This window comes from Ruditapes philippinarum, unplaced genomic scaffold, assembly GCF_026571515.1.
Source record: "Ruditapes philippinarum isolate M1 unplaced genomic scaffold, ASM2657151v2 ctg1990_1_1_1_1, whole genome shotgun sequence".
NCBI classification, from domain to species: domain Eukaryota; kingdom Metazoa; phylum Mollusca; class Bivalvia; order Venerida; family Veneridae; genus Ruditapes; species Ruditapes philippinarum.
In genome coordinates, this window is record NW_026859599.1 from 121,629 (window position 1) to 255,756 (window position 134,128).

A 134,128-nucleotide genomic window follows, 5' to 3' on the forward strand; every position below is an offset into this window, starting at 1 on the left:
AACGTGGTCATGGTTTTATGGGGCGTTGGGTACAATAGATGAAGATGTTGAGATTTTGATGTATGTCATATTACTATTCTATTATGGTCAATAACTACATTATATACAACGGTAATCAACCCTTCTAGGTGTTGACATTTATACAACATTTTATTTAGCCTATAGTCATACATTAGTTACTTTCCTCTAGGCATACATCTACTCCGACGTATCGTTTCCATATGTTGTAATGTAAGGATGAGAGTGGTTGATAAATTACGCACTTACACTTAAAATTAAGTCCATCAGCATCACAAGAGTAGCTTAAGTTATTACTTAAATAATACTAATATTTGTTTCTAAGCATAACATCAATCTATAGCAAGGTGCGTATGTACCTATGATTCATGACATTTTACTTTTGTGTACATTATCTTTAACTTAATATACATGTATCACTAAATATAATCACGAAATTTTATTGATATTAAATGCTTTTGTTAAGCATTTAACATATTTAAGCAATAATAATATTTTACGCAACAAATATCATGATACTAGAAATTTTTTAATTTCAATTATTGCTAATATATACGATGTATAGTTATAGCGATACATTATGAAAATAATTTTGTTATCAATGCCGACTGAGTTATATCTTAGAATCATAATTGATGAAGCATGCTAAATTTTCTATTTTGAGGACATTGTTAGTTGACAAAAAACTGTAATAGTTAATGTTAGTTAAGACTTTCATACAAGTAACTACTTATATACCTTTCTTTGTAATATGATATCTTTGACATAATTATATGAAGATGAAATGATCATGATATAAAGATTAATTCCTTTGCGAAAAAAACAATTAGAGATATGTGTATTTAAACTAAATCAAGCAGTTCTTTCAAATTCTTACACTTGATGCATTATGCCAATCATTGTTCTATTATCATGTCTAGTTTCGAAATAAGAGATGCTTAATTATGCTACAAGTTGATCATTTTAAATATTCAAAAGCCTGTGTGTTCAATAAAACAATTACAATTTACGTACAATCAATTAGTCTATTTCTTGTTTCGTAATAAATTCGAAATTTCCATGCCCCTTCTAACCATAAAACAATACTGTCGCATCTTCGAATTTACATATATAATACATTTGGTTATAAATAACTTATGCAAAAATCCCTTTTTGCATCACCTCTACAGACTACTCCTCAAAAAAGTATAGAATTTCATCCAATCTTTACAGAAATGATCAAATACCAAGTCTAGTTGTGCATATCATCGGTATTTTCTGGTTCAATGATTTTTGCCAGAGTTATAGACTTTTATAATTTTTTTTTTTTAATTTGTCGGACAACTACTCCTGTACCACTAAAACACAGGTTTTTCGCTAGAATGACTTTGGCTGAGTTATAGCCCATGAATATTGAATAAAAAACACATTTTGCCAATAAATGATTTTTGTGTCTCCTGATACACAGTAGCTGCAACATGCAATCGGCTACCATGAGGCGACACATGTGATCAATGATCCCTCTTTATTTTAGCTATTTAATAGTCTTTTGTTATGTGAAATGTACCAATAAAATTAAATATGCATAAACACAAACATAACGGTTATGAGAACGGTAACAACTATTGCGGAAAGTAACTAATCGATTAAGAAAAAAAGTACAACCAATTATAACACAAAATTACGTTAGATTTCTACAACGTCTTTATTTCTTTATAATTCGTTTTAATTTTCGTTTTCCGTTGGTAAAACACTCGAATGTATTGTAGGTAAAACACTCGAATGTATTGTAAGAATTAGCGTTTTAACTTAATGATCTATAAAAAACCTTTTGTTTGCAGTATTTTACTTAAAAAGTCTAAACTTTCAAGATATTGTATAAGTCAAGTGTGACTTATTAAAAAAAAATTAGAAATGTGTCATCATGCCACGGATGCCCCCGCATGCAGCCAAAATTTCAGATGTAATAATATTTAGTTCCAAATTTGTTTTTTTTTATCTTAAGTTCAAAGCCCTTTAAACTATTCAATGTTTACACAAACCATTTTTATACAATAATCAAGGCACTGAAATTATCCAGTCTTAACCTTTTGTAAATTGCATATTGCATATTTGTAACCAAAATAATGGCTACATACATTTCCACAAAAGTATGAGTGCTGAAACTGAAAACTTTTTCCAACATTCAAGAAAGATAAGTTTGTCCAAAATCATTGAACCACGACCAAATTCAAACTTGAACTGCTTATTCCTAAGATGTATTTAAATGTCAAATTTGAGTTGAATGTGTACAACCATTGGGGAGATAATGAACGGAAACTTAAAATTTCTGATATTTTGTTCAAAGTTCAAGAGGGATAACTCTGTCAGCTATCATCAAACCATGATCAAATTCAAAATTGACCAATGCATTCTTATGGCATATCCATATCTTTAATTTGAGTTGAATATGTTGGGGAGATAATGAATGGGAACTGAAAAGTTCCTTTTTTAAAGTTAAAGGGGCATAACTTTGCCAAAAAATCATCGAACCATGATAAAATTCAAACCTTACCTGCGCATTTCTTTGACATATCCATATGTCAAATTTGAGTTGAATGTGTTATACCCTATAGGATATAATGAACGGAAACTGAAAATTTCATATTATTTTCAAAGTAAAAGGGACATAACTCTGCCAAAAATCATTAAACCATGACCAAATTCAAACTTGACCTTCCAATTTCTTTGACGTATACATATGTCAAGTTTGAGTTGAATGTGTTGTACTGTTGGGGAGATAATGTATGGAAGTGAAAGAAACTGAAAATTTCATATTATTTTCAAAGTAAAAGGGGCATAACTCTGTCAAAAATCATCAAACCATGACCAAATTCAAACTTGACCTGTATTTTTTCATGACATATCAATATGTCAAGTTTGAGTAGAATGTGTTGTACTGTTGGGGAGATAATGAACGGAAACTGAAAATTTCATATTATTTTTAAGGTAAAAGGGGCATTACTCTGCCAAATATCATCGAACCATAACCAAATTCAAACTTGACCTGTATTTTCACATGACATATCCATATGTCAAATTTGACTTGAAAGTATGCAACCGTTACTAAGATAATGAACTGAAACTGATGATGACGGAATGACAGAATGACGGAAGGACGTAAGGACAGAAGGACGGAATGACGGAACAGGGTAACACTATATGCCCCGGCCATTATATGGCGGGGGCATAACAATGTCTAGATCTTGAAAAACCATAATGATTATAGTAATTACGATCCACATGCCTGTGTCTGTTTTTATACTAAGTGTCATATTACAAAATGATTTTATATGATGAGTTGTACCTCTGATATATACGTATCAAAGTAACATGATCATATAACGAGATTATGTATTACAATATTTCCTTGCAAAATATTTTGTATCTTTACGGGCTCAATCAATTTAGCAAAAATTTATTCAGGGCATAAAAAACACAGATGAAGGTTAATGAGTCAATGTAAGTTATTTCATTATGATAAAAGATCTTCAAATGTTACGACAAACGTCAGCCTTTTGAAGGACCTTAAACCCAAATGTCCATTATATCTTATTAAACATATTGTATGAAGTGGTAAATGGGCGTATATATTTTTACCTTTTGGCATTTTCTAAGGTAAATGTCTATCATTCGTGCATATAAATTTGGTTCCAAAAAAATTTGCTTGAATATGTGTTTGGTAAGCTTGTCAAATGATGTTTCAAAAATCATCTAAAACCTCTTATTGTTACTGACCATCTTCACAAACCCTTCCCCTACCAATGAAAACAAAAAAGAAAGCCTCAATTATTTAAAACCATCTTAAATAAAATGTAAGATAACAATAGGGGTTTCTACGGAGCCCCTAAGGTGACATTTTCCACACTTTTTTCCCCGGAATTTAATTCGTTTTTACGAAATAATAATTCGTAATTACGAAATAATAATTCGTTTTTACGAAATATTTATTCGTAAATACGAAATATTAATTCGTTTTTACGAAATATTAATTCGTTTTTACGAAATATTAATTCGTATTTACGAAATATTATTTCGTTATTACGAAATATTAATTCGTTTTTACGAAATATTATTTCGTAGTTACGAAATATTATTTCGTAATTACGAAATATTAATTCGTAATTACGAAATATTAATTCGTTTTTACGAAATATTATTTCGTAATTACGAATTATTATTTCGTAATTACGAAATATTAATTCGTAAAAACGAAATGTTATTTCGTAATTACGAAATAATAATTCGTAGATACGAAATAATATTTCGTAAAAACGAATTAAAATTTTTCTAGCGTTTCAAAGAGTTTTGGTAATAGTTATAAATAAGGCCTCAAAACTAAGTTCCTGACTTAATATAAGGCATGTACATGCAATATAAATAGTGATTTTTGTTCTCCCCAAGTTTTTTAACTTTACACTATTGTACATAAATTAAAATAATCGCCAGTCAATAGCGTTGAGCCACAGCCGTGAAAGTACACACGCTAGAAAAATTAACTTAAAATTGGGGTCATGTGCTTCAAATCCAAGCACGGACATTTCTAATAATAAATTGTGAGGAAATATTCATTTTAAATTGATTAGATTAGTGAAAGTCTGGACCCCCCCCCCCCCTCGTCCCATTAGTTTTACTAATGTATATGATAAAAGAACGGAATAATATAGCATGTTTCTTGCTGATAGCAACATGTATTTGACAATGGCGAAAAAAAGACCATTTTGGATAGAGAATGACTTCTCACTCAAAAACCCTGTTCACTTAAATATAATAACTTGAGAACCATTCGGCTTATAATCGAAAAGTTGATCAAGGCATGTAAATTACCCATTTGTGAGATTAATAGGTTCTTTATCAAGCTCAAAATGACCTTAAATAAGATTTCGTAAAAACGAATTAATATTTCGTAATTACGAAATAACATTTCGTTTTTACGAATTAATATTTCGTAATAACGAAATAATATTTCGTAATTACGAAATAACATTTCGTAAAAACGAATTAATATTTCGTAAATACGAATTAATATTTCGTTTTTACGAATTAATATTTCGTAATTACGAAATAATATTTCGTTAAAACGAATTAATATTTCGTAAAAACGAATTGATATTTCGTAATTACGAATTAATATTTCGTAAAAACGAATTAAATGCCGGGGGAAAAGTGTCGAGAATGTCACCTTAGGGGCTCCGTAGGTTTCAGTTCAAAATTGATCTTCATAAGAGGCTACAATCATCTGAAATATGTAAATTTATTTTCTGCGTAATAATATTTAATTTATTATCCGATAAATTAAATTTCATTTGATGCTTTGAAAAGAAATGACGCTGATGGGAAAAAGTTCAGAGGCTTCCAATAAAAATCGCGAATGATATTTGCACTGTGACTCGTTAATATCAAGCGTGCGTCCTCATCCGCAAAAAAATAATCAAATCAAACGATGAGGAACTTTATTTCTTATTTCGTTTAACAGTTTATTCTGCAAAGATTTTCTTTGATAAATGTTTTATTTCTGAAATAAAATTGATGGGTCCTCTGAGAACCTAATCATTCAACATTAGACAAGATTTCCAAATTCCTTTAACAAATTGTTTTTCAGATGCATCTTGTTTAGATAATTGGGTGTCAAGTGGTGCATTTTTTCTTAAATTTCTGGCAAAATACTTGATGATATCAAAGAATGTAAACATTTCATTGGCTACATTCGTTGAATTATTTTAAACATGTGAAAATTATCAAAAACGGTTTCATTTGATTATAAATATTTTGTAATCAATCCATCATTTGATAATTTAAGGATTTTACTGGTTTACTTTTTATCTCTTATATTGTTATAATGTATTGAGGAGTTGTGTTATCATTTCTACATTTTATTTTCAGGCGATAAGTTAATCACATGTTAAAATCCAGGATAACAACACAATTAAAAAAACATGTCTGCAGAAGGAAAACAAATCATTCATTTAATAAAGAATCTTTAAGTAATCGTCTTATGAAATGTTTTTTTAAATGGCACAAACCCTTAATTAAAGCTTTTGGTGGTGAGAATTTATAGAAATATTCCCAGTATAAACATTATTTAGAAAACAAATGCAACTTTTGAACCAGTTCATAACTTTAGTTACATTGAGTTGACGTGCTTTCAGGTCACAGACATGCATTATCCCTTCTTTCTATAATGTGTAAAGTAAATCTCTACTTTTTTTACTTATTTTAACAATATTTTGACATTATATTGACATTATGATGATTAAAATATTGTTAAAACATTTTTATATACGTTTAAATGCAGGTCAATTTGCAAAATTTCAGATCATTCGTCATTTTCCCAGAGTTATAATTTTCACTGTGATACACATGACCCATAATGAAAAGGGTTTAAACGTTTTAAACTTAAATCGGAATAAGAAAACCACGACAAACGATTTTAATTCCGTTCTCAGTATGTGTTCTTTATTAAAACGCGTACAAATAATTGCGTGTAAGCTGAAGTGGTGTAATCGGGAAGTAATTGAGCTTGCCGAATCAGTGAATACTTTGGACGCCATGTTCGGGTATGAGTCAATCTAGCGGATCTGATGTTAAAGTTCTAAATTACAATTGCGACAATAAGTTATTCGTTTGTGATATTACATTCATTGTACATGTATTGTCTTTAATACCAATAAGGAGCTTAGTCAGTCTGCGTAGCTAAGTAAGATTTGCAAGTCTATAGAGCTTGAGGCTTTTTCGAAATGTACATTCTTTGTAACGTTTTGAAAAAATACATTATGTACATGAAATAATGCGTATCTTATAGTATATGTGACAGTTATTTGCGGAGAACATTATGATATTTTTACAGAATTGCGAAATCTCTCTTCCTATAGTCTACATGTTAGAAAACATTTAAATGGTTGGTTCTTCTCCTTCGATTTTGAATTGCCATTATGAATAAACACGCTTGTTTTGACCTTTATACAGAATTATGATATATTTCCTAATATGAACCGTTTAATTTACGACGTATGGGAAAAGGAAAAACACAGTAACGCGTATTAAGAGTGTTTGATCGTCAATACATTATAAAAAATTATCCTATCTCTGACAGTCAGCTACTAACAATGTATTATTTCTTTTGAGATATATTAGTTTTGAGCCAAGAGGTTATTCTTTTATACGAGTATTAGCACTCAATAACACTACGTACTGTTAAGTACTCTTATTCCGCTTGTCATTATAATATATTTTTAAGTTCTTCTTTTTTCTGAAAAGAAAATACGTTCAGTTTCTAAATACACTGTTTTCACTTAGAAAAGAAATGTTTGTTTTTCTACATCATAAGCAGACTTGTTAAAGCTGCATGCCTCAAGATGACCCAGAATATTTCAAAAAAATAAACCTTGAAAAAATTTAATCCAAAAAACCAAGATGTAAAGACAAGTTAAGAATTATGTTTGAAGTTATAGTTTACATGTCATGTGTAATTAATGACCAATGTGGCAGAATTTATCACCATATTTTTACGTCGTCAATAATGCTATGAGGGTATTTTTTCATATTTGACCTCCTCTTGGTAATTTGCATAGATTATAAATATCGTTTGCAATGTGTTAATTACTTTCTTCGTTCAATTCACAATATTTTACTTTTAAATACATTTTCAAAATTGCATGAACATAAGCATGAATCTGGAGGCAAGCTGCTTTAAAAATGCACATTTGAATCGCTAATTTTACGTATAATTTTTATGATAATTTGAAATAAAAATATGCTAAGACAAATTCGTTAGATTAATATCCAAAGCCGTGTTATACAAATCACTCGATTGAAGCTTCTAAGTATAAAGTACCTCAGAACATGAGTGAGCATGTAATTATTATCTTAACTTATCATTTAACAAAGACAAAACAATAGCAGTGTCATGCAGAATTAGTTCTTATAGTAATGGACATTCTTTTAAGATATAATGGCATTTTAAACTTATTGTTTTATCATTAATTCTAATATTTAGTTATTTTAGTAAAATATGTCACTATATGAATTACAAATTTAGGGTTCAGGTAGTGAAAAGAAATGAACATTATGTTCATTTAACCCAATTTTGGCACTTACCCGTTATTCACTGTCCAGAAGTCAATAGCAAGTTTAAATCCCCCTGCCGATGTAGTCTCGTTTTCATTTCCACAGACAAAAAGGTTCATATCAAACCTATATCACACAACACATTCCCTCGATTTCATTACCAAAGTCTAGAATTCCTATCGAATCTATATCGCACCTCATATAGCCTCGTTTTCATTTTATAAGTCCGAAACCGATATCGAGTCCTTATTGTAAATGAACTAATAAAGTTCTGTCAAACTCAAAAAAAATGTGGCGTGAATTATAGAAGTCATGAAGTAAGGTTGAGAACAATACTCATTCTATTGGACTGGTATGCAGCTGCAATACCTACATCATACTTAGTTAGCGCCTCGTCCAATATAAGTTTTAACAGCTGGTACTCATCCAATAGAATTCAGGAAAAAATATATGTTAAAATCTTGACATTGTTTCTAATAGTTTATTTATTTATTTCATTGATACACATCTTGTTTGTAAAACAATAAACTTTTTAAACTTGAAAAGTAGGTCATTGTTATGTTGGCTGATGTTAAAGAATAAATGTTTTAAACAATGTGTGTACGAAAGGCGGTTAAATTGATGTAATCAGGAATTCATCATAGGATTATATTTATAAAACATATTTACAAAACACTTTACATAAAAATGAATAACTTGAAATAATAATATTTATTTTTTTTATCACAAGAAATAAAGTTTTTGGAGAATTAGATATGATTCAACAGAGATATATTTGATCTACTGACGATTATTTATAACAATGAGTTTGCCCTATAGTCATTTTAGTGCCTTTTTGTACAATTATAAAACTATTTAGTTTCAATATTTATTTCATACTACATGTACATACAATACATATTATCTGGTTATCATAAATGTAAGATGGTCTCTAGCTACTTTTTATCAATAATTTAAATCCACCAATACACATGTTCAGCTTATATAAAACTACAATCAAATGTAGAATATTTAAGTGCTTCATATACATGTATCAGTCAATCTAAAATTTATTCATAACGTGCTCTGTTATATATCAATCAATGTACCATACTGTTGCATCATCATTTTAATTTGACTTGAAATATGTTGTAATAAAACTATTTTGCAGTTGGAAAAGTTAATATACTACGGTCGAAATTACTTCTGTCTGCACTAATGAATATAGCACTCGACCAATAACTGACTTGTTGTCAGTAACAACACCAAAAACGTAAAGCCCTTCAATCTTTGTAAAGCACAATAAATTACAAAAAAAATATTCGGTTCTTTAAACCTTAAATATGTCTGAACATATATGCTGAAAGCATTGTTTGTCTTCAAATTGGCGTGGATATTTTGGGCTTGAATTTCAGACATATTGTACAAAAATTCTTATTTTTTCTTGATGATGATAAATTCCCAACAGACAGGTATCAAACAAATTGAAAGTATATAATAAAAGATAACAAAATTAGAGGAAACATGTTGATGACATATTTCTCACTTCCGGAAGTGACGCAGTTCGTGTCCCTTCCATATTTTGAAAAGAACACGTGGTCTTGGGATCCACACCTAGCGTAGTCTAACAAAACTGTAACAATATCTTTCATTAACGTTGCCATCTCATCAGTACAATCGCCGGTTACAACAAAATCTACACAGTTGAAAAATTCTGAGGTCGCACTGTAAATAAAATAATTATAAACCGATCATCTTTATAAAATAGGTTAGATACATTTAAAAAAAATATTTACATAAAATATTATTTATATGTGTTGTGTTAATAGCGCGATATATTGAAATAATATACAGTCCACTCTCGTTATCTCGAAGTCATCGGGACTGTCAACAATATCGAGATAACGAAATGTCGAGATAAACGTATTAGGGTTTGAACCAATCAGAAGGTGATTTTTACAAAAGACATGTGCATACCTTATATTTAAGAAAATAAAGAAAAATGTTTCCATGACTGTCTTGTTTTCTTGTGCCTTATATTGCAAAGTCGAAGTCGATATTTATCAAATATGTTACATAAGCGGATGTTTACCGGAGGATTTATATACGGCACACAATTATTCATAATTGTAGTACATTTGAATTTTAGTCGGTGCTGGGGGCATGAACAGTATCATGCATTAACCACTGCTTTGTTAATCAAACCTAGTCTTCAAACAGTTTCGTTTTGGATATGTTTGACGACCTTCAAATATACCAAAATCTTTATTTTCATTTAAATAGATAATATTAACATACGTGCAAACAGCGCTACTGTATGCTGTGTAATTGAGTTGTGCCTTCATTTTTTGTGCTTCCAGTAAGGACTGTTTATAATCTGTATAACACGTTCCATCACGTAGATCACATGCTCCAACAGCTTTCTTCAGTTCTAAAGGACAAAATGTGAAACTGTTTTTATATGATATTAGTTTTGAAACGGATGAAGATATGATGGAATAGAGATCAAATCAGTAATTCAGAAATAAATCTGAAATAATACATATACTTTAATTTATCTATGAATACAAATTAACTTGGGTGGTTTAATTCAGTTTTAGCAGGAATGGTACATGAAACATATTGCATTGAAAGAGAATGACCACCTTTACATTTCATTTCGAAGGCGGGTTTAATGCACCGTGCGAAAGCAATGTGTTTGTAATATAAATAGAATTAAACTATTCAAGCTGGCGATTATTACGTATATTAGTCGACTAAATGTTATAATTATATATTTAAAATATTCTTTTTCCACAGAGTATCTCATTTATATACAAGAACATACTTTAGTCATTTTCAAGTTAAAAATAAAATTACATTAAACAAATATATATCCCTTTAATTTATTCATTTTATCAAAAAAATAAGGAACAAAATAAGAAAGAATTGTTATAAAATTGTTAATTTTTTCTGCAACCAAATACAAGAATCAGTCTTGTATACCAATAATTTGGCAATTGTATGTCAAACTTTTAAGATTTTTTTTATCAAAAGTGGAACAAACGTTTAAATATAGGAACAAATGGTCACACGCTGTGCTTTTGGGGTTAAGCCATTGAAGGTTATGAGATTTAAAACCTATTTTATTCAACATATATACAATGGTCTTTAGTTTTATATACCTTCTAGATTCTCACAAGCCACTCTGTTAGCCACTCTCATGGACACTACGTCCATTTCTAAATGTTCATCTTTTTCACTGCAGCCTCTCAAAGCATCTTCATAACATTTTATGTTACACTCTTGCCTAAATGTATTATCACGATAAATCAAATCAAGTAAACAAAAGGGAAAATTATTTATTAAGAAATTAAAAACTGTAAGATTTTAATCAAAGGTAATATTTGGCTAGCCGCGAGAAATATGAAATAGTTCTTATTTATTTAAAAAGCCTGCATAGCTCAATCGGTAAGAGCGCGAGTCTTACAATCACGACATTATTGGTTCGATTCCTGGGTTGGCCATCTAAAATTACTTAACAGTCTTTCGGGTGAGACTTTAAATCGAGGTCCCGGGTATGAGTGCGTACACACTTGGCATGCTAAATAACCAGGAAAAGTTTTTGCATTGAGGCATCTTTCCGTATCTTGTTCTATCCTCTAAAATCTAAAATAACTAATACTCTTCTGGATGACTCGCCCATATGGGCAACCGGTGGCGAGTATAAAACTCAAATTCACACACGCAAAAAGTAAAAGCGGTCACCAATTGTGTTTTCACTGTTTTTTCCTCAACTTTCATTTCACATAAATTAATAATTTCCATCATGGAAACAAGCGAAATGCAATTTATCCGTTCTTTTCATAATTCGCTATAATACTATGATTTTATTAGAAAATGGGTGCATTAATATCATTTATATATTTATATACACAGTTCTGCAACTTAACGAAATGCTTTTCTATTTTCATTTACAAGAAACACCATAAAATCGTGTTACAAAGGCGTTAAAAGATTTTTTACAGTGTTATATAACCATGTTCTCTACAACTCGCGTCGCATAGCAATTTAGGTTATATATGCTTTCAACCGTTTATACTGGGTCATATATGCTGTCACAAATGTATATTACGTACATAATGCACTTGTTTACTTACACTTTACAGTAGTTGTCTATTCTTGGTGGCAATCTTTTATCCAAAATTGAACCTAGTGCAAGCATCTCACATTTTGAAATTCTTGACATTAAACTTGACTTAAAACAGTGGCTATCCTGCAAGACAGATATTTATAAGAAATGGAGGAAAAAAAAGGAAAAACAGACAAAATACATTTGAGGTGCATATATAAACGTGTGTGCTTGGTCGGCAATAGATGCGCATCTAAAAAGAGAGGCTATAAAAACATTTAATTTAGCTAATGATTGCATCATGAGCCCTTCGAAAGGATATGCCAAATTCAATAACCTTCACATTTTTCTTATTCCATAGAATAGTATGCAAAGTTGTTTCCTGAAAAATATGTGCATGAACGTTTGTATATGGTCAGAAGGAGCATCTCACATGCAATATTTAATATGATATCAATGGAATAAAAACTCTCTTTTTAGCTTAGAGAAGTATCATGAGCCCCTACGACAGGTACTTAAATTTTTCATTCCATAAAGGTGGATGATTTAAAAAACTAGAAATGTGTCCATAGGACACGGATGCCCCCACACGCCACTGTTCTGTCAATCTTATGACTCTAGGTCAAATATTTTTTGGACTACATGTGCCACAAGTTGAAAACTAAAAATCAACAAAGGGCCATAATTCTGTTAAATTTGGTCGCAGCAAAAATTCCTACCTTTACTACCATCTACACATAAGGTTGTTAATCCCTGGAAGTTTAAGCAAAATCTGCCATCAAGTTTAAGAGGAGTTGCGTTCACAAAATTTCTACATCGAATATAATGAAAAAACAACAAAGGGCCATAATTCTGTTAAATTTGGTTGCAGCGAAAATTCCTTCCTTTACTGCCATCTACACATAAAGGTTGTTCATCCTTGGAAGTTTATGCAAAATCTGCCATCCGGTTTAAGAGGAGTTGCATTCACAAAATTTCTATATAGTATATAGTGAAAAAATCAACAAAGGGCGATAATTCTGTAAAATCTGGTCGCAGCGAAAATTCCTTCCTTTACTACCATCTACACCTTAAGGTTGTTCATCCCTGTAAGTTTAAGCAAAACCTGCCATGCGGTTTAAGAGGAGTTGCGTTCACAAAATTTCTACATAGTATATAGTGAAAAAATCAACAAAGGGCCATAATTCTGTTAAATTTGGTCGCAGCAAAAATTCCTTCCTTTACTGCCATCTACACATTAAGGTTGTTCATCCCTGTAAGTTTAAGCAAAATCTGCCATGCGGTTTAAGAGGAGTTGCGTTCACAAAATTTCTACATAGTATATAGTGAAAAAATCAACAAAGGGCCATAATTCTGTTAAATTTGGTTGCAGCAAAAATTCATTCCTTTACTGCCATCTACACATTAAGGTTGTTCATCCCTGTAAGTTTAAGCAAAATCTGCCATGCGGTTTAAGAGGAGTTGCGTTCAAAAAATTACTACATAGTATATAGTGAAAAAATCAACAAAGGGCCATAATTCTGTTAAATTTGGTCGCAGCGAAAATTCCTTCCTTTACTACCATCTACACATTAAGGTTGTTCATCCCTGTAAGTTTAAGCAAAATCTGCCATCCGGTTTAAGAGGAGTTGCGTTCACAAGATTTCGGGACGTACGGACTGACGGACGGACGGACGGACTGACACTCGGACGGACAAGTGCAACGCTATATGCTCCCACTCTGTGGGGGCATAAAAAGTTGTGCCGTTATAATTCAAATTTACAACATTTCTATGTACTATGTTTCTTTGCATAAAAGTAAATTTATATATTTTTATATACTATCTTATGCAGTGAAAACTACACTGATCTTATTTTCTCACCAGTTTCGGACGAGAGCACGTCACACCTCCACCATATTTCTTGTATAAGTTATCAATATCAGTGTTGGGACAAAATGAAATGGAACTGCCTACTTTGATAATATCCAAGAAAATCTTTGCGCTGTCCTCCGAACAATTTACAGACGGAATAACACGAAGGCAGGCTCTGGCTTGAGTTAAAACACTACAATGGAAAAATGGGAAATAACCTATGAAATCACGAGGTTTAACAGCAATTACCTAGTTAAGGTTTAATAAGGCAATTATTTTGTATGTCTTATAATTGGTATATTGATTTTTTCATGTATATTTTCATTTACCTTTGCTATTAGTACAAATCTGCTCATTTTTATATCATTATATCGAACTCCAATAAACTTTGTGTCCAGGATTGAAACTGATTCAGTAGGATATTCTGCAAACTATAAGATTTGTACTTGCCTTGAATTCCTTTACACGTACATACTAGATATATGTTGGTATCAGTTACGACGGTGTCATGGTTTTGTTATATACACGCCATATATACATGTAAACACAATCTTTTTACATGTATGAATTATATAGATTTGTATTGCTATCCAAACAATTTTATTCATTTACATTTATAAGCTGATCATACAACACTATATCTTTATTTCAATTATAGAATTATAGAATATATTAAAGAATAAATAATGCGATAAAAAAAACACAAAAAAATCAATTATGAACATACTTGCATAACAACTCTTTGTATTCGTCATATTTGCCGTTATCATATAGATTAAATTTTCCTTGCAGTAGTCTTGATGTAAATATATTAGAATTGCATAAACTACTGTCATCTGTGTCACATCGAACAGAGCCTTTGACTTGTCCTTCAAAAACTGTAAAAATATAACCGCATAACATAACGCTGGTGAAACAAACACATTTTTATCTTGTAACATATTGCATAATAAGAATGTTTAAAGTGAAAATGATCTATTACGTCAAATACATGCAATAAATTACAAACATGTAACTCGTGAATTCTTGCCTTTTTCATTGCATAAGATGATGATGATCATTATCATAATTATCATGCAAAATAGTAGCACCACAAACACGTATATTTTTGACAACTGTATGATTTATTGCAGGCTTATTTTATCCAGTTACAAATCCTTTCTTGCGAGTACAAGAACAAGTAGGCGTTTACTCACTATGACTACTCTGAATTCTACAATATCTTTGTATTGTATTCCTTTGTGGAAAGACTGCCAATCAATTGTTTTACTCACGTGCCTTTTCGAAAATTTGTCAGATTACAATTAATAAAGACATTAGTGTACAGTAAGGATGTAAATTTAATTCATTTAAAATCATTATCGTAGCAAACAATTACGCCAACATAAAATTATGATATTGAATATTTATACCTGTACATATATATGTATTAATTGTGTCAATATCTAAACTTGTTAATTACTTACTGTTCGGCACAGTATGACCAATAATGTGTCACCGTTAAACACAAACAAGCAAACTTACACGAAATATCAGCGCATAACATTCTGTAGTAGACTTTCATTTTTTCTGGGTCATTCTCCTTAATCTTGTCTAGAAATACATCACTTTTTGCACAGTCTCCATAAGCATCAGAGGTACACTGTATGAAACAGTCAATGCTGAAAATTGAAATGTGCTGTAGTTCCTTTTTTGTGAATAACTATGTTTTCATCTTTAAAAAAATCCTTAGCTTTAGTAAAAAGTGGCAGTCATTTTACAAACTCAACTATATCGTTCTGATGAAATGCATGTAGTATTTAGGTGGCTTCATATCAGGAAAACAATATTTTCAATAGTTAAAACATAAATAATAGTCTTGAAACGCCTTAGGTATTTAGTACTCTAAAGAAATTCGTAAATTCATTCATAGTAGATTGACATTATGTCAGGAGAAATGTCTGCCTTGATGTTATAATCTAAGGAAAGATTCAGTAATAGTACTGGAACCAATTTCCAAGATATGGAGGCTGACGACATAAAATTGAAATATTCTCAGTTGGAAAACTAGCATGTAATTGTTTAGTTAACACTATTTTTTTTAGGTATTTTTATCTTTTTCTATCTCAAATCAATATAAACAACAACCTCTGACTATTATTTACACCCAAAACAAACACACATCATTTATCAGCCACTTATACGAAATATCTTTTCACGTATACGTCTTTTATATGAAACAATACTAGACACCTGGCGAGCCCAAGTTCTGAACAACTTATGACCAAACAAAACAATAAAATCACCACAAAATAAAGAACACAAAATGAATATATTTACAACTCTAAGATACAGTATAAACCACAAACATTCATCCAACAATATTAACTTCACACAATCTTATCAGCATCAGAAAACAACTTAAACTAAAGCACCCAATATTTACATATAACCTCAAAACAAAGCATCAACTAATATAATCTTGATCAGACAAACATTCAACCAATATCAACCAATAATATCTTCACAAACAGATATAACTCAACAACCTAAACAACTTATTACAACCAATAAACCCTGATCAATTAAGATCACCACAATTATATTCAACCACTTCAACAAACCAACAAAACTGACTTCAAAACAACAAAATTCTCTTCAACACAACAAAATTCTCTTCCCAATAAAAAAATAACCGCTAAACACTATATAACTGATGTAAAATCTCTCTCAAAACGCGCATATTTGCTAGCTTAAACGATTTGACCTTTAAACATGTATACATATTTGATACTCCCAGCAACAGGTTTATAAATGAAACTGTACATTGAAATCTGATACACTTCAGTGTATCGCTGACTCGTTGTAAAAAAAAAACTATCTACAGTGAAACTGTATGATTATTCTGACACATTATCAAATCTTGAAGACAACGCAGAACCAAATAGTATACTTCCGGTTTAGCTTAAATCAGTGGATATTTTCCCATTCGGTGATGTAGTTATCCACAGATTTTTTTAGTGTTATGCACGAAGTAACCATGAATTTAATCCGCTATTATGTGTATTTGATTTTAATCACCAGCTCAGGAAAAAATTACCTATATGGTCTTGAAATATGCTGTTTGTGTGTGATATACAAAGATGTCTAAATTGTAAAATATTTATAAAAAGTGTCTGAGAATTTTGTATCAAAATATAATTGTACATTTTTTCGAGACAAAAATAACATTATATTTTACTTGTTACACACTGCTACAGGATCAAGATCGTCGGAGTTAAGCGAGTTTGTTAAATACGCTCGCTGGCATAATTTCCCGTCTTTAGCCGCTTCATCCTTATTACAATAAACGTCTCCAGCAGCACATTGAACCAAATATATAGCTTTAAATTAAATAATAAAACGTAGTCAAGCAGTTTTATATAAAGTCGTTTCTACTAACATTAGTAATATCGTTAAAAGTAGATCATCTGTAATGCACCGCTGCATGTAAAACAAGTAAAGATCTGTCATCAGATTGGTAATTTTCGAGTTGATCATTGACTTTTGCGAGTTGACAAAACTTTACTGCGTAATAATAATCATACACAAAAATTGAAAATGGACTATGACCTATCTTAAAGCATCTATAAAATAAAGAACACATGCCACTGAAAGAATTAGTTTATATGATAATGCTAGTTTCTTTATCCATAACAAATGTAACCAATATTTTTGTGAAATTGAAAATGCAATTTAAACAGTATTAAAATAGATAAATACAGAATCCCTAAAGAAAGCCCAACACGGCAAAATTGATAAATGTTGCAGGCTCGGTTTGATTGAGCCTGTTCATGGACGATACTGGAAAGTGCAAGTTACCGTCCACGCCCCCTAGCACCGGCTTAAGCAGAATTCAACATTTAAACATGAAATGGTAAAATTTGGAATTTACAAACATCCGCAGATGTGTTCATACGGCGGTTATCATGGAACCTTCAATGTGACACAGTAGTGCCATTCCATGAAAAGCGGCGTATGGTCCCCAGGTAATAAAAAGCGTGTGCCCTAAACGAGAAAACAATGGGCGGAACTAAATAAAATGGAATTTTGTAAGGGGATCGGAGGTTATGAAGCCTGCGTATCACAGATAAGACGTCAAAAGACAAATTTAAAAAGCAGGCAACATATCCTAAGGGTGATTCAACATTATTCAAGTAGGAATATTGGAACCACCCAACTAGAAAATGCCGAAAAGTTGAAACTAAAGATACCACAAGCACAACAATAATGTCGTGCTGAACGATCTTCAAGGATCGAAAATATAACATCATTGATTAAATGTACGGGGAGACTTTTTACAGCCGCCACACGGCTTAAAACTTACCTATGGAAACAAGACAAACACTTTTTACCATTTCTGAGGAGAAATAAAGATTATTTCGATGATAAAAAAATCGTGAACTGGAAATAACACTGATATATGGCATATATATGGCAAACGACAATCCTAGCAATATCTAACCGTAATATAATTATTATATGTTATTATATGATATTTAGGTTTTGGAGTGATATATGAGGATATATATTACCTGCCAAGATTTTATATCACCCGAACCGCTAGGCGAGCGAGGGTGATATTTTATCTGGCCAGGTAATATATCCACTCTAAAACCTAAATAATAATTATATAACCCTTCCCCTCCCGAGAAAGACGATTTTAAGATTTCAAATGAACCGTCGAAATAAGATTCCCTGTTTAGTCTGAAGCACATTAACAGCTCATCGACATTTACATATGATATGAAACACTGTTGGTTACCAAGCTGTTATGAAAATAACTCTTTAGTCGTGACGGAGGTAACAACTTGACTATAAAAATGCCTAAAGGCATAAAATGTCACGTAATTGGAATGTTTAAAATCCCTTCCCTACTCTTATTTTCTGGTATGAAATTAATCCCAGTTTAAACAGGTCTAGGATGTCATGACACTTAATGATAGTCAATGAATTTATGGACATAAATTTAAGGATATTCCGGGCCCGGATGCACCGGGTGCGCTTAAGGGATTTTAACCCTTCCCAGACATCCTGGCATAAAAATATTTCTATCAAAGATGGCATGTTGAGGGTAAAATATTAGCAAAAACTTACTTTAAATAAATGTAAGTCACTACATTCTTGTATATTGGAACCTGCAATCCTGCTGAGTTTCCTGCCAGTCAACACTACATACCTCTACATAATGTTTTCGGTTAGCAGACGCTTTTTATAGATTAGTGAAGAGGGACACTAGCGTCTACATAATCATAGTTTTACCCTTGAAATCAGTAAACATTCAGTTGATTTACATCGACTTTTGCAAAAATAAAATGTAAATTTAACACAAATTTATAAAAGTCTGAAACTTTGTGAAAAATATGAAGACACTTCCATTTCAAAATGTGCCCCTTAAAAGGAGGTGTTTGGACATTCAAATATAAGCCCCCGCCCCTCAGCTAAAATTTATGGATCTGGCCCTGTATTCAATGTGAACTTTGCTGTTTTTAGTTTAATACTATAACAAAGGTAATGAGATAAGTTTCATTTTGGTCTGATGACTTTGAAATTAACGTTGAAAGTCATCAAATTTCCCTGAATCTTACCATACTGTTGCTTTTAATCATTTAATCAGTAAGGTTATACTATTTTACCTGCGGTTTTAATTTAAATACAACTTTACTATTTTCATACTTAATGTCTGTGAATTTACATATAAAAAGTCTGAAATTATAGACTGTCCATAAATATACAGACAGTCCATATATATCAGGAAATCCAAGAAATCACGTATAAACTAGGTATATTACACTACAATAGTAGATAATCATGTACATATGATTATTTTCAATTGAACATTAGTACTAAAACATTACACATCAGAATAAAGAAATCCATTCACTTGAAAATAATATGTTAAAATACATATATATATATATTTATTCAACGATTGAAAAACAGAATAGCGAAAAATAGTGAAATAAAATTGTAACTTACTTAAAATTATCCGATGACCTGTATGAAGTAAGAAATTTTATCTAATCCGATATACTAACATTGTATTTTGAATATAAATTGAATGTTTCACTCCAGTGAATAATATGGTGTTAGAGTATGTAATTATCCATCCGGACAATGACAAATTGTTAACAAACCATAACCGGTGTATAACATTTTATGATACATTTACAGTTAAACGTTTGATTCATGAGTAATATTTTCATGTTAAGTACTTGTGATAACGTGTGTGTAAAGATGAAAATACATCCAAATTGTAATTTTTAAAATTAGTAAAGCTTCAATAAGTGGTTTTTTTTTTTTTTTTTTTTTTTTTTTTTTTTTTTTTTTTTTTTTGTAAATAAACTTCGAGTGGAAATTTTTTATGCTGCTTCTGACTGTGTCAGTAACGAACGGGTTTATACATGTAGCCTTTTAGCGATTGTAAATTATTTTTAAGTGTAGTACGAGTATTGTCTTTGTACGTGAGAATCTGTAGTGAGGTAGAAGAATTTTCTTGGTAACTTATTCCTTTGTGTACGGCCGTTTGCATTAGTATGTAACTATGATAATTTTATATTTAATTATACAACTGATAGAAAAATATCACAAAATATTTAATAGTTATAAATATCGTAATGATCTGATACACTTTTGTTGAGATAATTATGAAAGTTGTAAAGTAAAGGATTTGAACTGTTAATCATACCAGATATTTCCCGCTATTGTGGATCTTATGCATTGCATTGCAGGAGCTGTTGACAATATCATTACTGTTCTCATGTATTGATCATAACGTTTAAGTTGTGATTTTATTTTAAGTTCTTGTAACCCACACATTATTTTATGTTAATCATTGTGACATGGCTTCTAATAAAAGTCATTGTTGTTGTTGTTCGTATTATATCTTTCTCTATTCATAAAGTATAAGTATAATCAGTATTATCGGTATAACTATATTTGTTGCAATCCAATCTGCAAGTTGTTTAGATAAAATCACATATAATTCTGATCTCCTGTAAGAATGTTGCTTTTAATTACATGATCTGTTCTTTCACATTGTACTACCTTTTAAGAGGTTAGTTGTTTCATAACAGTGGGTTCGGTAGCATGCTTTAAGTAGAATTAATAGAATTTCAAATTACCTTTTTAGTACATTACAATTTAAAGGCCAATTCAGGCCAAAATGGTATTTATTTAAATATTTTAAAAGCCTTTTCTTTTAAGTGTCCTTTTTCGTGTACTGATACAGTTTCAAAATTGGTGCTCATTGGCCTAACCTCTGAATCATGATTTGTTTCTTTTGTTTTTAAGTGCATTAGTAAAATTATGGTAACTTTGTATTTTGCATGGAAATCAAAATACTACTTAGTTTACATTTTGCTACTGTTTTGGCAAATTATATTACATTCAGCATTTCAAGTCAAGGTCAAGAACAAAACTGAATTAATCCACACACAAAACCCAGGTGCGCAGCTGTACATGCTGATCAACATTCCTGTAAAGTTTGTTGATTCTAGCTCAAGTACTTACGAAGTACTCTACAAATACTGAATATACAAGCAAACCCCCATGTGCACAAGTATAAATGCTTCCCGACATGTAAAGTATCGTGGCTCTAGGTCAAATAGTTTTTCGACTACGCACGATACAAGATAAAAAAATGCAAATTTTTACTAAGTCAAGGGCAATAACCCTACAAATACTGAATAAATTCACTCGCAAACACACAGCAACACATGCTAATCAACATTTCTGTAAAGTTTCATGACTCTAGGTAACTTTTCTTTTGGACTACACATGACACAAATTGAAAAAAACATTTTACTACGTCAAGGGCAATAACCCTACAAATACTGAATACATTCACTCGCAAACACACAACAACACATTTCTGTAAATTTTCATGACTCTAGGTAACTTTCCTTTTGGACTACACATGGCACAAATTCAAAATAGCAACTTTTTACTACGTCAAGGGCAATAACTCTGACAAAACTAGATAAATCCACACGCGAAACCCCATGTGCACACCTTCACATGCTTAACAACATTCCTGTAAAGTTTGTTGACAAGCACAAGCACTTTTAGAGGTACATGATACACGACATAAGAACGGACGCACGGACATGGGCCAAATTTAAATCCGCGCCACCTAAAGTGTGGGGGCACAAATATTGTAGTGATTTCTGAGGCTTAATGCCTATATGGAAATATTTTAGATGTAATTATAGTGTGTCTGTTCGATGTTACCACTAGATTTATAAAACTTAATCTTATTGTGTAAACATCATAATTTTATTTGACGCAAACTTGTGCAAAAAGCATAAAGGTTTTCTTTTAAGGTTGACACTTATTCAAAAGGCGTTTAAAACTTTATATTTTTAAATTTTACTATATTCCTGACATAATAGTTTACCATCTTGTTTGAAAAATATTGACAAATAAAGCTCAACTTCTGTATCGATTTTATACAACAACAACAACAATTGTGTTTTCATTATCTATAGATAAGTTTCATTTATTTGATATTTTCCTTACTTGAAAAGTGATAATACATAGAGGATATTTGTTTGAAATAAATTACATCTTACACAACAACCAAAAAAGTTTCTTTTTATTTATGGTTGCTTTGATAGTATCATAACTGAGCAGAGCATCTGGGAATCAAATTATTCAATCACGAATAAAGGGGTTGCTAACGTTGAACTTTATCAGCTTTTTACTCAAACAAAAAAGGTTTCATAAAAGTTATAGTGGTTATACATTTGATTAAGAGCAGTTTCTAGACTAATAAATTATCGACTTTTTTGGTGTTTTAAGACATATTTAAAAACCTGTATTAACATTCACTTTATCTTAACAAAAATCTTTGCTTTTCATTTTTTCAAAATACAGCATCAACATGCCAGAGGATGTATTAACATTGACTGAGATTATAAAGAACAAAACATTAATATTATGTAAATATTAATATTGTCATACAGTATTTTAAGCTATGGCCGCCTAATTTATGATATTTCAAATTCTCAATTTTAGCCTATATTTATTTTATATTTGACCAAGGTCCTTTTATTTGAAATACCCTGATTTGACCGACTGGTAAAGGGTCTTTTTTCTAATAACATGAAACTATCGATATGACAATTGGTTTAGAAAATTGAATGTTATCATAAATTGCATATAAACAGTTAATAAACTGGCCTATAAAAATTATCTTTTTGCCAAAAAAGCTGAGTACTATACAACTCAATTGGATGCAGATGACAAATATTCTTTATTATAGATAGAGATATCGATATGTAGGTGTAGTTGAATACTTTTATAAAAGCTTATATCATTTATTGAAGTAGTCGATTTGAAAGGTGTTACTATGTCTATTTAATTGATATAAATTTGGAGCACTCAGTTGATGAAGTACTCTTGCGGAGTTCAACTCTTTTCATAAAAATACAATTAATATTTTTTGCATCTTAAACTCACATTATAAGTGTTAGAAAGAATGTAAGTGTAATAAAGGATGTTTTATTATTTGATAGACTGCAAGTGAATCTGTCCCTAATAAAGGAAAACAGTCTATTTAGAAATAGGATCAATTATAGTTATTATATTCATTATTAATTTTTTCAAGTTATTTTTAAGTTCACGTATTTAGATATTTAGAGCTCGTCTCCATTGACTATGTTTGGTTATTTCAAATGTTACAGCAAACCATTAAATATGTTAGAATTACAAAAATTGTTATTTTGGAGAAATAACACTATTACTCAAGATAAATGTAAATGCGATAAAACTGTTTCTGAACAAAATAACCGTTAGTAACAAAGTAGTTCATTACATTTATGCAGAGAGTGTTCTTAAAGATGAGTTTGATTTTTATTCTTTACTTCATTTTTGACATTACTTTTCTTAATGAACGAAATTGGACTGGCATATAATTCTTTAATTACCACCACAAATAGGCACAGTGTTCTGTTGCATTTGATGTATTTGATGCATTTTTGTATCTTTGAACATGAATGAAAATTTTCTATGTATAGCCAGCCGTTTCGTTCAGAGAAAAAATATTAGAAACGATTGTTCTATTCAGAGGCTTAAACAGATACAGCTGAAAAACATGAGAAAGCACAGTCCTCAGATATTTAATAAATCAATCTTCTTTTATAATTATCTAACCACTAAAATCTAGATCAAAGAAGTCAGTTTAAAACAAAAAAAAACAACACATTTTCCTATCAATTATCACCTTTAATCACTTAATCGAACATTTTATTCCTTTCATTTACTTTGTGAGATATTTATGGCAAAAAGGTTGAATTTCAAGATCGTATTATGATCACCGTGATATTGACAATATGCTCTGTTTCTTAATATGATAGGATTATTGGATACCAGATGTATTCGTAAAATTTCATCAAAACTAACCAGTACTGTTTTGTCTCTTTTTTTTACTATAAATGGAATACCTTCTTATTTAAGTTTAGTAAATGATTTAGTAAAAGTAAATAGTTTGACATATATTGCTTCATGTTAAATCCTGGAATTGATGAATTCCTATTTCTAACATTTTACGCGTATAAATCATATTGCTTAAATAATAAATTGCCTAATTTACGGTACGTGAATAGTTACATGAGTTTGTTCTATTTATACGAATCGTAGAATAATTTTGTTACTATTGTATAGTGCAATGGGAATATTAAAAGTAACCTAGTCAGCACAAAAATAAAATGTTGCGTAAAAGGTTTTATTAGCACAATTCTTTAATTTCGTTTTATTTAATCACATAAAAGGTGAAAATCACCTAAATGTTGTTAATGAATTCGTTTAATATTAAATACCACGCATCGTTTCTCAAACCGCAAAGTCATTTTATAAATAAGATAAGTAATTTTATATATACTCAAATCAAATCCACTTTTATCTTTTGAAATAAACTTCACAGATTGCATCACGCCTGATTAAAGCAAATTCAATTCTACAATAATACCTTTGCAATCTAATGAAGCTGTAACCAAAGAGGTATGTTGCCCTTTAACACATTTCGACTTAATTTAAATTTGCAGATTGAACTATGTTATAGATCATGTTAATATTGAAAAGAGCAATCTAGAAAGCTGCATGGTACTATGTTCTTCTGCTGAAGTGAAATTAATGTGAAAACACTTATCTGTTTCAAGACGAACGACCATCTATATTTTTAAAACGTTTGTTAATGAAAGTTTTTAATTTGTTTCTTTTAACGTTTTATTAGACATATAATAATTCATTATTTAGGTCTAGACCAATTGGTAGTTACAGTTTAAATTAGAATCTCACATAAATATCAATTTCTGATTTAGTCTTTATTGTGAAATCTGTACATGTTGTCTTGAATCTTGTACTTACAGTCTTAATCATATTTTATCTTACGAAATCTATGGTATGTCCTAAACTTTATACTTTGGAAGTAACATTAAAATGTCACCTGAACATGCCAAAATAAATTAATCAAAAGGCATTCAAGGAATGCAGCAATGATAGTTCAGCGGGAGTTCAGGGTTTTTTAAGTTAGATTCCTAGCCATTTCCGGTTATTTTTTGAAGAAATCTTAATCAGTCATAAGATAAGAAATAAAGTAGCGTATGTGTGTCTCCTGCACAAAATATAAGAATTTTTTGAAAATATCCGAAAATATCCTACTTGTGTGCAATATAAAATGATTTTACCACGTGATGAGAATTATTTGAATGATTTATTGTTATAGAAATATTGTTACAAGATAATCAACAGTATAATTTGTCTTATAATATCATTACCACATGATTTTTTGTTTCGCCTTGTAATTTGAAATATGATTATCTTATTGACATAAAACAAATGAAAAAGTGGGAAATTATAAAGTCAGAAACACTTGATAGCACGTTTGATTATACCAGTTCTTAATTAAAGCAATACGGTCACTGATGGAAAATCATTTGTCATTTGTCAGTTATTTTTATGAAACATGCACGGGCCGACTTTTTCTCTAAAATTGATCAATTTCTATTGCCATTAGCGTGTAGTATATTTTCGGATTTATAACATCTTTTTTAACTGTATAGTTAACAGCAAGGAAAGTAAATCTGAGGACACAAGTGAAACCATGAATGAATATTGTAAGTGTGTCAATGTTGTATAACGTATGGTGATTTTAAAAAGGATTAATATTAAGCATATTAAAGAGATCAGTGAATAACCCTTATGTCTTCGATTATGATTCAATGATTTTTCTATTTATTGAATACGTATGATTAAAAGTAAATTTTATACGAGCACGAGAAAATACATCAACTTGAATTAAATGACATTTCGACATGAATTAAACAACTTGCAAACAATTATTTTTACAATTAATTTTGCACATACATTAGAACTGCAATCTATATCGTATATATATCTTAACAGTTATTCCAATTTACTTACTTGTAAACATGGGCATTTATTGTTTTCACGTCAAATTTGTACCTTGTATTTGAATTATGACTTTTATGCATGCACAGAATTAAGATTATTTTAAGAATATAAAATAAACTGAAACCAACCTTCATGACATATGTTTTAACATGTAAAAGTAGGTTATTTCGGTTGATAATATTATGTATCCAATTATTATGAATACGGTTAACGATTTATTGTATATATCTATAAATTGTATGTTATTACCCTTCTTATTATAACAAAACGTATGACTCTTTCCTTATAATGTAACTTCGTGGTTTAGGTTATACGTATGGTTATGTAAGAAAACGATTGATAAGCAACTGAACAAGTACCTGTTTAAGAAAAGAGACAATATGAAATGAAACATTTACATTAATCTGACTAAAGTTCAGATCTACTTAGTGAAGTTATTCTGGATGTAGATCTGATTGCCACCGTTGTGATTCGGATTTATTATTCCCGGGAAAGCATTTTTAACTATACAATCAAACCGTCCTTTACAGATAGGCATTAGACAAAGTATCAAAATATTGCTGTCCTTTAAAAACGAATTGTTGATTTTAGTTAGACAAACAGTGTTTGAAATCATTTAAAACAAATAAGCTAAAAGCACTAGACTCGATTTTTAATAGGCAAGATTGCTTTGCTAGTTTACTTGCCGGCTATATGGACAAGTCAATGTTTTTTATTCTCTCGAAACTGTAAAATTACCTACTATGTATTGTTTTTCCAGCGGTTAAAGTTTGAAACCGCATCGCTTTTAAAATGTTTAAAGCTCGCCGATGATTGTCAGTTTGAAAGATCACAATAAGGAGACCTCCTATTGGTGCTTGTTATATCCTAATGCGTGGCGTTAAAAAGAAGCAGATTTTAATCACCCTCCTCATTGTGAACTGTACCAAATATACTTTTTACTCTTAGAAATATATAAGGGATTGGTATAAGAAAGATAGCAATTCTAAAAATTAATTGTAATTTTTGTATTCAAGTTGAAATTTCACAGTAAAAGGATAAAATAGTCGTTCCCGATTCAGACATATTACAATTAAATGATTAATCATTAACAAGGTATAACACTTAATTATTTAAGGATTTCGAGCATTAATTTAGCAATTATTATATTGAAAAATCTAAGTAACAAATCTCATTTCAGAATAATTGTTAATTTTAGTTAACATGTTTTGCTTCTTCCCTTGAGAAAATTTGTAACATAGCAAAAGTTTGTTTTTCATAACAGAAGTAGACATAATGATATTTGACGAGACTGAACACATATAAGTTATCTTTCAATCGTTTGAATATTAAAATTAAATGAAATATTAGAATTTCAGAGCTGTAACACATTAAAATAAATTTAATTTATTAAGAAGCTTACTCGTAAACCGACCGGAAGCATGTGTGTTCTTTTCATGTTGTCTAATGTTTTACATACTCATATCATTCACCAATTTTAATTTCTATAATCAACTATGGTTAATCAACATTTTAATTGAATATGTTGAATGGTTACATCTCTAAACTTGTGTTACTCTCGTATATTTGCAAAGCTCTTCTGCAAATACTCTACAAAGTAATTTGGAAAGTTTATATCCACTTTCTTTAAAGGGAAAGAAAAATAAATTGCATTTCCATCAATAAAGTAGCTTATATATAATTCAGGAATATTATTCGTGCTGGTCAATAGGAAATAATTGAGGCACCACGCTCACTAGAATTGTATTTATTTATTATTTCTATTGTTTTCATTACATTTGGTCATATTGGGAATTAATTGCCTGTAAAAGCGAAAACCAAGGTAACACATGTTCTTTTATTTTATGATTTTATTTCGAAAAAAGCAAGTTCAAAAGTTTAATTATTTAGTTCATTTGATTAAAATAAGTTGAATAATCTCTTACTTTCTATCTTTAAGTATATTAGTAATGTTACATAATTATAGTAACGAAAACATGCATTGTAGCGATTTTTAGAGAATCTGGCATGTTTGCAAGACTTGCAATCAACTGTGATAGGTATTTGAAAAAGATTCAAATTGCATCTGCTTTTTAGATAACGTTTGGATTTCATTCATATAATTGAATGATAAACGAATGCCATTCGTACATTTTACCGCAAGATTGTAAAGCTGATAAACGGGAAACATTTTTTACATTTAATGAAACGTTCTTTCGCAATTATGAATATTGTTGATCGCCTATGCAATACAAGGTTTTCTTTATTTGTTGAAGATGAACCGCTCAGTCGTTGTACGTGCTAAAAAATATAGTTCATGCTGTCAACGTTTTAACTGCATAACTAACGGTTGAGAAAAGTTTGTTTACACAACGCTGGAATATTACATTAATCAATGTTAAAATATGATCCTTTGATAAAAAGAGTTACTTGTATGAAAATAGTGACATACAGTAAAAGTGATAAGTGTATTAACTTCAGATCAAATTTTTACATTTTTGTTTATTTTCTTAAATTGTACGAAATGCTGATATATGTTAATCACAAAAAATTCGTCAAAAAAGACATTCACCCAGTTATGTCATACGTCATATGTTCTATAATAATATATAATGTAATTAGTGTTAAATTAAGACGTTAATCTTAAAGATTTGTAATTAAATGCAAAGTGAATATACTTTATATAATACAATGTACCTGAAATTGTCTTATCATCAATAATTTAAATTATATCAGTTGTATTTTATGCTTTTAAATTGTATCAGTTTTATTAAATGCTTTTAAATTGTTTCAGTTGTATTTTATGCTTGTAAATTGTATCAGTTGTATTTTATGCTTATACAAAAAATCTCTTCCCAATCATGACGTGTAAAATGTAAAAATAGTTTGAAATCAAGTTCACATAAGCACGTGTTTAAACTAAAAGAAAACGCATAAAATATTTTCACTGCTGTACTAGAGAAATTAATTTGTGTTCATGATGTTCAGTTAACCAATCAAACCATACTCTCTTCTCATTAAACAGGTCATTAAGCAACTGCCCTTGTAATGAAGTTTTTTATTGTTTTTTACAAAATTAATATTGCTCTCGATAACAGCATTCATACAAAATAAGAAACTATTAAAACACCACTTTAAGCAATTGCTAAAAGAAACATGGCCAAACCATTTTTAGATATTATAAAAGTTTCAATTTTATACAGCAAAACGGCAAATTATCATGCCTTTAGCCAAGTTAACAATTACATAGTGTTGAATATGACCAAGACAACATAAACGTTAAAACAGTACATACACGATACAGTGCTTGCAATATATATATGTATATAACATACATAACATACATGAATTGTCACAAGAATACAGTAAAGTTTATTTATATTATGCACATTTAGAGCAGCTTTTACATTGACGAATGCTTTTCTTATTTGAAATGCTTCCGTTTGGCAGTTTCACATATATTTTACTATTACAAAGTAACCATTTATACACGGGACCAATAAACAATTCTTATTCGTTGAATAATTCGATGATGTTATGTTTCTGTATTTGCTCAAACACTTTTAGTGTAATAGTTCATAATTATTTAGTTTCTTTTTTAACACTTTACCGTCACTTAAGTAATCAACTGAAAATGTTTATTATTTAAACTTTATGAATGACAAACAGTTCACATTTTTACTGCAAGACACCATACGTTTATAGAATTGTAGTTTGTTTTGTATTAATTGCAATATAATAAGTATCTTAATGACGGCACATAACAATTTTATATTCTTTGTATGGCATTTTTTAAATCTCTTGAGTTCATTTCATCACATATCATAGATATAACCATGATCATTATTATAAATATATAGTTAATGGATTGACGTTATTTTTATTACTATCATGAAAATATAATGAATGAATTGACGTAATAGTTATTACCTGCATGAAAGTATTGTTTATCCAGAACATTTGTTTGATTACAGTTACTATACATTACTCTATTACTTTTGAAAATCTTTGTCTAGTCTTTATGAAAATCTACAACTTATTCAGGTTTGTGAAAACGTGAATTAGATTTCAAATGCTACTGTTTTTATGCTATGGAAATGTACGACTGGTGACTTTGAAGGCCTATATATATAACGGTTTCAAAAATTCAAAGACTAAGTATAACGGCGGTGTTTTTCTGATGCATTGCATGTCATGTTGGTTTTTTACATCAAATTGTCTATTAATGTTTATTTCACTTTTAATTTAATCTAATGACTCGGAATTTTATCTGGTACTTTAAATATACTACTTCAAAGTTAAAAAAAGACGGGATAATTCATTCTAGGGGGTAGTCGGGTGCTTTCGAATTATTTTTCAGGGTGGTGGTGTGTGTTTTAGCGTTGTTTTTCATTGTATATTCAAATCCTTTACATATTATCCAGACAACCAGTCTTTCAAAAAACAAAACAAAAAAACAGAATTATGCCAAAATAAATAATAAAAAACAACATTTTAACCACTAGATTCTTTACCTAATTTTTGTTTTGTTTTGACTAAACGGTAGCGACTGTTTGCGTATTTCGTATTCACTGAAGCTGACAGGTAAAATAAGTGCATCTAACATTTGTAGAGAAATATTGGTGCAGCAATCATATCAATTATCTTTAAAGGAGTCAGGACAATATCGTACGTATACTAAACACTTGTCACGATATATTTCTTGCACTTTTTTGCAACAATCAATCACTAAAACAATCATTCAAACAGTAGAAAAATTATCTATTCACCATATTAACAAGATATTATAAACTACTTCTTAAAATTGTATTTTTTTTTTACAATAACTAACTATATTCACAATGTTAACCGACTTTTAATAATTTATAAGATTAACCATAATTTGATAAGCTTTAACATATGTTTTAAATGATAAAGCAAAAGTTTTATAATGATAATACTAAAACTTTTTTATGAAGCATATTTATGAGATACCGTACAATAAACGTAGTTCGTTATATCTTCAGGGCTATCTAAATAACATATATTGTATTTATCCAAAGTATAACCGATTTAAAGCACTGCAGCCTGTATGAATGCAGAAATGAAATTTAGAAAATTCTTACTGAATTGATTTCAGACTAATGTACAAATCATGTTTGGAAAGCTACGTTCACCATTTATGGTCAAGGAAATTTTTGCCCTTCTTATAAAACTGCCAGATTCTTTTAATGACACTACGTATTCATACTTTGTTTACCTATAGTATGTAGAGTTTAAAAGGTAACATATCTTCTCTGTGTGTACACAAAAGATGTTCGTTTGAAAAGAGACTCAGTATTTTCAAATGTTAAATTTGAGCATGATATATCTTAAGACATAGTAGCTCAATAGAAAAATATATTTATATTGAATGCATTTAATTACGTTTTTTAAATATTGCTTTTTGCTTGTACATGTTGGTATATTTGAGTTGTATTTCATTTACTTTATAGAGCGGCGTTTGCGAGTTATATAGACAATAGGCAATAACGTTCACTTTCAAACTTGAAAGTTGTAGAATATGTAAAACTTTAAGCGAAAAAAATCGGGGTCACCGTTCTCATTTTCAGTTCAATCATTTCACTATTCTAGAGAGTCCGTTACTGAATAGTATCAAATAAGCCTTATTTGATTTCGCAAAAATATTGCAGTTGTATGGAAATTATTCAGAATGTCGATTGCAATGTTGTTTTTTTGTGTTTGTTTTTGTTGTTGTTGTTGTTGGTTTTGTTATTTTTTCAAATCTAAAGTATATATCTAATTGTTCTTGACCTAGTCGCCTGAATCCTTCAATTGAATGCCTATCCAAACTGATAGATCTAGACAAGTACGTGTGTTGTTTGTTTGTTTATTTTGTTATTTATGTATTTGATGTTATAAAAGAGCATTAATATTTCAAACTTATATTTGACTGCCCTAAAAACATAGTTAAGGCTTGGGACTTTAATTCGGTTAAGAAATAAATTTAATTTGGATAATGTTGAAAAGAGTACTAAAACACGAAACACGCACAAACACATGTGTAAGAAATGAGAGTGCATGTGTTTCCATTAATAAAAAAATTATGAATTTTCAATTTTTTATACTTGTAATCAGGTCATTATGCAAATTTGCCTCTTGTAAAGTTTTTATTGTTAAAATAAAATTGATGAGTATTCTAAGTACCCAATTTACTTTATGAGGCAAGATCTAAGAATGGTTTGAGCAAAATGGTTTTTTTTCGGATCCGATTTGTTAAGATGGTTTGGTGTCATACAGTACATTTTGTCTAATTTGCTGCGCAAAGGTGTATGCTTAATGGTAAATATACAATGTTAACATTTTATAAGAAAAAAAGAGAGGAGTCGCGAAAAAAAGCAAGATCGTTGTTTTCCAAAGTATGTTTATATGTGTAATTTGAAAATACATGCATAACGAATTTATATAAAAATATTTTGTATTTATTGGTAGTTTTACAAGAAAATTATTTTGATTAGAGCAAATTATTTTTAGAAATGAGTGAAATATTTCTTCTTCCGAAAAGGGCAAAGGGCAAATCGGTATTTTGATTTCCATAGCAAAATGGTATTTTGATTTCCATAGAAAACACTAAACCTGTATAACTGTACTAAATCCTTAAACGAAAACGAATCAAATATGTTTAAGATATATGATCAAACGGAAACTTTAGGAAAACTTAACAGGACCAAAAAAAGGTGCTTTTAAGAAATAAAGCTATATCATTGTTCAGGTTTAATGGGTGAAAAATACTTCATTTCATAAGAATAATTTATTTAATTAGATATAACATCACTCTTGCAGTTGTTCATTTTTCACATAAATTGTGATGTTGGAAAAAGAATACTATGCATGTAAAAAAGAAAAATAGTTGAAATTGTAGGAACATTGTTACTTAATGCAAAATACGTCAAGGAGTTAAAATATCTATAAATTAACCGTTTGATAGAAACTCATCCTGATATTTTTAATATATACATTTTTTCACATTTTTATGCAGTTCATAAGTATGTAACTTTAAAACTACAATTTGGAATTATGAACTATCTACTGTAAAGATCACTCATTTGATACCTGATTTAAAAAATACTTGAAAGATATCAAAAATCAGGAAAGTATATTCAAATGTGTTGTCTTACAATATATGTATCAAATTTGCCAAACTCTGCTAAGATATTGGATGCACATTGTTTTACACAGATATTCACATGCTATAATTGTAGAGAATAGTGGAAGCAACTGTGAACTCGTAAGAATCATTATGCTTACCTTGTTTTTGCACTTAATAAACAGTTTGCACGTTTGATTATAGTATTAAAGTATGAAAGAACAAATCACTTATTTTTATATCTAGTGAATAACGAGGAACCATATTTTGTAAGTGGGAATATAAATTCCTTCGTGCTAACAAGACTGAACGATCAACTTGTCAAAAACACTTAATGCATTCAGCAATGTATTTTGTCATATGCCTGTTCTTTTGAGAATGTGGAATTATTACGATAGTGTGTAAATATGTTCTTTAGATGATAAATTTTATGATAACGTAACATTATGTCGCAGGTCGTTATCGAATTCAAAGGGACGTTTATAACTTTAATTGTACAAAAACGAAGCATATTCAGGTAAGACGCTTAATTATTCAAATTATATTGTTCATCATGAACTAATTTTGCAAATCGTTTACAGGCAAACTTTGATATTAAATGACAATCTACTATATGATTTACTGAAAACAAACAACACATGGAATTCTATAGAATGTTTATACTTAGAGAAAATATTAATTTCAAATTTGAATCCGATTTCTCCCAAAACAATAATGTTCTAATATCCCAGATAACAAATTTGAAACCAATTTTTAAAAAAAGTAATATCAGATACATGTTGAATTGCATAACATACGCAAAACCATGGAACACCATTTTCTACTTGCCGGCGGTTTATTGCTTATATATACATATATTTGAGGATGGTTTTTAAGGATATGTGGACATGTTAAAATTTTGACATTATGCTCAATTTTTCATCGTCAAGTTGAGCTGAATTGAATATAAATTTCAAAAGATTGACTGATGTCACGGTTATTGATCAAAAGTTGATATTGGAACATATTTAGGATAAAATATTAATCTGGCTTAAATATAAAAAAGACTGCCCCTCTCTTTTTATAAATTAAAATTTACAGGTAAATTATGTTGGATATTTTCAGAAATTTTCTTGGACCATGTCACTTATATATCGCTCTTGCGGAGTAAATTATAAAATTATAAAGAATTATGGCAAAAAGTAGACATATTTTGACTTTCACTTGTTCACTCACTATATACCCTTGGATAGATATAATGTCACTTTAATTATAGCATTATGTAATTCATGTTACCTAGTTAGTATAGCCAGATGAACATAACATTTAACAAAATGTCGGTATTATTTTTAGAAGGATAATAAGCTATACATTGACATGTCTTTGTTACTTGGTGTGGGAATATGAAAAAGACATATCCGTCAGAAAAAAAAAATAACAAAATAAATCTATACAATTTATTATTTACCAATGATATATAAGTGCACACCATTTTACAATATGTTTATATATTTACTCGTATTTGAGCAATCGTTGTGCAATAATGCATTTGTATGCAAATACCTCAACTACTTTCATTAAAAAACAGATTTAAAGATGACTGTACTAAATTCTTATAAATTTTGATTGCTCGTTATAAATGTTAGACGTTAAGAGAAAAGAAGAAAAGGGAAGTGTAAAATAAATCAATCATGTTTTGTTATCAAACAACTCCGATCCAGCTCTTAATGACCAGCTGAATAACATAATCTTTACAATCTTCGTTATCAATTATCAAACTATCAAAGGTAGAATAAAACATGCGTTATATGTTTATCACGTTGGTGGAATGTTTATTGTCTTTATACATAATAAGTGTGCAGGTATAAAATATGAGCATCGTAATGCTATTATTATGTCCTTTATATTTCCTGGTTAGATAAGGAGATGCCAGGGAAAATGAATAAATCATGTTAATTTGTCTTATTGTATATTAAGCAGACATCAAAAGTGCTCAGGTTTGTTTCAAATTTTGCTTAATTGGTCAACAAATCAGACTTATTTATGAAGGATTTAAAAATATATCGCTGTTAACATTGTGAATACTGGCCAGTGTATTATATGGCATATACAACGATTTATCTGTCCAATGAAAACAGTGTTATAATTGTATGCTTTTAAAGTTCAAATTATTTTACAAAAAAACAAACAAACAAAAGAACACAAAAAAACGCCTCAAAACGGCGAACTTGAACAATGAAATTACGATGAGTTTTTTTAAGCTTCATCTTTATTTGAAAAGTATGCCGACCGAATTACTTTTCATTAGAGGGAAACAAACACCTTACAGTGTGAAACTTCATGTGAAACTTATGTTTCCTTAATCACCTTGATTTAGCTGTAAATAAATGTTCTCTCTGTTTAAACCACGTACTCATGTAAGGTCTTCCGAGGGAACGTTTTGTCTTTTTCGTGTATATGGATTTATAAATGGCACCCGTAATAGCTGTAAACAATTGGTTTTAATTGGTAATAAGTATCATATCAAATAATACAATTAACGACATGCTTTTCATATACAATCAAGAAAAAGTCTGATTTTATTTGAAATATGCGAACTTTAACTGCACCTGATGTGTTGAACTTATATTTTTCCTCTCATTATTAAACATTTCTGGAAAAAATCACGGACGAGCTTCTGGTTTTATGGGGCGTTGTGTGCAATAGATACATATATTGAGGTTGTGATGCATGTCATATTACTAGAGGGGGATAATTGATAACTATGTTTTGTCGTGGCCAATAACTACATTATCCCTTTTACGTGTTGACATTTTGAAAACATTTTCTTTAGCCTATAGACATACAATATATACTTTTCTCTGGGCAAACTTTTATACCGATGTGTCTTTTTCCATATGTTATAATGTAAGGATTAGAATGGTTGAAAGATTGCGTAAATGACCTTAAAATGAAGTTCATCAGGATCACTAGAAAAGCTAAATCTCTTACTTTGATAAGACAATTTTTTTCTTCTAAAATTCGTAGCCACAACATGAATAAATAAAAAGTCTGTAAGGAGGATGTTAGTCTGTACCTTTGTTTCACGACATTTCACTAATGTGTACATTTGTTTTAAGTTAATATATCACTAAAAATAAAAAAAACACGAAATTTATTAAGCTATTGAGATGCTTTTTCTAAACATATTTATTTCTCGAATATATACATAGACATTTATACATAAACAAAATAAATCAAACATGTTTATATTCAAGAAAAGGATTACAACGGAAGACTTAGTCTTATAAAATTCTTCTCCTTTAAGTTACAAAACATTTAACTTATTGAAGTAAAAATTACATTTTACGCAACAAATATCATACTGGAATTTTTTTTATTTTAATTAATACTAATATAATATATTATACTATGTATATTTATAACAATACAACATAAAATAATTATGTTATCATTGCCGATTTAATTTTCTTAGTATCATAATTGATAAACCACGCTAAATTATCTAATGTTAGGACATTTATAGTACACAGGAGCTTTAACAGCTAACGTTAGTTAAGACTTTTATTAAAGTGTCTGTCTATATATCATTTCTTTTATATATGATATCTCTGACACATATGAATATGAAATGATTCCTGTATTCGATGATTTTTTTTATAAATATTGTACACAAAGTCTACTTAATATCTGAATCTTATACATGTTATAGAGACCGCCTCCGTAGTCGAGGGGTTAGAGTCGATGACTTCTAATCCAGTTACCTCTCTGGCGTGGGTTCCATCCCCGGAATATGCTTTGGTAGTTTAGCGCAGAGGAAGGTAGAATAGTACTGGTGTAACTCTCCAGGAACGATGGTTAGGAGCTTACCCGCCTAGGCGTAAAATGAAACAAACGAACAACATGTTATAGATATAGAGATTAATTCCTACTAATATTCTTTTGTGAAAAATACATATAGATATGTGTGAATTTACACAAAATCATGTGGTTCTGTCAAACTCTTACACTTGCCAATCAATGTTCTATTGTTATGTCTAGTGTAGAAACAATATATGCTTAATTGTACTTTAAATGCATCATAAGCTTACGTGTACAATACGTAATTGGCAATTGGTCAATTTCTTATTTCGTAATAAATTGAAATTTGTGTCAATTTCCCTTCCTAAGAACTAACCTGAAACAAAAATGTAGCATCTTCCAATTGACATATGTAAATCATTTGGGCAAAGTTCAATTTCAATTTTTACTATTAAGTAGTATAAGTTAACTGAAATGTACAATCCAAAATAATATGTAGAAACACAAAAAAACCGGTAAACAAATTGTAGAACTTTCATTCATCCAACGTTTATACCTAATAAGAAGGCACTACATGTCGGACGATAACATCTATTGCGGGAAGTAACTTATCGATTAAGAAAAGTACAACCTATTATAAAACAGAATAATATAAGATTTCTACATCGTTTATTTTCCTTTATAATTAAATTTTATATTCGTTTTCAGTTGGTAAAAAACTTGACAGGTATTTTAAGAACCGACGTTTAAACTTAATGAGCTATAAACACTTCCGTTTTGCGCTGTTTTATTAAAAAATCTTATTTCCCAAAATTTAGTCTTACAAACCATCTAGTTCACTAGGTTTAGTTTTATTCTATCAAGTATAGCATTTACAAGAAACAATATCTATATCTTTTAAAGGTCAATATAGTATTACGTTTTAAATAAAACCCTCAATCATACAAACCAAGATAAGAATAGGGGTTCGAATTATTAAGTGCCATTTTAACAAATAAACTTTGCCTTTGATATGTACGTATCAAAATAACATGATCATATACCGGGATTATGTAATACGTTCTTGCTCTCCCCTTGCATAGTATTTTGTATCTTTACGGGCTCAATCTATTTAGCAAACATTTATTCACGGCAAAAACACGGATAAATATTAATGAATCAACGTAAGTTATTACATTATGATAAAAGATCTGCAAATGCTTCGACAAACGTCACCCTTTGAATGACCTTAAACGCAATTGTTTTATATCCGCATATGTCTTACTAAACAAGTGTATGAAGTGGTAAATCGGAGTATATTTTTCTACATTTTGGCATTTTTAAGGTTAATTTTCTACTTTTCTTGATTAAATTTGGTATAAATCAAATTGCTAGAAAGTATATGGTAAGCTTGTCAAATGATATTTCGAAAATAACTTAAAAACGAAACTAATCTGTAATTGATACTGACCATCTTCATCACCCTTTCTTCTTCTAAAAGCAACAGAAATAAAACCCTCAATCATACAAACCAAGATAAGAATAGGGGTTCGAATTACAAAATTGATCTCCATAAAATGTAACAATCTCCTGAAGTAAATTTATTATCTGCATTATGATTTTTAATTTGCTATAAATATACCCATAAATGTGGTCTAATAATTTACATTTCATTTGATCCTTTAAAAAGAAATAACGCTAATGTGAAAACGGTGAGAGGCTTCCACCAAAAATTACGAATGATATTTGCACTGTGGCTTGTTCATAACAAGTATGCATCCAAAAAAAATCAATCAAATTAAAGGTTTAGGAACTTCAATTCTTGTTTCGTTTCACACTTTATTCTGCAAAGATTTTCTTTGATTAATGTTTTATATCTGAAATAAAATTGATGGGTCCTCTGAGAACCTAATCATTCAACATTAGACAAGATTTCCAAATTCCTTTAACAAATTGTTTTTCAGATGCGTTCTGTTTAGATAATTGGGTGTCAAGTGGTGCATTTTTTCTTAATTGTCTGGCAAATTGCTGATCGTATTAAAGAACGTAATCATTTTATTGGCTACACTCGTTGAATTATTTCAAACATGTAAAGATTATCAAGAGGAAGTAAAAGTTCATTTGATTATAATTATTTTTTATTTGAAAACCATCATTCAATTTGAATAATTTAAAGGTTTTACTGAAAAACATTTTTATTTATTTTCTTTTTATCTCTCTATTGTTTTAATCATTGTTGCCAGAACGAATTCTTGGATTGTTGATGTTTTAAGAAATATTTGTTTAAATGCTAGTTAAAAACTTGTATCAGCATTCAATTTATCTAACTAAAATCTTTGTTTTTTTATTTTTATAAACGCAGCATCAACATGCCAGAAGGTATATTAACATTGACTGAGATTATAAAGAACAAAAGATAATTATTATGTCAAATCCGTAATGTAAATAATAGTGCATTGTAGCCATACATTACTCAAAGTTGTGGCGATCTTATTTATGACACTTTAAAATTCTCATTTTTAGCATTTATTATATTTGGCCGACTGGTAAAAAAGTGAACAACTGATTTAGAAAATTGAATGTTATCACAAATTTCAAACACTTGCCTAGATGTATGTTTGCCAAAAACGCTGAGTAATGTGTTATATGAAATATAATTGGATGCAAATGAAAATATTCTTCATAATGCACATAGATATCGATATTTAGGTGTAGCTGAATACTTTTTTAAAAGACCTTAAGCTTATCATTTATTGAAGAAGTCAATATGAAACTTTTTACTGTGTCTATAAAATTGATGTGAATTTAGAGCACTCAATGTATGAAGTACTTTTGCAAAGAATTTCTATTTTCGTATAAACACTATAATAATTAATGTCTGCACCTTAAGTATTAGAAGGAAAAAATGTAAGTGTTATAATTTTTTTTTGGTAGATTGCAAGTGAATTTGTATCCGATCACAGATAAAAAGATAATCTTGAAATTCAGGATTTATAATAATTATTATCATAAGTATTATTATATTCATTATAATTATTTCAAAGTTTTTGTTAAATTCATGCATAATTAGAGCCTACTTCAAGCGACCGTGTTTGTTTATTTTAAACGATTAAATATGTTAAAATCTTGGGGGATATACGATAAATAATGTCTCTGAACAAAGGAACCGTTAGCAAGAAAGTATTTCATTACCTGAATGCAGTATTCTTAAAACAATGTCAAATATTTATTATTTACCAAAATCAATGTTCAATCATTTTTTGTTTTTCTTTTTTGACATTATGTTTTCTTAATGAACAAACTTGAAGTAAAACCTGGCATAGCATATAATTCTTTAATTACATCCTCAAAACATGAACAATGTTCTATGTTCTGTTGTAATTGATATATTCTTTTTTATCATTAGTAAAATATATCTCTATGCAGAGCTTAAAAGTTTTCATTCTTTCCGTCCAGAGAAAATGTATGGTTAGAAACGTATTTGTAACAGACAAAAGCTTTATTCAGAGGCTCATTGCTAAATAGATACAGCTGTAAAAAATGAGAAAGTGCAGTCCTTAGATGTTTAATAAATCAATCTTCGTTTATTTATGAAAACACTAAGATCTAGATCGAGGAAGTCATAAAAGTTTAAAAGAAAATGATAAAAAAACCTTTTCTTATCAATTATCACTTTAAATCACAAAATTAAACATTTGATTCCTTTCTTTATATAATCTGTGTGATGTTTTTGGCAAAAAAGGTGAGTTTCAGAAGCGTATTATGAACACCGTGATACTATCATTAATCTCTGTTTCTTAATCTGATATGATTATTAAATGCCAGGTGTATACGTAAAATTTTACCAAAAATAACTCGTGCTTTTGTCTTTTGTCTTTTCTCTTTATCAGTTATCTAAAGTGTTGTTTTATTATGCCCCCCTTCGAAAAATCGGTGGTCCGTCGGTCTGTCGATTGATCTGTCAGTCCGTCGGTAGACCACATGGTTTCCGCTGATTATATAAAAAAACTGATTATATAAAAAAAACTATCGATCATACATCCTTCATATTTTGTATACTGATTTGTCATCATTGGTAGATGACCCCTATTAATTTTGGGGTCTCTAGGTCAAAGGTCTAGGTCACAGGGGCCTTAAATGTCGAAAAAATCCTTTCATTCTCTTAAAAACTATTTATCTTAAAGTTTTCTTATTGGTCATAACTAATTGATGACCCCTATTTATTTTGGGGTCACTATGTAAAGGTCAATGTCACGGGAGCCTTAAATGTCAGAATGGTTTTGCTCATTATCATGAATTTTTTATTACAAAGTCTTCATATCTCACACACTGATATGTTATAACAAGTAGATGACCCTATCGATTTTTGGGTCCCTAAGTCGAAGGCCAATAGCACAAGAGGCTTAAATGTCATAATATTTTCCGCTCAATATCTTAAAAACTGTTTTTCACAAATTCTTCATGTTTCACATACTAATAGGTAATAATAAGTAGATGCCCGCTATTATTTTGGAAACACTTGGTCAACGTTCAAGGTCAAATGGCGGCGTGACCGAGTGGTTAACGCGTCGGACTAGTCATCTTACGATTGCTGATCGCGTGGGTTCAAACCCTGTCAGGGGCAAGCTGTTGTTTCCTTGAGCAAGAAACTTTACATTCATTGCTTAGTACTGGTTGGTTCCAGGAACCAATTCGAGAGTGTTTCAATAAGCTTATAGCTTCCAACAAAATCGAACTAAAATAAATTTGTATAAACAAAAGGTCAAGACCAAAGGAGCCTTAAATGTCGGAATTGTTTCCGCTTATTATCGTAAAAACTATCTGTCACCAAGTCTTCATATTTCGCATATTGATTGGTCATGGCTAGAAGATGACCTTTATTGAATTTAGGGTAACGAGGTCAAAGGTCAAGATTACAGTAACCTCAAATATAAAAGTCGTTTTCGATTTATTATTATTGAATGGCAAGTCTGACAAATGTCTAAGTTGGTTGAGCACTTTCATGTCCCCATTTTTGTAGCATGTTTCTAAACAATATAAGTCAATGTCTAGAAAGGGGGGGCATATGTGTCGTTCGACATTTCTTGTTTTAGAAATGCTTTCAATTTTTGATTGTTTTAGAAACATAATTATGTTTATGAAAACGACCGAAATCAGCAACACCTACACTTTTAACTGATTACTTATTAAAATACATGGAACGCCTTGTTATAGTTTAGTAATTTGTCTGGTAAAAATGAAACAGTTTTGAAAATGAAATATATGGTTTAATATTATATTCATGAATATATGAATTATCAGTTCTAAAATTGTACGCGTGTTTATCATATCACTTCAATCGTAACAAATCAAATCAAACTTTATTGAGTTATAAGGCCACCGGCCCATACACATATAAAGATTTATAATACAAAATATACATTTGTGGATGCTACAAATCAGACATGGTTAAGACATAATAGAAATATATAAAACAAAATGTCAACAATTATCATAGAAATAGAATTGGTATTAATTATCTAATCATAGACAAAAATAATCGTGTTCTTTAAGCGCTACATTTATCAAAGAAAAGTATAAATTACTAATTATCTAAACATAGACAAAAATTGATCACGTTCTCTAAACGCTAGATATAGAAAAGTTGCTAATTTCTTAATTGTATCAATATCTTGAGTTGACATCAGATTATAATATTTTATGTATGAAGGATATTTCCAGAAATAATCACTGATGTAAGTATGTCTTATATTAGAGTAAAGTGGACAAATAAGTACAAAATGGTACTCATTTTCTTGTACACATTCACAAAATGGGCAATATCTATAATCACGTTCAATACTACTATATCGCCCAGTTTCTATCGATTAACAATGGGATGAAGATCGAAAATTTGCTTTTTCTAATATCCAGACAAAAACATATTTTGCAGGTAAATAATCTTTTTTAAAATGAATATAATACATCAATTTCACATTTAATGAACATTTTTATATCAAATTTTGAACATATTGGTCTTTTAATCTTTTGACATATTCTGATAAAAATAAAATTGGCTGATCCACACATTGCATTTCCCAATTATATCCATAACCGTTTTGATACAAGTTAGTTCTAACTACAGTGACCAATATTATAAAATATCTTAACATATTATAACAAATTTATCTAGAAGGATGCATATTAATAATACGTATCCAATATTTCACAATACGTTTATAAACCAGTATATAAATAGGGTAACGACCCAATATCTCCAAAAAAAACGGAATCATTGCAAGCTGTTCTCTTTACATAAAGAAAACGTTGACATGTATATTTATGAATATCTTTAGTGCATGATATATTACCTGTTCCCCATTTTTCGCAGCCATACAATAATACTAGACTAACTTTTACATCAAGTATTTTGAAGAATGTTTGATAGGGTATACATCCTTAATTATTTAACGAGCTGACAATATAATTAAATACTTTCTTAGCTTTAATCGCATTGTCCTCTGCCATTTTGTATAAACATAGGCGATTAGTAAAATACAAACCAACATATGAAAACCCATTAACTATATCAACATTTATGTTATCATAAACCCAAGATTCTCTAGCAGCTATTCTACCGCCTCGTTTGAAAATAATTATTTTCGTTTTTTCAATATTAACATATATCTTAAAATCATTACAAAATTCATAAAGTAAATTCAATTGTTTTTGCAGACCAACTACTGTGTCTGATATCAAAGCTACATCGTCTGCAAAAAAAAGCATAAATATTTCAGTTATATCAGGGAATAATTGTATCCCTCTAACAGTTACATGAATGGTCGGGTTACTTTTAGAACTATTTTGTTATTAAAGTATGGATTTTTAGTCAATGGAAGAAAGCAATTTATTAATATGTCACTTTGTTTTCTAAATCGATGTATTCTAAATATTCACCGAGTAATAAACGATTTCAATCTTTTAATACGTGTTTAACAATGTAAATGAAGTTATTATTGCAACGTTATTTTGAAGCACAAATTAAAGTTCATATGTACTTTCAATGAAGGTTTTTGTTAAATTACAACAAGTTCTGAAGTGGTTTTAATTTAGATGCAAGACAAATGTGTTTAAAAGTAGAATTAAATCAGAACTTTTATCGGCGTTTAATACCTTCAACAACCCGCTTAATATATTTTCTACTATAAAACAAAATAATGAAATGAAACGTAAATTAATTAATAACAAAACGCATTTGTGTTTATTAAGACAAACGAGAGAGAGCATCAAATTCGCATTAAAATATAAAAATTGAGCACTAAATGAAAATCAATGGAAAACAACAAAACGTACAAAACAAATAAGAGCAAGGTCATCTATAAATTTATCTTAAGATGATATTAACAAGTTATTTATACATTAACATTATGTTGCATGTTGCAAAATTTTAATGATAATTTATTTTGTATTGAGTATAAAGAACTGTTTAAGATGTTTGATGTCATTTCAGGTTTCTAAAAAAACTATTGAAAACACATGATATCTAAATAAATATTGAAAGATTGTTGTGTTTTTACAAAGGAAACCCGTGCCGGGCTTTTTGTTTTGATGTCCGAGATGAAAAATATTTGAAAATAGTCAAAAGATGCTATGTTGGTGTGATATTTTTTTCAAGTATGATAGAAATAGTTTAGAAAAATATAAAATGGCGTTTCTTTAATTTTACGTCACGTCCGTTGTATTGGAATTCAAATTTGGTTTCATTTTCCCAATCATAACGATAGAATTAAATAAAAGTTCGATGTTATAACGTGATGTTTTTTTGTTTCAAAGCAGCCCAAGTTGATTTGAAGATGTTCGGCGCAGGTGATTACATAGCAGTCATTCTTTTGTCAGCAATTACGCATTATAGTAGAATCATTCAAATGTTGCTTCGTAAAATTCATTCAGCTTACTTAACCATCGTAAATATGATGTTTTTATTGCACTGGTATGTTAAATTTAGATCTAGAGTAGCATACTAGTATTCTGGGAAAGCTGGAAATAGCAGAGTTGGTTCTTGCATCAGATTGGTGGGTATCTTGTTAAAGAAAAAGAATCAATTGTGTCTTTAAAATCATATCATCATGTTCAACCTTTTTGCCAGGAGAATAGCTGGCGGGTACGTTGCATCAACAGAGTAAACACAGCTGTAGTGATCAAAGAACGGGCCCCTGAAGAGAGCGAGCGACTTTCCATATCATATTTGAAAATGCCATTTTGATGTTGAAGAAACCATTTGAAACTATAAACACCTTTTAATTTTCTGTTTAAAACAGATAAACATGCGCTAATAACAATATTGTTGGAGCTGAAAAAAGACCGGTGTCAAATAAAATACAAAAGTAGGAAATAATCTATTTGATGATTGATTGTTCGTTTCGTTTTGTTATGTTTTGTTTAAATCTAAGTTTAAAATGATGTATTTTAATTTCAAGTATAGATATAGATGAGTACTGAGAAAAAATCAGATACGGTTATGCGTATACTGTCTGTAAGTAAATTGATAAACCTTCTTTGTATAACAATAGACTCGAAAATACTGTACTTATTCTTTGACCAAGATTATCGGATATCGTGCTGTCAAGTTTCTGCCCTAATAACTACTATGTTTTATGTCTAACCTTGTGAAAGTAACTCCTGATTAATCATTGACAATTTTCTTGTCTTTTGTAGCAACTTAAGATTTTTTGTCAAAGATATATGTCTTTTCATTGATATATGATACTCGGTTGTTTGTTTATATGCTTCATGAATTGTAGTATTTTTTTGTATTCTTGGAAGAGAATACTGTCTAATGAAATAAGTATCTTGTCGTAGGTTTGTCATAAAACAAATCTATATAAAGATAAACGCTGCTCATCTTAGAGAAAAAATACTTATATCGCAGCAATTAATTGAAATCTATGAAATTCTTACTGAATATGTATCATTTCAACTATTCAAATTTCAATTTAAACAATATAAAACTGTGTATGGGAAGCTGCATTCCTTATAACAGGTCAAGTTTGTGCTTTTTAAAAAAACTGCAAGTTTTTTTTTAATGACGCTATATATTCATATTGTGGCCTCCTATAGTGTAAAGAGTTTAAAACATTACTTATTTAATATGTGTGAAGTCGAAACATGTTGATATGATGTTTACAAATAAGAGACAGTGTAGCAATTTTCAGTATTTTCAAATATCAAAAATCAAAGCATGATATATCTTCAATATGTAGATATCTTCAATATGAAGTTGATTTGTAAAATATTAATATTGATATATATATACTTATCCTGATAGAAATTATATACGAATCTGAATTAGAAAATTAATTTGAATTAACTTATAAAATTACATTTATTACGATTAAGTTTTAAGATATTTTACATACATAAATTGAATTTATTATTGAAAATATTTATTTTCTTTCTCTCAGTCAAACAATAAATATACTTTCACTTAAAGAAGTTTTCTCTTACCTAATATATTTACCTTAAACTTATGATGTAAAAAACATATGTTGCTTGTATGTTAACGTGCTTATAATTATTATCTTGTTTCAAGGTGGCCGAGTATAACTGAACGTTGTTTGATGATTGTAATTATACAGTGTAGTATATATTTTCTGGCAGGAATAACTCAGGCTAGTAGAAGCAATTGAATATTTCCTCATAAATGTCACTCAACGTACCTTGGATCGTAGTGTATAGGTAAATATTCTTTTTCGCGCGAGCATTTTTCATGTTACTTGTGAGAACTCAATGTTTTTTTTTAAAATTCATAAAATGTTATTCCACACTACCTGTAGTCGTATGAGTATAATGCAGTAAAGATTAAACCTATTTAGGATATTATAACAACATTGTTGTTGCGTTCTCTGGACTGAAATATGTTAAATATGAAAAATGAAGATTCATGTAGTCCTTGAGGAATTCAATGATTAAATCAGTTTAGATAAGATGAAAAATGTCATGTCAACTCCAAAACATGCCGAATTTTCGGCTTTTATTTCAGTATATTTTTGGGTTTTATAATTAAGTCAAACGTTTTTTAATGAAATCTTAATGATTTATGTCATCAGCAAATGTACAATTACACACAAGTCATTTTCTTAAGACAAAAAGTTTAAGAACGTTTAACAAACACCGTCTCAATAATCATTCTTGTAAAAACGATAATAAGTTATTACAGACAAAATGCTTATTGCATAGAAATTTGAATATTTCAAATGTTCTGCTTTTCCCGTTACATTATTAATCATATCGTGTACTAAGATTCTTTTTCAGTTATTTTGAATCATATTCGTTTCGGTAAATTTATTATGTGTAATTTATCATATTAACAACAAATTATATGTAAAAAAAATACCATTAATAAATACAACATTGTAGAACCCCGTTTAATTCATTACAACATAAAACTGTATTACCCTTTTGCTAGTTGTAAGTACGGTATTCTGTTGATAATATAGATACTGTATCTTATATAAATTTCAGCAAGCATTATGTAATACGTTTTTCGGTTTTGATTATATTTTATACAATATTAAAACTATTTATTTCACTACCATTGACAAGCTTGGTACTTAGATGTCATTTGTGATTAATCTCCGAATTTACTCTAACATAAAATGCACAATATATTGTCACTGGAAGACAGTGATACAACAAATGATGTTTGCATTTTTTTTTCAGTCTTTCTTCTCGGTACTTCAATGAACATTAGTCTTGAGGTAAGCATTGTGATATAAACAGGGAAACGTGAAACGTTCATTTCTTATAAAATAATATTTATCCCTGTAGACAAATCGGATTTAATCACAGTAATAAAAACATCTTAATGGAAAGAAATGACTATGTTTTATAGCATTACAGCAAAATAAAGATTACTATTTATATGATTATGCTAAAGGAATAAAAGGTTTACCAATGAACTTTTTAAGGGATTATTATACATCAACAGGTACGTAACAGATTTATTGAAAACAATAGTTTAAAAAAAGCTAAAAAATGATTATAACAAATCCAATTTTTTTATGCTAAAGGCCGGGAAATTTAGAAAGAAATGTTTGACGACAAAAAATCATTCTTTTCCAAGCTGTAGCTAGTTTATATTTTAACGTAGATTGTATGCTTATTACAAATTAATAATTACATGTCCATTAAAAAAGAATGACATGGTTACAGCAAGATAATCTTCATTTGCCAATGATTGTTTGAAAAATAATGTCATTTTACCTTTTTAATACTTGAAAATAAAGCTCACACAACAAATGTGTATGTGTAGTTGAAATGAAAATTGGCGATATCAATTAATTGACATCAAATTGTTAATAAAACAAGTCATTCAGAACGCTTTGTGAAATAAAGATTGTTATTGCGCAATCATGTTTTATCAAGCTCTTAAGTACAATCAAATCATTATTTTAATAACAGTCATTATTGTTGTCTACAGGCAGAATCAACGATAACTTCAAGCATTGCATTTCTTTAGCATGAAAGATAAAAACATAAACTGAAGTTATATATATCGTTATTTAGTAAAAAAAAGCATAAGTAACTTCTTTTTTATGTGTTCATTTCTTATCATAATACTAATAGAAATTTATTTCTTATTTCAAGATAGATATAATAGTCATAAAATGTGTAAATCTGTATCAATATTCATTATTTAAGAAGAAATTCACTTGCAGTTATTTACTTTTTATCAAGCAATCTCAGAAGACTAATTTTTGATGCTCGCTCAATAATAGAGGGTAAACGCACCTGCATTAACATATGCTGAAGCTCGAAGATCACTTAAAGCCCGAGCCTGCCGGGCAAGTGATTAAATTATTCTGAGGTTTATGTGCGAAAAAAGGGAACATTAGTTCTGTTGTGTCGTAAAGGGGAATATGTCTAATCGGTAATTCTGTGTTTCGTTATCTGTATTTCATAGGTCACGTGCTCATGCGATGTCATTTGACATTTTTGTAACCAGGCTGTCATTGCATTCAGCTGCTTTTACATTGCGAGTCACGCATAATAAAAAACGTACAACAACGTTGCATGATATCGAGAATCTATGCGTTAATGCATGTTTTCTTCTTCGTTTATGTGTACCTGCGTAGGCAGTTTTTGTTTAAGAATTAATTTTATTTTATTTCGCTTATTGTTTTCTCGTTACACATATTATCTTACTTGGGATCCGTACGCCACTCTTTACGGACAAACAAGAAAGTGTCAAATTAAAGGTTCCATGATCACTGCAGTACAAACAGGTCTTTGGATGCAATCAAAATTCCTACATAAACAACATATCCATTGAGAAATGTCGAATTCTGCTTAAACTATGGGATGAGGATGTTAGAATGCATTTAGTTATGCTGTCAATAAAAAATTAAACAAAGAGGGCCAGCAACTTTTTTAAATTTCAATTTTCAAGATTACAATTTTTAAGGCACATTATGCCCCAGAAACAGATGAATTTTCATAACAGTCTGTAGAAAGGGCAAACATGAATTTTATTATGTTTCAATAATTGTTTTTGAGAATGTAAAATCCTTATTACCTGAAGAAAGTAACGATAAATGTAAAATTATTTTTCATAAAAGTAGGAAATTGTAAACAAAGTAGTATTTTGACTTCTATGCAAAATACTAATTTACTATTTATAACAACTGCTACTGTACTAATTGCCAAAAAGCAAACGATGACAAAGATGGTTAAGGTTATTGGCTAATGAGTAACTTTTTGGAATAAAAAGCTTTTATAGCTTTTTATGGTCAATTTAATAAATTTAACTTCATGAAAACCATTGTTAAAAGTTGTGTTCTTTTCACTCTCTCTACAATATGACTTGGTGAGAAACAAAAATATCATAAACTGTCAATCTCATTTGTTCTGCAGACTGCAATATCGTCATGTCATGTGCAATAGTAACAGCGTTTGTCGCAAAATGCAGTGAACTGTCTGTGATTTTGATTGCGTTCTGCCTTATAAAATGATTTGTCTGTTCAACTGTTTCATAATCATCATATAAGTAGCATTGACTCGGCAATGTAGCTTTATTGTGATCAATTCAAACATTTTTCAAATTATATTTTGATACGATTTTCTCGAGATTGTATAAAACAATGTATTAATTTTAATTGTCTTAATGAACGATTTATTTTTATAGCTATACATAGGTAAATTGTAGTGGGACATCTTAGTGAAAGTTAGAATTCTTTTCAAAATTATTTTGTTACTTTTGACTCATAACATAACATTATTTATTTACACTTCAACGGCTCTATTTTTGTCAATAAACTCTAGAATGGAATGAAAAAGAGAGATTAACGTAAGTACCAAACAAAAAATATTCACGAACAAAGTTAGTTGCATTAAATAATATTTTAAGTACATTTATTCGAATCATGATATTTATACATCTACTATTGTTATAGAAATAAAACGTGAATCTAATATAAGACATAATAAAGTATAAAACTATGGAACAGAATTTATTTCTTTAATTATTTAACTATTTTGCTTTGTATAATTATTATTGAAATTATTGATTTAAACTAATTTTATTTGATTTATTGATTTCTCTTTGCATCTGCAATCTAAAAAGGTAAACTAGTTTGGTATAAAATAAAATAAAACTTGCCTTGTTATTTATTCATATGTATTAGGCAAATGTTAACCTTGTTAAGACACAAACCAATATCCATTTGTCTTTCCAAATGTAAGAAATAGGAGAAAAATTATTGCTTATTTGTGTCTTTCAAGTGCTTATTATGATCTTTCTTTTGCAATGTAGATATCAAAAAAAATTGTATTCCTACGCATACAAAGGTTTCACAGTTAGCAGCAGCAAAAGTCATATAATCAGAAACCAACTGTGCTTTTAGCTTTTAGTTTGCCTTTGTAAGCAAATATCACATATTTAATACATTTCGATTTTCTTAATTCAAATGTCATTGCTGGGGAAAAGATGTAAGATTTAGCAACTATAGGTGTGAAATACTAAATAGGTATCTCATTTTGTCGCGACCAGAAACAGATATTTTACTACAATTGATAATTGCACAACTACATATAGAATATTAAAAATACTCACTAATTATTAACTTCTACTGCGGACATCGTTTTATTGGATCTTGTCTATAAAAGTTGTCTCTCTTAATACTGCACAAAAAATTACCTGTCATAATATGTCGCTAATACGTCATACAGAAAATTATATTAGTGAAAACAAATTATCCCTTTCATCATGAAAACATCCGATATATTAGCAAAATCTAAATAAAAAAACGTTTGCCTATTTCTACAGTCGTATATAAAGATTTTCATGTATGCTACAAAAAGGCTTAAAATAATAGTTATGTTTTGAATGAACTTGATAAAAAGATTTCAAAACATGTCAAGATAAATAATCGTAAATTTAAGGAACTCCACTGCAGTAAAAAAGCCTAAATTTATAACATTTGAAACTGTTGAGTTCCTTTTAAATTTATATGACAAACATAGTTTTACAGTTTCAAGCCACTTCAGTTTAATGCAATCATTGTTAGGTTTATCAAAATAGAATCAAATAAATGTTGCAACCTGATTATAACGATCTGGTGTATCTTATCTTTAAAATAGACCTCTTAGCAGGTTGTTACAAACTTCAAATGCGCAAACATTCAAACAACAAAACAAATATTATACATGCAAATAGAATGACTGGTTAAAAAGAAAAACTGACTAGTTATATTGCATGTTTATGCAAGTGTTTTTTAGATATTCAACAAGACATGACATTTACAGAAAAAAAACTTTAGCTTATCACAAGCTATGAAATGGAAGTGAAACAATGTAGATAACGTTTCTGGACATTTAGTGACTAAATCTAATCAAACAAATAGCAATATTTACTGGATTAATTTGAATAGCAACATTTACCATTTCTTATCTTACAAATGATCTCATTTAAGAGTCATAGCTTTATACTAATGTCTAGTATTATGCTATTATCCGTTATCCAGTCCTGTGATTCTATATAATATTTAAGGTTGCTCGATGTTTTACAAAGACGTAAAGACCTAGTAACATTTTGCTTGTCATAAATATTGTTTACATTCCATAGCAATTAACTGATATTTATTAAGATTTTGTAACCGTTACCCATATTAAAATTGGTATATTGCTTTATAGATGATACATATCATGTACTTATGTGTCAGATACTGTTTAAGTAATATCTGATGATAATAAATATAACTTTTAGATAGGTATACAGTGATGTTTAAAAGTTGTTCTGAATGGCTGTGTGCCGTAGATTGCCACAACAACAAACATCATCATTTTCTTTCAAAAATAACTTTATGATATCTGTTTTAACATGTTGTCATCAAATCAGTAAAACCTATGTAAAGTTATTTACCAAGATAACTGTTGTTTCATATTGAAGTTCACTCTTTTTCGTACGTAATAATTCGAAGAAGGATATCTGATTTCCGTGGAAGAACTTGTTCATGTGACACCGATTGACTGTATAGTTATGTTAAGTATATTGTTTGCAAATAATACAGAGCACATTATTGAAAATACATTGTAAAAGGTATTTGAGAAAAAAATTATTGCCCTTTTCTTAAAATGTTAACAACCCCAAAACTATTTTATTGCTCATTTTTGTAAATAATTGCTGAAAGTTATATGCATAAAATGACGTTCCATCATGTTTCATATTGAAAATTAAATTTGATTTTTAATTATATTCTCTGGAAAAAGATATCAGGCTAACAGAAGATAATAATACTCACAATACATGCAATTTCTTTAATTTGCAACATGTTTTCAATTAAGAAATTCCCGTAAGCAAAATGTTTTGTCTTTCAACAATTGTGTCTTGGTTAGTTAAAAAGTGCATTATATTCCCTTTTCAAATGAGAGTTATACAGAACTTCTTTCAAGGGAACAGTAAATGGCTACTTGAATTGTATGCCCCATTAATCAAATGATGGCATTATTGAAGGACGATAAATATCTTTAATCAAAATAAAAAAAAAGTAAAATTAAGTAAACATGTATTCTTTGTACATAAGAGAATAATACACTTTATATCAAACATGTACTTATCCATGTAACAAATTTTAACATTTATGTTACTTTTGTTAAAGTTAAAGTAATTGTTTTGGGGCATAGAAGAGATAAAACAGTTTTAAGTCAATACTGGATAATTAGAAATGAAAAAGTACAACAAACTGAAGACAATGTGTAGCTTTGTTGTAGTTGTTTGGTTGAGTATCGATTTACTTTGCCTTATATTTTACTTTCATTACAATAACTGTAATAAAAAATAAAGTCGAAAAAGAAAACAGAAATAGTACTGATCATATATGTTAACTTGATATATCTGAAAACAGCTGTCATTTGAGTTTAAAAAATAAATACTTTTTTAAATTATCTTAATACAATAATTGCAGTAAACATCATTAAAGATTTCTTATACCAAAGGTTTAAACTGTTTTTGCTTTCTAAGTTGTTTTCAGGCACATATTACATGGATTATGTCAAAACTACCCATTCTAAATAATTTGCATTTAAGATAGGATACAAATATCTGTGCTTTTTGACGTTTTAATAACAACAATTGCTGTTGACGTTGGCGATGATGTACAAAATGTTTGATGATTTTTTTAGAAGTTTTTGAATTCTGCACAAGTGTCTCATTCATCGTCAAAAGAACTTTTATGAAACTAGAAATGGCAAATGGTGTCATTTCGTTTAAGTAATAATGATTGTCTTTCACAGGAATGAGATTGTTTAGTTTTGCGAACCTTAAATGCTATTAAATGTTTGTAGGCTTCCTATGGAATTGCCTTGTAACGGATATATATTTAGTAATGAGTTTTTCACTGTATTGACAGTAAAATCCAACTACAGTTTTTTCTGGATATCGGACTGTAGCTTTTACCAACTTGATTTTACGAATAGTCTTTCACTTGTTTCCAGTATTTCTCCAGAGACCAATAAGGTTGAAACCATTCAGTTTTATTTGGCTTAATTCCTAACCTGACCTGATTTTATTGTTTTTATTTCAGTCCAGAAACTGTGTTTATTTGGTCCTGCCTTTCTCATATCATGTTAGTCCTGGACTTTATGAGCCTACGTTCAGGTTTACATAATTCATGTACTTAAGTGTCAATGATTCGTCTTTAATTTCGTACATGTATCTTTTGTTCATAATATAACATTATTTGACTACAAAAGAGAACTCAGAATACTTCAAACTAAAGGAAAAAATATCATGCTAGTCTTCATTAAAACACAAAATTGTGTTTTTTGGACAACGATAAATTGTTATAGTTTTTTTATTACTGGTTAACACTTAGTGAAATGTGATTTGTATTAACGTTTTGAGAATATCTTAGTATCACTAAATGTCATGCCATTCTGTGATATTTTACACTTTTTATAATCTAAAGCTTTTATCAAAATGAAAATTTAAAATGAAATGCCTTTTTTCATTGCATTGGCAAAAAAAAGAAAATAATACACTAAGGACAATTGTTCGAACATTTACTTTACCATCTGAAAGTATAAGTACACATGAAGAGTTATAACCTTGAACAAAATTATTTGCAGACGACAAAATGTAAATCATATTAAAGAAAAATAAAACAAATTTATTTCATATCACGATTATATTTGCAGTGACATTATATTGTTATTATAATTTACAACAAGTGATTACAAAATCGTGAAGTGAATATTGTAAAAATATGTGTCTGTTCAATACAAAATTGTTTAGACTATCAATATTAATAAGCATCTTCTTGATAATGCATAATTATCAATTAAATAGTAAAAAGGTATAGAACTATATATCTAAAAAAATCCTTTGATCTACACATATTTTCACATCTACCTCGCTTAAATTAAGCAAAATCAAATGTCGATGGTAATTATACCTTTTTTCATTGCATTGGCAAAAAAAGAAAATAATACACTAAGGACAATTGTTCGAAAATTTACTTTACCATCTGAAAGTATAAGTACACATGAAGAGTTATAACCTTGAACAAAATTATTTGCAGACAACAAGATAAATAAAAATACAACGCGTGAATTACGCGAGCATCATTTCTCGACCAAAACAACAATCCTGCTGTCAGAATCAAAGTGACAAATTAGAAACTGCTGAGATATAGCTGTTACTCGATTGACTTGTGAACATTCACGTATAATATTCAACAACAATAAGTTAACAGCAGGTTTAAGTGTTAGTTATTACAACTATAGAACAAATAACAGAAACTACTGCAGATATATTAATATTGACAAATAACATGAATAACAAGTCCAGTTGTTTTTGGATTATTTTCTGTACGTATTAATAAGTTATTAGTGTCCAGCTTTATTTGTCATCCAATGATCGAAAACGCTGTATTTCTTAAAAATTATGTCTGTTAATTTTCATAGAAGAAAAAAAGTCGTTACTATATCGAATCCCGTTCATGGTCGCCTTCTTTTTTTCAAAGTACGTCATAGAACCGCGTAGTGACGTAATTCTTTATTGTCGGTAGCATCTTTCTATTATTATCCAAACTTTATAAGACCTGGATAGCCAATAGCCAGGAAGTGTACAAATGTACAGGAAGTTAAATAAAGCCTACTACTGATTATTGGAAAATAACAATATCATTTTTAAATCATTTATAAATTGATAAATTAAACTGACTGGATTGAATATATATGTCGTTCTGTGGAGTTTTTCTCCGTTTCTGGGGCATAGCAGCTAAAACTCTTCTTGCAAACATGTGGTGTATTTGGTGTAAAAGTTTGCCTTGTGTATCTTTATTTTGTCCAACTCTTGAAAGCCCCTTGGTTCATATGACATATAGGAATAAACATTACGCATAGATACCTTGTGTGAAGCATTGTCTTATAGACCGCAACCGAGTTCATTTCATGATCCTGGTGTCATAAATACATATTTGAGAGGTCATATAAAAGAAACATTTAAAACAACTCTATAACTGTAAAATCAAGAGCTAAGATATATTGATATACGAGGATTGATAAAATAAATTTCGGCCCGACGTACTTCCTGTAGTCAGAGAACCCAACTGATGGTCTTACTTTTCAATATAATCACCCTCTACATCACTGTTTTTTGCCCACCTGTGCTCCGACTTGTTTAACCCTTCAAAATAGAACTCTCTATTTTGGTCCTCAAAGAACTCATTAAGCGCCTCCATGACACCTTGATTGCTTCCAAAACGTCTACCACGAAGCTTGGTTTTCAGTTTCGGAAACAGGTAGAAGTCAGAGGGGGCCAAGCACGGAGAATATTGGTAATAGGGAAGAATTTCTTAGCCGCAAATAGTCAATGTTGCTCATTCATGCATTATTTTTAAAAGTGTCTTACGTATTGAGAATATAATATAGTGTTTTTATGTTCCTTTAGTCTTGTAACATTCTTTATAGTTACCATGCCTTCGTTGTATGTCCAAGATCATTGAGCATTACTGGGAAATCGATATGTTTCCAACAGCAAGTCTTGTTTATCAATATTTGTGATATTGTTATATATCTTCATTAAATTGTTTGTTTGTTTGTTTATTGTTGTTGTTGTTGTTTTCTTTTTGTTGCTGTTGTTTCTTTCCTTCTTTATTGTATGGCATTGTATAAATTTAAGTTATTGAGACATCCTAACGAAATGTTTAACGCCAATTGTAGACAGACATTTAGGGTACATCAGTATCACTTTGTTTTCTAAATGTATGTATTCAAAACATTCACAAAGGAGGAAACAAAGAATAAGCTCAATCTTTAAATACACCACGGAATAAACCAATGGTTTCAATCATTGATACATTGTGTTAAACAATGAAGTAATTGCCGCAACGTTATTTTGAAATAACTGTTTAAGTACTTTAAACGAAAATTTGTGTTAAATAACAAAAGCTTTTGAAGTGGTTTTAATTTAGATGCAAAACAAATGTGTTTAAAAGTAGAATTAAATCAGGACTTTTATCGGCGTTTAATGCCTTTAACAATCCGCTTAATATATTTTCTACATGAAATGAAACGTAAATTAATTGATAACATAAACGTATTGATGTTTATTAACATCAAGCGAAAGTTGACATCAAATTCGCATTTAAATATAAAAATTGAACGCTTCCTTTCTAAAAGGAAAGAAAACAGAATGAAACAGCAAAGCATACAAAACAAATTAGAGCAATGTCATCAGTAAATTTTTCTAATGAAAGATGATATGAACTCCTGAAGAGAACTAGCGACATTACTTAGCGACATTACTTAGTTTGTAAATGCTATGTTATAGAAGCCATTTGTAAAAATTTACACATTTTCATTTCTATTTAAACACATAAACATGCGCTAATAACAATATTGTTGGAGCTGAAAAAGATAGGTGTCAAATTAAATTCAAAAATGGGAATTAATCTTTTTAATGTTTGTTCCTTATGTTTTGTTTTGTATTGTAAGTTTAAAATGGTGTATTTTCATTTCATGCGTAAACTGTCTGTAAGTAAATTGATAAAGTTACGATATCAAAAAGCCTTCTTTGTATATCTATAGACTCGTAGATACTGTACTTATTCTTTGACCAAGATTATCGGATATCGTGCTGTCATGTTTCTGCCCTAATAACTCCTATGTTTCATGTGTAACACTGTGAAAGTAACTCCTGATTAATCATTGACCACTTTCTTGTCTTTTGTAGCAACTTAAGATTTTTTGTCAAAGATATATGTCTTTTCATTGACATATGATACTTGGTTGTGTGTTTATATGATAAAGAAATTGTGTTGTTGTTTTTTCTCTCTCCGTATTCTTAGTAAAGAATATTGTCTAATGAAATAAGTATCTTTTTGAAGGTTTGTCATAAACAGATCTATAGAAAGATATACGCTGCTCATATTTGAGTAAAATACTTTTATCGCAGAAATTTATTGAAATCTATGAAATTCTTACCAAATACAAATATGTATGTCTAATTTAAACAATGTAAAAACTGTGTATGGGTAGCTGCATTCCTTATTAAAGGTCAAGTAATGTCTATCATTTCTTTAAAAAAAATGCCAGTTTTTCAGTGACACTATATATTCATATTGTGGCCTTCAATAGGGTATAAAGAGATTAAGAAATTACTTATCTGCTCTGTATAAAGCCGATACATATTCATTTCATATTTACAAAGAGACAGTGTAACAATTTTTAATATTTTCAAACATCAAATTTGAGCATGATATATCTTCAATATGTAGTTGATTTGTAAAAAATATTAATATTGATATTTATTTATCCTGATCCAAATAATATACCAATCTGAATTAGAAAATAATAATGAATTAAGTTAACAATTTATATATATTACCATTAAGTAATAAGATATTTTCCATATATAAATTGTATTATCGAAAAGATATAATTTCTTTTAATCTTAAAGTTGAAAAACTAGAGAAAAATAAACTGTTCGAGGGTCATAGTGCTGATAGTACTCTTAGTCAAACAATAAATATACTTTCACTGGAAGATGTTTCCTCTTACCTAATATACTAACCCTAAACTTATGATGTTAAAAGCATATGTTGCTTGTATGTTAACGTGCTTATAATTATTATCTTGTTTCAAGGTGGCCAAGTATAACTGAACGTTTTTTGATGATTATAATTATACAGTGTAGTAAATATTTTCTGGCAGGAATAACTCAGGCTAGTAGAAGCAATCGAATATTTCCTCATAAATGTCACTCAACGTACCTTGTTTCGTAGTGTATAGATAAATATTTTTTTCGCGCGAGCATTTTTCATGTTACTTGTGAGAACTCAATGTTTTTGTTTTAAGTTCATAAAATGTTATTCGACCTGTAGTCGTATGAGTATAATGCAGTAAAGATTAAACCTATTTAAGATATTATAACAACATTGTTGTTGCGTTCTCTGGACTGAAATATGTTAAATATGAAAAATGAAGATTCATGTAATCCTTGAGGAATTCAATGATTAAATCAGTTTAAATAAGATGAAAATTGTCATGTCAACTCCAAAACATGCCGAATTTTCGGCTTTTATTTCAGTATATTTTTGGGTTTTATAAACAAGTCAAACGTCATTTTCTTCAGACAAATAGTTTAAGAACGTTTAACAAACACCGTCTCAATAATCATTCTTGTTAAAACGATAATAAGTTATTACAGAAAACATGCTTATTGCATAGAAATTTGAATATTTCAAATGTTCTGCTTTACCCGTTACATTATTAATCATATCGTGTACTAGGATTCTTTTTCAGTTATTTTGAATCATATTTGTTTCGGTAAATTTATTATGTGTTATTTATCATATTAACAACAAATTATATGTAAAAAAATACCATTAATAAATACAACATTGTGGTACCCCGTATAATTCATTACAACATAAAACTGTAGTACGTTTTGCCAGTTGTAACTACGGTTTACTGTGGATAATATAGATACTGTATCTTATATATATTTCAGCCAAGCATTATGTAATTCGTTTTTCGGTTTTGATTATATTTTATACAATATTAAAACTATTTGTTTCACTACCATTGACAAGCTTGGTACTAAGATGTCATTTGTGATTAATCTCCAAATTTACTCTAACATAAAATACACAATATATGGTCACTAGAAGACATTGGTACAACAAATGACGTTTGCATTTTTTCAGTCTGTCTTCTCTGTACATCAATGAACATTAGTCTTGATGTAAGCATTGTGATATATACAGGGAAACGTGAAACGTTTATTTCTTATAAAATAATATTTATCCCTGTAGACAAATCGGATTTAATCACAGTAATAAAAACATCTAAATGGAAAGAAATGACTATGTTTTATAGCATTACAGCAAAATAAAGATTACTTTTTATGTGATTAGGCTAAAGGAATAAAAGGTTAACCAATGAACTTTATAAGGGATTATGATACTTTCAACAGGTACGTAACAGATTTATTGAAAACAATAATTTAAAAAAGTTAAAAAATGAGAATAACAAATCCAATTATTTTATGCTAAATGCCGGGAAATTTAGAAACAAAATGTTTGACGACAAAAAATCATTCTTTTCCAAGCTGTATAAGAAAAAAGAAGAGCTAGTTTATATTTTAACGTAGATTGTATGCTTATTACAAATTAATAATTACATGTCCACAAGTACATTAAAAAGAATATGACATGGTTACAGAAAGATAATCTTCATTTGCCAATGATTGTTTAAAAAATAATGTCATTTTACCTTTCTAATACTTGAAAATAAAGCTTACACAACAAGTGTGTATGTGTAGTTTAAATGAAAATTGGCGATATCAATTAATTGACATTAAATTGTTAATAAAACAAGTCATTCAGAACGTTTTGTGAAATAAAGATTGTTATTGCGCAATCATGTTTTATCAAGCTCTTAAGTACAATCAAATCATTATTTTTATAACACTCATTATTGTTGTCTATAGGCAGAATCAACGATAACTTCAAGCATTGCATTTCTTAAGCATGAAAAAATAAATAGATAAACTGAAGTTATATATATCGTTATTTAGTAAAAAAAAACGTAAGTAACTTCTTTCTTATGTGTTTATCTCTTATCATAATACTAATAGAAATTTATTTTTTATTTCAAGATAGATATAAGAGTCATAAAATGTGTAAATCTGTATCAATATTCTTTCCTTAAGAAGAAATTCTCTTGCAGTTAAAACAAGTGCAACAACGTTGCATGGTAACGAGAATCAATGCGTTAATGCATGTTCTCTTCTTCGTTTATGTGTACCTGCGTAGGCAGTTTTTGTTCAAAAAATCATTTTACTATATTTCGCCCATTTTTCTCTCGTTACACATATTATCTTACTTGGATCCGTACGCCACATTTTTACGGAAAGGCAAGTAAGTGTCAAATTAAAGGTTCCATGATCACTGTAGTTTAAACAGGTCTTTGGATGCAATCAAAATTCCTACATAAACAATATATTCATTGGTAAATGTCGAATTCTGCTTAAACTATGGAATGAAGATGTTAGAATGCATTTAGTAATGATGTCAATAAAAAATGAAATAAAGAGGGCCAGCAACTTTTTCAATTTTCAGTTTTCAAGATTACAATTTTAAAGGCACATTATGCCTCAGAAACAGATGAATTTTCACTACGGTCATGAAATGGCAAACATGAATTTTATATTGTTTAAGAGAATGTTAGATCATTGTAACCTGAAGAAAGTAACGATAAATGTAAAATTATTTGTCATAAAAGTAGCAAAATGTAAACTAAGTAGTTTTTTGACTTCCATACAAAATACTAATTTACTATAACTGAACTTGTCAAAAAAGCAAAATATGACATAGATGGTTAAGGTAATTAGCTAATGAGTTACGTTTTGGAAACTGTAAAAATACAACAAAATTAAAAAGCTTTTATAGCTTTTTATGGTCAACTTACTAAATTTAACTTCATGAAAACAATTGTTAAAAATAATGTTCTTTTCACTCACTCTACAATATGACTTGATGAGAAACAACAATATCATAACCTGTCAATCTCATTTGTTCTGCAGGCTGCAATATCGTCATGTCATGTGCAATAGTAACAGCGTATGTCGCAACTGTGCAGTGAACTGTCTGTGATTTTGATTGAGTTCTGCCTTATAAAATGATTTGTCTGTTAAACTGTTTCATAATCAATATATAAGTAGCATTGACTCGGCAAATAACTTTATTGTGATCAATTCCAACATTTTACAAATTATATTTTGATACAATTTCTCGAGATTGTATGAACAATGTATTAATTTTAATTGCTTTAATGAACGATTAAATTATATAGCTATACATAGGAAAATTGTAGTGGGACATCTAAGTGAACGTTGAAATTATTTCCAAAATTATTTTGTTACTTTCGATTCATAACATTTACATAACATTATTAATTTACACTTCAACGGATCTACATGTGTATTGTATCAATAAGCTCTAGAATGGAATTTAAAAAGAGAGACAAACGTAAGTACCAAACAGAAAAATATTCATGTTTACAAACAAAGTTAGTTGCATTAAATAATCTTTTAAGTACAATTATTTGAATCATGATATTTATTCATCTACTTTTGTTATATAAATATAAAACGTGAATATAATACAAGACATAAAAAATACAAAACGATGGAACAGCATTTTTTTTTTCAATTATTTAATTATATTCCTTTGTATAATAATTACTGAAATCATTAAACTAATTTTATTTGATTTATTACTTTCTCTTTGCATCTGTAAACTAGTTTGATATAAAATAGAATTAAACTTGTCTTGTCATTTATTCATATGTATAAGGCAAAGGTTAACCTTGTTAAGACACAAACCAATATCCATTTCGCTTTCCAAATGTAAGAAATAGGAGAAATATTATTGCTGCTTATTTGTGTCTTTCAAGTGCTATAATTATGATCCTTTTTGCAAGGTAAATATCAAGAAAAATAGTATTCCTACGCATTCAAAGGTATCACAGTTAGCAGCAGAAAATGTCATATGATCAGAAACCAACTGTGCTTTTAGCTTTTAGTTTGCCTTTGTAAGCAAATATCACATGGTGAATACATTTCGATTTTCTTAATTCAAATGTCAATGATGGAGAATAGATGTAAAAAATAGCAACTAAAGCCAACTTTAGGTGTGAACTACTAAATAAGTATCTCATTTTGTCGCGCCCAGAAACAGATATTTCACTACAATTGATAGTTGCACAATTACATATTGCATATTAAAAATATTCACTTATTACCAACTTCAAGTGCGGACATCGTGTTATTGGATCCTGTCTGTAATGGTTGTCTCCCTTAATACAGCACAAAAGAATAAAACCTGTCATAATATGCCGCTAATACGTCATACAGAAAATTATATTAGTGAATACAAATTGTAGCTTTATCCCTTTCATAAGATATGAAAACATCCGACTTATGAGCAAACTCTAAATAAAAAGTCGTTTGCATATTTCTACAGACATATATAAAGATATTCATGTATGCTAAAAAAGGCTTAAAATAATAATGTTTTGAACAAAGTTAATAAAAGTTTTCAAAACATGTGTTGTAAAATGTTAATCAAGATAAAATAACTTAAATTAAAGGAAATCCACTGCAGTCAAAAAACCTAAATGTATAACATTAAAAATTGTTGAGTTCCTTTCAATCCTAATATGATAACATAGTTTTACAGTTTCAAGCCACTTAAATTTAATGCAATCATTGTTAGTTTTATCAAAATAGAATCAAATAAATGTTGCAACCAGATTAAAACGATCTGGTGTATCTTATCTTTAAAATAGACCTCTTAGCAGGTTGTTAAAAACTTCAAATGCGCAAACATTCAAAACAACAAAACAAATATACATGCAAATATAATGACTGGTTCAAAAGAAAAACTGACTAGTTATATTGCATGTTTAAGCAAGTTTTTTAGATATTCAACAAGACATGACATTGACAGAAAAAAAAATCTTTAGCTTATCACAAGCTATAAAATGGAAGTGAAACAATGTAGATAACGTTTTTGGACATTTCGTGACTAAATCTAATCAAACATATAGCAATATTTACTGGATTAATTCATAGTAGCAACATTTACCATATCTTATCTTACAAATGTTCTCATTTAAGAGTCATAGCTTTATACTAATGTCTAGTAATATGCTATCATCCATTATCCAGTCCTGTGATTCTATATAATATTAAAGGTTGCTCGATGTTTTGCAAAGACGTAACGACCTAGTGACATTTTGCTTGTCATAAATGTTGTTTACATTCCATAACAATTTACGGATATTTATAAAGATTTCGTAACCGTTAACCATATTAAAATTGGTATATTGCTTTATAGATGATACATATCATGTACTAATGTGTCGGATACTGTTGTATTAAGTAATATCTGATGATAATAAATATAACTTTTAGGTAGGTACATAGTTCTGTTTTAAAGTTGTTCTGAATGGCTGTGTGCCGTAGATTGCCACAACAACAAAGATCATCATTTTCTTTCCAAAATAACACTATGATATCTGTTTCAACCAGTTGTAATCAGTTAAACCTACGTAAAATTATTTACCAAGATAACTGTTGTTTTTTTCAAGGACGCTTCATATTAAAATTCACTCTTTTTCGTACGTAATAATTCGAAGAAAGATATCTGATTTCCGTGGAAGAACTTCCGAGGGATCACTTTGTTTCCAGATTTTTCTTCATGTCACACCGATTGACTGTATAATGATGTTAAGAACATTGTTTGCAAATATGTTCTTCAAAGATGTTTTAGAGTTTTTATAATCAATTGCCATAATAAAGAACACATTATTGATAATACATTGTAAAAGGTATTTGAGGAAAAAAATTATTGCCCTTTTCTTAAAATGTTTACAACTCCAAAACTATTTTGTTGCTTATTTTTGTACATAATTGCTGCAAGTTATATGCATAAAATGACGATCCATCATGATTATATTGAAAATTAAATTTGATTTTTAATTATATTCTCTATAAAAAAAAGTATCACGCTAACAGAGGATAATAATACTCACAATACATGCAATCTCTTTAATTTGCAACATGTTTTCAATTAAGTAAATCCCGCAAGCAAAATATTTTGTCTTTCAGCGCTTGTGTCTTGGTTAGTTAAAAAGTGCATTATATTCCCTTTTCAAATGAGAGTTATACAGAACTTCTTTCAAGGGAACAGTTAATGACTACTTTAGTTGTATGCCCCATTCATCAAATGTTGGCATTATTGAATGACGATAAATATCTTTAATCAAAATGAAAAAAAGTAAAATGAAGTCAACATAACATTTATTTTACATTTTTAAAGTTTTGAAATTGTTTTTGAGGCATAAAAGAGATAAAACAGTTTTAAGACAATTCTGAGTAATCAGAAATGAAAAAGTACAACAAACTGAAGACAATGTGTTGCTTTGTTGTAGTTGTTTGGTTGAGTATCGATTTAGTTTGCCTTATATTTTACTTTCATTACAATAACTGTAATGAAAAAATAAGGTCGTAAAAGAAAACAGAAATAGTACTGTGCATATATGTTAACTTGATGTATCTGAAAACAGCTGTCATTTGAGTTTAAAAAAATAAATACTTTTAGAATTCCTTTTTATTTAATTTGTGAGATATTTATGGCAAAAAGATGAGTTTCAAGATCGTTTTATGATCACCGTGATATTTACAGAATGTTGTGTTTCTTCGTCTGATATAATCATTGAATGTCAGGTGTATACGAAATATCTTATCAAAACTAACTGACTCTGCTTTTATTCTCCCATATCAGTTATCTAAATTTAATATCGTATTGTTAAAGTTTGTTTGGTAAGAATAAACAGTTTGACAAATTCAATAATTGGTTTCGTGTTAAAATTTGGAATGGATGAATTCTTATTTCTAAAATTTTACACGTGTAAATCATATCGCTTAAATCGTAAATTAACTTAAATCCACTTCAAGGTTACATGAGTAGTCGGGTAGTTTCATTTATAGAAATATTTTATAATTATAGTATATTGAAATGGGAATTTTACAAGTAACCCAACGGAAAAAAAATATTTCGCAAAGGTCTTATTAGCACAATTCCTTTATTTAATCCAATAACAGGTCGCACACAGTTTTTAATCGACCGTCCGTCAATTATCTTTGTCAGTTTGTCCACCAGTTTTCCGGTTCATAATTTTGTAAATTATGAATGGATTTTGAAATTCCTACTTGTGTCGCATGTAGTGCGTGCAATAATTAGGTCTCCTTCTCAAAGGTCAATGTTGCTCAGATACCTCTTAAAGATTGTTTTCTGTGCATAACATTGTTATTGATGGACGTGTTTTGTAGCTTAAGACGACACTTCAGCGACCCAAAGGACAAAGTCGCACTTTATCTCAAAATTCAGTATATTATCATGTCAAAATAAATATGATAAACAAGATCAACAAGGGAAGGCGACGTTCAAGGAACGCAACCTCCACATGACCCACCAACAATAACTAGTTGCAAGGAGCCCAGAAGGACTCCAAACAAAAACAGGACAGGGTGCAAGGCAGAGCACGGACAAATCAACATCTTTGTTATTCATTGGCAGGTTTTAAGATAATTAGGCTATAATATGTGATACTTTGAAACAATGAGTAATAATTATGGGAACTAGTTTCAAAGCTAATGCAGGAGACTTGCACAAAGCCAGATCATTAGCTTTAAAATAAGAGCTTTTATTAGATATCAAATTAGTATATTGCTGGTTGTGCCTGGCCATGTCAATGTTGCTCATTCATGCATTTTTTAAAAGTGTTTTATGTATTGAGAATATAATATAGTGTTTTTAATGTCCATTTAGTCTTGTAACATTCTTTATAGTTACCATGCCTTCGTTGTATGTCCAAGATCATTGAGCATTACTGGGAAATCGATATGTTTCCAACGGCAAGTCTTGTTTATCAATATTTGTGATATTGTTTTATATCTTTCATTAAATTGTTTGTTTGTTTACTGTTGTTGTTGTTTTCTTTTTGTTGCTGTTGTTTCTTTCCTTCTTTTATGTTTGATATTGTATAAATTTAAGTTATTGAGAGATCCTAACGAAATGTTTTACGCCAATTGTAGACAGACATTTAGGGTACATCAGCATCACTTTATTTTCTAAATCGATGTATTCAAAAGATTCACAAAGGAGTAAACAAGGAATGAGCTCAATCTTTTATAACCGCAGGGAATAGACCAATGGTTTCAATCATTGAAACATTGTGTTAAATAATGTAAATGAAGTTATTGCCGCAACGTTATTTTAAAATAACTGTTTAAGTACTTTAAACGACAATTGGTGTTAAATAACAAAAACTTTTGAAGTGGTTTTAATTTAGATGCAAAACAAATGTGTTTAAAAGTAGAATTAAATCAGGACTTTTATCGGCGTTTAATACCTTTAGCAATCCGCTTAATATATTTTCTACTATAAAACAAAGAAATGAAATGAAACGTAAATTAATTAATAACATAAACGTATTGATGTGTATTAACATCAAGCGAAAGAGGACATCAAATTCGCATTTAGATATAAAAATTGAACGCTTCTGTTCTAAAAGAAAAGAAAACATAAGGAAACAACAAAACATAAAAAACAAATTAGAGCAATCAATTTATCTAGTGAAAGATGATATGAACTCCTGAAGAGAACCAGCGACATTCCGTACTTAGTTCGTAAATGCTATGTTATAGAAGCCTTTTGTAAATATATACACCTTTTCATTTCTGTTTAAATAGATAAACATGCCCTATAAACAATATTGTTGAAGCTGAAAAAGATTGGTGGCAAATTTAATTCAAAAATGGGAATTAATCTATTTAATGTTTGTTCTTAATGTTTTGTTTTGTTTTAAAATGGTGTATCTTCATTTCATGCGTATACTGTCTGTAAGTTTATTGATAAAGTTAAGATATCAAAAAGCCTTTTTTGTATATTTATAGACTCGTAGATACTGTACTTATTCTTTGACCAAGATTATCGGATATCGTGCTGTCAGGTTTCTGCCCTAATAACTCCTATGTTTCATGTGTAACACTGTGAAAGTAACTCCTGATTAATCATTTTCTTGTCTTTTGTAGCAACTTAAGATATTTTTGTCAAAGACATATGTCTTGTCATTGACATATGATACTGGGTTGTGTGTTTATATGATAAAGAAATTGTGATGGTGTTTTTTCCGTATTCTTGATAAAGAATACTGTCTAATGAAATAAGTATTTGTTTTAAGGTGTGTGCTAAACAGATCTATAGAAAGATATACGCTGCTCATCTTTGAGTAAAATACTTTAATCGCAGATATTTATTGAAATCTTTGAAATTCTTACTAAATATATCTAATTTAAACAATGTAAAGACTGTGTATGGGTAGCTGCATTCCTTATTTCATCTCAAGTAAAGTTTATCGTTTCTTTAAAAAAATCCCAGTTTTATGTGATACTTTATATTCATATTGTGGCATTCTATAGGGTAAAGAGTTTAAGAAATAACTTATCTACTCTGTATGAAGTCGAAACATGTTCATTTCATATTTACAAAGAGACAGTGTAACAATTTTTGATATTTTCAAATATCAGATTTGAGCATGATATATCTTCAATATGTAGTTGATTTGTAAAAATATTAATATTGATATTAATTGATCATGATCGAAATAATATACCAATCTAAATTAGAAAATAATAATGAATTAACTTAAAAATTTACATATATTACGATTAAGTAATAAGAAATTTTCCATATTTAAATTGTATTATTGAAAAGATATAATTTCTTTTAACCTTAAAGTTGAAAAACTAGAGAGAAAAAACTGTTCCAGTTCCAAAGGGCTGATAGTACTCTTAGTCAAACAATAAATATACTTTCACTCAAAGATGTTTTCTCTTGCCTAATAAACTGACCCTTACCTTATGATGTAAAACGCAAATGTTGCTTGTATGTTAACGTGCTTATAATTATTATCTTGTTTCAAGGTGGCCGACTATAACTGAACGTTGTTTGATGATTGTTATTATACAGTGTAGTATATATTTTCTGGCAGGAATAACTCAGATGAAACTTGTCATGCCAACTCCAAAAATGCCGAATTTTCATTAATATTATATTTAATATTGTTCTGTTTTTATAAACAAGTTAAACAATTTCTGTTTGTTTTTTAATGAAATTATATGAAAACAGTCAAAAGCAAATCTTACAATATTCCTACTTGAATAATGTTGAATCACCCTTAGGATATGTTGCCGGCTTTTTAAATTTGTCTTTTGACGTCTAATCTGTGATACGCAGGCTTCATAACCTCTGATCCCCTTTCAAAATTCTATTTTATTTAGTTCTGCCCATTGTTTTCTCGTTTAGGGCACACGCTTTTTATTACTTGGGGACCATACGCCGCTTTTCATGGAATGGCATGGAAGTGTCACATTGAAGGTTCCATAATAACCGCCGTATGAACACATCTGCGGATGTTTCTAAATTCAAAATTTTACTCTTTCATGTTTAAATGTTGAATTCTGCTTAAGCCGGTGCTAGGGGGTGTGGACGGTAGCTTGCACTTTCCAATACCGTCCATGAACAGGCTCAATCAAACCGAGCCTGCAACATTTTCAATTTTGCCGTATTGGGCTTTCTTTAGGGATTCTGTATTTATCTATTTTACAAATACGAACAACTAATTATTTTTTTGACCATTATAAGTTCGCGGTTATATTTCATTCATAGTTTAGGTGAGTGAACAAATAAAAAGTGCGTAGATAAAAAAAAAATTGCTCGTAAAACATTAAATACTTGCAAAAATGAACAGCAATTTAATTTCAGACAAGTAGCTGTAGAACATTTAACACCGTCTCAAAACATTCTTGCAAGCACGATATTAAGTTGTTATTAAAGACAACGAAAATTGAATAGTTCAAAGGTTACATTATTAAACATATTATGTACACAAATAATCAGTTATTTTAAATAATATTTGTGTTGGCTTATCTCTTATGTGTTATTAATTAAAACAACATATTATATGTGACAAAATTATCATTTAATAAAAACAACATTGTGGTTTAGTCTGTTTAATTTAACATAAAACTGTGGTACCTTTTTTGCCATTTGTATCTGGTAATAAAGATACTGCATCTCATATATATTTCAGCAAAGCAATGTGTAATTCGATTTTCGTTTCTTAATATATTTTATACAATATTAAAACTATTTATTTTACTACCATTGGCAAGCATGGTACTTAGATGTCATTTGTGATTTATCTCCGAGTTTTCTCTTACATAAAATACACACTATATTGTCACTGGAAGACTTTGGTACAACAAATGATGTTTGCACTTTTTCAGCCTGTCTTCTCGGTATATCAATGATCATTAGTCTTGATGTAAGCATTGTGATATATCAGGGAAACTTGAAACGTTCATTTCTTATAAAATATTATTTTTCCCAGCGGACACGTCGGATTTATTCAAAGTAATAAAAACAACTTAATGGAAAGAAATTACTTGTTTTACGTTTTATAGCATTACAGCAAAATAAAGATTATTTGTCATATGATTATACTAAAGGAATTAAATGTTGACCAATCAACTTTTAAAGGGACTATTAAACATTCAACAGGTACGTAAAATATTTATGTATTTATTTAATATAAAAGTTTTAAAAACTAGAAAATGTTTATAACAAATCCAATTATTTTATGCTTAAGGCCGAGAAAATTAAAAACAACAAATTTTTGACGACAAAACATCATTCTTTTCCAAGCTGTCTAAGCAAAAAGACGAGCTGGTTTATATATTAACGTAGGTTGTATGCTTATTACAAATTTATAATTAAATCTTCACAAGTACATTAAAAAGAATGTAACAGTAAGATCATCTTCATTTGCCAATGATTGTTTTAAAAATAATGTCATTTTACCTTTCTAATACTTGCAAATAAAGCTCACACAACAAATGTGTATGTGTAGTTGAAATGAAAATTGGCGATATCAATTAATTGACATTAAATTGTTAATAAAACCAGTCATTCAGAACGCTTTGTGAAATAAAGATTGTTATTGCGCAATCATGTTTTATCAAGCCCTTAAGTACAATCAAATCATTAGTTTTATAACAGTCATTATTGTTGTCTACAGGCAGAATAAACGATAACTTCTAGCATTGCTTTTCTTTATCATGAAAAGATAAATAGATAAACTGAAGTTATATATATCGTTATTTAGTAAAAAAACGTAAGTAACTTCTTTTTTATGTATTTATCTCTTATCATAATACTAATAGAAATTTATTTCTTATTTCAAGATAGATATGATAGTCATAAAATGTGTAAATCTGTATCATTATTCATCATTTAAGAAGAAATTCACTTGCAGTTTTTTACTTTTTATCAAGCAATCTCAGAAGACTAATTTTTTTATACAAGTATTTTAAAATCATTCATAACAAATAACTGTCAATCGCTTAAAGTCCATGATACGATCAGGTTTTATAATATTAATAATATACATGAAGATATGAAACACCGCGCTGTGATTTAAAATAATCGAAATATCATATCACTTCTAATTTTATAATGTTTGTGCAACGTTACAAACATGTGCATATTTATACATATTATGTCACCTGTTTCCATCTTATCTAACACATTGTCTGTCACGTCACTTTTAAAAGGCACACCGTACATTCAACCAATAGATTTTATGTTTCCGATGCTTGAAGACCGACATAATTGTTATGTTTGTTTTTGTGGTAATTTTAATTCTATCAATTCAATATGTTTTTCTTGTTTCTTGATTTTTTTTTATTCTTGTTTGAATACTGTTCAATTAATATTACGATATATTGCCTGCTTTCAAAAAGAGTTCTTTGACAGCTGTTCGTAAGTAACAGATAATATATTTTGATCCTTGCTCAATAATAGATGCCAGGCAAGGGATTAAATTATTCTTAGGTTTATGCGTGAAAAAAGGAACATTACTTCTGTTGTGTCGTTAAGGGGTATATGTCTAAATCGGGAACTCTGTGTTTCGGTATCTGTATTTCATAGGTCACGTGCTCGTGCGATGTCATTTGACAATTTTATAACCGGGCTGTCATTGCTTTAAGCTTTTACATTGCGAGTCACACATAATAAAAAACGTGCAACAACATTGCATGGTAACGAGAATCTATGCGTTAATGCATGTTATCTTCTTCGTTTATGTGTACCTGCGTAGGCAGTTTTTGTTCAAAAAATCATTTTACTATATTTCGCCCATTTTTCTCTCGTTACACATATTATCTTACTTGGATCCGTACGCCACATTTTTACGGAAAGGCAAGTAAGTGTCAAATTAAAGGTTCCATGATCACTGAAGTTTAAACAGGTCTTTGGATGCAATCAAAATTCCTACATAAACAATATATTCATTGGTAAATGTCGAATTCTGCTTTAACTATGGGATGAGGATGTTGGAATGCATTTAGTAATGATGTCAATAAAAAAATGAAATAAAGAGGGCCAGGAACTTTTTCAATTTTCAGTTTTCAAGATTACAATTTTAAAGGCACATTAGGCCTCAGAAACATATGCATTTTCACTACGGTCATGAAATGGCAAACATGAATTTCATATTGTTTAATATTTTTTTTTTTTTGAGAATGTTAGATCATTGTAACATGAAGAAAGTAACGATAAATGTAAAATTATTTTTCATAAAAGTAGCTAAATGTAAACAAAGTAGTATTTTGACTTCCATACAAAATACTAATTTACTATAACTGAACTTATTGTAAAAAAAGCAAAATATGACATAGATGATAAAGGTAATTAAGCTTTTATAGCTTTTTGATCAATTTACTAAATTTAACTTCATAAAAACACTTATACAAAATAATGTTCTATTCTCTCTCTCTATAATATGACTTGGTGGGAAACAACAATATCATAACCTGTCAATCTCATTTGTTCTGCAGGCTGCAATATCCTCATGTCATGTGCAATAGTAACAACGTTTGTCGCAAAAGTGCAGTGAACTGTCTGTGATTTTGATTGAGTTCTGCCTTATAAAATGATTTGTCTGTACAATTGTTTCATTATCATCATATAAGTAGCCGTGAATCGGCATATAGTTTTATTGTGATCAATTCAAACATTTTACAAGTTATATTATTATACAATTACTCGAGTTTTGGATCAAAGAATGTATTAATTTTAATTGCCTTAATGAACGATTAAATCATATAGCTATACAGAGGTAAATTGTAGTGGGACATCTAAGTGAAAGTTGAAATTCCTTCAAAAAAATTGTGTTACTTTCGACTAAAATTATATAAAAATTATAAAATAAAATTTACATAACATTTTTATTTTACACTTCAACGGATATATATTTTGTTAATAAACTCTAGAATGGAAATTTAAAAGAGAGACAAACGTAAGTACCAAACAAAAAAATATTCCCGAACAAAGTAAGTTGCATGAAATAATATTTTAAGTGCATTTATTTGAATCATGATATTTATACATGAATGTCTTATATTGTTATAGAAATATAAAACGTTATTTTAATATAAGACATAATAAAATATAAAACTATGGAACAGAATTTACTTTTTTAATTATTTAACTATTTTTCTTTGTATAATTATAACGAAATCATTAAACTTATTTTATTTGATTTATTACTTTCTCTTTGCATCTGCAATCTTAAAAGGTAAACTAGTTTGGTATAAAATTAAACTTGTCTTTTCATTTATTCATGTATAAGGCAAAGGTTAACCTTGTTAAGACACAAACCAATATCCATTTGGCTTTCCAAATGTAAGAAGTAGGAGAAAATATATTGCTTATTTGTGTCTTTCAAGTGCTATTATGATCTTTTTGCAATGTAAATATCAAGAAAAATAGTATTCCTACGCATTCAAAGGTATCACAGTTTGCAGCAGAAAATGTCATATGATCAGAAACCAACTGTGCTTTTAGCTTTTAGTTTGCCTTTGTAAGCAAATATCACATGGTGAATACATTTCGATTTTCTTAATTCAAATGTCATTGATGGAGAATAGATGTAAGATTTAGCAACTATAGGTGTGAAATACTAAATAGGTATCTCATTTTGTCGCGACCAGAAACAGATATTTCACTACAATTGATAATTGCACAATTACATATTGCATATTTAAAATACTCACTAATTACCAACTTCAAGTGCGGACATCGTTTTATTGGATCCTGTCTGTAATAGTTTTCTTCCTTATTACTGCACAAAAGAATAACCTGTTATAATATGCCGCTAATTCGTCATACAGAAAATTATATTATGAATACAAATTGTAGCTCTATCCCTTTCATCAGATATGTAAACATCCGACATATGAGCAAAATCTAAATAAAAAGTCGTTTGCATATTTCTACAGACATATATAAAGATTTTCATGTATGCTACAAAAAGGCTTAAAATAAAAGTTAAGTTTTGAATGAACTTAAGAAAAAAGTTTTCAAAACATGTGTTGTAAAATGTTTATCAAGATAAATAACCGTAAATTAAAGGAACTCCACTGCAGTCAAAAAGCCTAAATGTATAACATTTAAAATTGTTAAGTTCCTTTTAATCCTAATATGATAAACATAGTTTTACAGAAATTTAATGCAATCATTGTTAGTTTTATCAAAATAGAATCGGTGACAAATAAATGTTGCAACCAGATTACAACGATATGGTGTATCTTATCTTTAAAATAGACCTCTAAGCAGGTTGTTACAAACTTCAAATGCGCAAACATTCAAAACAACAAAACAAATATACATGCCAATATAATGAATGGTTAAAAAGAAAAACTGACTAGTTATATTGCATGTTTATGCAAGTTTTTTTTAGATATTTAACAAGCCATGACATTTACAGGAAAAAAATTTAGCTTACCACAAGCTATACAATGGAAGTGAAACAATGTAGATGACGTTTTTTTGGACATTTTGTGACTAAATCTCATCAAACATATAGAAATATTTACTGGATTAATTTATAGTAGCAACATTTACCATATCTTATCTTACAAATGATCTCATTTAAGAGTCATAGCGTCATACTAATGTCTAGTAATATGCTATAATCCATTATCCAGTCCTGTGATTCTATATAATATTAAAGGTTTCTCGGTGTTTGCAAAGACCTAACGACCTAGTGACATTTTGTGTGTCATGAATGTTGTTTACATTCCATAGCACTTTACTGATATTTATTTAGATTTTGTAACCGTTAACCATATCTAAATTGGTGAAATGCTTTATAGACGATACATATCGTGTACTTATGTTTTTAGACACTGTTGTATTAAAAAATATCTGATGATAATAAATATTACTTATGAGCTAGATATGTAGTCATGTTTTTAAAGTTGTTTTAAATGGTTGTGTGACATATTTTGCCAAAATGTAAAATAATGATCTCTTAAAACCAATTAAAATCCGTAGATAATTATGTAAAATTATGTTTTGTTTTCAATGATGCTTCATATTAATTTTCTTTTCGTATATAATACATTCATCGTAAGAGGTTTACCTGACTTCCGTGGAAGAACTTGTTCATGTGACACCGATTGACAGTCCATAACATCTTATGTTTAAGGATATTGTTTGCAACTTTTCGTCAAGGGATTTTTCATTGGTAATTTCTGTATATGATTGCTTAAAGTAATATGCATAAATGACGTTCCATCATGCTTCATATTGAAAATTAAATTTGATTTTTAATAATATTCTCTATATATCAAGCTAACAGAAGATAATAATACTCACAATACATGCAATCTCTTTAATTTGCAACCTGTTTTCAATTGAGAAAATCCCGTAAGCAAAATGTTTTGTCTTTCAGCGCTTGTGTTTTGATTAATTAAAAAGTGCATTATATTCCCTTTTCAAATAAGAGTTGTACAGTACTTCTTTCAATAAATGACTACTCAATTTTATTCCCCATTCATCAAATTTTGGCATTTTTGAATGACAATCAATATATTTAATCAAATTTAAAAAAAGTAAAATGAAGTTAATATGTGTATTCTTTGTACATAAGAGAATAATTCACTTTATCAACAATGTACTTAACCATGTAAACATTTATTTCACTTTTTTAAAGTATCGAACTTGTTTTAGGGCATAAAAGAGATAAAAACATTTTCAGACAATTCTGAGTAATTGTAAATAAAAAAGTACCATTAACTGAAGACAAGTTGTTGCTTTTTTAGTTGTTGTTTTTGTTTGGTTATGTATCGATTTATTTTGCCTTTTATTTAAAATTAAATTTGATTTTGATTATATTTTCTGGAAAAAGAATCACGCTAACAGATGATATTAATACTCACAATACATGCAATCTTTTTAATTTGCAACATGTTTACAATTAAGTTATTCCCGTAAGCAAAATGTTTTGTCTTTCAGCGCTTGTGTCTTGATTAATTAAAAATTGCATTATATTCCCTTTTCAATTGATAGTTGTATAGTACTTATTTCAAGGGAATAATAAATAACTACTCAGTTATTCTTCATTCATCACATTTTGGCAATAATGAAAGACTTACCATTATCAAAATACAAAACTATCGTTTGAAATAAACATGTGTTTTGTTTGTACATAAGAGAATAATACACTTCAAATCAAACCTGTACTAAACCATGTAAAACATTATAACATTAAATTCACTTTTTTGAAGTTTCGAACTTGTTTTGAGATAAAAAATAGATATAAATAAACAGTTTTAAGACAATACTGAGTAATTGGAAGTAAAAAAGTACAATAAACTGAAGACAAGTTGTTGCTTTGTTGTAATTGTTGTTGTTTGGTTGAGCATCGGTTTAGTTTGCCTTATATTTTACTTTCATTACAATAATTGTAATAAAAGATAAAGTTGTAAAAGAACACAGAAATAGTTTTGTACAGAAATGTGACTTGATATAATTGGAAAAATGCTGTCCTTTGAGTCTAGAAACATTGGCAAATAGTATTGCTTTCATTAAGACATATTAAATACTAAAGTATTTTAGAAATTCTTTAATACAATTATTGCAATAAACATCGTTTAACATTTCCAATACCAAAGGTTAAAACATACTTGCTTTCTAAGTTGGGTTACATAGATTATTTCAAAGCTACCCGTTCTTAATAATGTGCATTTAAAATCAGAGCAAAATACTTTAGCTGTGTTTGACGTTTTAATAACACTTAGGCGATTGTGTGCAAAATGTATTATGCTTTTTCAGAAGTTGTTGAATTCTGCACCAGTGTCTCATTCATCGTCAAAAGAACATTTTATGAATTTTTTTAAATGGCAAATGTAGTCATTTCGTTTCAGCAATAATGATTGTCTGTCACAGGAATGCGTTGTTTAGTCCTCTATGTTTGATTTTGCGAACCTTAAATGCCATTTAATGTTTGTAGGCTTCATATGGAATTGCCTAGTAACGGATATATATTTAGTAATGGGTTTTCACTGTATTGATGTTTACTCTATTGACAAGTATGTACTTTACAGTAAAATCATTGACTGGTGTTCTGGATTTCAAACTGTAGCTTTTACCTAGTTGATTGATTGATTTCACGAATAGCCCTTCACTTATAGATGAATCCAGTATTTCTCCACGGACCAATAAGATTGAAACCATTCAGTTTTATTTAACTTCATTCCTAACCTTACCAGATTTTATTGTTTTTATTTCAGTCCAGTAACTGTGTTTATTTGCTCCTGCCTTTCTAACATGATGTTAGGTCCTGGACTTTATGAGCTCAATTTCAGGTAAGCGTAATTCGTTTACTTAACTGTCAGTGATTTGTCTTTAATTTCGTACATGTATCTTTTGTTCATAACATTATTTGACTACAAAAGAAAACTCAAAATACTTCGTTGGTTAATAAACAAAATGAAACAATAAACATGCTAGTCTTCATTAAAACACAACATCGTGTACTTTGGACAATGATTAAGTGTTTTAGATATTTTTTCATTTGTGGTTAACACTTAATGAAATGTGATTTGTATTACCGTTTTGAGAATATCTTAGAGTCACTAAATGTCATGCCAATCTTGCTACATTTTGTGTACATTTACACTGTTTCTAATCTAAAGCTTTTATCGAAATGAAAATTTAAAACGAAATGCCTTTCTTTTCATTGCATGGGCAAAAGAAAATAATACACTAAGGACAATTATTCGAACATTTATTTTACCATCTGAAAGTCTAAGAACACATAAAGAGTTATAAACTTGAACAAAAACTATTTGCAGACACTATGTGTGACTTGACAACATGTAAATCATATTAAAAAAATATATTTCATATCACGATTATATTTGCAGTGACATTTTGATGTTAGTATACGAGTAATTTACAACAAGTGATTACAGAATCGTATTGTGAATTTCGTACAATCTGTGCTTGTTCGATACAAACTTGTTTAGACTATCAATTAAATAGTAAATGTATAAAACTATAAATATAATTTTTTTTTGACTGAAACATATTTTCACATCTTCCTCGCTTAAATTAAGCAAAAAACAAATGTCGATGATCATTATATTTATTTATTGAAGATAATTAAGAAAACAACGTGTGAATTTGAGCATCATTTCTCGTTACAAATTAAAAAGTTACAAATTACAAACTGCTGAGATAAAGCCTTTACTCGATTGACATGTGAACATTTATATATCAAGCAGTAACAATAAGTAAATATCAGGTTTTAAGCGTTGGGTATGTTATTACAATTATAAGAGCTAAGATATATTGATATATTGTGTGAAGCATGTATAAAGTTGTTTTTTTTCAAATCATAACCTAATAGTCAGAAATGGCACCGGCCCAAATGTCACTTGATTTTCCATAGAGTTAAAAAGAAAGGGGTTTAAATTCTCCTTCTTCAACTGGTCAAACTGGCTATATATTGTGTGTATGTAGTATTTTTAATCGACTCTACAAATTGTGTTCATATTATAAATATTATATGAATAAAATACTGTTGCAGGATCATTCTTGTAAACACAGAGTCTTATAGAAAATATTTAAACATCTTTAAAACCTGAATGTCTGGAGCTTATATGTTGATAGATAGCATTGCCAAGTAAACTTTTACTAAAATAAATCAAATTAAGACAATAAATCGGCTGTTTAGGTCATGGAAGTAAGTAATAAGAAATGTCTGGTTAATCCAGTCGTATGTAATTGTAATTGTTACAATAAACGGAAAGATTTATTTTGATAATATATATCATTAATAAGCATAGTGTCTACTTGCACATGATAAATATATTGACCTGATTCGTGATACATTATTTACAATCCTTTTCAATATGGAGTGCATGATAATGAGATTATGTCGAATAATGATTAACCTGAAAGCCATCCAGAGTAAAGACTGTAGAGTTTTATTTATAATGAGTGGTCATTTTGGCATTCAAAAGTTGTTCATAAAGCTTAACCGTTTGCTGCCTCTCAATGTGATTATTATAGGATTATTTTATACGAAAGAAATATCGAGTATCAATTGTTGGGGGATAATAAATGACAGTGTTAAGCTGTTCTATGGTAGAATCTTTTAATTAATCACCTCACTGTTAATGGATATTCTATCGATACTAGGTCAGACACAGGCTTTATGTACTACACTCTTCATTTGGAACAAACAGTTGATGAATAAATCGTTGAAGGATTAATGCCATTATATGTCATTTCTGTTTTAGTTTTCAAGTAGATAATGCACAATGACATTTCATCACTGACATTTGCTTTTAAATTAGTATAAGCATTTGTCGAAAAAAGTGTTCTTTTCTTTCATATTTTACTCTTAATATAAGTCGTTATAAATTATTGATCAATCATTATTATTATAAACAATCCTTTTAAAAATCTATCTAAGTCATCTTACAGCTAAAGTAAGTATTGTGTCATTTTTTCTAATGGATGTGATCCTTTTGTTTCTATCGAAACAATGTGTAACTATCACTAAAACCAACAACAATAACAAAAGCAAAGGTATTAAAAATCACCATGCTCCTTATATTTGAAAAAAATATTTGTACATTTTTCTGCTTGTCGTCGCAAGGCAGTAATTAATTGATATTTTTTCGATTACTGATATGCACTTAATGTAATGTGATTTGAATTACCGTGCTTTGATCTGTGTTAATCAACAACGTTTTTAATTAAAGGTTTTAATCGAAATGAAAATTTAAAACGAAACGCCTTTTTCATTGCGTGTGCAAAAGAAAATAACTGTGAAATAATTTATTTTATCAGTAAACATATGGAGTCATAACCTTGCAGAAACTGCTTATTAACAAAATGCAAAACAAATAAGACAGAAAAAAACGTTAATAGTAATTTATTTTATAGCACATGTTATTTTACAACATGTGATTACAAAATCCTCAAAATTAGTGATAATCGTAAAAATAACTGCCTGCTAAATATTGTGTGCTTGTTTTGTATTTGTATTATGAGAAATTCTTACTTATGAAAAAGAGTCAGTTTTCATTCAAAGTAACGCATAATTAATTATTATGAATTAATCACTTAATCATTGTTTGACATATTATATTATTACATGAGAATGGTTTTATGTTCTTAAACCTGCAGAAATAATTATTTCTTCTTTATTTTCAATGTTATAACGTCATATATTCAATCGCAGTCATAATATAATTAAATATACAACGTTACTGTTCAAAAGCTTTTGAACACATTTGAAATTATCGTGGTATCGTTGAAAACTCTATCTGTAACATTCTAGTTGTCGACCTGCTTTGTTACTTTTAATATTCCTATTTCCAAAATAAATACATGTGTTAAAACATAAAATAAAATCTCTTTTGTAATATTTTTGTATTTTATGATTTTAAATTTTGCCGTTTAATAGTTTCATAAGACTCATTTTGAGGTAAAATGATGTTTCTATTAACTTTTCGTATAAAACTTTTTTTGCATTTTTATTTTATACGGAGGTTTAACTACTTGAAATGTTGATAACATGAAGTATCAATTAAAGTATAGCACGTGATTTTGGAGCTATGAACAGTTCACTGTGTGCTATCTTATTAAGACAAGTAATTGATCTTTGTCACTAACAAAGAGTTATATAGAAAATATCTCCAAGGGTATGTGCCGGGAACAAAATTTTACATGCTTATTATTATATAAGTCTTCTTCATTTATTCAGTTGTAATTAATAAAAAAATAAGTGTAAATGCACGACTTTGTGTGGATATTTCTATATTTAAATTTTCCATTTGTCATATTTCTGAAACTTTGGCATTCCCAAAAAAAACCCAGGTATTTTGATGTATAGATCACCTCCGTACCAATCAGTTTAATGGATATAAATGCTTATGCTGGAGGGGCGAGAGAGAGAGAGAGAGAGAGAGAGAGAGAGAGAGCGAGAGCGGGGCTTCCGATGTAATACTATACTAAATTATGTGTTTCATGAACACAATCGATAAAACTGAGTCAATAAATGGCTATTCATTCATTCTATTCATTTTTAATTTCGTCGCTGTCGAGGAATCATCTCGTTCCTGACACTGAATTTTGTATCTTGAATCGTTTGCGTTTAAAGTTACTTGATCTAGACAATATGTCAAAGAAATTGGTAATTTAAAACTCTTTTACCTTTTGAAAAACCATCATGTGAGCTCGAGCTTCTGTAATTTTATTTAGATACATTATGGAAGGTTCATATAAATGAACTGATAACGATAACACAAAATAAAAAAAAATTAATGTGTAAATCAGGTACTACATCGTTCAAATTTCTATTTCCATAATCATATTCTCTTATTGTCTGCCCATTTAGTTTAAAACATAAGACTTAATACTCGTATTTCGAGAGAAAACTTGTTCTGCATGCATTGGATGATAATACGTTATCTACCGAGTGTATATTTTTATAAACCAAATCCTAAAGATAAATATGGAATATTTGGACAGCTTAGCAAATTCAATAAAGTCACTTGTCATTTCTCTAGAACTTACAATCGAAAGTGCTGAAGTAATGTAAATCAGCTTCTTGGAAATGACAGTATACATAATTAGGAATTCCCTTTATTCAAAGACTATTTCTTCTCTTGGAATGTTTAATGAGTATGTATAACTTCTTATTATTTTAATCATTATTTAACGGATGTATCTGATGTTAATTGTGAGCTTAAAAATACTTTGATTCTTAGGAACAGTTCTACAAATTTATTTCTATTATACTTCTCTCATTACGATGATTGATAATAAATTGACTAGAAGCAATTAATTTGAAATATATAACGACAGCATTTAGCTATTCTAAGGAAGTATTTATTCATTTATTTATTCATACAGGACCAGGATAATAGCTTTCCCTTACAACTGCTTCATCTCTTAAATGTCAGGACACACTTTATTTTTCATTCTTTGTTAATCAACATTATTATTCGAGGCTTTTAACGAAATGAAAATGGAAATGGAAAATAACATTATTATTGTAAAGACATTGGAAAACGATACTTTAAAATGAAAAGAAATTAATGACATAGCTTAAAACACTTATATTTTTGTAGCTATAAAGAGCTGTTTGGGGACACGATTCAAATTTAGTTAATTTTAGACTGTGGTTTCTATTTAAAAAAATGAAAGATATTATTATACAGATAAAAGTAATTCATTACTTCTGATATCAAAATAAAGGAAGAAGTAATTGGAAATAAACAGTTCGTAATTCCAATGTTGATCTTTAGCTTACTGAGGTTTCTTGACACGATGGGACTGAAAATATTTTATCAAGATAAATATACCATTTGATGTAGGCTTCGACCACTAATCTTTGTGCAAAATTTCAGATCATTCGCGCACTTCGTTTTCCAGGATAATTTTTCAAATTGTAAAAAAAATGACCCAAAATGAAAAGCGTTTAATCGCTTTTCACTCAAATCGGGCTATGAAAAGCATACAAATACGATTTTCAATTTATTTCAAGTATATTTCTTTAATATATTTGCATATATTTCTGTTTAAAGTGCCCCAGCTCATTTATGTAAGAAATTCTAATGTTATGTTTTTAGGCTTTTAGAACCCTTTAAACAATATTCAACAAATACTATTTTAGACTGTGATTTTTATTTATAAAAAATGAAATAAATTATCATACAAATAAAAAGTAATTGTTTCTGATGAAGAAGAATAAAGGAACAAGTAATTCGAAATAAACAGTTCGTAATTCCAATGCTGATCTTTAGCTTACGATGTTTAATTAAACAGTATTCAACAAATACTATGATTTTTCGTATGTTATGTCTAGGTAAAGTTTATGGTTTCCTGTCCCTTCAATGTCCGATTACGTATTAAAAATCAGAACTTCGGTTTTCTCGATGATAGCGTGATAGTTTGAACTTAAAATTAAAAATCTCATTTAAATGTTATTGGCATATTGAGTTCCATAAATATTTAAACCGATCAAATAAGTCGTAGTCGAGTTAGCTTAAAACGTGAAATGAAGATTTAGCAACTTCGTAATTATTTATGAAGTGTCTAATGCTCAAATAATTTAGACTGTTAAAGTAATCAAACAAATATATCATCATGAACTTCAGCGAAGTAAAGAAGCAAGCTGATAGCTTTCAACATGAAATTTTCATATAGAAATTTGCAATTCTGAAGTTATTTAATGAAATTCAATGTTCATTTCTTTAAAGAATTAGATCGTATTTTTTTCTAATCGGCTCTGTTTTCGAAGTTATTGATTGATATTGCAAACAAGGTATTCTAGAACGTATACTGCCTTTAATTGTGTGAAGTACCAAATAAATTTGGATTACTGACACTTATACTCGCACTAATTATTATTAGGTCAAATGTGTTAAGATATGAATTACTTATACTCTAAATAGTTACCTGTTTCTGTCAATGTTTAAATGTAAATTTTACATACCATGTAAGGAACTTAGCTTTTTGTAAAACCGATACAAGTTTTATCTTTTTTGTCAGTGTCTTGCTATAAAGAGGTAAGCTGACAGACAGTAGTTTTATAATTATAATTGGTTGTCAAATGTTGAAAAAAAGGAAATGAAAACACTTCCAATAGTTCCTTTTTCTTTTTACACACTTTATCGAAACAAACAGAATCGACGAGCAAATTGGTTTGTTCATGCACGATCATGCCGACGTAATCTCAACGTAAGTTCAAAAATTCAAAAACAATATATGTGTAATCTATACATTTCTAATTTTATTTTAATCAACAAGACATAAATTTACATTGAATGAAAATGAAGAAAATCTAGTATTGTTATTTTACATAGTAATATAGGAGACCCTTAAAACATTTTATACACTTTCCCTATAGCTACAAACCCTAGAGCTTAATATTGCATTATATAAAGCATGATATAGTGAATATCTCAAAATGAAAATTTTAGAGCCTCATCCCCGAAGTCACTTGATGTTATACATACTATGCTTCCGAGGGATCATTTTGTTACCAGATTTTTAAACTTCACAACAGCAGGTGTTAAGTGTTGTGTGGCAGCTGTAAAAAGTTGCCCCGTTTTTAAATTCAGTGAATTGTTTCCAGATTTTTCCACAGAAAAGGCTGTAAACTTTTCTCCTCTGACTGCTCCAAATTCCGAACATCTGACGCTTAGATATTTCGTATGTGTTATTGTCTAATAGACCATTACAATATGACAAACAAGATCAACAAGGAAAGGCGGCGGTCAATGAACGTAACCCCCACACGACCAAAAGTTTATTCAAATAAAAACATAGCTTCTTAAAATGACCTGTTCTAGGATCACTTGGTTTTACATAGAATAGAGAAAAAGCAGAACACCTCAAGAAAGCCCAACACGGCAGTATTACAAAGTCTTATAGAAAATATGTCAACATTTCTTCCTAACCAAAAAGGAGCTGAGTTGTTTATGTAAAACATTGCCTTGCCCGAGAAGCCACTTCATTTTACATAGAACCATATGTCCTTATCCGTCCTGCGGATATCCCCCTGTGAGCTGTAACGAGGCTTGCCGCAAACCGCAAACACATGTCAGATATTTTTTTCTTGCAAATTGTATCTTATTCTAGTATCATATTTTCAATGGTTAACCTGAATAGTAAAATCCATAGAAGTGAATGTCATTTCATCCGTAAATATTTTCTCATTATAGTTTATGAATTTACAACTGCATTCATAACGGCAAAATGACGTCTTTCTAGGCACGCAGTTTTATTATAACGTCTTTTTAATATTGTTAATAAATTCAATTCACTAAAAGGACATCTATGTACTACACGCGTCTTATTAAGCATTCCTATGTCAGATGAAAATTTCCAGAATGGGTAAAAGTTACGGATATCATGAATAATTGTCATACTGGTTAGTATTTAGTACAATGTTTTGTATATCAACGTCCTGAGGATATCTTAGTGTCACTAAATGTTATGTCAATCTTGCTGTATTTTACCTTTTCTAATTTAAATCTTTGATCGAAATTATTTTTTTAAATTAAATACCTTTTACACTAAATAGGAAGAAGAAAGATAATACTCTATGGACTATTGTTCAAACATTTATTTTACTATCTGAAAGTAAGTACTCATCATTATAACCTTTATGACACAGCGTGTTTCTTGACAACATCCAAATAAATATATTTATTACTAAGAGAAAAATCAATCATTGTATGATTTATTTTATATCACAATTATTATGCAGTTTCATAACGGTGTTATTATAATTCACAACATGAAAGCACAATCATCAAATAGTAGTTGTAAAAATATGTGTTTATCCAATAGTTTGTGCATGTGTTTTGGTATTTCTTTGTTTGCGTAGTGATTCTAACAAAACAGTTTGACTATGAAGTTCATAGTAATGTACAATTATTAATTAATCACTGAATTATAATTTTGTATTATTCATGACATATCTTATATTACAATGTTATTTCATTTACGAATCTGAAAAAAAAGTTTTTATTCGTTCTCTGTTTTGTTCTTCTGTCATATTCAATCGCAGTTAAACCATCAAAAATATAATAAAATATATAATTTATTTAAATAATAAATGTTTTCAACCATTTGAACTCATTTTGAAAATCTTCAATATGTCATTTATTTTGGAGATATTAAGAAAAATGAAATATTGGATCATTGAACATACATTTATAACATAGCTTTGTTCATATTCATATGGTTACTTTATTAAAATAAATTCGTTTAGAATACGTAAAAGCATAACTTGATTGCGCGAGTCGTTGCATAATTTATTTATTAATCGGAAACCAAGAAATTAAAGATTATGTTATTACTGTGGTAATGACTTAGAAGATAAATTTCTTTTTGTAATCACATGCAAAAAGTATCCCGACCTGAGTAACAAATTCATACCAAAATATTATGTAAAAAAAACGAGCATTTACAAATTAATTGATTTATTGAGTTAAGAATATGTCTTGTTACATTTTGATAAACTGTATATCACAAGCATTTAAACGCAGGGAATTAAATCAACCGAATCTTTAGATATAATTTTTAAAAAGTAATATTATTTTATTTCCTTTCATTCTCAATTATTTTTTTTGTAAATCCAAAGATGTATTTGTATCATTGTATGACACTTTGCTACTTAATAATTTAAACATTGATGATAACTTGATGTTTAATTTTATTTGAATGTATGTATCTGTGACCATGTGCATTTTGTACACGTTTTATAATTAATATATATCTTATATATTTTTCTATAACGTTCAAAGCAAATTTAGCTGCAACATTCAAATTGTCGACCTACTTTGTTACTTTTCATATTCCTATTTTACAAAATAAATGCATGACTGTGTTAAACAATGAATACAATATTGAATTTTTCTTTTATGATTTTAAAGTTTTCCGTTTAATAGTTTCATAAGAGGCAATGTGACGCTTCTAAAACCTTTTATATAAAAATATAATGTGCAGTTTCATTTTTATACAAAGTTTAACTGCATGAAATATTGATAACATGATGATGTTTGAGATATGAGCAGCTCACTGTAAACCTTTTACAAAGATGTTCATGTAGTTGTTCTTTGTCATGAACACAGTGTAATACAGTAGATTATTCCAAAGGTTTGTGCCGGAAAAAAATTTCATATACATATATCATATGTTAGTAAAGTCTTCTTCGTGTATTCGGTGTACCGAGAACAACCGAATACACGAAGAAGACTTTACTAACATATGATATATGTATATGAAATTTTTTTCCGGCACAAACCTTTGGAATAAACTGTATTACATCATGACAAAGATAACATGAACATGAGTTTGAGATATGAGCAGCTCACTGTAAACCTTTTACAAAGATGTTCATGTAGTTGTTCTTTGTCATGAACACAGTGTAATACAGTAGATTATTCCAAAGGTTTGTGCCGGAAACAAATTTCATATACATATATCATATGTCAGTAAAGTCTTCTTCGTGTATTCGGTTGTTCTCGGTACATTCCATACTTTTGAAACTTTAGCATTTCCCTAAACAGTTCTTTTGATGTATGGAACAGCTGTTAAACGTTGTCCAATGCCTCATTTAAGTGCTACAATACTGCTCTAATCATTACATATATCCTTTAAAATCCTTTAAAAGTTATGCTGATGTTAGGGGGAGCCAAGAATGTCATTGAATTTCATTAACAGAACTGTGTCAAATAATTGCAACTCCTAATTTTGTTTCTCTCGGGGAATTATTCATTTTTTGTCCATGACTTTTGTATCTTGAATAGCGTATGTTTATGATTACTGATTATAGATAATAAGTCGATGAAATTGATAAGTTAACTTTATTTTACCTTTTGAAAAAGTTATATTTGCTGTACTTGTGTTTCTGTATTTTATTAAGATACGCTATGGTAAGATAAATGAGTGTTCTTAAGTATAATATGTTAATGTATTTATAACGATAAAAGCGTTTCTGCAAATTCAATATAAAATAAATAAGAACATATTATGTGTAAATCAGATACAAAAACATCGATCTAATTTCCATATGATATTCAATTATTTTCTACCCATTTAGTTTTTAACATTGTACTATAATATGTCGAGAGGAAAATTGTTCTGATAATACATAATTTACGAGTTAATCACACATTATAGCTAACGAGTTTATATTTTTATAAACCAAATCCTTAAGTTAAATATGAAACATTTGTACAGCTTAGCAAATTCATTATAGTTCGCTTTCTCTTTCCTAAGACCTAACAATCGAGAGTGGAGAGTGCTCAAGCGGTGTAAATTAGCTTTTAGGAATATGACAGTGTACAGTGCTACACATAATTGGAAATTCCATTTCTTCTTCACTGATGAAAATGATGATTAGGATATCCTTATTTGGACAATTCTTCCCAACAACACCTGTTATTATCGGAATGGTTAACGGATAAATATAAAGCTCACCAATATCAAAGGAATATGATATTCTCAATACTGGCATTCCTCTTTTTTACTGCGACAGCACTTTTAATAGTTTATGATAACGAGATTCTATTTGTTTAATCATGGTTAACACGAATGCATCTGTTGTTTAATTTGACAATGGAACATTGGAAGGTTGGGTATAACTTGTTTTACAGCTTGATGGCAGCATTTTACTACTCTGGGGAAGTATTTGTTCATTTATTCATATAGGGAAAATGGTAGTATCCAGTGAATTTCATGAACAAGTAAAATATGAACGGATATATTGAAACTTCATTTTAGACGTATCTACTTTCTCAAGTGTTTTCAGGATGCATGAATATAGCATAAAAATTGATGTATTATGATAGAAAGCATATTACTGCCTTAGGCTCATTTAAATATAATACCAATCATCTTTTACTTTAATATTGCTTCGGAATCCGCTCAATTTCCACACAGGTGTTTACACCAATAATATGGAACAAAAAATAGTCTAAGTAACTGTAAAAATGTGTTTAAGAACAAGATTAAAAAAAAACATTCTTATTCAACAAATGTAATTGTTTGAATATAAGAATGGATTGATGTACAACATAAGTATTTCAAACAATAATACAAAGCAATAGAACGTACCATTTGGATATTCTTATGCAATATTTCTGTATAACAACATGTTGCTAGAGTTCTAAAAAAAGAGAAAATGAGAATTCCTAAAGTAGGTTCAAAACGGCAAGTTGAACAATGTTGCAGGCTTGGTTTGATTGTGCCTGTTCATGTAGTGATTTAGTATTAACATATATATACGAGGAATAATATTTAGCTTTAGAACAGTTTATTTTCTGCTATGTATTGACATGTCAAACCTGATCTTGTATCTAATACTTGTCAACAACATCTATGTATAATTCCTTCCTGATTGGTTTTCACATATGTTTCTGTATGTTATCAACATAATCATTTATTTTATTGAAGATCTTCCATTTAAAAGCCAGTTCACTTTATGTCTGTTCAGAAAAACAAATAAAATAATTATTGTAAAATGAGATCTGAAAGAAACGTTTATAATTTCGTACTTTCCGTTGCAGATCACAAATATCTAGCTCATGTTATGTTTTTTACTCTTACACTGGAACAAAAATAAAGAATATACTGACCTCATTACGTGGTATCTCTCAGTAAAAGGTGTATTGAATTTCCATCATTGTTAAGCGTTTGTATGACCAAGGAACTTAATGTCAAGATTCACTTTTATTCATATTCTTCGTAAACAAACATTATGTTTCTGGGCTTTTAACGAAATGAAAAATCAAAATGTTAAATGCCATCTTTATTGCACATACATTGGACGATGATGCTTTAAAAGAAAAGAAATGTTACTACATTGCCTAAAACATTTATTAATTTATTTGAAACTATAAAGTGAAGTTAGGGATCCCTGATGCAGGTTTAAGAACGTTTAGATTGTGTTTATTATTTGGGAAAATATTAAAATAAAGACAACTAAATGTTAAATATGTTGGTATGATATGGTTAAAAAAATATGAGACGTACTTAACAAATTGATATTTTGTGATTCTACTTCTTTTGCGGATGATATTCCCTTAAACGTTTTACAACAAATGCTCTAATATACGTATAATATGTCACTTTTTCTGATAGTAATGGATGTTCTCAGTTTTGAATGACTTGGTCTGTTTAGTTTCATCTACTAAAAAATGGAAAAAAACACTTGATATTTCCTTTATATTTCAACCCACCAAATTATTTATACTTTGATGAGTTAGCTTTCAACGTGCAAACAATATACAGTTGTGACCAGACCATCCTGATTGTGTTTTCAATGTATTTTGTAAGAGTTTTAGTCATTGCCATGCACTTTGAACTTTATTGTTGGCATACTCTGTTTTGATTGGTTGATAGTAATTCTTTGTATCACGTGCTGATTCGCAGGGTTTTCAGTGCCGCCTACGTTTTTCTGTGTAACCTGTAGTTGAGATTGTGTCTTGGTAAACTTTTTAAAGTTTGTCTTATTGTTATAAGGAAATATATCTTGGTCACTTGTTGTAACTGCAAGTAGCTGTCAACCATCATTTGTAATTGCTTGTGACAGATATGTAAATAAAGAAGAGAACTTAGAAGTGAACCCAACATCTTGGTTTTTATTTCATATATAATGCTTTATGTAAAAGCCCAAGAGTAACACAGTAAGTTATGTATATTGCCCTAATGAATTAGATTGCTAAAATTATTTTTTAAAAATGTCAATAAATTCATGAACCCCAGTACATTGCAATAGCAAGCTTATAGTTTTTTACGTAAAATAATCATATAGAAAGTCGCAACTTTCTCCTTTAACAAAATTGATTGTTGATTTCTCTAATGAATTAGATAGTTAATGATTAAAATATAACAGCGGCTGAATATTTTATCGAAGTGATGATTGAGATTACAAATAGGCAATCTAGAAAAGATATTGCCTTTATTTGTGTCAAGGGACCAAAAGGTTTATTGACACTCATATTAATTTATTTAGGTTAATTGCGTTTAGATTTAATAAGAACAATCTAAAAGCAGTCATGAAAAGCTGTTTCTGTCGATGTTGTAATGTAAGTTTAACAAATCGAGTAAGAATTTATTTGTTAAACCAACAGGTAATTTCAATCATTTCATCATTTAGAAAATAAACAGCGAGTTACAAAGTATTTTAAAAATTGGTCGTCAAAAATTAAACAATAAAAAAACGTAATAAAAGAGCCCAAATGAGCTCCTTTTCTTTTTACATATCTTATCAATTAAAATTAAAATTGGGAAACTTATAAAATCGACAAGAGAATTTGCCTGTCCATTGACGTACGTGTCAACAATTCCTAAAGCTAATAGAATGTTACTAAATAATAAACAGGTTGCAGGCAGAATCGACAGGAACCATTGTATCCATTGAATGTCGCTATCCCTTGTTGATCTTTGTTTTCATATTTTTTATCTATATGGTTACAAAATATAATAAGGTTCAAAAACTATGTATGTGTAAACATTTATAAACTTAATCAAATTAATAACTAGATGTAGATTTACAGTGATCCAACATTTTACATCAGCAAATTGGCTAAAAAAAAGAAAAAGAACTCCTAATGAACGCGCAAAATGGCAACATTGATATATTGTAGGTTCTTCATGGCTGGTATTGGTAACTGCAAGCTACTCTCCACGCCCCATAGTACCAGCTTAAGCAAAATTGACATTTCAACATCTGAACCGGTAAATTTTTATGTACAGATACAGAAAGACGCCCCATTTCCAGAAGCTTATACTGGTTCTTTAGCTTACCAAATGTTTAAGCAACTATACACGGGACCTCGATTTAAAGTCTCATTCGAAAGACTGATAAGTAATATTTAATGTCCGGCCCGGGAATCCGTAATATCGAGATTACAAGTCTCGCGCTCTAACCGTTTGAGCTATGCGGACTGGCTTATGTACATGTATTAATTTTGCTGATTTTAATGCTTCAGAGGGATCACTTTTTTCCAGATATTTGAATAATGTTGCAAATAAAAATCAGAGATAAAGGTATGGCACCTTTGACTATTTGACAAATAGTTCCTTCTCATACAAATTTATTTTTCGTTACTTCAAAAGTTCTATTGATAGAGACAGATTTATTCCTCTACATCTAGTCTTAATAAAGCAAAAACCAAACAATACTGTTCATTATATTTATTTGTTTTACCAAGATGACAAATAAATAACAACTCGATACTGACGAGCATCATTTCTCGACCAAAACAACATTCCCGCTGACAGAATCAAAGTTACAAATTAGAAACTGCTGAGATACAGCCTTTACTCGATTGACTTGTGAACATTCATATATGATGCAGTAAACAATAAGTAAATATCAGGTTTAACTATTAAGTATGTTATTACAATTACAGAACACGTAATAGGAATTAATGCAGAATATTAATATTGACAAAGCACATGAAATACCAGTTCAGTTTGTTCAGTTGTTGTATTTGTACTTTTCTCAACTTAATGGTGTCGTTGAATGAAATAAACATAAATATAACTTTATTTTCTCACTAAAAGATATGCAGGAAAATTAGTCAATGAAGCATAGAATAATCAGAAACAGATTTATGTAGGCAAGAACTAATTTATGGTCAATAGCACCTCTTTATTGTAACAGTTGTCTAAAATATAGAGTCAGTTAGTTTACCAGAAGTAAGGGGTTACAGTTTACTATTGATCCAAATTTGATATTGATCCTTATTTTGATCCGATTAGATCAAAAGTACTTGTACTGTTATTCCAGTTTTGTTACATCGTGTTAATACACCATTTAAGTGTAGAATAATACCAGTTTAAGTTTCATAGAGCTATAAAAAGAACAGATTCATCATCCAGATCCAGATGTTTTCTTAGTGAACATGTGGGTAGAGCTTAAATATATCTGGTTTATACGAGAGAGCGTAGCCCCCCCCCCTTCCCTCCCCCCCCCCCCTGTATAAATCAGATTGTCGAGTGTTTTGATGCTCTTTCACTTTTGTATCATAGACAAAAAACACGTTCCCTGTTGTCGCAATATGAACCCCAGCAAAAACGAAACCAATGAACGAGCATCTAAATATGATATTTCTACCGCTATCACTTTCTCTGCCGTCACAATAAGTAAACCCCGGCAAAAAATGAGCCAATCAACGGCATTCTCTTGAGTGCGGGTAACTAATACCTGTACTCCGGTTGACGCACTATGCATGTATAAGATTTATGTATATGTATAAGATTTAACACTGACAACTTTCAACAGAAAAGTCCGTTAACTTGTTAATTAATTAAATTCATTCGATTGTGCTGAACTTTTTCTGTTAAGCAAAACATTAAATAGAGTCAAATGAAACGATCTTGATAATATGTATATAAAAGAGTAAATAAACATACAACGACGAACTAAAAACTATTCTGAAAGTACAAATCATACTATAAGTACAAATATGCGCAATCGCAGATTCAAACATGAAACACCATTTTCATAACCACAACGCTGTACCACTACGCTACCTCTGTCCATACCCACTTCTATTGTTTTATATTGCAACAAAAATGCAAAATGTAATATTTAAATATCTTGCGAAACCCATTCGTTATATGATAATGGTAGCACCGAGTAATGTTTACGTTATCGTATTTGACTTATAACATTGTATTGACCAGAGACAATATATATTATCAGTAACTTTCATCGAAAATATTGGCAGTTTTTTAGGTCAAGTAAATAAGCTACTGAAAACGTGGCAGCCTATATGCTAAAATATTCATTTATTTACCAACTAATGATAGAGACTTCGGACAGAAATGACAATTCTATCTAACACATATCGTCAAAGCAATGATTTACGGTCAAATCTGAAGCGTAGAACAATAATAGGTCATATGATATATTCTCATTGTAGGAGACGTCAGTTTTCTATCAGCTTGATGGTACGAGGTGTCAGGTTTTAAAGGCCCATTATGCCTCAGAAATGCTTTTATTTATGTTTCTCAAAAGCTTTTTAATTTTGGTGTACTCTGAGTGTCCACAAGGTAACTTATTGGCTAAGTTCCTAAACTATCTTTCCACCTGTTGCTTTTTGGCAATATGCATAGTTAAAGTGAATTAGTATTTGGTATTGAAGTCACAATACAACTTTGTTTACAATTTGCTTCTTTTATGACGAACTTTTTCGCATTTTGTGCCACTTTCATCATGTAACAAGTAGCGAACATTCTTTAAAACCATTATTTAGACATTATATAATTTATGTTTGCCCTTTCTGGGGAAGTAAAAAAAAATGTTTCTTAGGCATAATGTGCCTTTAAAATCAGGATTATTTTTTCTGAAAATGTTTTCAGTGATTTCAGTGTTACAGTAGAAAAGTAGTTTGAATTATCTTTGAATTGTCATAAAAAGTTTGTGTTCTTAATTGTAATCTTTAGAATTTTGAGAATAAAAAAGTGTAGGAATTAAGAGAAAGCCAGGAAGATTTGTTCTAAATAACCCTTCAGTAGACAAAAATATCTTATTGATTTCCATGTCAATGGAAATGTTAGGTTGCTTTCTATCTGAATGACTTCCTTCTTGTCTTTATTTTAAACGCAAATTCATGTCATTACAGCCGTAACTATTTTCTTACAACAGCGTATGACTTCCTTCTTGTTATAAGTATGTTCATGCACATAAATTCTCAAAAGTGCCCCTCTACATTTTGGATCAAATTAATATTTTACATTCTGAAACAGCGTAGCATCATTTAAAAATAAATATTACGAAGCCAATAGTATTTATTACAACAAAATAATCAATCAGTTCGAGTTTGTCGCATCGCCATTGAAAAGATGCGTAGATTTAACAAGTGAAGTTTATACAAATTTTCAAGTACTGAAATCTAGCAAAAATAAAATGAACGCAGTAAACTCTAGACAAATATTGTCAATTGTTAGGGTGATGTACGAATATAAAATATGTGACGCACTTATCAGTCACGAATGTTCTGTGTTGTGCTCGATGTTATAGATAGATGATTGTACTAAATTACCTGCAGTTATTATTTGACATATATAATTGTCCAGATATTTCATTAAAGTCACTAGATTTACTGTCTTGTATTATACATCTCCATATTTCCTTAACAACAGTAGTGATTGTATTCCATCCAAATGTTATACATATGTTTATAACTGTGTCAAATAAATGAACTTTTTAACTTATTCAAACACATTTTAGTAAGCAATGTACATGTACATGTACCTTCTCGCTCGATGTTCTATAAGAGAACTCTTGAAATGGAAATGTGAAAAGCGAGGATAGAAAATGTCTTATTTTGTCAAACAGAAAAACAAAACAAAATTGACAATAAGTGCAAATTATATTTTTCCATGGATACTTTAATATTATTATATCGTTTATCGATATCCCTGCGTGATCGTAAGAGGCGACGAAAAGGGTATGAATTACTGGAGTCTATGCATCTCTTAGCTGCAGCAGGTAAGCCGGTGACCCATGGTATTTCCTTTAAGTCTATAGCCAAATCATCTTTCCTGTTTCTGCGGCATATGACCAAAATTGTGTTGTGCGCCGTAAAACAAAACAAACAAACAAAATCACATAAAATACTTCTTGTTCCGTTGTTACACAATATAATTTCTGTGACAGTAATGCAGGTCAAATGATGGTAATTAAATGGAACGTATTTACATTTTTACTTAAAGTACTATACTTACATGAAAGGAAATTAAAGTAACTTTAAAGTAAACATATTTCTTTCACACGTGAAAAGAAGAGAATGATTTAATATTTATATATGTGTGTTTGCGTAATTTTGAATATGTCTTGAATGTAATAGTTCCAGGAACCAGTAGGAATTATCATTGTCTTATTCCTCTTTATTTTATGTAACTTTTTTCTGAGTAATTTTCGTTCCATTGACTGACACATACGCCAGTTAATCTATAATGATTTAGTTCATGTTCATTTATCACTACAGCTGTTCCAGGAAAGCAATAAAAGTACACCTAAATGAATTGTTTTGTTGAATGTATATTGGAAACAAATATTACTAACAATCAATATAAGAAAGACTGTTATACTTTGTAACATTTCAGTATTATAATTCCAATGTACTCTAACAAATGCTTAAAGGCCCTTTATGCCGTAGAAATGTTGTCATTTTTTCTCAAAAACGTTTAATTTTTAGTATCTTATTATAGTATTTAAAGTACATTAATGCTCATTTATATAAATGTATATGGGCTATCTTTATGGACTGTATTTTGCAATTATAGTTCTGTTGGCATTTGGTGTAATTATAGTAAATAAGTATTTTGTATGGAAGTCAAAATACTGCTTTTTTCACATTTTGCTACCTTTATGACACATTATTGAACATTCAGTGCTACTTTCATCAGTTGTTAAACATTTTATATGACCTAAATCCATTATTCAAACACTATCAAACACGTTTGACATTTTTTAAGAATTAAACAAGTAATGATTACTGAGGCATAATTTGCCTTTAAAAATATATATTTGTATATGATATTTATTTTGGCCTCCCTTATTTAATTAAAGTATATCGTTTCTTACCTTGCTTAAATACTGTATTCCTTAAAAATCTATTTCCTTCAGTTTAAATATTAAATGTTGATAGTGGAGACATGTTGTTGGTAATTCGGACCTCTATTAGAACTGGGGTCATTAAAAATTTCAAGTTCAGAAACATAATCACCATTTTTTATCAATATATTTGTATCAAGTCATTCAGTTGTTTAATCCTTATATTAAACTTAGCTTGTTTTGAAATGAATTATAAGTTAGAAGCCTGTATTATTCCTTTCCATAGCCTTCCTTCTCTTTGTTATTTTTTTTAATTCGTCCAGAGATATTTTGTTAAATAACCGAAGAAAACTTTTTGGATTTGCGTGAAAAAGAATTGCAATACGTAATGGAAGTTTGTTCAATTTATATGGTTACCTTAACGTATATGTTCAGAATTTAATGCTAGAATTATCATTATATATGAGGCAGGATTTTATTGTTTTTGCAATATGTAATTGGCTTTCTTTCTTTATTAGTTCAACACGTTTGTATACTTTATTAAATATCTATGCTCTACTATTTACTCAAGAACAATCATAAAAGGCATGACATCCACAATGATTTGTAAACCTGCTGCGATGATTAAAATAACAAATTAGAAACTGCTGCGATATAGCCTTTTTCTATGGGAGATTCTTCATTGAATACAAGCCATTTTTACAAAAAGTCAATATCATTGTTGCGCAGCGTCCACCGCTTAAATTTGTATCCTGTAAGTATGTCAGTAAATTCATTTTATTTTATTTTTTATTTATATTAAATATTTCAATGGCAAGACATTTCTATTACTCTGAAACACAATCAATGTATAAAATACTATGTCAATCAACTAGTTATATTGCCCGGGTTTCTATTGATTTATACATCCTTAATGAGATTTAGGTAATTATATACTATTGGTTTACCATTAAGATTGTTATGTCAGTATTTATGTTCTAGACAATACCATTGCAAGACAAATAACTGAAGTTTCAGGTGTCACATTATTATAAGGAAGTCGGAATACATTTTTATTATTATGACAGTATATATTATAAATATTCATTCCTGTTTTTCACATCTTAAATGAAAATACATACAAACCTTTTAATGATAAACATATGAAAGTTTTATCTTCGGAAACCTGTCATAATAAATGCTTTTGGAATAAATCTGAAGCGAAGAATTATAATGATAGATCATATGGTATATTCTCAATACTGTCATTCCGCTTTCTGTCTGCTGTAGGAATACTTGACTATTTTTTTCAATATTTTGTGATAACGAGATTCCAATTATTTAGAATGATTTTTTCCCCGGAAAGCCGTTCAGTGTTTTATTGTAAAATGTTTAAGAACATAAACTATGGGGATAATGGAATGCTAACACGTCTTGACAAAAGCTTCAATATCTTTATCTGAATGTGATATAGCATAGAGTGGTGTTTAATAAGCACAACATTAAGTGTTTCAATTAATGGCGGATTATTAATGCAGAAGATAAGCAAGCTGTTCTAGGGAAGTATCTTTTTAATTATTCACTGTACAATCAAAACATTGATTTCATTATCACCACACAGAGAGTTGTGAAGTATGTTTTAAGGTAGCTAGTAAAATGTAGTGTTCTAATATTCTTCTTTTAGGCTTCAACAATTTCGTACTTCATTTTCATAGTGATGAATTTGATTTTTAAAATATCAAACCACATTAATTAAACTACTTTAAACAGTGTAGACAAATGTCATATTTACTCATTTAAATACGATACAAAACCATTTTGAAACATTTATTTCTCAGGTTAATTAGTATGAGGATGTATCAGATTGAATTGACTATACTTTTTCTACAGATTCTACCAACGTTGATTATATTATTATTTACAAGACAGACGAAATGATACATTCATCATTTAAAAGCTTACATTTTATTTAAAGTTAATTGTATTAATACGAACCATAAACCATGAAATGTGCGCATTTGAAATAGAAAGTACATGTTTTACCATTATAACAACTTGCAATAAAGGACATCAAAATCAGAACTTTGAAAGTTTTTTTTATATTACTTTTGATCATATTTGCCAAATTTCCAAAGACATTCATGAACATTTGAACATTATAAGGCATTTTGATTATCATTTTTGTAAGGTTGTCTGATTTTCAAAGAAACTGGTACAGTTTCTGCTATTGCTTTCTAGAACATTTTACATTTTTTATCAAATATGAACAGTATCGATCAAACACTTTCTGCATTTTTTTGGAACCTCCTCTTTTCTCAACGGTATATTTTATTATTTCAATTTTTTTTATTGACGTCTTGTTATTCATATTCTATTATCAAACTGCACAAAATATATCTATCTATGCGATAGTAATTTTATTGATGCCAGATGTAACAGTTGTTATCATAAAAAGGTGTCAAACATCGCGCAAATAAAAGATTATTAAACCGAATGCTAAACATACAAACTATCTACATTGATTAAGATCACGAAGACTGTTTGAAATCTATAAAAATAACTATTTGATGACAGATGTCCAACAAAAACCAGCACCCTGCTATGCAATAGCCTTTTATTGAACTTGGCAATTTTGTACGAACAAATATCACTCAACCAGTAATTTTCATCTTGTTATTATAATCTAATGATGAGGTTTTCTAAGATGATAACCTTGAAGTTATGCTGATAGTTCTGATTGATTTTTTGCAACGTAACGCTTTGGAAAAGTTCACAAGCATTTCACTTTATAGTGATTAAATATCTACAAAAGAAAACCCAAAAAATATCTCGAAATGGTAACCAATTTGATCAAAGAATATTTAACTGGTTAGTTCCAGAAGTCATATGGCGAAAATCTTTTATATCAATATGACAATTTCTCCCCTTAATTTGAAATAAAATGTCATCGGCAGAACATGTTTACGAACAATCTAGAACCTTTCTTAATATAATTTTCTTGCTGTATCCATGTTTGACATGTTTTCAATACTGTCATACGATTCTTTATCTGCCCCGAAGCCTTGCTAGTATTTCTTCAATAGAGCGTAATGACAGATCCAGGAGTCTTAAAAAATTTACTTGTTTAAGCAGAATAAACACCATGTGAATAAAACGTTCACTGAAAAGAAATGTCAGGATTTTCAATTTGTTCAAATTCGTTACAAGAAACACTTTACTTGTCTTGACGATGCGTAGTTACAAAATTTGTTATCCTGTTTTATCAAAGGTGCACTCTTTGAAGTCGGATTATATTAAACTAAGGATGCGTTTATTTATTCGGGAAGTACTTATAATTATTATATTGCCTTCTTCAATCTGTTATTTTATATGGCGTTTCGTTTCATTGTTTGTCGCATTAATGAGTTCTTTATACGGCATTGTTATCAGTAAAAGCAAAAGTACATAATGAAGATGTAATGAGTATTTATGTAAAAATGTTATAAATTTACAATCATTATCTTTATTTTAAGAGAGAAAATAATATTTGTTTCGGCATGAACATTTCCAATTACAGCCTACAACTAACTAGAAAGTAACAATTGTCATTTATTTATAACAATATTTCATACCAGAAATTTGTTGAAAGTTTTTTATGATTTTCAAAATTGTCACTTATTTCGAATATTCAGTTTTATTTCTTTAACAACCCTAGACACAACTCTAGACAAGTGAGATTACTCGGGAACAATGACAAAAAAGTTCAAATCAAAGACAAAAATTATTGAGTCTGTCAACGAGAGATTATGTAAACCGTACATCTCCGTATTTCAAGTGTCCCGTATTTTTACCCGTATATTAATGATAAAAGGAAAAACGTACACTTCCGTATATCGATATATTTTTCGCAGTGTATATTCAAGGGTCAATACTAAAAGGATTGATGCCAAAGAGCAGAAAAGGCATTAAATTAATATTATACATGTATATCTTCCTATGTAATTTCAGATAACGATACAATACAGATAAACGTGATCACTTTAATAATTTCTTCAGGTGCCATGATTAAAACGTTCTTTACACAAAAGAGTGCCGTAATTAAAATAAATTAAATTATAATTAAATGTTTATTTAGAGTGAGCTAATAGAACAAAGTCTGTTTAAGCCTTAACCTGCTGACGTTTTTGTTATGAATCTTCACTGTCTTGAAATTGGAAGAGTCCAGTCAATGTTTCTCACTATTCTATTTTTTTTTAAGCTGACCAATACCTTTTTGCGTTTGTTCTAAATAAGTATTTTTGGCTTATTTTACAGCACAGTGTGCCTCAGAAATGAATAAAAAAAAACTCTCTGCTTTCGATAGGGCTAACTTGAGTTTAATAATCTTTAAAAATGATTTTAGAGCAGTTAGATGCTTATCAACTGAAGATAACACCGAATGTAAACTTAATTGTCTTAAGAGTACCAAAATGAAAACAAAGTGACTTTTATTCAATATAAATTCAAATATTATTATTCAACTTAATCGATGTAACTGTACTGATAGAAGTACAAGATAGGTCAGGAAATGAACCAAATTGAAGGAGTACCGTTTTGGAACTTTATGCAAACACCAATTTTTTTTTTAAAGCTTTTGAGAAATGAAAGTAAAAGCATTAAAACAACTTAAATTAAAATTTTACAATTAGACAAAATAGTTTGTTTGCTTGTTGTCTTTTTTATATTTTGTCAATTATAGAAATTTATATTGAATAGTATTCCCAATATAATTGAAGGAAGTTTAATATTGTAAAGTTTATAATAGATTTTTAACATATGTTAAGCGACAAGAAGAATATTATTATAGTAATGTTCAGCAGGTCGGACTTATGTTTTAGGTAACAAAAGTTGAAAGACATGAAAGCCAAAGGCGCGTTTTGTGTACATTCATTGTATTTAAATTTCAGTTAAGAAACTACATCAAAACTATGGCAGCTAAGAAAAGTATATGATTTTGATGTGTTTGGCATATTTTCCCACAGTTATACTTAATCTTTCTTTAGAATAATAAAAAGTATTTACAAGGGTAAAATCATAAATAGTTTTGTATTAAAAAAAACAAATAAAAGTGAGAAAATGTTTGGTAATAAGTTTGTGATAATGAGCCAAATACATCATAATTATATACAAATGTACTACTGCTTAGTACTTTGAGATGGCTGGAACAAACAGAATAAATTTTTGAGATGTTTTACGTTTTCGCTATCATATATGCAGTGTACACTTATATGAATGTGTATAACTTTTAAAAAATATAATTGGAGATATACCGATCTGAATTAAAATTTATAATTATACATGGTGCTCTTGAATACTCAACACAATATCCATAACTATTTTCCTTTATACAGTAGAAGCTCTGTTATGTTTTCAATTAAAATAAAACTTAATAAGTAATACCGATTATATACTTTGACTAGAAATGATATAAAAGGAGAATAATCAACAGCTTTGAAAGACTGTATAAAAGTTATCAGTATTATTTCAACTTAATGTAAAGCTAACATTAAAGTGACTTTAGTCCCCAGTCAGACACAATCTTACTTATTTAGAGTGTGTCGAACTAGATCTATATGATGCCTGATCTGTAAAAATATTATTAATAATTTTTTTTTTTGAAAACTTATATATCACAATATTGCATTTTCAACTTCATTTATCTGGCACATAAGAATAAACTTTTCATGTATCAGGCTAAATATAGAATTATTGTCTAACCTGTCAAAACCAAACGCTCGAATAAATACTCATTTTTTAAGATTAATCACTTGGTTATTAATTTCAGCCCCCATGTGTCAAATGCATATCATGAATTTCATTGTTTGTTACTAGGAATGTCATACACGCCTTTATTGACATACACACTCCATATCACGTGGTACCAGCCTTGTATAAATATATCCATATCTCATGAGCTGTTGCTTTTGTAAAAATTATGCTTTATGGAATATTTTAAACATGAAAAACTTGTATTCGTTTTTAATATTGATGGTTCAAAACTTTCTTTTCTTTTTCAGATATATGTAAGTCATAGACATACGATAATACGGCAGATAATACCTTAATCTGCATTGTTTATGTTGAACAAAAACATACAAGGATTGATTGTTCCACCGGATTTGTAAGCAAATTTATATTGGATTTACAAAACTACAGCCGGCTTTAACAAAATACATGTGCTTGTATTTACAAATGTGAATACAACCACGTCTTTATAAAAAAAAGAATTAGTGACACAGAACAGCATTTACATACATCTACAACTTGCTTCGATAATTATTGGTTAACAAAGCGAATAATGGAGACATCAAATGAAACAACATCGTCTGAAATGGTTACAAATGGAGTTGCAAATTACAGTGATATCTATCCAGTGCGGGGCCCTCTTGTTGTTCCTATATATCAGCAAGTGATTATAATAACTATGTACAGCATCATTATTCTTCTATCAGTCTGCGGAAACTCAATCGTCTGCTACATTGTTTTCTCTTCAAAGAGAATGCGAACTGTGATGAATTTTTTCATCGTCAGTCTCGCCTTAAGTGACATTTTAATGGCCGTTATATGCATTCCATTAACGTTTGTTGCAAATCTCGTTATAAATTCCTGGCCATTCGGCGATACTTTATGCCCTGTCGTGACATTTCTTCAAGTTGTCACTGTCTTCATGAGCTCCTTTACTCTTGTTGCAATAAGTTTGGATCGTTACTCGGCTATAGTGCACCCACTGCGACCAAAAATGACTAAACGGCAAGCGTTTATTGTGATATCTATTATATGGGCTCTATCCGTTTTTATTCCACTCCCGACGGCTATAACGTCAGAGGTTCACCAATATATCAACGATACTAGCGCGCCATATTTCTGTGAAGAGGTTTGGGAGAATATAATGATGCAATCTATTTACAATGCTATTATTCTCGTATTTCAATATTTCATTCCGCTCATGATACTTATATTTACCTACGGGAGGATCATATTGGTTCTGTGGATCAAAAAGCCTCCAGGCGAAGCTGTCTCAGACCGTGATGAAAGAATGTCTAAATCAAAGAAGAAAGTAAGTACTTGTTACCGTACCAATAATTATAAATATTTTTCCCTTCTTTAGACCATACATCTGTTTATGTTCAGTCATCGTGTTATTATCTTGCGTGAAAGACATTTTGTCTATGTGTATCATTCGTTCGTCAACATTAAACTGTCCTTTGTTTTTGGATGCTTTCGTTTAATGCCACACTTCCTTGATGATCTTCATTTTTCGAACTTTTAGTAGATAAGTAGTAATTGTCCCAAACTTTGCTGAAGAAGTGTTTATTATGATTACTATCAACACAGCGATCCATGTTTTCAAATAAAATGTTCACTTTTTGGGATAAATTTCTAATGATGCGATGAAGTCCGGTTAAAATTTCATTAAAGAAAACATAGTGCTCACTAAGCAAATAAGGGTCAGAATTAAAAAGTTGTTTATACGTATCGAAATTACCGGTCGACAACAACATTTTTTTGTAGGCTTCTTATTCATGTAAGTATGTTCATTTAGGCTTTAAAGGTGTTACACAGGAAAATAAAAGAAAAATGAAATATCTCCATTCCAAGGTTTGCAACATCTTTAATTTCGCAAAAATGGCGATCGTTTAGGGCTCTTTTGTATTGTCCTTAAACTTATCTCTAAAAGATTATACATTCATCCCTTATCTGGTATAAATATATAACAATTGCTAAAATATCCTCAGGATAATTGTTATGTTAGAAAATTATATCTCCGTCAACAATTGTCGTTTACTTATTAAACTACCATAGTTGCATTATGAGACTGTTTTATTCAAATTATCTTTTTAACCAAGGACATTATTGTCTGCCCGAAAGTTTTAGAAGGCGTTCATGATTTTGTTTAGTTTTTTTTGAGATTTTTATATTTCTTTGCACAGAAAAAGATCTTATGGGAATTAATTTCAATGGTAAAGATTATTGTTGTCAAATATAATAGATTTATAAGTCAAAACGAATTAATTCAAGATAATAAAATCACATTCCTATGCAAAAAAGAAATTTTGATTATTAAATCTTATTAATTTATAGTAATCAATGTCATATATACCCATACATATATTTTCATTTACTTATGCTTTTAATGCTGTTGAAAATACATTTTAATTCTATATTTTAAGATATCTTAAAACGTTTGAGTCATTAATGTAATCTGAGACAATTTGTGCTTATAAATGGCTGCTGTTTAGCGGGTGATAAAATACAACGAGGGCTATATTATTTTTAGTGTGTTTTAAGTACAAATACGAATATACTGGAGAGCAAACAATACTTTATTTCCAAACTTACTATCGTAAAAATCTTATTCTGTGAAGTAATAGGTTTATCTATCTACAAGTTAGGACATGTTTTTGAATATGATAGAAGAGATTTTGCAAAGATTAACTAGACTTAATTTCTTTGACAACTCAGATATCTCTCCAAAGTAATTTCTTACTAAATGGAAATGCCGCTTTGATAAATACCATGGTAGCAGTATTGGAAAACGTCGACTTTAAGTAGGTATCGGAGAAGATTGTTACAGGAAAGGGAATTGGCAAACATTAAATAAACTTAATTTTTCTGATTTTGTAGATAGTTCGAGGCTTCATCTTCGTCTTTTTTGTAAATACGATGTGAATTAAATTGATGAATTTTACGGAAGCCGTTAAAGAAATCATCAAGAAGAATTATGTATAATTAAAGCCTGTTATTATATAAAGTAAAATGTTAACATTGCAGCTAAAGTATCTCCGTTTTACGTTTTTATAATATAGTACCTTAGTATATTTGATAAGTGCACTATAATTATAAATAAAATATGAATATGAAAATGAAAATGGCCTCGTTAAATTATTTTAATTAAAACATACATATAATGACTTTACTTGAGTTTTGTTTTCTGTTAAGATACATAAAAATGCGATTTATTATATTTCATGTTCTGTTCTGTCAGTTCACATGATGTAAATACTAAATGACTAAAAGCTTGCGCGTATGTTGTACAATAACCGCAGGTTAATTTTCAAACGACAAGTTAATATCTCACCCCCAGGTATTGCTTGGTTTTAATAAAACATAAAGCCTCGCGATATCTATCAGAACAATCTAATTTGTTATTGTGTAGATCTAATCTGTTCCTAAATGTCAACATAAGAAAACAATTATTTTCTTTTCGATTTCTCGTTGTCACGAATATACGATATATTAACGTTGAATAATGTGGTGAAATTTGTTCATGGCGAGTTAACAAAATGTCACAGTCAAGGGAACGGAAAGATTGTTTTGAAAATACCAATGTTACTTACATTTCACTCTTTAAATAAACAGAACATTCCTAAAACATTCTTCAACTTAAGATTATTAACATTCTACATTTCCAAATACAATAATTTTACTTTTTTAAAAGAAAATCAGTCTAAAGACCCTTTTAAATAAATTTCAGAATTAAAGATTCTTACAATAAAAATAGACAAATACCGACCACAATGCGTCTGATTGTTTTTAAACACAAATATTTACACACATTAATTTGTTACGTTTACGTTTATTACCTATTTGATACGTATACGTTTATTAACTTTGCTTGTTTAGTTTGGTTTTAAGCCGAAAACACAATTTAGGTCATCTGGCACCAAACAGGAAACATGATTTTGGCTTACCTCGAGTGTTACAAACTTCAACAACACCAGGGGCCAAAACCCCCTCACCTGTTGGAGCTAAAAGGTGCATATACTCTAGTTATATTCGAACTCGTAGGAATAAACGGTTCTTGCAATTAGGATGTCCAAACCCTTACAAGCAAACCTTTCCGCCACTAGGGGGCGTTATTAAATAAATGTTGTACATGTACCCATATTTGAACACATTAAAGTTCTTTTATACATTGTAGAAACAAAACAAATTCCAAAATAAAGTATTCCACGTTAGTTCTCTTTACGAAAACTCGCATGTTTAAAATACTGTCAAAATAATTTATCGTCTTGTAATAAACAATAACAACTAAGAAATTTAAAGCATACTTAAATGTCTTCCAAGTAAATTAATTCCAGACTGCCATTGATTATATGATGCAATAAGATATCTACAAGGCCTAATAATATTTTTGTAGTTATTGCACAACACCTATGTCGAAACACGGTATCTTAGGCTTAAAAAATGAAAATCCCTCTGTTGTCCACATTTCTTAGAAAGAAATAACAAAATATTTCTGTTACATAATAAATATGCTAGTGTAAATGCAATCGTATTTGACTGAATAGCAACTTAAAAAGTCTTCACGGTTTTTTTTTCTTTGGATCTCTTATAATAATTTAATTCAGAAGGTTCCAAGGCAATGTGGAGGATAAGATGTGTAACGTGAATTTTGGTATTCTATTCTCTTCCGTTGATTTCGTGTACAGATATAGTTTCATTGTATTTAAAAGTACAACAGATTACAAATCTTCTTAATGGGCAAAGAGCTTACACTTCGACATTCTTTGAAGGTCCGTTCAATATATCTTCTTAATGGGCATAGAGCTTATACTTCGACATACTTTGAAGGTTCGTTCAATATAAAACAGCAATTTGATATTCATATATAAATCAAGTTGTCTCGACAATTCTTTCCTTCCGCCTCCGAATTTCCGTGCCAGAAAAGAATACCAGATTGAATAATTACATGCTGACCGTATTGATAAAACATAACTAGAGAGAAAAAAACATATAAGTGATGCGTTTGGGAATAATGTGAAGTCAGGCCCTCACAAATTCAATACTTTTTATTTCTACAATATTTTTATGTATTGTTCCTAATCCAAAAATAGTTATGTGTTAATGTGTCTTTTAAATAGGCAATAGTTATTAGCATTATTGTAATAAAATCGAATCAATTTGTGTTTGTTATATCTGTTAGTTTGGTTGTACTTGCATATTGAGTCAAAACAATCATCTTAAAATGGAGAAAAATGGAATCCCTAAAGAAAACCCAACACGGCAAAATTGAAAAAAGTGTTGATGGCTCAGTTTGATTGAGTCTGTTCATGGACGGTCTTGTCAAGTGCAAGTTCCCGTCCACACCCCCTAGCACCGGCAATGCACAATTCAACATGTAAACATCAAGAAAATTGTGACATTTTGAAGCCTGTAATTAGTACTTAAAAAGCCACGGAGAGTATATTGGTAAAAATAAACACTTAACATCTTCATATAACAATTTTCGACTAAAGGTCTCTCATAAATAATTTGTCCATTTGTGAACTTTATATGACCTCCTTAAGAGATAAGATATCAAATGAGCATTTGATACAAATCAAATTGTCCTTATATTTTCTTATACTTCCAAAATACTTCAAAACCTTTACCAAAATTATACCAGTTTAAAGACATGAAGTTAGTTTTGATTAACAGTAGTTAGGAGCGTAACAGATTATCGATACTACTAAAGCTACGAATTAACAATGGCAATGAATCGTCCAACAGGTTCCTAGTTTTAAATTGGCACAAGCGATTCAAAGACGCCGAATATGAGATCAGACACAAAGCTCACGAGCTGTCCGGCATATTTAATATCTGCATCGGGTCTACATATACAATTGATAATTCTTACCAAACAAATTAATTTAAACAATGCTTTATTTTATGTTTGAAATTAATGATATTTGCGTATTTCCAAAAACAACCTTGTAACGATACACAGTAATTTTAAATATATTTTATTTTCCTAAACTTTGTTTAAAATTTGCTAGCTTGTCTTCAGTAATAGAGAAAAATTCTCTTTCGTCTTCCGAAATATACACTGTTTCATTCCTGACTACTCCACCAATGACGCATTCATCTGGCTTAATTTAGCGCATGTCTAAGTCCACAAAAAGATGATTGACATAACTTGGAGGGAAATGAAAAACAAAAACCTCTACTTCGGTGCAGTATAAAATCTGAAAATATCTCAGTTTCGATTTGTTTTATGTCTAAAAATAAACCATTTAGTGTATTCCTGTTACATTATGTATCTGTATTATAACTTCATTTATTAATAATTATTACATTTTTGACTAAAAACATCCTCATGTGAAGCATTCATTAAAATATGATAAACAAGATCAACAAGGAAAGGCGGTGTTCAATGTCAGAACGCAACATTCATTCAAGGCTGTACCCTTTTTCTTTAAATACTGTCCATATTCTAAAAATACTGTCATAATATCATAAACATCGTATATCGTAATACCATATATCGGGATGTTATATGCAGATATTTCTCAAAACTTTTAAAAAAAAATAATGACTTCTTTATTTCATCTGCATATGTACCATAATAAAACATTTTAGATTTGCTTTACTGCAGTAAGTAATGAAGAAATTTTAACTGTATGTTATAAGTCTAGACGGTGGTTACTGGAAGAGACATGTTGTCAGCTGTTCTAGTCAATTAAAGTCATAACTGAAGAGAAAGCAGTTGCGTAATCACAAATGTCATTAATCACGATATATGATGAATAAAAATGCATCTAAACTGCCGAAATTATCATAAAAGCTGGGTATAAGATCATACCTACATGTAAATTGTGTATATAGGTTTCATGAATTTAAGAAAATTTTATAGAAAATTGTAAAGTATTCTGGAAATAATTGGAATCGCTAAGGACATTACTTGAAAGCAGTCTGAACGTGTACTAGTCTACTTGTAGTACTCAGACACTTGGACAGATTCAAACGGTTAATCAAAATTATCACTCACCTATTAACATTCCATTTAAATTGTTAATTGATTGTATATTGGGTTAAACAAAAGATGTCATTAAATTTGATATGATAATATAGAACACCTTGTTATGTATTTCATTGTTGGCTGGGTCACATTCGCTAGCTTCTTTGAACTACCGAAAATATTCTATACATCATCTAGTTTTACGAGCACGTGACAATTGAAGATTATTCTAGCAAATCATAATTGTCAGTTTTGAATATTTAATGAAAGATTGCAGGATTGTCAGTATCCAAACCACATCATTAACTTAATATTTCATCCGTCTGAAGATGGACACTTTATAATCACTATTTGCCATGTTCATCTTTCTTCTAATGTGACAATTTAAAATCATAGGAGTGTGGTGGAAAAGATTTGCCTGTCTGGCGCATCTAGTGATATATAATGATTTATATGTGCTATTATCTACTATTTTTGCATACAAAGCCGAATTATTTCCTGACCGTGAAAACAAAATGCTTCTTAGACATGATCAAGAATAGTTTAACCGCGTTTTATCAACGATTTCAGGCGTTAAAGCTGTTAAGAGCATTCAAATTATCGGGGTTGTATTATTTGCACATAAATAGGAATGATAAGCTTAATACAGACTACCTAATTTTGCGATGAAGAAATATGTCAACAATCAATAATCACGAAAAGTACATTGACATAAAATTAGAGGAAATATCATAAGCGTTTCTGTTTATAAACATTGCTAGTATCTTGTTAGCATAGTAAATGGTTTGATTAGACTTCAAATATTGCAACAGAAATTTTCGAATGCAATTTAAAATCTTTGGTAAATTGAAATGTAAATGAAATTTCATTGATAAGTAAAAGGGATCAGATTCCTGAGGTATAATTTGACTTTAATTGGTAGATAGAATGAATGTTAAGATTCAGGATTTTTTATTTGCACAGTTTTCAGTCGTATAATACAATGGAAGAAAGAAATCAATTTAAGTATATCATACATGTATGATTAGCGGATTACTCAAATATTTAAACTTTTATTGTGCGTTCGAATGTGTATTTTATATCATTAGATTATGTATTAATGTATGACTAAAATTTTTGTTCCACCCTTTGCATCTATTCATCAGATTATTATATTGAACTGTTTTTCTCTTCCGGTTAAATATTTGAACAGGCAAACACAATAAAACTTAACATATGTTATGAAACATTTTTTACCATAGCCCTTTACCAATGTGTTATTCAGTATGTTGATTTGACTAATGCCTAGGCCTGATTTGTGCTATATCGTATTAATGCTCTATTGGGCGCCAAAGAAAAGCATGAAGATGAATAGAGTGACTACTTTGTCGTACTTTCTCTCTGCACCAGATGAAAACACGGAAATACGTTAAGGTGTTACATAGTGGTAACTTTGTCGTATTTTCGTGTTTTCGTTGAGCAAAATACAGTAAGGGATAAATCAACCACCACAGTAATGCGATTTTATATTAACTATGTATCATTTTGAATGTGCTTTTATGTATGTGTATTTATATGTTTGAAATTAAACTAAACCGCATCTGTAGATATAACAATTGACAATTATAGTATGATTCAGCGTATTGCATGTGTAACCTTTACATCGTATTTCATTTTATATTTATTTGTTATGAGCACGTGCCTTTAAACAAAACAGATGTTTTTTAATGAGCACATTGCCCTTAATAACTTTCATGTTACAGAATATTTGAGTCACAATTATTTTCGATTTATTGAATAAATGCAGAAATGTTTGTATGAATATTTTTCTTTTCTTTTGCAGATTATCAAGATGATGATTACTGTTGTTGTAATTTACTCCATCTGCTGGCTACCTTTACATATTATCACAATAGCTGGCGACATTAACATCACCTTTTACAATCTACCAGGAATGAATATTATGTGGACGGTGGCACACTGGCTAGCCATGTCAAACTGCATGTATAATCCGTTCATATACTGTTGGATGAATGCTAAATATAGAAATGGATTTATTAATGTGTTCAGTTGTTTTACATGTGGATTATTAAAATCACGTGAGGAGAAAATAGAACTTCAGCGCATGCGTAGGAGCCACAATAACACCACCTCGGTAGGATCTACTTTCTCGCACCCATATCATAGAGCATCAGCCACATTTGACACTGAATATTCATTCGTTGATGGGAAACATGTTCCATAAAATATGTTCTTATTAATTTTCTTGATAGCTTGTATTTTAAAAGATTTTTCATTCATATATAAGTGTATATGTTAAGTAGAGATGACAAAATGCTATCTTTAAAATACAGATATGTTTGCCACTTTAAAATAATCGGATTTGTATTAATTTTCAACATAACAAATATCTATGTTATCTCAAATTCTCTTTTCAATAAAAATACATTTCGTGATATACAAAACTTAGGGGAGGGAATATTCGATGTTAGTTTTCAGCACTTTTGTTTCGTCAAGTTCATGTAGAACGATGAGACATAATAAAATAATCAAATTAAAATAAGATTACAAAATTCAGCTTCAAAGAAATAAAACATAAGAACTTAAAAGATTTCAATTCTTGAAATTAAGATTATAGACTGATCGACTTTATATGATCTACAGAAGGTACACATTAATCGTTAGAAATGACTTTAAAAATTAACGTGAAATTATATTATTGGTTATAATAAGCATTTATAAGAATGTTTTGTTACATGTATCACATAGTTTTTTTTATTTGAATGTGTTACATTTCTTTGATTACAGATGTTAATAATATTATTATTATTCATTGATTTACCTTACTGGCAAGAAGGTTTCGTAATTTATTTCTTCAATATCCTTTTTTCAACACCCTGCTTACTTAGGGCAGGTTTTTTTTCAAAACAATACAATTGTGTTGCATTGTTTATGGAGTCCATGCATTTAAAAAATAATACGCAAACAATGAATTAACCTTTTACCGTATCTGATATCAAAACATTTTGCTTTTAGATTAAAACGATAACGATGCAACACAACTGCTATTAGTTCAGGTAAGTATATATAAACTGCATGTATGAACTTGTTCATTGTTGTTTTCAGCCTTACATAAAGATCGAGGTAAATACCAGGTCGTGCCCGGGAAATTCTGTGCCAACCGTGAGAATAAAATGGGAGTCGATCAACCGTCATGACTCATTGTAACAGTCTTAGCTTATGTGCTTACATTTTCTATATCCTCTAAATGCTAATGTCAGAAAGCTGTGTAGTGTTACCCTTGTGTACGTCTGTACTGATGGAATATCGTGATAAACTTATATTTCCTTTCTTTTAATGAGTAAATCATGATAAGGTAGCCTGTTCGGCATGCTAACACGTTGTAAAGCGTGCCAAAATAATGTGTCATCTTGAAGGCAAATGTTTCTATATTTATATTATGTTCGCATACTCACTAAAAATTGGAAGAATGTAAGTGTATAAACGTTCGCATAATTGGATAAAATGATGAAATAATGAAAATAATTAGATGCTTTAAGTATTTTAGTGTGAGAATAAATGTTATCAGCATTGGGTCAAATACCTTATGAATATTGGCAATTTAAGCAAGTTTAAAACACAAAACTTTTGATAAAAACATACCACATAATCGTTGCTTACGCTTGCATAAGACACGTTTTAAGGCTTACGCATTCTTGAATAAGTTGGACACTATATACTGATTTACGGTCCCATATGATCATTACTGTTTTAATACAGCTATGGACTAATCTGAAGAATAACATTGATACACAATTTGGACTTATCTGAAGAATAACATTGAAACACAATTTTATGTCTTATTTTTACTCCGGTATTAGTGGGTATAAACGGTATTTAATTATACCGTCCGTTAACAGAAACGTCTTGAACGTTTTCAGTTTTGCCGTGTTGGACGACGTTCAAGGTTTCAGGTTTATCTATTTAGATATGAATTTCTACGAACTAACTGGTATTGATGAAAAATAATGCTCCATATTATATGTTTAACATAATATTATTGTAAGAAAACTGTTATTCAACAACTTACATGCATATTACTTGTCATGAGTTTTAGTGTTATAAAAGTTTTAAGCTTTTGATAAATTGGCGAAGGAATTTCCCATTGGTGTTAAGTCAGTGTAATATATTAAAACGTTTGATGAATACCAATAGGATTCTTGATGTTTTTATTTGTAAAACAGACTGTCTTAATGATATAACTATATTTTCTTTTCATGTTGTTTTAGATTCTGTTTCTGTTTGTCATATTTTACATGTGTTGCTTATTCGATATATGTATATGTTCAATTTGACTTGTAATAAATATTTGAATTTAACAACTATTTGTTGTCTTACTTGATAAATATCTCAGAAGAAGAAAGTCTGTGTTCACTAATGTTAATCATTCAATCTCGTCATTGAAAGGTATAGAAAATTGCTGGTCTCCTCCGTAAATGTAAAATATCTGTATACTGATCAAATGATTTAATACAAAATAAAAGTGAAAACGTACTTAAAAATAGCATCTGCCGCAGTCTTTTGATTTTTTGTTTTAATCATGACATATTTTCACAGAATTTATTTTAAGAAATTGCTTCACTCGTATGTTACTTTTATATGTTATGGTAATAGACTAAAGTATATGTTTGAAACTAAATTTAACATTTTTAACATTCTTGTTGAATATATTTGTATTTCCTACACTGTTCTTTCTCAGGAGTTTGAAATACAAATATATTAAACAAGAATGTTAAAAATGTTAAATTTAGTTTCAAACATATACCTTAGTCTTTTACCATAACATATAAATAAAATAAAATATTTAATAACAAATATTCCGCATATAACAACATGTAACACTGTTTCAAATGCCAAATACAGAAAATTCAAAGATAATTGTTATATCATTAGTATTCAGATTTAGGCGGAGGAGCTGACTTGATTGCATAATACAGACATTCCCGCGAGATATGTAAGAGTGGCATTCTTTTATAAGTTACCAGACAATCAAATGTCAGATGATGCACACACCTGTCTCGAATCTTTAAACAATCCTATACTTCTAGGTGTTACACTGTTACATTAATGCAGTAATTGACCTACACTGTAGAAGAATTGTCGTTGTTTAATTGTAATGATTAACACCTAGAATTTGAATTAGAAAAAGTCAGAAAGACCCAGACGTGTAAAGGACTTTTCGTACAAATATTTGTTAAAGAAACCAAAGGCAATTTTAGAATCTTTATACGAGTATAAGTCAATACAGACAATTGAAGATAAATGTCTATAAATAACATATAATCTATTACATGACAGAGGTATTATATAGATCAGATTCATTGGCTTTTAGTAGTCTGTCAGACGTTTAAACTCAATAGAAATTTAAACATTCTCCCCTTCCTAAATCATATTTTGACGTTTGCATGAGCACCTACATAAGTCATTTTCATACAGACACATTTGCATTTTCTCACAAGAAAAGCAACATTATAACATGAAACTCTTTTCTAAAAATAGGATTTAATGTTTCTTGTCTTGATTAAATATTATACCCTGAAGAAAATAGCATAAGAGTTAAACATATCCATCTCGTTGGATGCGTTTTATAATTAAAATTTCAATCGATTCTAATTCGCATTTTTTTTTCACTTGCTTTGCAGCTATATATTATATGAGAATCATTTTGTTTCAGAACATGAATAATCAAAGCAAACGAAATTTGTTATTGTGCTCTCATTTGATTTATATTTATTAAGATATATTGTCTCCAACACTAAATATATTGAAAAGAGAAACATTTTTGTTTTAATTTGTAGCGTAAGCGTTATCATAAAGATGTCAACATTTTCAATATTATATAAAACATGAAATAAGAACAAGATTTGAGTTTCCTCTTCCAATAAGTTAATTTTTTTTTTTGTAAAATACATACTCATTAAGTAAGAAATCTGAATTTTAGAACATTGATTATAGGTAAATTTATTGAAATTGTATTCATGAAAAAATATAATCACAATTTTACCACAAACTACATCAATATCGTTTTTTTTGTGAAGTTTTACAGATTTTTTTATAAAATGCAATTTCTCCCTAAAAATGAAAAAGAAGAACTGCTTAAGGATTGACAGTGATTCAAATTGAAACCTTCTAAATGAATTTGTCTGAAGATTATAGGACTGGAATAAACTAATTTGCAAAGACATCAAATAACTGCAGTTACGCTGGGGAAACTATCAATTCTCGAAGAAAATTATTCGAAATGATTTAGTACGCACAGTTTTTAGTATCATATTTATGATTAAACTAATTTTAAAAACAATCGGTTCTTTTTAAACTGTTTGGCACAGTACTAACGTACTCTATAATCTCCTCTTTATAATAATATTCAACAATTAATATTTTCATGTCATTTCATTGTAAACTTTAGTCTGAAAAAAAAACACAAAAAATATCTTAGAATGATAACGGAAGTCAAATGTTCATATAACAGGACAGGATCTCAGATCCTGATATGCAAATCGTTCCAACATAACGTCACGTGTTCTAATGAAAGCTTCCATGCACCAAAAATGCCAGAAGTTTGATTAATGCTTGCTCTCTGAAACAGCTGATAGTCACCTATATATATATAATTAGATTAAATTAATGTATTTTACCAAAGGCAGTCGTTATTATTTCAGAAAAAATATTTCCAAGGTTGTTAAGATTTAGGCCTTGTGAATGTTGATATCAGCCATTTAAAGATGTGGCTTGGGTTAAGCAGATAAATGGATTAATATACCATAGAGGAGAGCGTAAAGCAAGGTGTCAGGGTTTCATTCATCTGACCGCATTATGTCATAATTGCAGAATTACGTTAAAGACAAGAATTTGAACTTCCAAATTGTCAATTAAAACTGATGTATCAAAATTAGAACAGTAGGAATAATTTGAAATAAATCCTGTAAAGAAATGACACATTTGTAATCTATAATAAAACGAAAATTCAGATCAAACTTTAGAAAATAATCAAAATTTATCTTGTTTAAATAAATAATGTGCCTATTAGTTTATTAGATTATAATTAGAATCTGTTTATCGGTATAATAATTCGATTATGATGAAGTACCGCTTCCTTCTCACCACAAGAGAATAATAAAAGGAATTATTCTAACATTTGGAATTATTTTTTGAACATAAGAAAAAATATCGAATTCATCATGTTCCGATAACAAATTTTTCAATAACGTCAACAGGCAATTACTATCTTTTTTAGAATTCACAAGTGCCCTCCTATAATTTGTCGCAAATTGAGATTTTAACAATGAAGTGTTATTAGATTTGAATTGCTAAGAGTGATTTAATAAGTTGCCATAGAAAGAGGTCAAGGTTTCTGACAATTTGTCTCGCATATATACTTTATCGTTGTTATTTAAGCTTTCCATATCACATAGATAGTATTATTCTGTAAAGATACATGTCATAAAACAACTACAAAATCAAAGTCAACATCAAGAAATAACTGTGAACATGAAAGTACATCTGTTGATGCCATATATTCAATACCAAGGACGACATAAAAAGAAATCTTTCTGTCAAAAATAAAATTGTACACAATGGAAAAGTTTATAAATTTATGATATTGCATTTTCTCGTACTTTCTGTGTTAAACGTCTTGAATGATACGTTAACATCGCAGGCAAGTTTATAATTAGTAAACATCGTACGCATGTTTATCAAGTGCAAGTGTCCGTCTTTAGCATCCCTGGACAATTGCTTCAGTTCTTACGTTGGAATAAAACTTGTTATTGCCTTTAAAGCATTATGCACAATTTAGATTTATTTCATACCACTGTTTCGATGTCACATGAGATATATTAAAAATATGTGAAGGCTTTGCCGTTTGAAATAATGAAATATATCAGCTATAACATAAGTGATACATTGTGTGTCAATGAAGCATACGTAGGAAACCTTTTTTTATTTAAGATAATATCAAAATAATTGGCGTTTCATTGAAAAGTTATTCACTGGATATTGTAGAGGAATCGTTCATCAAATGTTTTAGAAAAGGGACATAACGTCTTAAAATAAAATATATATTCAAAGTCTTTTGGTGTGCTTAACCTTGAACAAATGGACAGAACAGATTAAATATGATTTAAAAAGCAATACACATATTAAATTTTGATTTACTCACTGGGATTCTTAACAAGATATTTTAAGTATTGACAGCAAGCTTTATTTCAGTAAGTTTTGATTGTTAAATACAATTTACCATAAGCAATCTTACGGAACGTCGGTGGTTCTACTCATCAACCCGTTCGTGCCTGAAATAATGCACGGAAGGGCACCTGAGGTCTTCCTCCACCAATAAAGCTGGAACGTCGCGATATGACCTATACTGTGTCGATGTGACGTAAAACCCAAAACAAACAAACAAAACCATAAGCAATGTTGATAAAATAAAAAGAAATGTAGATGCATAAAGGAAGAAAAATCATCCATTCAAAAAAAATTTAGCTTTGTCGTTTTGGATTCTTCAAAAATACTGAGGAGATTTTTCTTTGAACATTTTTATATTTTGAAAATGTCAATATTTGAAGTTCGATAATTTTCCGGGAGAGTATATTAAAGTGAATTTCAAATAATTTTCAACAATTCAATTTCTTCAGTTTTAATTACAAAATACGATTATCAGATCGGGAAACAATTTGAAACTTTACCACATCCTTATTTGTCTGAAATTAATTTCATATATTGGCAAAGCTACAGGTTTTATTAACTGCTCATTTAAAGGTAATAACTAAAGGTATTAAAGTATTCCTCACTACATCATAAGATTGTCTTATTCATTTTAAAATAAAGAATCGATAACGCCTCCGTTCTTTCTAAAACTTACTGTTTCTCTTCTTACCGACTTTTAAGTATTTACTGGGTCCAATTCAACATCTAAGAAAAAGTACTTGATTTAGCATATTATTGCAGCTGCAATTTTCATCATTGCCATCTTTTCCAAAGTTTTGGTAACTGTACGTGTGCTTGGTTTTTTGTATTGTTTGTTTGTTATGTTATGAAGTAAGTAAGCAATTATTATTAATAAAAACAACTAAATAAATTCAATATCAGTAGAAAATATAGTTGGAGCCAAATACAAAACCGCTATATAATTTAAGTATTTTACCTCCATCGACATTTACTTAGACATAATCATAAAAATTTATTGCAAGGTCTACAATGAAAATAAGTTAACCGTATTTTCAAATTTACATAGAAACAAAGGAACTATTATCTTGAATCGGGATCCTACATTGCACACAACATTGGCAATGCTCGTATTCTGCATACAACTATTACCACTAACATACCTTAAGTGGCCCTGTGTATCGAGCAAAGTGAAACACTTTTAATAAAATTGCTTTTGGAAGCAAGCTTAAATATTACAATTGTACAACGGACATTATATTTAAAATGTGTATTGTTTGCATTTTATATCATCCTAGAAAATATTCAAGTTCATTAGTGTTAAAAATAGTGATAGGTTATAACTATGGCACGGTAAATCAACTGCGCTGACGCTTAGCTAAGTATTAATTTTGTTTTAATGGGCTGCAATGTGTTTTTATATTGTTAAATAATGTTTGGCAAATTCTAAACATAAGCAAAGAGGCTTATTGCTAGTTAGAGCAAACGATATACTGGAATAACACACATTTGTTACACTGGATACGGTAAGAATGACAATTTAACAATATTATCCGATGTGAAGAATATAACTATATCATAATACTACCAAGGGTGAAATTTATGGAGCTGCCCAAACTTTTTTGACTGAAGAAAAATAATTCTATTAATAGGCCACTAAAGTTATGAGTATATGTAGCTTGACATCAAACAAATTGCAACACAAGCTTTCTTTAGTATTTTGCAATCAATATATATGCATGGACCTTGTAGTAAAACCCTAAAAAAATATACCTTCGGAAACTTGACTTTTGGCAAGTAGTTTACGAGTACCTGTCCAGGCATAAAAATCGTCATAAAAATAGAATTTGCAATGAATAATAACAGGTTTGGCCTCTTTTTTATTATTTATTCACTTGTGACACACAAGATTATTACCCCACCCACTCATAATAATAATGCAAAACGTTCAAATTGCATTATCTTAAAAATACCTAATATTTACAATTGAAAAGAGGTTCAAGTAATATTTATATCACATAAGCTTATATAAATAATAGAGAAACATAATCACTTAAGCAAAATGTAACATACGTTACATCAATAACATTGACATTATTCTAGCATTTTAACTATTTTTGAATAATTTATAAAAATAAAGAAAACAAACTTAGTTACAAGAAACAATGCATCTGGTAATATACTCAATTTCTGAAAGTAACTCGTTATTTAGTCTTTTGCTGTGTCATTTAACATATTTGTACGTTACCAAAGTCTCATCCATCCAAATATTACCCATAAATGTTATGCAAACTATCACTTTTAACATGATTTAGTAGAAATAACTTCATCTATCATTGCCAGGATGGTCCAACTATCTATATTGCGCAACACTTAAGTTAGTGAAGAATAAATGCTGAAAATGAGCTGTAGTTATGTCTTTAGTAATGGTTCAAAATTAGAATTTTATATGTTCAAAATGCCAATTTTATGTCATGTATCATTGAGGTTGCTTTAAAAAATATTTCACCTTTGAAATTGAATGCCATCACATCTTGTTTAACATATTTATGTTTTCTTCCTTATTATATAAAGAGATATTTAAGTGATCTCCACATATCTATATCTCTCATAATGCTCATTAGTTTGACTACGCCTAGTCACACAAAAAAAAAGTTATCCTTTCAATAGCTTTCAAAGTATTGCATAGTGGTTAAATTAGCTTTCTCCTGCTGTTTTCGATGGTCTTTTCACTAGATTTACAAGTCGTGTGTTTGCACTTTTCATAAAAAGAACGTCTTGAAATGACTGTTACTGTTACAACAATGGTGGTAACGTATTTTAGCTGTCAGGAGGCCATTTACGCCTTTGATTCTTCCTAGGACCTTACTTCACGCTTAAAGTGTCTTGTTTTACTTAAACATGAAAGTCGAAGGTTTCAACTTTACTGACAACATCGCCACGAAATTTATGTTCTTTCTGCAACTTACACAGTTATTGTCTTAAATAAATATACGTTCAACATTTTTTTCTTGTTTCTGAACTTCTATTGGGTCTAACTTCTAACTGGGTCATATGGGGGTTGCGTTCATTGAACGCCGCCTTTCCTTGTTGATCTTGTTTTTCATATTTTATGCTCACAACCGTGTTGTTTGTGCCGTGTGGCGGCTGTAAAAAGTCTCCCCGTACATGCAATCAATGTTGTTATATTTTCATCCTCAAGGGATTGTTCGGCGTTCAGTGTCGGTGTCCCCCTCCATGTCCACTGGGTCATATGGGGGTTGCGTTCATTGAACGCCGCCTTTCCTTGTTGATCTTGTTTTTCATATTTCATATTCTAATCATATTATGGTCTCTTGCAGTTTTCTCTTCTCGTGGTAATGATAACAATACTCTTTTCTATCATTTCGGCTTTACATCCAGTCATCTAAAACGGAATTAAAAAAGAGATTACAAAAAAACATTGTCTGGTCTTAAAAAAATAATACTATTCATCAAATAAATTCTACCCAAAAAGTGGAGTCCTCTTCAGAGAAATGCATAAATTTTGGTGCACTATAGAGCAAAACGTATGTTCAACGTCAAATTCAGCTTTCATGATCACAGACTCAATCAAACCATGCCTGTAATTTTCAGTAAATTTGCTGTTTTTAAGGCTTCCGAGGGATCACTTATTTTACCAGATATTTATAGATGTGAAGTGCTGTGTGGCAGCCGTAAAAAGTTGCCCCGTACTTCACTTCAGTATTGTTATATTTGTCTGGTCTTTCGGATCATTGAATCCAGCACTTTAAAGTGTTGAGAATTTAGTACCGCTCAATCCGGTGCTAGGGGGCATGAGGGATGTTGCACTTTTTCATTATCCGTCATATACAGACTCAATCAAACCGGCTCTGCAATTTTCATGTAAATTTGCTTTTTAATGCATCTGAGGGATCACTTTTTTACCAGATATTTAAATTACATCTGTAACTGTTATTGACGAGAGAAACAGAATTTAATAAAAGGAGGCATTTCCCCTGTGGTCACATGGTTGTAGGTATGACAGGACTTTCATTTTTGGCTTATCAAAAAAAGCACCCAAACTATTTATCAATCACTGTCTTCATATAAATGAGTTATCTGTTCGTTTAGGCCAATACTTTCAATATGATTCACAGACCATATGCTGTAGTTTTCATAAAAATAGGACGAAAAGCATAAGGAAAGGAAAACAAACAGATAGACAAACCCTATTAAAGATAGGCAGATGTTAACAGTATCTCAGAATCAAGTTTTACAACTATCAAATTTTATTTTTTGATAAAGACAAAAAACAGAGAGCCAAACGGACCGAAAGGCAGATAGATATGTTTTTACACAGAAAGACAGACGGTGTAGATGGACATACAGATATCTATATTAGCACAAACATCTCTGATTCATTACGTTTGTATTGAAACTATCTTATCTCATGTGTTTGTAAAATTGAACAACGCATTTAAAACTCAAAATGGGGATCTATTACCACTGGCAAAGCAACAGTTAACTCCGAATAAAGCTCCTCATAAATATTAGTAGCACAATTTAGTTAAACCAGAGACACAGATAACATGTTATCTATGTCTCTGGTTAAACCATGGAGCTCAACAACAATTTGAACTGCTTACTGTGACTGTAAAATAAGTTTTCTCCCTTTTTTCATGTTTTTGGAATCACAATTTTGAAATTACATAATCATTGTAAATTATGTATCTGTTTTTGACTCCCCTGACATCTCATATATCACTAGTATGTAAAAAAGATAATATACTCGTATCACACTCAGTATTACCTTTCAATTCTTATCTTCCAAATGTTATTAAAATGAAAACATAGTAGCTATCATACACAATGACATTTTATACCAAAAACTTATGATCTGTTAATAAATATCATGCATTTATGATTTTAAAATTAATAACAATTTATTCTATATTTCGTGCATTGTTTACCCAAACACGCTTCCGAAGCTACCCAAGATAAACTTAAATTTGTATATTTTTATTTTTCCTTCTTCATAAACATCTTATTATCAAAAGGAATGTTAATATATAGGCTAATGATTATTTATATCTCATGAAAATTGCAAAATCTTTACTGTTTTAAACGACAATCGCTGATTTATAAACACGCGAAAACCCATTACAATTCATTCATCGTATTTGATATTTGGGCATGTACGAGGCTAAAAGTTGTAAAACCAAGTAAATATAATATAAAAAATTTATACATACTTTGCAAAACAGCTTCTAAATCCAACTCCAAGTAGTAAATGTGTAAATTTTGATATATTTAAATCGCGCAGCCTCATAACTTTTGTTTACCTCGACACCGGTTACAGTATAAAACTCTGTGTATGGTGTACATGTAGAGCCATATAAAAACTCGAAACAAATACAAAATTTGAATTGCTTTTTTCACTGGTTTGCCATGGTTAGATTTTTTAGGGTTTTTATCTGTTTTATATGATGTGTATAACAAACTACACGGGGAGGAATCACGCCGTTCGTTACCCAAACAAACAAGATGGCGGATGCAGCCAAAAAGTAGGGTTTTCCCTTTTTTCTCTGAAATTCATGAAGTTCTTGTGTAAAGGTACATATAACAACCTTCTACACAATTTTCCTGGCCCACAGAAATTTATTTCATGGTGTTTCGTCCCGTACTACTTCTGAAATGCGCGTCACCAGATTCGAAGCGAGAGAATTTTCGACCGGTTTGATCGTGGTAACGTACGGCTTCTTCACTCAAATTCGCTGTTTCTTTACATATATGTTTATTAACTGAAACCACTGACTTTAAAAATGTGTTATATGTTGTCAAGTAATCATTCATGCCCATTTTGGCTAGATTTACTGGTGTAAATATTAATATCGGGGCATTTTCCGGAAATGATAACGTATGGCGTATAAAATATCAATGATAACGTACGGCGCATTTTTCTACTTGGTGGATTTCTATTTGTCCAGTCAGCTGATAATAAATTATTTGTATGTAGGAAATGATAGATATTTGAAACAAAAAGTATGTCATTTCAGAAATAAATTATAGAACAATGCTGCACCATCGGGTATCAATATCTTTCTAGCTGGTGGCATAATAGATATTCGTTGTAAATATACCAAGTAAAACACACGTTTATAGTTTGAGAATATTTTTGTATAAAATGCAGAATGGAAAGAAAAGCCTCCACTTTTAGGAATTATTTGTGTATTGTTGTCTTCACATTAAATTTCGCCAGTGTTGTGCGATAATTATGGTCTTATCCCCTTATCAGAAAGAAGAAATGCATTCACCAAAGCAAAAGTGTTAAAATGGTACGGAAGACTTGATATATTTTCTTTTCCAAAATTACTTTAACAAATTACTGATAAGAAAATCTTAATATTTGAACCACGTCAAACATAAACAAAACGAAAAGTGATTGCGACTAGCTTACACCCAGAGAAGATGAGTCTGTGTGTATACAATCTGGTCGCTCATTAAAAGAAAATTCATAAAAGAGAATAATGAATGAGTATAATAGGTTCTATATTGAATTTATTGAATTAGTTAGAAAATAATGTTTTGCGAAAAGTTCAAATTTAAATAAGAAATTTCCAGTTTATTTGACGAAACGTTTTCTATTTAGCGTGAAGTTGTGCCACTATGACGTCAGATATATTTGCACGACATATCCGTACAGTTTTTTATTATAAATGATTTGATCAAAACAATTACATCCAATTCATAAATTTGCCTATCATATTTTGGCTTTTTTTCTCGCAAACGCCCCAACAAAAACAATCAATCTCTTACAAAATAGTATTGCAGGTATCAGCAATAAAAGAGTGTCATTGAAATTTGCGGTAAACATTTTACCGACCATGATAAAGTTTCAAATCGGATTTGGATTTCGATGTTTTATCCATGTCCGAGAACCCGTCTGAAATCATTAAAGCTAGACCGCTCATGAATGCGCTCAGATGACGTCATTATCTTTATGAAAGAACAGCTGTAAAAATTACTACCACGGGGGAGGAAGTGTTACACGAAGGATGGAGTTCTTAGGATAACTTGTTCAGGAGTTCTTGTGATAACTGTCACGGAGTTCGTCGGAAAACATCTGTATATACTACAAAAACACTCGTCAAAAATGGTTATTTTCATCGTTCTAAAAAGAGTTTTAGGTGCTAAATTACACTTTAATGATTTATCTTGTCTTACATCTTGTATTATGTGTCAAAGCCTAATTCACAGGCCATTTTTCATCGCTTCTTGCTTCAAATCTGGTAGTTTTGAGTAAAATTTCCAAATTACTTGCCAATTCACAAGTTTTGACCGGTTTATTTCTGGTTTTCATCCTTGCCATACATAATTACCTAATTATAATTATTACCTAATTTCTCAGTTTCACCACCTTTCTTAGGCAGACAATATATAGGCATGCTTACCTTACATAAGGGCTAAGTAATTTGTATCATTTTATACCATAATAAATAAGTATATAACCAGGATAATTTCCACACCTATGTCTTAAAAAAGTACGATACATGATAAAAACTCAACTGCGGTTGGCTCTAACTACCGATCTCTCGAACAAATTTGAACTGTCCCTCCAGGTTCGAGCGAACTAAGTTTGACTATATATTTTTGTTATCAATTACAGCAAAAGTAGCAGAGTTTCCTCCACTAAGATTACATAGGGGAAATACTCATCAAACATCGACAGAAAAATATACATGAAAATACCATATTTGAGTATTTCAAAGCGCATTTTATCACGTACATAAATGCCCTACTGGTTTCATAGCAGTTCCCGGCCCCAAATCGCACTTTTTAACAAATAAAATAAAAATCTGTCTACCGAAGAGTGCAAACTTTGACAGAACAAAGTATAGGTACCTGTCCAGCATTACCATGTTTTAATGTTGCTCTTTTATTTTATATTTTAATGGAATAAAGGCCTGAGATGTAACACCTTTTCTCACATTTATTCAAAATTTCATAGCAGTTTTTCGGACCTTTTAATTTTGAATATAAATCAGTACCAATAAGCAATGTCCCAAACTTTTCCGTGTCGCCTGCAAGTATATATTGTTTAAAAGTAGTGATTTACTTAGAAATAGATTTCAGTTATTGTGCATGGGCATTCAAAGTAGAATTCCCCAGGTGTTGCTTATTTGTAAGTGTCGCAAGTTCTCTAATGTAACTTAAAACAACAGACAAAACTTTGAAACATATTAATCGCTAGAAAACATATGTTTATCTGATTGATGCAGTAACATATATAGATGCTTAACTGAGAAAAAACAGTCTGTATGCCTGGATGAAAATGATAAAGGGCCAGAATACTGCTAGGAGCCGGAAACTGCTAGGAAACCAGTACATAAATCCTTTTTCCAGTCTACGAAATCTGTGTCAAACAAAAAAAATACTATGAAAAAGAAACGGGGATAAGAAATAATATCTCTTGAACTAAAACTCACTCAAAACCAACATTATATATCCTATTTTTTGCGCAAAGGATGAGCGTACTACATTTCATAATGATTTACGATCTCATTGAATAATAAAAAACGCTAAAACGTGCCGTGATTTAGCGCAAGAAACACACTGGCAATAACAAAAGTTATCATAAGAACTCTGTGACATCTTCAGAGTTATCACAAGAACTCCGGGACATTTGAAAAATCGGATATAAATCTATTAGCCGGTGCTTTATGTTTGCAATTTTGCATTATAATTAGGTAATTATGTATGGCAAGGATGAAAACCAGAAATAAACAGGTCAATACTTGTGAATTGGCAAATAATTTGGAAATTTTACTGAAAACTGCCAGAATTATAGCAAGAGGCGATTAAAAATGGCCTGTGAATTAGGCTTTGACACATAATACAAGATGTAAGACAAGCTTAATTATTGAACTTTAATTTAGCACCTAAAACTCATTTTTGAAAGATGAAAATAACCATTTTTGACGAGTGTTTTGTAGTATATACAGATGTTTTCCGACGAATTCCGTGACAGTTATCACAAGAACTCCTGAACAAGTTATCATAAGAACTCCATCCTTCGTGTAACACTTCCTCCCCCGTGACTACGCTACTATGATAATAGTGTTTACGAAGTATATGTTAGTAACATATACTTCGTAAACAATATTATCATAGTAGCGTAGTAATCAGTTAGTGTTCATCTGTGTTGTTCTACAGAATTTAGAAACTTTGACAGGAGCGATAGCGGCCGGAGAATGTTTCTTATTTCCGTAGAACAGCTACGGATGAATACTAACATACTTAGTGTCAAGCTTTATTTGGCTTCATTAATATTTACTTTCTTTCGTCACTATACTTGTCTATTTTACGAACACATTTCTATGAAGCACTATGAAAAATAGAAGTTTATGTAGTGTCCAAATTTATTTCTCACCCAATGAAAGCGCTGTATTTCTAAAAGAAAATCTGTGCGTTAATTTTCATTGAAGAACAAAAGACGATACTTTATCGAATTCCGTTCATAGTCGATTTCTCATTTTCATAATAATTCATAGAACAGCATAGTGACGTAATAAAGTGCCAAAAAAGCTTGACGCTTAGTATGTTAGTATTCATCCGTAGCTGTTCTACAGAAATTAAAACATCCTTCTGTCGCTATCGCTCCCGTCAAAATCTATAATTTCTATAGAACAGTACGGATGAGCACTAACATATACATAGATATTTGAAATTTGGGATCATGTTTCACTTTTGACGAAACTTTAAGATCATCAAAGGTGGAAAAGTTGCTCTATATTCGAGTATGATATGCAAGAAAACATATCACTCGGGATTTTAATATCCATCCCACTGGCACCTGCACAAGGGCTTAACTTAGCAAGACTCGTTACAGCCCAATGCGAAAGAGCCCTTAGATCGGATATTTCTATCCGATACAAAAACACATGACAGATATTATTCAAACACTAAATAATATTCAGTTTCTTTATTTGGTTCTACACATCCTCTTATGTCTGGTAACTGGTAACATAACTTTTCTCTTATATAGAAAATCAATATATAGAAAATCAATTAAGCAGACAAAAATGCGCCGTACGTTATCATTGATATTTTGTGCGCCATACGTTATAATTTCCTGAAAATGCCCCGATTTTAATATTTTCAGCGGTTATTCTAGCCAGAATGGGCACGAATGCTTAAATGCCGACATATTACAACTTTTTAATGTCAGTGATTTCAGTTAATATACATATATGTAAACAAAACAGTGAATTGTAGAGAAGAAGCCGTACGTTACCACGATCAAACCGGTGGAAAATTCTCTCGCTTCGAATCTGGTGACGCGCATTTCAGAAGAAGTACGGGACGAAACTTCATGCAATAAATTTCTGTGTGCCAGGAAAATTGTGGAGAAGGTTGTTATATGTACCTTTACACAAGAACATCACGAATTTCAGAGAAAAAATTGAAAAACCTACTTTTTGGCTGCATCCGCCATCTTGTTTGTTTGGGTAACGAACGGCGTGATTCCTCCCCTTGAAACTAAAAATGTAAAAAAAGCTTGTGTTGCAATTTGTTTGACGTTAAATTTTACTTTAATCGGACTATAAATTGCAGAGAATATATGTGACTGATTTAGTAAATCGTGATAAAAAGACAACAAAGAAACCAAGACTTATCAAATTAGACATGTTGTGTGACACTAAAAATGATTAATGTTTCCATCATGCAGATACATATTTAATAAATGTAAAAAATAAACTCGTTTATCATATTAATTGGAACCTTCCTGATATGTTTAATAGTCTGCATTTTGTTACATGCTCATAGTTTGAAATATGCAATGCACTTAAATGTCAAGTATTAAAATTAGGATCGAGTTGTTTCTGACATCACAATTGTATCAGATTCAGTAACTGTTATTACAATTTTGTCCGATGTTCTTGCTATACATAAATATGAAGTGATCGTATTTCGACATAGATTTATTTTCCACGCAAATACGATTTCTAAATCGAAAACTTTGTCCATTGAAGAATACTCGTTATTTTATGCTTCATTACTCATTTAATAATTTGTGTTCGAATCATTACTTCGCTGTAGGTTTTTCTGATTCCCTGTGTCAATTTTTCAATATCAGCTGGACATAAATCTAATCTCAATATTGATTTGTGTTAAAGCAAGTCCATGATCTTTGTTATAATAGACGCATTCAGTCAAAACCATCGGCCTTTCTGGTCGTTTATAAGAAATGAGTTTATTATATTTATACAATAAAAGGCGTCTACAAGAGTTTGTAGGTCAATCTTACTTTATATAGCTTTGCATTGGTTCGTTTAACAATCCAGTTATCGTATTTCAAAAACGTATTGACATATGAAACAAAGAAGAAAATTCATACTAAGTAATATCATTTCATTATATTACATATAAAAATCTGGAAAAGGGGTGTCGCATGGAAACAATGAGAACAACAATATTATATGAAAATTGCAGTCTTGGTCTGATTAAGTCTGTTCAGAGATGTAATGTGCAACATCTCTCACACCTCTTGGTACCGCTTGCGGCGGTATTCACTTCTCAACAAAAATGTGCTGGACTGGAATCAATGATCTGAAGGACAAGTCAAATATAGCAACATTAAAAAATAAATGTATAAAAAACCTTTAAACGTTCATTTGTTCAAGACAAAGTACGAAAAGGGAAAATATATTATTTCAGATATTGTGAAATACCTCTTTCTGTTATAGATACATAAATTACTTCAGTGAATAGCTATTTACAGAAGTAAAACATTTTCATTATCACATATGCACGGTATTTATATTTGAATCGCCATAGATTTTTTTGAATTTGTAAATGATTAACTTTATATTTAAATAGAATGTCTTTATTTTCCCTTTTAGAACATTTATCAATTCATCATAACAGGCATAACAAAGCTATTGAGGTACAAATCTTCAAACGTTAAGAATGTACATTGAATAGTAGATATATGAAATAAAAATAATCATCGCCCATCTTAGTCAATATCATTAGTGACTATAATACCTTGCAGTACTAAATTGATACATGGCACTTGTAATGGGAAGTATACTAGCAAAAATGGAAACACCTTAGCTCACCAAACATAAGACAAAAATGTTCAAGTCTCGGTATGGCTGAATGTCACATAACTTAACACATAACATTTATCAATACAATTCAATATATGTGCCAAGTTTGAGCTGATTTCAACATATATAAAATGGTATACCTGTTGTGATAAGCCTTGTTTAATCAAACTAAAGGTAGTAATGCAACATTCCAATTTGAGCTCATTGCATGAATATTTGTATTAAAACTGTTAATGCAGAAATACTATTGTTGCACGTTCAATAGTAGATAAGCAAACACTTAAATGATAAAGATAAACATTTTAATAGTGTATGATGATAGTTAAGAAATGATGTTTTATCAACTCTTAATATTTCTAAATATTTACTTCCTTTTCCTATTTCATTTTTCCTTTTTGCCACTTTTCATCATACTTTTGAGAGGAGAGAAAACGAACAACATTGTATAAAAATATTTCTGTCCAGTTGCAAGACTTTACGTCTAGAATATATCATAGTTATTTCATACTGCTCAACGTGCACTAGAATTTCTCCTTCTTCATGTTGAATTATACATTTATTTCGATTTCGATGCAAGATGTTACGGAATTATTAACAAAAAGAACACAACCAAATATCGCTAGAAGAATACTTATCATTTACGGTTCGTTAAAAATAAAATGATAAATGTTCGAAACTTTTGGTCCTTCTGTTTCTTTAGGTCAACATTGTGATATCAACTAGACATTAATCCAATCACAATATTGATTTTGTATTAACTCAAACCTATAATCTTTATTTTAGTAGACGTATTAAGTCAAAATCATTGGTCTAGCCGTTAATGAAATAGGTTAATTAGATTTATCAAATTAAAGGTGTCCAGTAGAGTTTCTAGGTTAATCTTATTTTCCAAGCTTTGCATTTTTCCGTTCAATTTAAGGGACAAAATTTAAGTATCTTATTTCAAAAATGTATTCACACATTTAACCAAAGAAATCATACTGAATATTAATATCATTTAATTATATTAGATATAAATATGTATGAACGTAAACATATACAACATAATTAATATGTAAATTATTAAAGATCAATAACAATATGTTTGCCTTATTCTTCTTGACACGTCTATATAATTACATTGATTTCATCTTCATAGATACAAATATAAATTAAATAGGAAAAAAAATGTGATAATCATCGACCAGCTAATGAGCTTATCATATCTTGTTATAGTAGTTTGATGACAATAATATATGGTACTCGTAACTCTGGGTAGCGAAATAGGAAAGTAAACAACCTCAAAGGTCACAAAACATAGTAAAATTGAAATGTTCCAGACTGGGTCTAATATCATTAAAGCACATGTAAATTGCGGTTTAAGCAGAATTCAACATTTTTACACTGGTACAGTCAAGAACTCAACTAGTTGTGATAAATTTTATTGCGTCAAAATATCGGTACTAATGCAGCATTTTAATTTGATATTTATGACATAAATTCTTGCATTAATATTGAGCATGCAGGTGAAAATTAACGGACCAGAATACATGCATCACGCAAACAACTGCCAAGGTTGCATGTTTTTATATTCGTGACTCAGAGCACAATGTAAAAATAGGTGATAGTAAAGACGGCCAAGTGAATGTTATTATCTAAAGATAATTGTCAAGATAATTGTCAAATGACATCCGCTCGTAAGAAACCAGTTTCTCTATAAGAATACTGAATCAGACGCATACCCCTTTATGCAGAAAAGCGTTTGCGCACCTTTTCTCGTGCATTTACAACTGCAGAAGCCGTTTACTTGAAACATTACGCATTACTGGCTTGGGCCTAAAATATTTTCTGCAAATATTAAATCTTGAAAATGTGCGTTCACCCTCCTGAGCATAGATAAGCAGTCTGTTATCTCGGGTGAACTATAAAATCAATAAAAGAAAACTGGTGCATGCATTTCTAAAATCTGATAACACTATTAGCGGCAAAAAGAAACGTGAAGCAAGAGTTGTGTTTTTATGTTATATTGCTTAATGACATGATGTTGTTTGCTTTTAATGCACTATTGATTATTTAGAACTCGTATTATATTTTAAATTGCTTGCGGCTTTCCATTTACAAGGGGTTTCGTGATCGCATTTTCATCAATATGTTATTGACATGTTAGTATATTTTCTCCCTTCAATAAAACACAATGTCATCATTTAATACAAACCCCTTCTTAACAGAATACTACGTCGTAAGTATGAAAACCGTAAACAAACGTGTTTGCATTACAGTTTTTTTTCTTACTATTTAATCTTACTATTAGGAATTAAAAGTCATGGTGTTATATCAGGAGTCAATCGTAATGTATATATGTATAATGTTACATGAGAAATGATTTTGTAGATAGTTCGACGCTTCATCTTCGTCTTTTTGTATGCACAATAATTATAAATAAAATATTATTATGAAAATGGCCTCGTTAAATTATTTTCATAAGCACATACATATAATGACTTTACTTGAGTCCTGTTTTCTGTTTAGATACATAAAAATGTGATTTATTATATTTCATGTTCGTGATTTTGTTCTGTCAGTTAACAAAATCTAAATTCTGATGTCACATACTAAATGACATAAAGCTTACGAGAATGTTGTACGAATGACTGCATATTCATTTTTAAATGAAGAGTTAGTAACTCACACCTAGATATTGTTTGATTTAAAAAAAAAACATAAATCCTAGCGATATCTAACAAAACAATCTAATTTTTTATTGCGTAGATCTACTCTGTTCCTATTCCCACTTTGACTGAATAGCAACTTTAAAAGTCTTCAAAGTTTTGGACTCTTTGAATTCCTTTACTCAGGAATGTATTTCAATAAAGTTGTAATTCAAATGACGGCGTTTTTCTGATGTCCCTTGCTATATCAAGTATGATCCAAACCAGCGGATAGGCAATATGGATAAGACTAGTAACGTGCATTTCTGCGTTTATTCCGTACATTTCATGTACCAAATTTACAGATATCGTTTCATTGTATTAAAAAGAACAACAGATTAGTGATACAAATCGTTTTAATGGGCATAGAGCTTATATTTCGACATACTTTGAAGGTTCGTTCAATATAAAAAAAAGCAAATTGATTTTCATATATAAATCAAGTTGTCTCGACAATTCTTTCCTTCCGCCTCCAAATTTCCGTGCCAGATATGAATACAAGATTGAATAATTCCATGCTGACCGTATTGATAAAACATAACCAGAGAAAAAAAGAACACGTAAGTGATGCATTCGGGAATAATGTGAAATCAGACCCGCACAGAGCAAACATATCGCTTTTAATTCAATACTTTTATTTCTGCAATCTTTTTGTATATTGAGTGTAATCCAAGACTAGTTATTACAAAGTGCCTTTTAAATAGGCAGTAGTATATTGTAATAAAATCGCATCAATTTGTGTTTTTTTATATCAGTTAGTTTGGTTTTACTTGCATATTGAGTTGAAACAATCACTTTAAAATGGAGAAAAACAGAATCTCTAAGACAACCCAACACTGCAAAATTGAAAAATGTTGCATGCTCGGTTTGATTGTTCATGGACCGAACTGTCAAGCGTATGTTACCGTCCACGCCCCCTAGTACCGGCTTAAACAAAACTCAATAAACACAAAAATGGTGGCATATTGAACCCTGTAAATAGTGCTTTAAAAGCCCCATAAGGTGCCATTGGTAAAAATAAACACTTAACATCATCATATAAGAATTTCGATAAAATGTCTCTCGTAAATAATTTGACTATTTATGAACTTTATATGACCTCTGTAAGAGATACAAATCAAATGAGAATATGATACAAATCAAATTGTCCAAGACTTTTAACTTAATCATACACATTTAAAGACATGAAGACTTAAGTTTTGATTAACAGTAGTTAGGTTAGAAGAATAAATTCAAAATATGACTCCCGTTGAAAAAGTAGAAATTCGCACGACCGTTAAATTTTGCTTATTGATAATCGATACTCTTTAAGCTACGAATTAACAAAGGGCAATGAATCGGCACAAGCGATACAAAGACACCGAATATGAGATCATAGAGGAAAAAGTGGCACAAAGTTCGCGAGTTGTTCGGCATGTTTAATATATGCATCGGGTCTACAAATCTAATGAATAATTCTGACCAAACAAATCAATTTAAACAAACTTTCTGTTTCTTGATATTTTCATTTTTCAAAACAGATAAAGTTGTAACGATATATATTAGTGTTTGGTATTATTTATTACTTTTATTTATTAAATTCTAGTTTTCCTTCAGCAGTAGAGAAATATTCTCTTTCGTCTTCCTTAATATACACTGTTTCATACCTGACTACTCGACCAGTGACGCAGTTATCTGGCTTAATTAAGCGCATTTCTAAGTCTCAAAAAGAAGCTGAACATAACTGGAAGGGAAAATAAAAAGCAAAAGCTTTTACTTCGATACAGTATAAAATACCTCATTTTTATTGTTAAATGTCTGAATATAAACCATAAAATTTATTCCTGTTACAATATGTATAAAAATGTATGTTTTTTATTACTTCATTAATATGTATATGCATATTTTTGTCAAAACATCTTGATATGAAACATTTATCAACAGTTGAATTCTAAAAATACTGCCCTTGTTCTGAAAATACTGGCCTAATATCCTAACGAATCGTATATCGTAACGCCACATCTCGGAATGT

General features: G+C 29.6%; 2 protein-coding genes across 4 annotated transcripts; one reads left to right on the top strand and one right to left on the bottom strand.

Moving 5' to 3' along the window:
* Positions 1-8,916: 8,916 nt before the first annotated feature.
* LOC132757207 (uncharacterized) lies at positions 8,917-20,154 on the bottom strand. The gene is made up of 10 exons (XM_060748415.1): positions 20,044-20,154; positions 18,392-18,424; positions 17,267-17,408; positions 15,571-15,707; positions 14,774-14,924; positions 14,056-14,239; positions 12,222-12,337; positions 11,247-11,371; positions 10,381-10,513; positions 8,917-9,807 (listed from the first exon to the last, which is right to left on the bottom strand). The coding sequence occupies exons 2-10, from the start codon at positions 18,420-18,422 to the stop codon at positions 9,558-9,560; spliced, it is 1,269 nt and encodes a 422-aa protein (XP_060604398.1). The 5' UTR covers positions 18,423-18,424; positions 20,044-20,154; the 3' UTR covers positions 8,917-9,557.
* A 13,566-nt stretch (positions 20,155-33,720) lies between these two features.
* Positions 33,721-113,436, top strand: LOC132757208 (RYamide receptor-like). Of its 3 annotated transcripts, none has more exons than XM_060748416.1 (5): positions 33,721-34,100; positions 77,592-77,666; positions 102,427-103,466; positions 110,953-111,264; positions 112,236-113,436. In XM_060748416.1, exons 3-5 carry the CDS (start codon positions 102,708-102,710, stop codon positions 112,335-112,337), a joined length of 1,173 nt encoding a protein of 390 aa, XP_060604399.1. In that variant the 5' UTR covers positions 33,721-34,100; positions 77,592-77,666; positions 102,427-102,707; the 3' UTR covers positions 112,338-113,436. The 3 variants fall into 3 exon arrangements, with proteins under 3 accessions (XP_060604399.1, XP_060604400.1, XP_060604401.1); XM_060748417.1 differs by lacking the exon at positions 33,721-34,100 and adding an exon at positions 54,401-54,473; XM_060748418.1 differs by lacking the exon at positions 33,721-34,100 and adding an exon at positions 70,300-70,515.
* Positions 113,437-134,128: the final 20,692 nt, after the last annotated feature.

Coding starts and splice junctions, on each gene's coding strand:
- LOC132757207 (XM_060748415.1), bottom strand. CDS start 18,422: ATGGTAAAAAGTGTTTGTCTTGTTTCCATAG. Junction 17,409..18,391: donor TGTTTGTCTTGTTTCCATAG/GTAAGTTTTAAG, acceptor TTTAATTTAAAG/CTATATATTTGGTTCAATGT. Junction 14,240..14,773: donor TACAAAGAGTTGTTATGCAA/GTATGTTCATAA, acceptor TTTCCATTGTAG/TGTTTTAACTCAAGCCAGAG.
- LOC132757208 (XM_060748416.1), top strand. CDS start 102,708: ATGGAGACATCAAATGAAACAACATCGTCTGAAATGGTTACAAATGGA. Junction 103,467..110,952: donor TGTCTAAATCAAAGAAGAAA/GTAAGTACTTGT, acceptor TTTCTTTTGCAG/ATTATCAAGATGATGATTAC. Junction 111,265..112,235: donor GCCACAATAACACCACCTCG/GTAGGATCTACT, acceptor TGTTGTTTTCAG/CCTTACATAAAGATCGAGGT.